Source organism: Somniosus microcephalus, chromosome 1, assembly GCF_052327205.1.
Source record: "Somniosus microcephalus isolate GS21.2 chromosome 1, FLI_Smic_1.0, whole genome shotgun sequence".
NCBI classification, from domain to species: Eukaryota; Metazoa; Chordata; class Chondrichthyes; order Squaliformes; family Somniosidae; genus Somniosus; species Somniosus microcephalus.
This window is the reverse complement of record NC_140987.1, coordinates 442,187,269-442,325,051: the sequence shown is the minus strand read 5'-3', so window position 1 is coordinate 442,325,051 and position 137,783 is coordinate 442,187,269. Positions and strand designations below refer to the sequence as shown.

At 46.2% G+C, this 137,783-nt stretch overlaps 1 protein-coding gene across 1 annotated transcript; it reads left to right on the top strand.

Annotated features, from left to right (window-relative positions):
* Positions 1–22,119: 22,119 nt before the first annotated feature.
* Positions 22,120–132,064, top strand: il1rapl2 (interleukin 1 receptor accessory protein-like 2). Its single transcript, XM_085994438.1, has 6 exons — positions 22,120–22,198; positions 31,836–31,965; positions 56,449–56,594; positions 66,365–66,508; positions 82,362–82,532; positions 129,179–132,064. Exons 1-6 carry the CDS (start codon positions 22,120–22,122, stop codon positions 129,874–129,876), a joined length of 1,368 nt encoding a protein of 455 aa, XP_085850564.1. The 3' UTR covers positions 129,877–132,064.
* Positions 132,065–137,783: the final 5,719 nt, after the last annotated feature.

Genomic DNA, 137,783 nt, shown 5'->3' with positions numbered 1-137,783 from the left:
ATAATGATACTAAATACTGTCGGCTTAACCTGCTGTCCAATCCCCACACGTACAATATGAAAAGGCCTGTTTGCAACAGGCAACACAAAAATAGTTGACAAAGTGATCAGCGATCAGCCGTTACCATTGCATCGGTGTCGATTTACTGGATCTGCTCCGGGCCCCTGACTGGCTCAGGGCACCGTACATCTTGCACATGTTGCCCGGTTCTAATACCGCCCTTGGGTCTGTGTCTAGCCAGCACCACCATCATCCTCTTGTACAAAATGCAATTGATGTTACTCGAAAACTCTTGGCACCTGGTCAAAAAGGAAAACTTAACAACATTTCTTTAACTGATGTGATTAGTGACGTGAACATAATTCTCCATGACTAATATAGGTCTTGGGGAAATTCCAGCAATGCATCCCAGTACTTTAATGGGGCTGTGTTAGGAAATAATGTCATGAGCTGCCATGCTTCCTGTCTATGAACCTTACATCTGCTGTTTAATGCGTCACACTGATCATTCTGATGGTGGCCGCTGAAGATGAGCATCAGATGCACATTACCCGAGGCACAGTGTGACGTAAGAAAACTACTAGGCACTTGGTCTGAGTATTAAACAAGGCTTTAATCAACTGTTTTTCAACATGGAGATCTAGTTGTGTCCTTCACTAGTTCCTGTTAAAGAATGGCCTGAGCAAGCTGGGCCCATGCCCGAGTATTTATACTCTCCCTGGACAGCGCCACCAGCAGGCCACCCAGTATTACTTCATAAGTCATTTCCACATGAATGACAAGATTCATGTCACAGTGTACCTGACGTTAAATCAAAATTGTCATTATAGATAGCAAAGGGTCCCTTTGAATAACATGTTTATTTCCTAGCAGTCTCAAGTGCAATGTGTTATGGTTAACTCCGGTTTCATCCCCAGTTTTAACTATTTGTTGACCAGATAATATTAGTTGGGCTCCTGTAGTTCCTGGTATCCATGTTTCAGATGGTCTGGTCACAGTAAACATGGAAGTCACAGAGCACTTATTAGTTTCTGGTTTGATCAATTGCTGTCGATTGGAAGGGGGATCTGCAGGTTTCAAAAATGCACTCTAAAATGATGCAACGACAATAACTTGCATTTGTATAGCATCGTGAAATGTCCCAGGGCGCCTCAAAGGAGTGTTATCAGACAAAAGCCACCTAAAGAGGTATCAGGACAGGTGACCAAAAGCTTGGCCAAAGAGGTAGGTTTTAAGGAGCGACGAATTAGGAGAGAGAGAGGTAGAGAGGCGGAGAGGTTTAGGATGGGAATTCCAGAGCTTAGGACATAGGCAGCTGAAGGCACGGCCGCCAGTGGTGGGGCGATGAAAATCGGGGATGTGCAAGGGGCCAGAATTGGAGGAGCGCAGAGATCTCGAAGGGTTGTAGGGCTGGAGGAGGTTACAGAGATAGGGAGGGGTGAGGCCGTGGAGGGATTTGAAAACAAGGATGAGATTTGTAAATGAAATACAATGTACTGCTTTCAGAAGGGAATCATGTGACTGAATAACTAGTAAAGAGGCTGAGAAATTGGACTTGGGGAGAAGGAGAACTGTGAACAGTTTCTGGAGCCCCCCAGATACAGTTTGCACAATGACATTTTAGCCTTTTGTCTAACTTCAGATCCAGCAGACATTTATCTGAGGATAGCAGGGGTGTCGCTGAGTGTACAGTGGAAGAAAGCATTAAAACGGTGCCCTAAGATATTCATAAATAATTGTAATTTCATGTTATTTAAAATGCTGCGATGCCAAATTGGTTTTGGCCAGCTAGGCACCATTGAGTTGATAATGAGCTTGAAAAAAAAAAGCAATGGACTGGTGTAGCCAGTCGAACAGTGAGTCGCTTTTAAAATCAGCAGACTTGACACACGACAGCCTTACTCTTTGCTCTTTATTGCTGCCACATGCCTGTGCTTTGGTCGATTCCAGATACGAGCACTGCAGCTGAGATTGCCATCTGCTGCTGTGCACATTGCGTAGCTAAGGCAAAGTTAACCAATGCATCTTCCTTCAATTTATTTCTGTTGATTGCTAAAATGGAATGAATGAACTTGCATTTACAGAGCGCCTTTCATGTCCTCAGGGCATCCCAAAAAGCACTTCGCAGCCAATGAAGTCCTTTTGAATTGTAGCCACAAGGGGGGAGAAAAAATATTTACATCTGGACAAAAATGACTGGAGTAGTTCTGTTTCATGGGATTTTTTTTTGGAGGCAAATTATTCTAATATTAATCAGAAATTTTAAAACTAATCTGAGCAGATCAATTTATTTCAGCTGTTTGATAATGTTTTTACAACAACAACTTGTCTTTTCCCACTGCAGTGAAACTTTCAGCACATGCTAGGAAATGAAGAATCATTGCAAGCCTAAGCCTAGAGACCAATGATCAGCATAAAGTACCAGCGTGTGTTAAATCCCATCGAAATCGAAGCCGTCTTGTTTGGTTCCCAGCGGGATGGCCCACCATAACTGTCTTGGGGCAACTGCTCAGTATTATCTCCACACACACCCCCGCCCACCCCACCACTTATAAAGTGTTCTAAGATTTTTTTTACATGAAAAGAGCGATGTTGTTATTCTGTCTAATTTGGGCCAGTTTAAGTTTGAATGCCACAACAGTAAACAGAGCCAAATAAATACATTTAAAACAATTTAATATTTCAATTTTATACATCAAAATGACTCTGAAAAGGAAGATTTGAGAGACATATTGTAGAGCAATTTCAACATCAACTTGCATTTATATAAGAACATAAGAAATAGGAGCAGGAGTCGGCCATTTGGCCCTTGGAGCCTGCTCCACCATTCAATAAGATCATGGCTGATCTTCTACTTTATCTCCACTTTCCTGCACTATCCCCATATCCCTTGATTCCCTTAATATTCAAAAATCTATCGATCTCTGTCTTGAATATACTCGACGACTGAGCCTCCACAACCCTCTGGGGTAGAGAATTCCAAAGATTCACCACCCTCTGAGTGAAGAAATTTCTCCTCATCTCAGTCCTTAAATGGCCGACCCCTTATTCTGAGACTGTGACCTCTGGTTCTAGATTCCCCAGCCAGGGGAAACATCCACCCTGCATCTACCCTGTCAAGGCCTGTAAGAATTTTGTATGTTTCAATATAGTGCCTTTAACGTAGTAAAACGTCCCAAGGTGTTTCACGGGAACATTATTAAACAAAATTTGACAATGAGCCACATAAGGAGACACTAGGACAGGAAGAGGTGGGTTTTATGGAGCGTCTTACAGAAGAAGAGAGAGGTAGAGAGGCGGTGAGGTTTCGGGAGGGAATTCCAGAGCTTAGGGCCTGGGCAGCTGAAGGCACGGCTGCCAGTGGTGGGGGCGAGTGAAATCGGAGATGCTCAAGACGCCTTTCATCAGGGTTGAAGGCCAGGTAATTAAATTTCATTAGTAGTGCCCGCAGGTAGTGAGAACCCAAACTAAAGCCCCAGTAGTAGGGTTTCAAGTGTTTTGACAATAACAAGTACTGTATATTGAATTTTTCACCAATTACATTTTGGTGGCTACAAGAGAATACAAAGTCCGTGTTTTGTTTTATTTGCTCCATTTTCTCCCCCGAATCTCATTGTATCCACACGATCCTCGATGGTCAGATCTGGGAAGGGGCCATGATCCAGGCTGAGACATCTCCATGTGAATGGATCCTGAATCCCCACTCCAGGGACTTGAGCATAAAATCTAGGCTGACACTCCAGTGCAGTGCTGAGGGAGCGCTGCACTGTCGGAGGCGCCGTCTTTGTTAAACCTAACAGACCCCGTCTGCCCTCTCAGGTGGACATAAAAGATCCCACGGCACTTTTTCAAAGAAGAGCACAGGGAGTTCTGGCCAATAATTATCTCTCAACCAACACCAAAACAAACCCCCAAATTATCTGGTCATTACCACATTGCTGTTTGTTAGATCTTGCTGTGCACAAATTGGCTGCTGCATTTCCTACTTCACTACAGTGACTTCACTTCAAAAGTACTTAATTGGCTGTAAAGTGCTTTGGGACGTCCTGAGGTTGTGAAAGGCGCTGTAGAAATGCGCAAGTCTTTCATTTTACCAGGTGCTTTGCGTGTGCGATGTGGGAAGAAGCGAGTGTACATATGTCACCCATTCTCTAGCATTCAGATTGTTTTAGCTATGACTTGATCAAGGCCATTTAATATTCAGTGCAAAAGATAATTACAGGCTAAAAAGAACAAAGTTGCCCTTAAATGTAATGTATATCATTAAACTGCTCATAACAAAGGAATTCAGTGCACTTTGAGATATTGGCTTTCACACAATAACAGATGTACAAAATGCTACTCCACCAGTCAACTTCAAAATCAACAGGGAAACAGTGCTTCTGGTAAAGATGTCCTTATTTTGTATAGTTCAGCTCATCAGGAACACACTGCACAGTTATCATGGGATATCTATTCTTGATTGGGGAGTGGGGGGGGGAGGAAGTATTTTTTGTGCAAGAGCAATAGGGAGGAAAAATAGATTGTTGCCAGTGACGAACAAAAGGAAGTTAAACTTAGCAGCGGTGAGTAGCAGCAGGAAAGCAATTGATTTCTGTAACTTCCATCACAGTCGCACCAATACAGCAGATGTGGGCAAGAGCTTGAGGATAGTGGAATGAGAGAAAAAGCAGGGACCCCCTGAGTTTTGTTTTCCATTGAAAACAATAGGGGGTGTATACCAGTTTGTAGTGCAGTGTATCAGGCAACTCAATCTACTACCTACTGTATATTTTAATAAATTCATTTTTTTCTCCTTGGAATTCAATTTGACATCGCTCCACGTTTAGCAAGAAACACAGAAAGCAATTGTGGAAACATCACTTCTGTCTTTTGGAGCGGCAGACTCACAGAATGTTGAGCCAGAGGAGATTGATCAGAATAGTACCAGGGATACCAGGGGCTTCAGTTATCTGGAGAGCCCAGAGAAGCTGGGATTGTTCTCCTTAAAGCAGAGAAGGTTAAGGGGAGATTTAATGGAAGTGTTCAAAATGATGAGGGGTTTTGATAGAGTAAATAGGGAGAAAATGTTTCCAATGGCCGGGGGGGTCAGTAGCCAGAGGACACAGATTGAAGGTACAGTAAACTCTTTCGTATCCGGCTCCTACGGGACCGGGATGGTGCCGGTTGATGAAAAATTCTGGATAACAGAGAGGTAGGCAATTTTTAACACAAAAAAAAATAAAAACCAGTAAGTAATTCAGCCACCGCGGGAAACTCGGACTCGGAAAAACGAGTGCTGGATGGATTCGGCAAGATTACCGGTTATCATTTTGCCGGTTATTAAAGAATTCCAGATGATTAAGTGCCATTTAAACAAGAGTTTACTGTAATTGGCAAAAAAAAAGCCTGGGGCAGATGAGGAGAAATCTGTTCACTCAGCGAGTTGTTATGATCTGGAATGCACCGTCTGAAAGGGCGGTGAAAGCAGATTCAATAATAACTTTCAAAAGGGAATTGGATAAATACTTGAAAAGGAATAATTTGCAAGGCTAAGGGGAAGAGCAGGGGAGTGGGACTAATTGGATCGCTCTTTCAAAGAGCCCGCACAGGCATGATGGGCTAAATGGCCTCCTTTTTTGCCGTATAATTCTGTAAGTGTTTTACTCTTTGTATGAAACCAGAAGGTGATGGACATGAACTGTTGGTCCATCTTCATCTGTAAAGAGAAAAGACAAGGAGGGGTAATTGTTACTTTGGCTGATAGAGTAAAATGGGCGCTATATCAGAGTAGCCGCCGATTTTACACCTCTCCCGATTCTCATTTCCATTGATTAAAAGGAAATAAAAATGAGGAGAGGTGTTCAACGGGTCGCCCAGCCAATATCATGAATTTCAAATAAAAACAGAAAATGCTGGAAATACTCAGCAGGTCAGGCAGCATCTGTGGAGAGAGAAATGGAGTTAACGTTTCAGGTCGATGACCCTTCATCTAAACTGGCGAGGTCTGCTTCCCGTAATGGCGGAGGTGCCGTCTTTCGGATGAGACATTAAACCGAGGTGGACGTAAAAATCCCACAGCACTATTTTGAAAAAGAGCAGGTGAGTTCTCCCAGGTATCCTGGCCAACATTTATCCCTCAACCAACACCTAAAACAGATGATCTGGTCATTTATCACATTGCTGGTTGTGGGGCCTTGCTCTGCATAGATTGGCTGCTGTGCTTCCTACAGTACACCAGTGACTATGGCCACGAATTTGCCGGCGTTCAGAGGGCGGGTTTGGAGGTGGGTCCACTGTCAAAATAGCAAAGATTGACAGCGGGTAGGAAACCCGCTGTCAACCCGTCTCCACACGAGCCTCCCAGGTGTCAGGTCTGTCAGCGCAGAACTGTCCCGACACCAAGCGGCAGGGCATACAATTCAGCTTGTTAAATGGCTTGTTAAGAGCCAATTTAATTCTATTCTGAAGCTTCCTTCCAATTTTACCTTCTCCCCCACGGGATACCCGTTGTTCGGGGAACACGCCAGCTCAACCTGGCGTGTTGTGAGTCAGCTCTGATCTTTGTGAAAAGCTGACCGCTGCAGAAGTGGTGTCAAGGATGCCATGTTGCAGATGGTGAGTTTCAGAGCACAGAAAATGTTGGTTACTGCATTTTTAATACCTATGGAGATTTCTTTAGCTCTCTCACCATTGACAGACCGCTTCTATCATCTCACCTGCAGCTGCCATCTATTGCAGCAACATCGGTCCCCTTGAAAAAATCAGAGCTTGGTCCTCCGAATCCTTCCACGATCAGCCCCAACACCAACATCACCAGGCACACCAACATCACCAACATCACCAACCTTCTCCGCCATCACCTGATGCTGCACAGGACACAGGCCATCAACCCCTGACAACATTGCTGCCCGGGAGGCCAGAGATGGCATCACCATGGCCAGATTTACTTCACTTGACGCTGTACACCCTGACTGCCACATGATGCGCCAGGTTGACACCATCCCACACCAGCACCGTGAAGCATCCCTTTAATGTCCAAGCCATTCCATGCACACTCATCACTGTAGTGGGGGCGGGGGGGGTGTGCGGTGGTTGAAGTTATGTCTGAACATTCACTGGAACTCAGTAAGACACTTCTCAAGGTACACTCAGAGCTGTCCAATAAGGGGCAGTTTTGAAAAAATAGATTTCTCTGTATGACAACATATTACCAGAAACTTCACATGGACATTGGCTAAACCTCTCAAGTGTCTACCCTTGTGTGTTCTTAGTTGGTATGCTTGCAGTAGGATGAGGGTGAGTGTGAGGGGTGGCTAGTGAGATGGGGAACTGATAAAATAGATAGAGAGGGATGGGCGGATGTACAAGGTAAGTTGGTATGAGTAAGGATGTGCAGGAGAAGGGTAGGGAAGGCAGAGTGATGGGGATGTGTTGAGTTGCACAGCAGGGTGAGCTTGAGTGTGGCTTTGCAGTAACATTTCATGATCCACTGAGATCATTGAAAGGTTGATGCCACTGCAGCCAGGAACCCCTGACAACATCCCAGCTTTTGCCCTCCTGTGCAATGTGCAACCAGGCTGTGTTGGTGTCCTGGGAAGGTCTCTTCTGCATTTGGTAGGGAAGAGAACCTCCCTGCCTGCTGTGACTCCCTCTATAAGCATATGGAGGGAGTCATTGGAGAGCCTGGGTGCAAGCGTCCACCTTTGTGCAGTGCTTGTCAGTGTTTGCAGCACCTCAATGCTGTCAAACACTGACAGAACAACTGTCAAACTCCATGGGGATGTGGTCCCTTTAAGGAAACCGGCTGATGACACATCATCAAATGATGTCATCTGACCCGCTTCCTGTTAATTGGCTGGGAAGCCTGCAGGGCGAGCTTAACAAGGCCAATCAAGGGAAAATCCCATTTACAGTGCAGCTGCAGCCAGGTTTGTGACTGGAACCCGGAAACCAGCTCTCCCGCCACCATCCCGCCTCTGCTGGGAAATTCCCGGCCTACGTGTCCAAAGTACTTTATTGGCTGCAAAGCACTTTGGGACATCCTGAGGCCATGAAAGAACATAAGAGCAAAAGAAATAGGAGCTGGAGTAGGGCATTTGGTCCGTCAAGCCTGCTCCGCCATATAAGGCGCTATATAAATGCATGTTCTATCTTTGTCTCTTGCCCAATTCCTTTGTATTCAAATCCCTTATCAAGTTACCTTTTTCAACAAAATTGAAAAAAAAAATCAGTAGCAAAATCATGGTGAATGAAGTGTGCAGCCCAGCTATATAGACTGGGCCAATTAATTCAACATGCTTTTGGTTACATAAGATGTCTTTGGTATCCATTACATAGTCACAGAATCACAGAAACCCCACAGTGCAGATAGAGGCCATTTCGGCCCATCGAGTCTGCACCGACACATATCCCACCCGATCCCCGTAACCCCACGTATTTAATCCCCCTAACACTAAGGGTCAATTTATCATAGCCAATCGACCTAACCCGCACATCTTTGGACTGTGGGAGGAAACCGGAGCACCCGGAGGAAACCCACGCAAACACGGGGAGAATGTGCAAACTCCACACAGACAGTCGCCCGAGGCCGGATTCGAACCCGGGTCCCTGGCGCTGTGAGGCAACAGTGCTAACCACTATGCCACCGTGCTGCCCTGTATTGGGGGGAGGCACATAGTGACAACCTATTAAAAAATGTACATGTTTAAAAGAATTATTGTATTGACATTTCAATGTAATGAAATTAAGGATGTTGTATTCAATTTCTTGAATGTTATATTGTGTGAAAGTGAGATTATTTTTCGACTATAAATTTGTTTTCATGAGTTATTTCATCCTTTTCAAATATAATTTTAAATTTATAGTCATCAAATGATAAAAAATAAAAACACTTCAATCCTATTCCTCCCCCCAATACATGGCTGTGCTTTCATTACAAGTGTCACAACGATAAAGCTAACTTACATGAGGTTTCACTATTATAAGCTGTTGTGAGAATCCAGGCACATATCAGAACTACTTCTTTGTCATAATCAATACTGTGATGTGGAGTGCAGATATCCTGGGACATATGTCAAAACCTAAGCATTCTGTAATGTGTCAGAATCTTAGAGATACCGGGGTAGAAATTATGATTGATACTGAAACTAAGAATTCCATTCAAATCATGGATTGACAGTTTTTATGTATTGGTATTAATGATTAACTAGAATTTGTTTTTAGATGTCGCTGTGTCAAAATTATTTGCCTTAATAATGATGGAGGCTCAGTAAAAACGATCATATTCATCAAAGAGTTCATCTACATTGTTCTGAGAGTCAGCTTTCATCTGTAACAACAATGACTCATATTTACATAGAGCCTTTAAAATAGCCAATCTCCCAAGGTGCTTCAAATAGGGAAAGAAAAGGGGGGACAGAAATGGACACCAGCCAATAGTTGGAGCAGAATTAGACACCTGACCGACAGTATGGCCGAAGAGATGCTGCAGAGGTTTTTGAGGTAAAGAGAGAAGCATCGAAATAGAGAACTTTAAGGAGATGGTACCGGAGTGTGGTGCCAAGGTAGCGAAGGCTGTGTCACCAATGGCGGAATGGAGGGATGGAAGACACAGTAGGTCAGAGGTCGGACTAGCAGAGGGGAGAGCTGGGACACAGGGCGAAAGGTAAGGGTGGGGTCAGGTCATGGTCGGATTTTTAAATGAGAACAAAGCCGTTGGAGTCAATGCTTTGGTAGACAAGGAGCCAAAGATGTTGGTCAACACAGGGCTAATAGCTGAGTGGGACTGAGTGTGAATAGGATGGGGTGGGGGGGGGCAGTGGAGCTGTAAACAAGTGAAGGGTAGAGTTTGGGAGATCAGCAAAGAGAGTGCTGGAGAAGTTGAGCCTGGAGGTGGCAAAGGCATGGATGAGGGTTTCAGAAGCAGTGTAGATGAGGTAAGAGTAGAGCAGACAACATTGCGCAGGTGAAAGAAGGCAGTCAGGTTCGAAGCTCGGCTCAGGGTCAAGCACGATGCACACCATTGGGTTCAGCCCGGAAAGGAGTGGAGTCAGGGGCTAGGGTGTAGAGTTACTAGTTGGAGCTAAACAAGATAACTGTGGTCATGGAGAAAGTTGGAGAAGGTTCTGGCTCATCCATGACAATATCAGACAAAGACGGAAGGACAGAGCTATGCAAGAACCTGTGGAACAACAATAACTTTTATATTTTTATAGCACCTTCAACGTAATAAAACATCCCAAAAGCTTGATCGAAGATGTAGTGTATGTACCTTTAAGAGGAACTATGTTTTTGAAGCCACTGTATACTGTAGTACCAGTAGTGACCACTCGGGTATATAAGCCTGTGTAGCGTCTTGTGTTGTTAGTTCACCTCCAGACTTTGTTCAGTAAACACTTGTTAAATCAACTCCTGCATTCCGTGTCTCCATTAACACACGGATCTAACAGTGGCGACGAGTTAGAAACGAACTTACCTGCAATTCGGCAGCACCTCAAGGGGATCGATTCCTCAGACGAAGGTCGAAGCCAGAAGCAACACAAAAAAAATAACTCGAAGAAACTCGAAAACGACGGCCAGGCTTGGTCTCCAGTCTGTGGTTTCCCCAGCTAAACGGGCTGGTGGCAGGTAGTGCACTGATCCTTCCTGGGCTGCGGCGGGCTAGAGCTCGATCGGGTGGCTCTGCAACGGGGCTGGGCAGCGAGTCGGGAAGCAGAAGCAAACAGAGAGAGAGGGTGGAGCACTCAGGGCGCGGCCGGTGCTGCGAAGCAGGTCGGCGTTCGGACCGAGCAGAGGGAGGGGAAAGTCCCAGAGGGTCCGCTCCACAACGGGAACGGTTCTCCAAGTAATGGAGAAACTATTGAAGCGCTATAAAAAAAAAAGTCGCAGAGGGTCCGCTCCACGACGGGAACGGTTCTTCAATTACGGAGAGAATATTGAAGCGATATATAAAAAAAAATAGAAGTACCACGAAAAGCTGCAGGTCGCAACGGGTACCGCGGAGAACAGCGTTGGCAGCAGCGGCAGCGGCGGGAAAGCGCGGGAGGCGCCATCTTAACTCGGCGGGGAAGAAAGAAAAGCGCGGGAAGCGCCATTTTAGATTTTCAAGATGCCGAAGACTGGCAATATTACTGCTTTCGATAGTGATATAGAAGATTGGACCACATATGTGGAAAGAGTGGAGGTATATTGCAAGGCGAATGAAGTAGCGGATGATAAAAAGGCATCGGTACTTCTAAATCTGATGGGCGCAAGGACATACGGGCTGTTACGAAACTTGATCACTCCAGCCAAACCGATGGACAAGAATTTTAATGAGATTGTTGATACTTTACAGGAGCACTTAAACCCAACACCGCTGCTGATAGCGGAACGATTCAAATTCTTCAGGAGGAATCAGCACAAGAATGAAAGTAACGCTGATTACCTCACCGAATTATGAAAGCTGTCAAAGCACTGCCAATTCGGGGCAGGACTGGCAGATTCTCTACGAGACAAATTCGTCTGCAGTCTCCTAAGCGAAGGAACACAGAAAAGACTACTTTCTGAGAAAGATTTGACACTGGACAAGGCTTTCAGTGTGGCTGTATCATATGAAGCAGCAGCAAGAGGAGCTGCAGAGATACAGCAAAAGCCACAGGACTTCGGCACCCATGAAATGACACGGGGTTTCGAGAGATGTTATCGCTGCGGCAGATCCACCCATGACTAGAATGACTGCTGGTTCAAGGACAAAGCATGCAGGCAATGCGGAAAGATGGGACACATTGCACGTGTATGCAGATCTGGAAAGAAATCCGCTGACAGTAAAAAGGTCAATAAGGAAAAGTACAGAAAGGTACAAATGATGACGGACAGTAGCTCCGAAGACCAGAAGAGCGATAGCGACTCCGGAAACAAGAGACTAAGCTGTCTCAAATTACATAATGTAATTGCCAAAGAAGATTACCAGACCATTTGGGTTACCCTCACGATAGCGGGGTCCCCATTCAAAATGGAGCTAGATACAGGATCAGCTCTGACCGTCATGAGTCGACGAGATTACGAGCGGCTATTTCCGCATATACCTTTGAAAGACACATCCATTGTCTTGAAGACATATACGGGGCAGAAAGTATACCCCAGAGGGAAAATAAGGGTGCCTGTTGTATACAATGGCAAGGAAATACAGAAGTTGTATTTATACATTCTGCAAGATGGTGGTCCACCGTTGTTGGGACGTGAATGGATCAGAAAGATATGTTTAGACCGGCATTCCATTCAGGCACTGACGGTGACCAGTAAGAAAAAAAACGATGATGACGTCATACCTGGACGATTAAAAGAAATCTTGGCTAACGCCAAAGAAGTGTTTCAACAGGAACTCGGAACCCTGAAAGGCGCCACCGCCTCAATAAAAGTGGAAGATGCGGCAATTCCCAAGTTTTTTAAGGCAAGGCCGGTGCCATACGCAATTCGTCCAGCCGTCGAGGCAGAGCTGGAGAATTTGGAAAAAGCAGGCGTGTTATCCAAGGTAGATTGGAGCGAGTGGGCAACACCCATCGTCCCGGTCATGAAGAAAACGTTGAATAATGATAAATCTGAAGAACAGAGAAAAGTTCGCATCTGTGGGGACTTCAAGGTGACTGTAAACCCGGTTCTTCACACGGTACAGAAGATATTTTTGCCTCACTATCCGGAGGGAAACGTTTCACCAAAATTGACTTAGCACAGGCATATCTACAGATGGAGGTTGAGGAGGCCTCTAAAAAGTATCTCACGATAAACACACACAAAGGCCTGTACCAGTACAATTGACTGGTTTTCGGAGTGGCATCAGCTCCGGCTATCTGGCAAAGAGCTATGGAGCAAGTCCTGCAAGGGATTCCGGGGACTCAATGCTACCTAGACGACATCCTTGTAACAGGAGAAAATGACAACGAGCACCTTGCCAACTTGGAGCAGGTGCTCACAAGGCTGAGAGAACGGGGCCTACGAGCAAATCGCCCCAAGTGCGAATTTTTCCAGAAACAAATATCATATTGTGGCCATGTCATTAACGAAGAAGGGTTGCATAAGTCACCTGAAAAAATTGAAGCGGTCGTAAAGGCCCCAGCGCCTGAAAATGTCTCACAATTAAGGTCGTTCCTGGGATTAGTAAATTACTATCATAAATTTTCACCAAACTTGTCGACGGTTCTGCACCCGCTTAACGCACTGCTATAAACGGGAGTAGTTTGGAAATGGAGCGAAGACTGCAAACGTGCCTTCCATAAATGCAAAGGCTTGATCACGTCCAGGGAAGTGTTGGCTCATTACAACCCATCACTGCCAATCAGACTGGCGTGCGATGCATCCCCTTATGGCGTGGGAGCCGTATTATCGCATAGATTCCCTGATGGCTCGGAGCGGCCGATAGCTTTTGCGTCACGCTCATTGAACTCAGCTGAGCGTAACTATGCCCAGATCGACAGGGAGGCACTCAGCCTGGTGTGGGGGGTGAAGAAATTCAACCATTACCTACACGGACAAAAATTTACCTTGTTGACTGACCATCAACCCCTCGTCTCCATATTCAACCCTAAAAAGGGCGTTCCCATCATGACAGCGCAAAGGCTACAGAGGTGGTCCCTTTTCCTAGGGGCACACCAATATGACATAGAGTACAAAGGAACAAAACAGCATGGGAATGCTGATGGGTTATCGCACCTACCGTTGCCAACGGTGGAAGAGGCGCCTACAGTGGACCCAGTGGAGATATTCCACTCGATCATAGTGGAATGTCTACTGGTGACAAATTCTACCATTGAAAAGGAAACGCGAAATGACCCGACTCTCTCACGAGTCTACGATGTAACGGTGAAGGGATGGCCAGCACATGGCGAACCACTGTTGCCAGCATTCTCGCAAAGAAGAGAACAGCTGTCAGTGTGCCGAGGAACCTTGATGTGTGGATCCAGAGTGGTGATTCCACCCAAACTCAAGGATAGAGTGCTAAAGGAGCTTCACGAGGGGCATCTGGGTGGAGTGAAAATGAAGAACTTCGCCAGAGCGTTTGTGTGGTGGCCAGGTATCGATGGAGACATCGAAGAAATGACCAAGAGCTGTCTAGGATGCCAGAAGGTCCAAAACGCCCCACCACAAGCCCCTCTACATCCATGGGAGTGGCCCTCATCTCCATGGCAAAGGGTACATATCAACTTTGCTGGTCCATTTATGGACTCAATGGCCTAGAAATTCAGTGCCCTTAGCGCCGATTTTGCGGCGCTAGAGGGCCTAGCGCTGCAATTGGCGCTGCCGCCTAAATTGCCTGGGGCCCTTCCGCCGCGGTAGACCGGTAGCGCTGCGCCGGCACCGATGACGTCATCGGTGTGCGCAGCGTCCCGGTTGCCGTGCCGACGGGCCCCAGCGCCGAAATTCAGTTGCGGCCGCCTCGCCCGTGGCAGCCGCAACTAAGACTCTGGCAACAGAGTCCAACATGTTTTTGCGCCGGCGCATTAAAGGCCCCGCGGCGGCCGGCCGCTTTCCCGCCGGCCGCCTGGCCGCAGCTCCCTCCCCGGACTTCCCCCCGCCCCCCCCCCGGAACAGAAGCAAGCCCGGCACTTGTCCGAGGTGCCGGGCTCATTTTTAAAAAGATTTTCGCGGGCCGCGGCCGGGTGCAGGCAGCTCCTCCTTAAGGGAAGGAGGAGGCCTGCACTTCCCGAACCTGCCGCACCGCAGCGGGCGCCGCAGCGCCGGAATAGCACCGAAATTCAGCGCGTTGCGCCAGTTTTCAGGCGCAAACAGCTCTCAGCAGCGCCGGCAGCCGTTTGGGCGCAGAACTATTGAATTTTGGGCCCGACCAGCGCGACTTAGCTCCGGCACTAACTTCCGGCGCTAAAGCCCTGGCTGCGCCAGAACTCAATTTCTAGGCCATTGTTCTTAATCACGGCGGATGCATACTCCAAGTGGCCGGAGGTAATAAAGATGTCCTCCACCACCACGGAAAAAAACCATCACAGTATTAAGGACCATATTCGCCAGGAATGGGCTGCCTGAACAGATCTGTTCTGATAATGGACCGCAATTTGTATCCGAAGAATTCAGGAAGTTCTTAAAAAACAATGGGGTTAAGCACTACACGTCCGCCCCATACCATCCCGCCACCAATGGATTGGCTGATAGGTTTGTCCAGACCTTCAAGAAGGCCATAAAGGCCATGGGTAATGAAGACATAAATCTACAACATAAGGTAGATAACTTCTTGTTTGCGTACAGGAATGCAACACATGTGGTTACAAACCAAACCCCCGCCATGATGTTTTTCAATGGAAGACTAAGATGCCGGCTGGATTTGGTCAAGCCCAACGTCAGAAGGGACGTAGAGAACTGGCAATTTCAAAGCATGAATGAAAGGCCAACTAGAACCTTCCAGATAGGCCAACCAGTTTTGGCCCGGGACTACCGTACCGAGAAATGGCAGCCTGGAACTATTTGCACACGACTAGGACCACTGATGTACACAGTGGACATTGGAGAAAGCATAATAAGGCGCCATGCTGACCAGATCATAGAGTCATCCGAAAAAGGACAACCTACACCACAACTCTATACGCCTAGTGATGAAGCAGAGATACCCATAGTATCTACCTCCGATCCGGTGATACTGGAACCACATGAACCCGACACTGGCATTGAAGCCGAATCGACCTTGCCAAAAGAACCTACTACACCACCGAGGCGTTATCCGGACCGAGTCAGGAAGCCTCCAGAGAGACTGAATTTGTAATTGATTAACTTCAGCAAATGTGTATATTATTGTTCTTGTAAAAATGTTATTTAATGATTACTTAAAATGTTATGTACTATTTATCTAAAAGGGGAGGAATTGTAGTGTATGTACCTTTAAGAGGAACTATGTTTTTGAAGCCCCTGTATACTGTAGTACCAGTAGTGACCACTCGGGTATATAAGCCTGTGTAACGTCTTGTGTTGTTAGTTCACCTCCAGACTTTGTTCAGTCAACACTTATTAAATCAACTCCTGCATTCCGTGTCTCCATTAACACATGGATCTAACAGAAGAGGTAGGTTTTAAGGAGCATCTTAAAAGGAGGAAAGAGAGGTGGAGAGATTTCGGGAGGGAGTTCCAGAGCTTAGGACCTCGGCAGCTGAAGGCACGGCCACCAATGGTGGAGTGTTTAAAATCAGGGATGTTCAAAAGGTGAGTGGGACTTATTGCGAGTTAGCACATGGGCGGCAGAGTTTTGGATGAACTCAAGTTTATGGAGGGTAGGACTAGGGAGGCCGGCCAGAAGTGCATTGGAATAGTTAAGTCTAGAGGTGATAAGGACATGAACGAGGGCTTCTGCAGCAGATTAGTTGAGGTAAGGGCAGAGATAGTGATATTACGAAGGTGGAAATGGGCAGTCTTCGTGATAGAATGGATATGAGGTAGGAAGCTCAATATGAAGAACATTAAACCAGTTACCTAATGAAAGAAAACAGACAGACACATACAAATTCTGAAAATGACTTTTCGTCAGGATATGGGGGAAGCTTCAAGATAGGGAACAAGTCTTGGAAAATTCATTCTCATCATTTTTCACGTTGACAAACTTCTTTGCTTGACATCTATGGGAAATGATAGATGGTTGGAGTTCTGAAGCTGGGCACCACAGGATATGTATGTTGCTGTCCTCTCTTCTGAACCATAAGCTAATATAAAAAGGCAGCTATAAAATAGCTTCTAAGGCACACTCAAGTTATGTTGCTTTTCTTGGATGTGGAGTGCAGTCATTTTCTGGAGTAAGAAAAATAAACAAGAGGTGTTTAAAACATTATTTTTAATTCACTCTCAGGGTGTGACACCGCTAGTAAGGCTGGCATTTACTGCCCATCTCCAGCACAAATGAGTGGCTTGCGTGGCCACTTCAGAAGGCAGTTAAGAGCCAATCACACTAGTGTGGGACTGGAGTCACCAGATAATGGTGACCGCTTTCCTTCCCTGAAGCATATTCGTAAACCAATTGGGATTTTACAACAATCCAACAGCTTCCTGGTCATTTTCACTGATAATGCCACGGTTGGATTTGAACTCATTGGGCAGGATTTTCCTTGGGCCGTGGAGGCGGGATTGGAGGCGTGTGGGGGGTTAAAATCTCGAAATCAGGGGGGCACGAACCCATCCCGCCCCCAACCCGCCTCCATGCCAGTTTCAAAGGAGACGGATACCCGACCCGCGCTGGGACCCGCCTCCTCGAGGCGGGAAGGGGATTAGTGCCAATTAACTGCCTGTTAACAGGTAGTTAACAGGCAGTTTTTAGCCTAATCCCTATTTTTATTGCTGAAGTTTGGAATTCCCGACGGCTCCAAACCACGCTAAGTTAGTGAGGCGGGCCGTCGAGATGAAGGACTTGGAGGGTTCGAGATGTCCTAGGTAGTGGAAAAGAGGGAAGTCATATGAAGTCAGAAATAGATGGTAGAAAGGTGAGAAGCAATAAGCAAAGGAGAGAAACACAAAGGGCCAAACTAATTCATAATGAGAGTGTGAAAAAAGCAAGCCTGAAGGCTTTGTATCTTAATGCTAGAAGCATTAGGAACAAGGTGGATGAATTAGTTGTGGAAATAGAGGTAAACAAGTATGATTTGATTGGGATTACAGAAACGTGGCTGCAGGGTGGGCAAGGCTGGGAACTTAACATCCAGGGATATACAATATTTAGGAAGGATCGGCAAAAAGGTAGGGGAGGTGGGGTAGCATTGCTGGTAAAGGAGGGGATTAATGCAATGGAAAGGAAGGATATTAACTCGGATGAAACGGAATCTGTATGGGTAGAAATGAGAAATAGCAAGGGGAGGAAAACGTTAGTGGGTGTGATATATAGGCCTCCAAATAGTAATATGGAGGTGAGGGAAGGCATAAAAAGGGAAATTAGAGAAGCGTGCGATAAGAGCACAGCTGTCATCATGGGTGACTTTAATTTACATATTGATTGGACTACCCAAATTAGTAAAAATTCTGAGGAGGAGGAATTCCTGGAATGTTTTCGGGACGGTTATCTGGACCAATATGTCGAGGAGCCGACTCGAGATCAGGCCATTTTAGACTGGGTATTGTGCAATGAGAAGGGACTTATCAGCAATCTTCTTGTATGAGGCCCCTTGGGTCAGAGCGATCATAATATGATCGAGCTCTCAGTCGAGATGGAGAGTGAGGAAATTGAATCAGAGACTAAGGTCCAGAACTTAAATAAAGGGAATTACGAGGGTATGAGACGGGAATTGGGTAAGATTGATTGGGTGGTGTTTCTGGGGGGATTGACAGTGGATAGACAATGGCAAGCATTCAAAGATAGAATGGAAGAATTCCAGAACATGTTTATACCGGTTTGGCATAAAAATAAACCTAAAAAGGTGACTCAACCGTGGATAACGAGGGAAATTAGGGACAGCATAAAATCAAAAAAAAGGGCATATCAACTGGCAAAAAAAAGCACCAGACCGGAAGATTGGGGGCAGTACAGGATACAGCAAAAGAGGACAAAGGGATTAATCAGGAAGGGGAAAATAGAATACGAAAGTAAACTTGCAGCAAACATAAAGACAGACTGCAAAAGCTTTTATCGGTATATCAGGAGGAAAAGACTGGTAAAATCCCAAGTCGGTCCCTTGCAGTCCGATTCGGGAGAATATATAATGGAGAATAAGGAAATGGCAGACCAATTAAACTCATACTTTGGTTCTGTATTCACAAAGGAGGACACAAATAACCTCCCAGGAATATCGGCAAACATAGGGACTAATGAGAGGGAGGAGCTGACAGAAATTAGTATCTCTAGGGATATGGTGTTGGGTAAGTTGAGGGGACTGAAGGCCGACAAATCCCCGGGGCCTGATAAACTACATCCTAGGGTACTTAAGGAGGTGGCCCTGGAGATAGCAGATGCTCTAAGGATCATCTTCCGGAACTCCATTGACTCGGGAACAGTACCCGTGGATTGGAGGGTAGCTAATGTTACCCCAATATTTAAAAAGGGGGGTAGAGAGAAAGCAGGGAATTATAGACCAGTAAGCCTTACATCGGTTGTGGGCAAAATGCTAGAGTCCATTATTAAGGATAAAATAGCGGAGCACTTGACAAATGGGGAAAGGATCGGACAGAGTCAACATGGATTTACAAAGGGTAAATCGTGTTTGACTAATCTGCTGGAATTTTTTGAGGAGGTAACTGGTAGAATAGATGGGGGAGAGCCAGTGGATGTGGTGTACCTTGACTTCCAGAAAGCCTTCGATAAGGTTCCACACAAAAGATTATCATGCAAAATTAAGGCTCATGGGATTGGGGGCAAAGTATTAACGTGGATAGAGAACTGGCTGGCAGATAGAAAACAGAGAGTTGGAATAAACGGCTCGTTTTCGGAGTGGCAGGCAGTGACCAGCGGGGTGCCGCAAGGATCTGTCCTGGGACCCCAGCTGTTCACAATATATATAAATGATCTGGATCAGGGAATTGGATGCAATATTTCCAAATTCGCTGACGACACTAAACTAGGAGGAGGGGTGGGCTCTGATGAGGATGTCAGGAGGCTACAGTGCGATTTGGACAGGTTGGGGGAATGGGCGGATACGTGGCAGATGCACTATAATGTGGATAAATGCGAGGTTATCCACTTTGGGGGTAAAAACAGGAGGGTAGATTATTATCTAAATGGCAATAGATTGGGAGATGGGGAAGTGCAGAGGGACCTGGGTGTTCTTGTGCACCAGTCACTGAAGGAGAGCATGCAGGTGCAACAGGCGATTAAGAAGGCAAATGGTATGTTGGCCTTCATATCAAGGGGGTTCGAGTATAGGAATAGGGATACCTTACTACAGCTGTACAAGGTGCTGGTGAGACCGCATCTGGAGTATTGTGTACAGTTTTGGTCGCCCCATCTGCGGAAGGATGTTCTTGCCATGGAAAGAGTGCAACGGCGATTCACCAGGCTGATACCTGGAATGGCGGGAATGACCTACGAAGAGAGATTAAATAGTTTGGGCTTGTACTCACTGGAGTTTAGAAGATTGAGAGGGGATCTCATCGAAACATATAAAATTATGGCAGGCCTGGACAGTCTGAATTCAGAGAGAATGTTTCCAATGGCCGGGGAGCACAGAACCAGGGGCCACAGTCTAAAAATAGCGGGCAAATCATTTAAAACAGAGATGAGGAAGAATTTCTTCACTCAAAGAGTGGTGAGCCTGTGGAATTCCCTGCCACAGAGGGCTGTGAAGGCTAATTCAATAAATATTTTCAAGAGAGAATTGGATATATTTCTGAAGGCTAAGGGGATTAAGGGTTACGGAGAAAAGGCGGGGACGGGGTACTGAACTGGTAAGATCAGCTATGATCTCAGACGAAGATCAGCCATGATCTCATTGAATGGTGGAGCAGGCTCGAAGGGCCGAATGGCCTACTCCTGTTCCTATCTCTATGTATCTATGTATGTCCGGTGTTCAGGTGAGTGATGGGTGCATGAGTGCAGAGGTAAGTGTGTTTGGTGTGTGTAAAGTGTTTAAAGAAGTTTTACTTACCTTTACTTACCTTTACAGCCTTCCTTCCTTCAGGTCTCGGGAGTCCCTCATCTCACCGGCACAGAAAGCAGAATGGCCGCCAGCTGTCAAAAGTTGCAGCATTCAGCTTTCTGTTCTGGAGAGATCTCTAGACCAGCCTGAGAGGAAGGAATTAACTTAGTGTACAGATTGTCAGTGTTTGACAGCTTCAAAGAGCTGTCAAACGTTGATATTTCATCTGTCAAAAGCTCTTGACAGATTAAATGTCAACCTGTGACGTCACCTGTTGCCGGGTGGCCCTTAATTGGCCTGCTGAATCTGCTGGGCAGGCTCAACAAGGTCAATCAAGTGAAAATCGCGTGGGTTGGCCACAACTCGATGGAGGCAGGACTACAAGGAAGTTGTAGTCCCGCCTCCTACACGCCTCCAGAATCAAAATCCAGCCCGCTATGTCTTCCTCACCTAAAAGATAAAGATAATTCCAGAAAAACTATCTAATTTCACACCCTGTTACTTATCCTTAACCATTGCTTGATCAGGTGTTTCTGTCAGCCCAACAGCACATGTACTGCATTCTACACAGCAGTTAACCCGCGCTACCAGCGCAATCCTCAATTTTGTTCCAAACTAGAGATTCATCTCCCTGTTTTATAAAGGATTTAATTGACATGGCACTAATTGGTTTCCCTGGGAGACTAGTTCACATATCTATTACTCTGTAGAAAAAAATGCCCTTTAATTTCAAGCCTTGCTCGAGGCTTGTTAATTTTATGCTCATATTCTCTGGTTTTGCGCTCCCAGTCCAAGTCAAATAACCTGCTTTGCATTTGTATGTACATTGTGGATTCCCCCTTTTAATGTGCAAATCAGCTTGTGCGCGTCAACTTTGCAAGTTTGTTTTTCAAATTTCTCATTCTACTGGTGTTCAGTGAGAGATGGCTGTTGTGAAGCCAGGAGGAATTTCTTTGCTGTTTGTGCATTTACTTCATGGCGGCAAGTTCAGCTCATTTCATCGGCTGGAAGAAAGGGTTAACAAGACTGCTGGCCCATTCTGCAGACGGAGAGCCAGCCTTCCTTAAATGGTCCTCTTTTTATTGAACCAAATTAACTGTAACTTAAAAAAACTTTAAATAAAACTTAACAAGTTAAATCAAAATTTGGTTCGCCGGGGTGATGATGCACTCCAGTCACCGCGGCTCCTTAAATAATTGCCTATGTAAAGTCCAACTGCATTTTTTTTGCTATATAACCTTCATTGAATCGTCAGTGTTCGAATATCCTAATACCATTGGATTGCGCTTGAGAGTTTGAAAGATTTATAAACTGTCTGCCCGAGTGATAAAATAATCAAGCCACAGTCGACAGAATGTGAAAGAAAATGTGACTTGATTCAGTTGAACGCTGGTGGCACGTGTTCAATTACTTGAATCCGCAGCAGAGGATGTTCGCGATTGGTGGTGGAAGAGTTTTGCTTCAGTCTTGCTTTTTCACTTGAATAGGGGGTGATAGCTGCCATGCCGACCAACATAAGAAGCTGGCATAACTCACGTATGCAGCTTGCAGAAGTTCAATTTGCATCCGACCGATGTAAGCTGAATCATCCTGCAATGAATGACCGCACATTCGCATGCAGCAAATTCTGGATGGACTATTTGCTGCCGCTCCAGCTCACAGCGGAAAACCTAAATGTGAAAGCCCCAGCCGAGGTATCGAGTGGTCCAGTTCTAACCTTTAGCAAGATGTCTATTAGTCTAATCTGAAATTGCAGGCAGAAGAATTTTCTTCTAGCTGAGACCGCAGGCTGGGACAGAAGCAGGAAGAGCCAAGTATTGTTGCCTGTTTTAAATCTATCTCCGGATCCTACAGCAAGTGCCGCTATCCCTTTAAAAAAAGAACTGAATTAAATACAGGGGGAAAATGCACGTATTTCCCCGCCGATAATGGGAGCCAATTTCACAGAGCCTGTCCGGCAGATTGAGGGTCGCGCTGTTAATTTGCGGGCACTGGGGAGCAAATCACATTTTGGGTTTAGTCCCAGGACGGAGGGGCAAGCAGCACTGCCGAGTCTCGTTGACGCAACCCAACAATGAATGGCGAAACAGTCTGGGGTGAGACATTTGATTGGAGCTGTGCCAGGCTAGAAATTGCATTAATTTTACTGCAGAGCAAAATTAAATCTGCTCCCTCGAGATAGGAAGTCTAGCTCTCAAACAGATTACTTCAACATCCGTACAGCTACAACTGAAGCCACTGTTCAGAAAGCGTTGGTGACCTGCTACATGTAAATAGTCCATATAGAATAAGTCATGCATTGATTATTGCTTTACCATAAACTCGTTTAATCTGTAAAATGTCACTCATGAATATATCACATATAATGACCCCAAATGTGTACAATCCATCCCATCGGCCTACCTCACTTGCTTCTACACAATGTCACTCATAGAAACATAGAAGATAGGAGCAGGAGTAGGCCATTCGGCCCCTCGAGCCTGCTCCGCCATTCGATGAGATCATGGCTGATCATCCAAACTCAGTACCCGGTCCCTGCCTTCTCCCCATATCCCTTGATACCTTTAGCTCTAAGAAATATATCTAACTCCTTCTTAAATATATTTAATGAATTGGCCTCAACCGCCTTCTCTGGTAGAGAATTCCACAGGTTCACCACTCTCTGGGTGAAGAAATTCCTCCTCATTTCTGTCCTAAATGGCTTACCCCTTATCCTTAGACCGTGACCCTTGGTTCTGGACTCCCCCGCCATCGGGAACATCCTTCCTGCATCTAGTCTGTCTAGTCCTGTTAGAATTTTATAAGTTTCAATGAGATCCCCTCTCATTCTTCTAAACTCCAGCGAGTATAAGCCCAATCGACCCAATCTCTCCTCATACGTTATTCCTGCCATCCCAGGTATCAGTCTGGTGAATCTTCGCTGCACTCCCTCCATGGCAAGAACATCCTTCCTCAGATAAGGCGACCAAAACTGCACACAGTACTCAAGGTGTGGTCTCACCAAGGCTCGGTACAACTGCAGCAAGACATCCTTGCTCCTGTACTCGAACCCTCTCGCTATGAAGGCCAACATACCAATTCAAATTACCTGATAGTTCAAATTTGTTAGCACTATTTCTCACTTTGCTATGTTATTTATTTTTCAATAATTAAAATGATTGGATAATTCTAATTTCTTTGACTTTGAATTATGAGGAACGCTTGAATTCTGGAGCTTGCATCTAAACTAATAGCATATAGCTCTTTTAAAAGTTGCCATTAGCTTTTTGAGTTCTTAATTTCTTTTGCATGTTGTAAAATTCACATTTGTTTTCTTTCCCGCAATCCCCAGTGAGACCGGAGTCTCCTGCAGTACACCATGTTCTGAGGTAAACTGGTAAATCCTTGAAACCCAAAACATTTCATTGTAACCTCTGTTTTCGAATGCAGAAAAACTACCGTGTTCATCAAAGGGTCAGTCCACATCCTTCTGACAGCAGGCTTTCATCTGCTTTTAGAGTATTCGCCTATATGCTTTTTAAGTAAATTATTTTAACAGTTATCAGTTTGCTTGACATGTCTGGGACCACCTCTCCACTGTGTTCAACTTTTATTTAGTGTCACAAGGTTTCGAAGTAGTACTTGCCTGGCCACGTCTTCTGCAGAAGGTGATTCTTGTTTCCAGATTGCTGTCTTTGACTCTTGGACTTAGTAGAAGAAATGATGATTATTGGTGATGAGAGAAAGAATGTTTGCGAATGAAACATCTTTTTTTTAATTTGCTCTCCGGATGTGGGAGATGGTGACGAGGCTGCCCCTGAGAAGGTGTTGGTGGGCCTCCACCTTGAGTGAGTCTGGGTGTATAAAGCTCTGCCTCAGGCGCTCGGTTTAGGGAAATCCTGCACAGAAATACAATTCAGACACCAAACTAAAATCACAGAGAGACTTCATTTGCCACATTGATATTACCAATATTATAACAGCCTGAAAGCAACATTGAGCCCAATATATGCACCTGCAGTTCTACAACATTCATGGCATCTCCTGAAACCTTGCTTCTTTCAATTTCCATTTTCAGTCACCCTGCCCTCATCTTTTTTCTCATTGAAACACCTCTTTCTGCTTCTTTCTCTCTCACTTTTGCAAATTTCGACTCCAACTTCTGATCTAGAAGAGTGCTAATGTTTGTTTTGATTTCTCTGCTCTTCACCTTGGGTGCCACGACTCATGTGATTTTGATCTTTGATAAAAAAAAATAACTTCTCAGTCTCATCCCACCAAATTCATCTGCTGCTTGCATCGCTTTCCTAATCTTGATAATTCTGTAGAACTTTGTGCGAACAAAATTGAATCTCTAAGCTCCAGCTTCCCCACTACTCTTGGTGACCTTAATGTATGCCATCAGCATTGGCTCCACGACTCTTCAACTGAATAAGCTGAAAGTAATGCTGAGTCATTTGCTACCCTGAATTGTCTCAATAAACAAGTAAATCACCCTAACCATATCACTGATTCAGTTCATTTTCTAGACCTTACCTCACTTCCAATCCTACCCATTATACAATATCTGCCTCCTCACCAATGCACTCTTCTGGCCATTGCCTCATCTCTGCCTCTTACAGAATATCTTTCACAAATCACACTAGGAAGGCCAATCCTGTCTTGTTTGGTACTATAGAAAGCTAATCTTTAGGGCTCATTTATCTCCTCCAACTTTAATCTCAATAATTATTACACAAAGCCTTCCTCATTGTTGCACGATGTTCAAGAAAGCCTTTCACGGCCTCAGGACATCCCAAAGTGCTTTACAGCCAATGAAAGAAAGAAAGAAAGACTTGCGTTTAGTACTTTTGAAGTGTAGTTACTGTTGTAATGTAGGAAACATGGCAGTCAATTTATGCACAGCAAGCTCCCAACAAATAGCAATGAAATGAATGACCAGGTAATCTGTTTTTAGGTGTTGGTTGAAGGATAAATGTTTGCCAGGACACCAGGAGAACTCCCCTGTTCTGCTTCGAAGCAGTGCTGTGGGATCTTTTACATGGATCTGACAGAACAGACGGGGCCTCGGTTTAGCGTCTCATCTGAAAAACGGCCCCTCCGACAGTGCAACACTCCCTCAGTACTGTATTGAAGTGCCAGCCCAGATTTATGTGCTCAAGTCTCTGGAGTGGATCTTGAACCCACAACCTTCTGACTCCAAGGCGAGAGTGCTACCAATGAGCAAAAGCCTACACCCTCATGATCACTAGCTAGTTTTATCCCTGTTCTGTTCTCTGCTGCCTAGATTCCATCAAGACCCTCTAGTCCTTTCTAGTATCATTCTCAAGATGTGTACTCCCAAAACTTACCCCTGCTCTATGCCATCTCGAGTACTCCTAGTGTAGCTTTTCAATGGAAATGTGCTTACGTTCAGCCTAACGCTGCAGTTTTTGCAGGCCCTGCAGAATGACTATGCAGCCACGTTAAAGTCAGTAAGGAGATGTCACCCATCAACTTAAGCCAAGCACTGTCAGCACACCACACTAAAGCTCAGCTCAGTACCCCTGCCCCCGATTCGACTGCACGGGCATGGATTATTTGCATTGAGCACCCATGCCCACGGTGATCCTAATGTAAATTATAAACTGCTCCAGCTCTAAACATTCTACATTAGCTGCTTTACAGCTGCAAACAGTGACTATAGCCAGTCACTGGGAAGAAGCAGGAGGGCCGAATGACCGAATCTTGTTCCTATCGTCTTCCACATTGATTTGTCAACATTCTTAGCAGAATTACACAAGGGAGGGGGGAAATTGGGTTGCTTTGCACCTCCCGTTAGCGCGAATGGGGCGTAAAGCCCCTAGCGCCCAGGCGTGGCGCCGCTAACGCCTCCCGCAAAGTTCAGCGGGAGGTTAGTGGCGGCGGTAGCTGGTAGCACCCCAAGGCGCTGCGCCTCCGACGATGACGGCATCGCCGTGCGCAGCGCCCCGGCTACAAACTTCACTCGCGTCCCCTGACCTACCAGCGGACGATATGTCCGACAGGGTCAGGGTGGTGTTTTATGCGGCTGCGGCGGCACAAATTAAAGGGCGGGTGCCGGGCGTCCATTTTATTTTGGGCCACCTGCCCTCCTCCCGCGGGGTGCCGGCCGCGATCCGCGAGCACTCAAGAGGAGCGCCGGGCCGTATTCCCGGCACCCCGCTCCCCAGTGGTCGTGCTGACGTGCGTGGCGCTGTTGCACGCACCGCCACGATATTGAATGGTAGCGCCCCAGGAAGGAGGGGGGAGCGCTTCCAGTAGCGCCCCGCCTCCTGCTTGGGATGGTACCGCTCAATTTACGGCGCAGGAGCGCTAACTTTTTCGGGGCACTAAAAGTAGTACGGGGCGCCACCGAATTTCCCCCCCCCAAGGTGTTTTGAATCTCTATCGTATCTTTTGCTCATTCTATAAGCGGTTAACTACTGCATCTTGGAAAAGAGTGTCACGATAAATCAAGCATGAACCCTAATGAGAGACTCAGCATACAGCGAGCAGCCGGTTTGAATTAGTTAATTTAGCTTTAATCAAAATTAGTGAGATTGAAGAAGATGTTCTGTATAGGTGAAGCCGAAACGACCTTTGGCTAAAAAAAAATTAAAAGCTTAATAAAGTGAATTAAATTGATCTGCTGTCAACCAATGTTTTCATTTTGTAATAATTAAAAAAACAAATACTTTAGCAGAGCGCATTGTTAATTAGATTGAAGTGCATACCAGTGTCATTTACACCCCACCACATCATCAGACAAGCCAAGATTACTCGGTCTACATTTTATCTTCTACACAAGGTAATCATTTCCCTAATGGCATATTTAACAGTCGCCATCATACAGGTGGGGAAGTTTGGGCATTATAGTGATTTAAGATCCCTTTTAAATCAGAGTGATGCACCTGGATCCCATTAGAAAAGGTGATTAGATTGCCCAGAACCATAACAGGAAAATTATATTGGAATAACACTAATTAATAATAGGAGAAAGTCATTTAAAAGTCTTGCATTTTGTGCCCAGCTGGCATCGCCGATTAAGATATATATTTCTTTGCCATCAAAAGGTTGGAACCCCGTCCAGGAATTAGCGATTGAGGTTCGCTCTGCTGATTATTTGCTGCATTCCTCGCTCCGCACAAATCCAATCCAAACACTGTCGCCGACTCGCCCGTTGTTTTAAGATGTTATCGGACTGCAAGTTTTTATCTTTTAAAAAGAGCTAAAATTACATCGAATTTACAGCACAGAAATAGGCCACTCGGCTCAACTGGTCCATGCCGGTGTTTATGCTCCACACGAGCCTCCTCCCACCGTACGTCATCTCAGCCTATCAGTATATCCCTCTATTCCTTTCTCCCTCATGTGTTTATCCAGCTTCCCCTTAAATGCATCTCTGCTATTCGCCTCACTCCATGTGGCAGCACATTTCGCATTCCAACCACTCTCTGGATAAAGAAGTTTGTCCTGAAATTATAGAATCATAGAATGATACAGCACAGTAGGAGGCCGTTTGGCCCATCATGCCTGTGCCGGCTCTTTGGTAGAGCTATCCAATTAATCCCCCTCCCCTGCTCTTTCTCTAGAACCTTGTAAATGTTTTCCCTTCATGTATTTATCCAATTCCCATTTGAAAGTTACTATTGAACCTGCTTCCACCGCCCTTTCAGGCAGTGCGTTCCAGATCATGACCACTCGCTGTGTAAAAAAATGTTTCCTCATGTCACCTCCGGTTCCTTTGCCAATCACTTTAAATCTGCGCCCCTGGTTACCGACCCTTCTTGGATTTATTAGTGGCTATCTTATATTAATGACCATTAGTTTTGGACTCCCCCACAAGTGGGAATAATAATTTAAAATGCAGCGTGCGATATTTTATATCCCGAAATATATATTTTTAAAATTGGATTATGGGATCTAGGCGTCACTGGCAAGGCCAGCATTTATTGCCCATCCCTAATTGCCCTTGAGAAGGTGGTGGTGACCCAGCTTCTTGAACCGCTGCAGTCCATGTGGTGAAGGTACTCCCACGGTGTTGTTAGGGAGGGAGTTCCAGGATTTTGACCCAGCGATGATGAAAGAATGACGATATACTTCTAAGTCAGGATGGTGTGTGGCTTGGAGGGGAACTTGGAGGTGGTGGTGTTCCCATGGGCCTGCTGCCCTTGTCCTTCCAGGTGGTGGAGGTCGCGGGTTTGAGAGGTGCTGCCGAAGAAGCCTTGGCGAGTTGTTACAGTGCATCTTGTAGATGGTACGCACTGCGGCCACGGTGCGCCGGTGGTGCAAGATGTCACGGCCTGCTGGTGCGGTGACGATCTGAGCCATAGAATGGAGGAATGCAGGACACTAGCTGAAATTCCTCATAGAATGAGCTTCTGATTACAGGTGAGCTGTTGAGCAAAGGGGAGGGGGTGGAAAATCGGAGGTCAAATCAACACCGGCCGCTCTTGTGTACCTTCTAGCTTCAAATTATGGGATGGCAGCAATAGACGCTTGGAAGCAATTTACCGTGCACCCTGGAAGATCGTGCTGGATGTATCACAGAATCACAGAAACCCCACAGTGCAGATAGAGGCCATTTCGGCCCATCGAGCCTGCACCGACACATATCCCACCCGATCCCCGTAACCCCTACACCAACACATATCCCACCCTATCCCTGTAACCCCACGTATTTAATCCCCCTAACACTAAGGGTCAATTTATCATAGCCAATCAACCTAACCCGCACATCTTTGGACTGTGGGAGGAAACCGGAGCACCCGGAGGAAACCCACGCAAACACGGGGAGAATGTGCAAACTCCACACAGACAGTCACCCGAGGCCGGATTCGAACCCGGGTCCCTGGCGCTGTGAGGCAACAGTGCTAACCACTATGCTTCAAAATGGTGTTGGATGGGGGAGGGAAGGAGAGGGGAGAAATCTCGATTGAAATGACAATTGATTGCAGTGGCGTTGGAGCGAGTACTGCTATAAATTCTACCTCTCACCTTCAATTAAATCATCCTTTTCTATTCCATTGTGGTGTCACTGCACATGCAAGACTGCGGGAGGGTCTCCGATGCTGGAGATTATATTGCCAGATGCTGCTGAATATGATTCTTCCCAATCATATCTTTTTTTTTAAATAGCATTATTGACGATTTTCAGATTAGAAATATTGTATACTCAAAAACAAAATGTAGGTTTGCTTATAATATATGCACATTTCCACATGATGCATCTCAGCAGTGTCAATATTTCACACTCCTTGAACTTACACTGTGTCACAGCTTTAACATCTTAATATGGAGCAGCTGATACAGATCGGAAAGCCATGTTTGAGTAATGTGCGCGTGCCGCTCCAGTATTGTGAGGGTTAATGTAGTCGTTTTGAGGGGTGATGTATACTAGTTATGGTCGTTACTTATAGTCACAAATGAGTAGATGATGGTATGAAAAGTTAAGGTAACAAGTTGGATGACACAATAAAGTAGGCCCAAAATTCCTGAGGCCCTGCAGAAGTGTGGCAAGGCAGGACTTCCGGCTGCCAGTCTGCTGTGGCCCTGACCGCATCCTAAACCCCAGGGTCAAGGGCGATTCCAGATGACGGTGGACACTTGCACCTCTTGCAGTGGGGGGGTGGGGAGGTGTCAGGAGGCTAGCCAGGTCAGCTGAAAATGCCCAATAAGCTATTCTGAGTTTTAGAAGTTGAAAGTTCCTGCCTTTTCCAACAGCATTCGTCTCTGCCTCTGGCACAAGTGGGGCCCACAGCTGCTTCAAATCGGGAGCCTGCGTGTCAAGCAGTTGTGGGCCCCGGCGCACGCCAGGACGTGGGCCCCAGCGTACGCCAGGACGTGGGCCCCAGCGTACGCCAGGATGTGGGCCTGGCATAGAAACATAGAAGATAGGAGCAGGAGTAGGCCATTCGGCCCCTCGAGCCTGCTCTGCCATTTAATGAGATCATGGCTGATCATCCAAATTCAGTACCCTGTCCCTGCTTACTCCCTATACCCCTTGATCCCTTTAGCCTTAAGAAATATATTTAACTCCTTCTTGAATATATTTAATGAATTGGCCTCCACTGCCTTCTGTGGTAGAGAATTCCACAGGTTCACCACTCTCTGGGTGAAGAAATTCCTCCTCATTTCAGTCCTAAATGGCTTACCCCTTATCCTTAGACTGTGACTCCTGGTTCTGGACTCCCCGGCCATCGGGAACATCCTTCCTGCATCTGGTCTGTCTAGTCCTGTTAGAATTATATAAGTTTCAATGAAATCCCCTCTCATTCTTCTAAACTCCAGCGAGTACAAGCCCAATCGACCCAATCTCTCCTCATACGTCATTCCTGCCATCCCAGGTATCAGTCTGGTGAATCTTCGCTGCACTCCCTCCATGGCAAGAACATCCTTCCTCAGATAAGGCGACCAAAACTGCACACAACACTCAAGATGTGGTCTCACCAAGGCCCTGTACAACTGCAGCAAGACATCCTTGTTCCTGTACTTGAACCCTCTCGCTACGAAGGCCAACATACCATTTGCCTTCTTAACCGCCTGCTGCACCTGCATGTTCGAATACCTGCACCATGCAGCCGCACTTGGCGTTGGAGGGGGGGGGCAGTGGCGGTGGAACCAATTCGATGTCTGGCAGATGATGGCATCACACCAGTCCTGCCTCTTCCAGTAACACCTGCATGGCGGAGGCGCACACAAGTACCCACCCACCCCCTTCCTCCAGTGTCATCTGGCCACTTACAAACACAATGTGGGAAGAGACCTTGTGTTCCTGCTGCATCCCCAGCCCACACCACCCCCTCCCCTAACCTTGCCCCTCTGCCTCCCGCCCATCGCCCAGCCCCAGAAACTGTTTGACCCCGGCCTTTGGATGAAATGGCAGAAAGTGCAGCGTCTTTCTGTCCACAGGGGGGGGGGGGACGTTCTTGTCACACGATGAGACCGTGAACCGGCAAAGCAAAGACCAAATCCCCGCTTGTGTTCAGCCAACTGCGAAAGTATGAAATGGGCGTCTCGACCACAAGGCTACAGAATCGGCCTGGAGTGCACCTTTTGAGAGAACACGTTGATATTTGATGGGCTATTTTGTGTGGGGTTGGGGGGTGCGGAAAGCAGCTTTTTCCAGATTATGCTTTGCAATAACCACAAGTTACCGACTCCATGCTTTGCGCCAAACAGTGGAAGGGATTCGAAGACAACGACACTGGAACTGATGAATCCAATTTCCTTTTAAAGATTTCCCCTTTGGTTGGTCTTGCCTGATATAGATTTAGATGCGCCCAGGGCTACACATTGAACGTGTGAGAAATATGCTGTCATCTGTAAATTCTCTTTGTCTTTTGTTGATAGGGCGTCCAGCCTCTCTGATCTGCAGGGCATTCTTTGGGTACAGTTCGGTAAACCCGATAATATACTGGATGAAGGGTGAAAAGTATATGGAGGAGCTGGAAGACAATGAGGTTAAGGAGAGTGATATCAGGTACAGCTCATTTTACATGGATTATTATTTAAAGGCACATAATCTGTGGCATTTTTAATACTTCAGCTAAGCTTTTAATCACATAACTCGACAATGAAATGGGATTTCTCTGCGTAATAATTTTACCGCATAAAGGTGTCCTGTAAATTGGCCCAAACCGACAAAATTGGAAAATAACAATCTGCAGTGTTTTTCATTCGGGCTTTGAATTGCACCTATTTGTTTAAATTGGACAGAGGACTTTACCGCGATAGCTCTGCCACGAAGTAAAGTTGTTGTTAATTGTAAATCTTACTACGCAAATATTCTAATCGATGCTGAATGTTTCTTTGCAAGGTGCAGGCGAACCTGTTTCTCGGCTTTACAGTGTATTTACCGTGTAATATTTGTTCAAATGTCTCCAATAATCCTACTTCATTTGACTGGCTTGAAATGCTTCAGTTACTAATTTTCATGTCGTCTCCTCGGGAATTGTGGTCAACGGTACCGGTTAAAGCGTTGGATGAAGCAGTGCACCGGATCATTGTGGTTGTGCCTCTGGGCAAAGGTGGATATGCCTTTTCTTTCTGATGACTCCTGGAGGGAGATATTGGTTAGCGCCAGACTACGGGCGCAGGACGGGCGGCGTGACTAACGCACACCTGAAAAGGTTGGCCCAAGAGTCCCTTGAAATTGGTCCTCTGGCCTCGCCACCATGAAACAGCGGGCGCCCTGATGCAGCCTGCTGGTTGGAGCCAGCGCAAATGCTGGCAGCAACCCTCAGGTAGATCCTGGGTTGGGATGAATAGGCGGGGCGTGGGCCGGCCACAGCCCACAGTATTGGTGTGGAGTCAGAAGGAAGCACTCCCGTACCTCCTGGTTCCACATTAAGGTAAGTTTTTTTTTAAACAAATGTAAGAAATCACACAACACCAGGTTATAGTCCAACAGCTTTATTTGAAATCACAAGCTTTCGGAGCGCTGCTCCTTGTCAGGTGAAGTGGAGAGATGCATAAAAACACGGCTTATATAGTCAGAGAATAATGTCAGATGTTTACAGGTAATCTTTCTAACTGCCGTTTATCACACCTCGGCAGAGAGATAATCACAGCAATCAAAGGTGTAAATGGTGTCCAAACAGGTCAATCAGGAAAACATTACATCAAAGAACAATGAGGTGGGGTCACAAGGGGTCAAATGTTGCAGATGCTGGGGTCTGTATGAAAAACAAATTTTTAAAAACAGATTACTTACCTTGTCTTCGGTATTCTCATGTCCCTTTAAGGACCTCTGGTTGGGCTGTAGCCTTTGCTTCTGTCATTGATGTTGAGCTGAAGAGAGTTTCAGCTCATCCTTGACATGAATTTTAAAATTCTCATCTTTGTTTTCAAAACCCTCCCTGGCCTCGTCACTCCTGATCGCAATAACCTCCTCCAGCCCTACAATCCTCCGAGATCTCTCCGCTCCTCCTATGCATCCCCGATTTTCATCACGCTACCATTGGTGGCCGTGCCTTCGGCTGCCGAGGCCCTAGGCTCTGAAATTCCCTCCCTAAATCTCTTCACCTCTCTCATAGAAGATAGGAGCAGGAGTAGGCCATTCGGCCCCTCGAGCCTGCTCCACCATTCAATGAAATCATCCTTTAAGACGCTCCTTAAAATCTACCTTTTTGCCTGTCCTAATATCTCGAGGAACAGCACCTCATCTTTCGATTAGGCACTCTACAGCCCTCTGGACTCAACATAGAGTTCAACAATTTCAGATCATAATCTCGGCCCCTCTCACATATATATATTTTCTTTTTTTTATCCACAATTTTTGTTTGGCCCCCTTTTTTTCTTTTTTTTTTCTTCTTCCCTCCCACATGGCAGCTGTCCTTCATTCTGCCAGTGCAATTCACACCCCATCTAGAGCCATCCTTTGTTCCTTAACCTGTCCCATTACCACCTCCTCTTGCCTTGAATATCTCTCAATGTCTCTTAATCTCTCCTGCTTTCTATCCTATCACTGACCTTCCCTTTTGTTCTTTCATCCCCTCCCCCTTTTCCCAGCCCCCAACTTGCTTTTCATTTCCTGCTTTTTTCCCAGTTCTGACGAAAGGTCATCGACCTGAAACGTTAACTCTGTTTCTCTCTCCATGGATGTTGCTTGGCCTGCCGAGTTTTTCCAGCGTTTCCTGTTGTTACTTCGGATTTCCAGCATCCATCCGCAGTATTTTGCTATTCTAATATCTCCTTATGTGGCTTGCTGTCAAATTTCTTTTGAGAACTCCCTCTTGGGAAGTTTTACTACATTAAAGGCTCAATATAAATGCAAGTTGTTGTTGTTGTTGATATTGTCGGACAGACAGTCTGGCAGTACTATAGAAGTCATGGAGTTGAGGGTGATGACAGAGAGATAAAGCTGGGTATTGTCATTGGTCCGTGGCAGCTGACCCCACACCTGCTGATGATGTTGTCGAGGGGTAGCTTGTAGATGACAAACAGGAGGGGGTGAAAGATGGAACCTTGGGGTATACTACAGCTGACTGAGTGGGGGGGAAAAACCCATTGGAGGAGAGTTACTGGCTACGTTGAGGTAGGATGGAGTCACAACAGGATGATGCAGTGGAGGTTAACCATGGATGAGAGCCAGTGCAGGAGTTTGGATTGTGTTGAAGGCCATAGAGAGGCCAAGAAAGCTGAGAGGAGATAATGCATCACAATCACATGGAATATCATTGGTGACTTTGGCAAAGGGTTGTCTTGGTGGTATAGGCAGCAAGAAAACTGGACGATGGAATAAATGGACGCAGAATTGGGTGAAAGATATTTGAAGAAACTCAATCCAGTCTGTACTGGACAAGAAGATACTAATCGCAGCTAAATACCAGTAATGTTGCAAGTTTGGGAAAAAAAAGAGAATAAGGATAAATAACGCTGGAAATGGAAATATTTAACAACAGAAGTTTGCATAGCTTTAGGCTAAGCTGTGGTTGTATTGAAATAACATGGCAGATGAAGAGTTGCGTTGTGACTGACCTCTGCTGTACCCAAGGTAGGAGGTTCGCTTGTCACTGGGTACAGAATGCGACAAACACTCCACATCCCCAGCACTTTATCCTTCAGCGTGACCTGTGCATATACATCAATGCAAAATAACTGGCTCAAACAGAAAGACAAAGTTTGCTATTACAAATCCTATTACTGTCATTTCAATATTGATTTTTACAGTGTCACTTGGCAGGCGAGCAGTTCTAGGCAGTAAGTATTGAAATCTCAAGCCAGAGGGGAGTGAGATTGAATCCCAGCTTTGGGATTGATACCCATGATGTTATGAGGCACATTCCACCTATTTCTGATGAGGCTTTTTAATGGACTGCAGTGCCAATCACAAGGTTTTCTTTTTTTCTCAGTTTTTGCTCTGATGAATTGAATTCTGCTTGTTAGTGGAGAAATTCAGCTCTGCAATAACGGCCGTGTATTTTTGCAAATTGTGAACCGCTGTGCTTACCTCGAGGTATTCATTCAGGTATAGCAAGGTGGCTCAGAGGACACATAGTCCGTAGCTGTTGAAAGTATCTCATTTTCTCCCCCCACCCGCCATCGGTTTCCAGAAATCACCACGTAAATCAAATGTTATTTTATCACAGGACGTACAGAGTAACCGTAGATAGGATTTGAAACTGAGGCTCTTGTCTGCCTGCTCAGGTTGAAGGAAGGCAAGGGAGCACTCCTGGGGGGAGAAATTGGGTGAGTAGCGCCACCTGTTAGCGCTTAAAGAGGCAGCCAGTGGCTGTAGCGCCACTGGCTGTGCCTCCTGCGATATTCAGCAGGGGCGCTAATGGTGGCGTTAGCCTTTTGCGCTGCGCCGCCACCGATGACGTCATCGGTGTGCGCAGCGCCCCGATCGCGATATTTGGTAGCGAACGCCGCTGTAGCGCCGTTCGCTACCCGCGCCCGGTTCACGGGGCCTTGCTGCACCGGCAGAGGCGCAAGTTAAGGTGGAGGTGCGGGGCGGCCGCTTTTTCGGCGGCTGCCTGCCAGCACTTCCGTCCCCGGCCTCCTGGTCCCCCCCCCCCCGCGGCATTGCCGGCTGTTTCCCGAGAGCCCGGCACTTCTCCTTGGTGCCGGGCTCATTTGCCGGCACTCGCGAGCGGGGATCGCGCTGGTGCAGGCCTCTCCCCCTTAACAGTGGGAGGAAGGCCTGCAGTACCGCAGCGTGCCGTGCCGCAGCGTGTGGCACTGCGGCACGTAGCGCTGCGAAATTCACTTTCAGCGCCCTAAGAGGGACGCGGAGCGCCTCGAGCCGCGCCCAGTCTCCCTCTAGGGGCACTTCAACTGAATTTGCGGCGATCGCTAATGTGGCGATCGCAGCGCAAATTCCAGCGCCCAGGCGAACTTTGCGCCGCTTGGGCGCCTCAGGCCAATTTCTAGGCCCTGGTGTCTTGGCCAATAATTCCTGAACCAACACCTCCAAAACAGATTAACTGGACATTTAACTTGTTGTTTATGGGACTGTCCTGTGCACAATTTGGCTGCCCTGCTTCTCTATGTAATAACGGTGTCTACACTTCAAAAGCAATTTGTTGGCTATGAAGCACTTTGGGAAATTGTGAGGAAATGAAAGGCCGATGGAAATGCAAGCTCGCTCTTCCTTCCTTTAAGTGGAGCTTAAATTGAGGGAAATTAAGAAAGAAAGAATTCCATTTATATAGCGCCTTTCATGAAAAGCACTTTACAGCCAATAAAGTACTTTTTGAAGTGTAGTCACTATTGTAATGTAGGAAACGCAGCAGCCAATTTGTGCACAGCAAGCTCCCACAAACAGCAATATGATAATGACCAGATAATCTGTTTTAATGATGTTGGTTGAGGGATAAATATTGGCCAGGACAGCGGGGAGAACGCCACTGCTCTTCTTTGAAATAGTGCCCTCATTTCTTTTACATTTGCCTGAGAGAGCAGACGGGGCCCTCAGTTTAATGTCTCATCCAAAAGGTGGCACCTCTGACAGTGCGGCACTCCCTCAGTACTGCACTGGAGCGCAAGCCGAGAATATGTGCTCAGGTGTCTGGAGCCCACAGCCTTCTGACACAGGGGCGAGAGTGCTAACACTCAGCCAAGGCTGCGGACGTTAATGTTGTGGTTCCACCAATCGACGACACAAAATTAGTAGATGCATCAAATATATATTCTTCAGACCAGTGTTGTATGACACAGCACCAAGGCATGAGTGAGGACCAGTCCTACACCGCCACAGCCTGCTTCCTATCAACCAGTTCAAGAAAAGCATTGCCAATGAACATGGGGAAATAGCCGATGGAAGAAGATGAGTCTGGGATCTACAAAGGATCGGGACTGCGCTGCCTGAAAGGTTGATGGAAACAGATACAATAATAACTTTCAAAAGGGAATCTGATAACTCCTTGAAGGGGAAAATAAATCACAGGGGTACCGGGAAAGAGCAGGGGAGTGGAATTAATTGGATAGCTCAACGAAAGAGTTGGTGCAGACACGATGGGCCGAATGGCCTCCTTCTGTGCTGTATCATTCTATGATAAAGGGGCAATATCCATTTGATGGGGAGCTTTCAGAGAAGTTAAAAAAAGAATAGCCTACTACTCTACCACAACTCTGCTATGCTGCCAGTATCTGCAGCAGACTGTAGGGTAGACTTTCCTGACCTTCTAGGCATGTGGGATCGCCTGACTGCAGCACATTCAGGAAAACCAGGCGGGGAGCAGCACACGCCTGTAAGGAGGCTGGCCTGATTTTCCATCCATTCATTTAAATAGACAGGCAATTGGACAAGCTCCCTGATGGGCATTTGCTCCTCCCAGCCCGATTGTCCTGTGTTTGCCCTGCTCGGGGCTGGTCCAATAGCCCAAGGCACAGGAAGAGAACAATCTATCGCCCATGTTTCAACGCAACTTATTTTTAGTTGAAAACAGACGGCAACAGACGTAGGCAGTGATTTGATCATCTCATTGCATTGTCAGTAATGCCGTTATTTACTCTCTTGTATGTGAAGTGTCTTGCTTTACCTCCATAATCCAGCCCTTCAAAAAAATAAATTATAGGGGCTTGGTAGTCCACTGGATTAATGCACCCTCCTCTCACATATGGGTTCTGAATTCAAATCTAGCCCAAACTAACTCCTGGGATGTAAATCTCCTCTCTAGGTACAGTGTGAGACCCATTTGAATGGAGTATCTGCAACCTCAATAGACATGATTCACCAGCACTGAGCCACCCATAATTTAGCGCAGTTGTCACTAAGTTGGTTGTCTTGCTCAGGAAGCTGCCAGGCGTAGGAAACGATAGCCTCACAAATGTAAACCCAGCAGTTGGCAGAGGAGAGCATCCGTTGCTCTCACTCTGACCCGCACTCAACCCAACCCGAGCGTGCTGGATGATGGCAATAGGTGAGATAATAAGAACATAAGAACATAAGAAATAGGAGCAGGAGTAGGCCAATCGGCCCCTCGAGCCTGCTCCACCATTCAATAAGATCATGGCTGATCTGATCCTAACCTCAAATCTTCTATCACTCTGCATCCACCCGAACCCATGTGATCTCCCGGGAGAGGCGAAAAACCAGATAAAGACCCAATGGCCAATTTGGGAGAAAAAAATCTGGGAAATTCCTCTCCGACCCATCTAGGCGATCGAAATTCTTCCAGGAGATCACTCTGTCCCTATATTTTCTACAGTACTTACCTTCTGTAAAGGCGATCTCCACCCCAGTCAGGAACAGGAATAAAACCATCTCCTGAAATCTAACAGAATTAGAACACAGTAGGAGCAGAACAAGGCTACACGGCCCCTGGGCCCGCTCCACTACCCACAGGGCCATGACCATTCCGAACCCAGACTCATGTCCAATTTCCTGCCCGCTCCCCGTAACCCTTTATTCCCTTTACTTCTAGGAAACTATCTATTTCTGTTTTAAATTTATTTAATGATGTAGCTTCCACAGCTTTCTGGGGCAGCAAATTCCACAAACCTACCACCCTCTGAGTGAAGAAGTTTCTCCTCATCTCAGTTTTGAATGAGCAGCCCCTTATTTTAAGATTATGCCCCCTAGTTCTAGTTTCACCCATCATTGGGAACATCCTCACCGCATCCACCCGATCAAGCCCCTTCACAATCTTATATGTTTCAATAAGATCGCCTCTCATTCTTCTGAACTCCAATGAGTAGAGTCCCAATCTACTCAACCTCTCCTCATATGACCACCCCCTCATCCCCGGGATTAACCGAGTGAACCTTCTTTGTACTGACTCGAGAGCAAGTATGTCTTTTCTTAAGTATGGACACCAAAACTGTATGCAGTATTCCAGGTGCGGCCTCACCAATACCTTGTACAACTGCAGCAATACCTCCCTGTTTTTATATTCCAACCCCCTAGCAATAAAAGCCAACATTCCATTGGCCTTCTTAATCACTTGCTGCACCTGCATACTAACTTTTTGAGTTTCGTGCACCAGGACCCCCAGATCCCTTTGTACTACAGTACTTTCCAGTTTCTTGCCATTAAGATAATAACTTGCTCTATGATTTTTCCTGCCAAAGTGCATAACCTCACACTTTCCAGTATTGTATTCCATCTGCCAAATCTCTGCCCACTTACTTAGCCTGTCTATGTCCCTTTGCAGGTTTTTTATGTCCTCCTCACTCACTACTTTCCCTCCCATCTTTGTATCATCTGCAAACTTTGATATGTTACACTCGGTCCCCTCCTCCAAATCGTTAAAATAGATTGTAAAGAGTTGGGGACCCAGCACTGACCCCTGCGGAACACCACTAGTTACTGGTTGCCAATCTGAGAACGAACCATTTATCCCAACTCTCTGCTTTCTGTTAGAGAGCCAATCCTCCACCCACGCCAGAATATTACCCCCAATCCCGTGATTTTTTATCTTGAGCAATAATCTTTTGTGTGGCACCTTGTCAAATGCCTTTTGGAAGTCTAAATACACTACGTCCACTGGTTCCCCTTTATCCACCCTGTATGTTACTTCCTCAAAAAACTCAAGCAAATTTGTTAAACATGACTTCCCCTTCATGAAACCATGCTGAGTTTGCCCTATTAAATTATGTTTATCCAAATGTCCCGTTACTGTCTCCTTAATAATGGACTCTAACATTTTACCAACCACAGATGTTAGGCTAACAGGTCTATAGTTTCCAGCCTTCTGCCTACTACCCTTTTTAAATAAGGGTGTTACATTAGCAGTTTTCCAATCTGCCGGGACCTTTGCTGAGTCCAGTGAGTTTTGGAAAATTATTACCAATGCATCCACAATCCCTACCGCTACTTCCCTCAAGACCCTGGGATGCAAGCCATCAGGTCCAGGGGATTTATCCGCCTTGAGTCCCATTATTTTACCAAGTACCACTTCCTTAGTGATTTTAATCGTATTTAGTTCCTCCCCCCCTAGAGCCCCCTGTTTGTCCAGTGTTGGGATATTCTTAGTGTCCTCTACTGTAAAGACTGATACAAAATAATTGTTCAGTGTTTTTGCCATCTCCATGTTTCCCACCATTAATTTCCCGGTCTCATCCTCTAAGGGACCAACATTTACTTTAGCCACCCTTTTTCTTTTTATATAACTATAGAAACTTTTACTGTCTGTTTTTATATTTTTTGCTAATTTACTTTCATAATCTATCTTCCCTTTCTTAATCAATCTTTTTGTTATTTTTTGCTGTCTTTTAAAGACTTCCCAATCTTCCATCCTCCCACTAGATTTGGCTACCTTATATGCCCTTGTTTTTAGTCGGATACTATCCTTAATTACTTTACTTAGCCACGGATGGCTATCTTTTCTTTTACACCCTTTTTTCCTCAGTGGAATATATTTTTTTTGGAAGTTGTAAAATAACTCCTTAAATGTACACCACTGGTCATGTACCGTCTTACGCTTTAATCTATTTTCCCAGTCCACTCTCATTAATTCCGCTCTCATACCTTCATAGTCTCCTTTATTCAAGCTCAGCACGCTTGTTTGAGATCCAACCTTCTCACCCTCTAATTGAATATGGAACTCAACCATGTTATGGTCACTCATTCCAAGGGGATCCTTTACTAGGACATTTTTAATTAATCCTGTCTCATTACACAGGACCAAATCTAAGGTTGCTTGCCCCCTGGTCGGTTCAGTTACATACGGCTCAAGAAACCCATCCCTAATACACTCAATGAACTCTTCCTCAAGGCTGCTCTGCCCAATTTGATTTGTCCAGTTAATATGATAATTAAAATCCCCCATAATTATAGCTGTTCCCTTATTACAAGCCTCAACTATTTCCTGATTAATACTCCGTCCAACAGAGTTGCAACTGTTCGGAGGCCTATAGACTACACCCACTAGTGTTTTTTTCCCCTTATTATTCCTTACCTCCACCCAAACTGTTTCACTATCCTGCTCCTTTGACCCAATATCATTTCTCTGTATTATAGTGATTCCTTCCTTTATTAACATAGCCACCCCACCTCCTCTCCCTTCCTGCCTGTCCTTCCTGATTGTTAAATAACCTGGTAATATTCAGCTCCCCGTTACTGACATCCCTTACGTTGCATAGATGGTTCAACGGTAAAGGATTTTTTTTTAGAATTTTCTCCCTTTACTGTGCCCAGAACTTTATTTATTTATCGAAGAGTCTTGCAACGGAAAACTCCACGTTTTAGTGGCAAGCACCCTTGATGTATTTAGTCACCTTTTTAAATCTATCTAGAAAGTGCAAGATTTGCTGGATGTTTCACCTGGACCCAGATGTCCCCAAATGTCCCTCGGCTAATATTGGCTGACAATGCTGGATATGCCGAAACTGCGACTCCGTCCCTTTTTGAGGTGTTTTTCTCTCATCGTGATCCGACTTCTTCCTAGATGATTGCAGATAAAAAACGGAATATATGGCAACTGGTCAAATATGCACCATCGATGATGTGTGCATCATTACTGAGTGCAAAGCACAAACCTATTCTAAGTATATAAGATGTCCTCCTTGTGTGGAATTACTCTGGCGTCTTGCAACTCCCTCATGCTGAGAAACCATAAAAAACAGACATCAAATGTAGATTGAAGTAGCAGATGTTGTTCTAGTTGTTCACTACAGTTGCAATATACAAATACGCGAACATTTATTTGACTGCATTGCACCATTTTCAAATCAAAATAGCATTCATTAAAGTTTCATCATGTATATAAAATAAACATGACCTGCTGAGTGATGGGAATAAACGGTACTGATATCTCATTCAGAAGAAAATCCGATGTACACTTGTGAGCTTCTACCTTGCTGGTGAGCTGTCAGTCATGTTTAATTGTGCGCTGTGCGTGCGGAGCTAATTATTGTACATCACCCATTGATTAACATGCAAATTGGTTTGTATTTTCAATTGCGCCCTTTGGAACACAGAGCAACGGTCTGACTTCAGACGAGCTGTCGTCAATCTGTTTACGCAGCAATCGTTCTTTGTGCTATTGGTGGCATCACTGCTGAAAGAGCGAGCCAGAACAGGGCAGATATCAAAGATGGTAACATGGGGGGGCTGGCGCAGGGATGGGGCACAGCAGGTGCACACCAGCTTTTACAGCAGTGATGGCTTGGAATGATTTCTCAAGTAGAGTGCTCCCGAAAATAGTTTTTATCCCCCCCCCCCTTTCCTCAAATATAAATACCACATTTGGCAAAGAAAAAATAGCCTCTGTTAGAAAACTCAAATGAAGATGGAATAGTATTCAGCTGTGCAATCTGCACTATGGGCGATGCAGATGACATCTCTCAGTACGAGCTGGGCTTGCTTTATCCCTGGTTTTTGTCCCTCCACCATGGGCGGCCATGTTTTCAGCCGCCTGGGTCCCAAGCTCTGGAATTCCTCCCCTGAACCTCTCTGTCTCTCTGCTTCTCTCATCCTCCTTTAAGACGCTCCTTAAAACCGACCGCTTTGACCAAGCTTTTCACCAACCTGTCCCAATTATCTCCTTATGGGGCTCGGTATCAAATTTTATCTGATAACGCTCCTGTGAAGCGCCTTGGGACGTTTTACTATGTTAAAGGCGCTGTATAAATGCAAGTTGTTGTTGTACAAACATCCACCTCCCCCCCCAACATCCACACACTTAGAAGACAACACAGCTCCTTTAACTCTTTGCTTTAAATACCTTTTCATCCAATTAACCCCATGGCAGAGTGAAAGAGAGTAAAGGGTTACATAATTATGAACTGATAATTTTTACTATCCTATTTAGGTTCTCAATTAAAATTAAAATTGTGCATGTTCTCATTTCACATTTTTGACCTCATTATCTTTTAGCACCACATTTCCCAATTCTCTTCAGTTTGCTCTATATTTTCCCCCTCTTACAAACCTCGGCAGGTCCGTGGCGGGCAATGTCATGACGGGTCTCGACCACATGGCTGTCTCCATCCCGGCCTCTGAAATGAATTTACCGTGATTGGGTTTGTTAAGTCCGTCCAGCGCGTTTGCCGGCCAGTTAGAAGGAAGCGGGTCTGGTGACATCATTTGATGACGCGTCATCAGCCCGTTTCCTTAAAGGGACCATGGCCAATTTTCTTTTGACATTTGTGCTGTCAGTGTTCTACAGCATTGAGGTGCTGCAAACACTGACAATCACTGCACAGAGGTACACGGCTGCACCCAGGCTCTCCCATGACTCCCTCCATATGCTTATGGAGGGATTCACAGCATGCAGGGAGGTTCTCTTCCCTTTCCATGGGTGGAAGTGACCTCCCCAGGACACCAACGCAGCCTGGTTGCACGTTGCAGAGGAGGGCACAAGCAGGGATGTGGTCAGGAGGACCAGGCTGCAGTGCCGCAAACGTTTGCCAAGCCACACTCAACCTCATCCTGCTGTGCCACTCATCACATCCCCATCACTCTGCCTTCCCTACCCTACTCCTGCACGCCCTTACACCAACCTACCTTGCACCACCACCCATCCCTCTCTATCTACATTATCACTTCCCCATCTTACTGGCCACCCCTCACACTTACCCTCATCCTAGTCCAATCATAGCAACAAACAAAACACAAGGGTAGGCACTTGTGTGTTTTAGCCAATGTTCATGTGACGTTTCTGGTAATGTGCTGTCAAACATTGAAATCATTATTCTCAACAATTTGCGTTCTTGGACAGCATTGTGTGCACCTTTGGAAGTGGCTTAGTGAGTTGCAGTGAATGGTGAGAAATAATGGTACACCCCACAATGGCGATGAGTGTGAAAAGAATGCCTTGGGCATTGTAGGGATGCTTTATGGTGTTGGTATGGGGTGGTGCCAAGCTGGCACATCATGGGGCAACCAGGGTGTACAGCATCAAGTGAAGTAAATCTGGCCATGGTGAGGCCTTCCCTGGCCCCCTGGGTAGCAATGTGATTGGGTGCTGATGCCTTGTGTCTTGTGCAGCTTCAGGTGATTGCGGAGAAGGTTGGTGTTGCTTTTGGTGATGTTGGTGTGACTGGTGCTGCTGGTATTGGGACTGATCATGGTGGGATTCTGAGGACCAAGGTGAGAGAGTTTCAAGGGCATTATTATGCTGATGGAATAGATGGCAGGTGAAGTAGAGATGACAGAAGCGATCTGTCAATGGTGGGAGAGGTAATGAGGTCAGACTGGATGGAGGCTTGTGTAAAGACTTGCAGCGTCCCGAATCTGTAGTGGAAATGCAGTTTAGAGAAGCTAGTGGTTAAGGGAACATGTCTCAATCAGCTGGGAGCTTTGACTTGACATTTGAAGTTGTCAACTCATCAGCTGATTCAATGGCCACTGACCGCCTGCCTTAGCTTCACAGACGAGGTCTTGGCACAGCGGGAAACCGGCGGATGACCTGTCAAATCCAAAAAGCTGGGGAAAAACCATTGATGAGTGGCTGTAAACAAGCCACTAATGATTTTAATTGCCTCCCCCATCGCTGCCTGTCGGGTCTGCTCAGCACTGGCAGACCCGACATTTGGTAAAGGCGTGTGGCGGTAGGTTCACAGCAGGGTCCCGACATGCTGGGGGGAAAAAAACACTTTCCCATCCATCGGGCCCGCTGACCCCCCACAAAATCCAGCCCATTGTTTCCATTAAAGGTGCAGAGCATACCATTTGCTGGCCGTCCTGCGCTGTTATAGTTTTGACCACCAGCAATCTGACAAAAAGGAAAATATATGTTTTAAGCCTTTAATTGTTTCTTTTGATTTTTGAAGCGGAGCGGCAGTCGGCAGGACTGCCGTATGGTGTGTGGGTGGCTGAGCAGACTGCAGCTGTGTGTATGCGTCCCACAGTAAAACAGCATTAAGCATTAAGTGGGAAAAGTCTGATTTGACCATTGGAACTCCAGTGCAATTTCTCCGTGTCCAGCTGTGCTCCGTGTGTCAGCGTTGTGAGAAACATCTGTTCTCGTTAACTCTTGCGTTTGGCCATTTCCTGTTGTGATGTGATCAAATGTACCAGAAGGGGGGGGGGATGAACACGGCAGACTCCTCCCAGCACCAACTTTTACACCCAATTAACTTTTAATAAGCCAGACACCATCTGACACTTTCGACAACCCCACATGTGTGACTTATTTCACCTTGACAGCTCCCTGTTGAGATCTTTCACCAGTGCGCCCGCTGCGTGGCATGCTAAATTATTCCTTCAATTTGTCAAGTCACGCAAAATAAACTTCCTGCATATCCTTCTGTCAAGTCACTGGGGTTCTGGAATTTTTAGATATACAATGACACTTCCGAATGATGCCCTTCTTTGTCAAACTTCTAATTTCTTTATTAATTCTATACTTTAGATTGTGTAGATTGGGCCTATACTCTCTGGAGTTTAGAAGAATGAGAGGTGATCTCATTGAAACATACAAGATTCTGAGGGGGATTGACAGGGTAGATGCTGAGAGGCTGTTTCCCCTGGCTGGAGTGTCTAGAACTAGGGGGCAGAGTCTCAGGATAAGGGGTCGGCCATTTAAGACTGAGATGAGGAGGAAATTCTTCACTCAGAGGGTTGTGAATCTTTGGAATTCTCTTCCCCATAGGGCTGTGAATGTTGAGTCTTTGAGTACATTAAAGGCTGAGATCGATAGATTTTTGGACTCTAGGGGAATCAAGGGATATGGAGATCGAGTGGGAAAGTGGAGTTGAGATCGATGATCAGCCATGATCTTATTGAATGGTGGAGAAGGCTCGAGGGGCCGAATGGCCGACTCCTGCTCCTAATTCTTATGTTCTTATGCCAAATAGTCCCTGGATATATGGCTTCTTCAGCAATGCCCAAATCTTTACCAGAGCTTTTGTTCAATATTCTGTTTTGTATGTTAGGTTTGTTGAGGCTCACGATTGTTCAGTGGCTAACTCTAGCTGAAAGTTAAAACTGAGAATTCTACCTCACATCTTCATGATGACTTGCGTCTGAGGTTGACCAGCAGATTGTACTTGACCTCCGCTGGCACATCAGAATGATACCAGGGCTTAGAGGGTTAAGTTATGAGGACAGGTGGCACAAACTTGGCTTGCATTCCCTTGAGTATAAAAGATTGAAGGGCGATCTGATTGAGGTGTTCAAAATGTTAAAAGGATTCGATATGGAGAAACTGTTTCCTCTGATGGGGGAAATCAAGAACGCGGTGACATAAGCTTAAAATTAGAGCTAGGCCATTCAAGAGGGAAATCGGGAAAGGGTAGCAGAAATCTGGAATTCTCTCCCTTAAAAGGCTGTGGGTGCTGGGACAAGTGGAGCTTTCAAGGCTGATGGATTTTTGATAGTTAAGGGTACCGAGGGGTATGGAGCAAAGGCGGGCAAATGGAGTTGAGGTGCAGGCCAGCCATGATTTAACTGAATGGTGGGGCAGGCTCGAGGGGCTGAATGGCCTCCTCCTGTCCCTGCGAGCATGTAGAAACATGCAGTCGTTGCTGGCGGCGTGACTGTCGGAGTGTTCGACTGCTTGAAGTTGTGGCCGATTCAGGGACCATTTCAAACACGAAGTCACAGCAATGTCAGTTTTAATTAACTACTGCGCAGTGTGTGTTAAAGGTTATCAGCTGTCTCTGGGGACGTTGGGCTCACCAGATATGTACACACAATTCAAGGATCACAGGCTCATTTCCATTGATAGTGAACTGAGGATTAATTTCAATCACAGCGCACCGCAAAGGAATGACTTTAATTCCAGGCCACCATCATTGCAAATTAGTACACCGCTCACGGCATAGAAATATATATACGATTTACTTAAGTGAATAGGAAGTATTGCGAACATTTATAACAAGTTTGGAATCCCCCCCTCAGAATAATTTTTTTCTCCTGTGATTCATCAGCACAGCAACGGAGTTCTCTTGGGAACACTTCACCTGTGAAGGGTATGAGAGCGTGCTGTATATTTGCTGCTTTCCCTGGCGCTCCCCGTCCAATATCAGCGAGGACTACCAGTCACCGGGACCGGTTGTAAAGTGTGGTTTTCAGCATTACGGAAACGGCGCAAGACCAAGAAACCAGCGACGGCTGGCCATTCCCTGTCCTGGAGCAGATTTGCACAGGTGGGCTGGGAATCCCTGTCAAGCCGCAATGGCGGCAGATTCTTGGTGCCAGTCTGGAGTGCCCTGACACCATTCCAAACCCCGGGGGTCATGGCTATTGGCGCTAAGGGGGTAGGTGCTGGTGAGTCAGCCAATCGTCAACCTCCTTTCACCTGTGGTTCACAGCAACACGTGTCGAGTAAGTATGGGACGCTTGACACAGAATCATAGAATCGTACAGCACAGAAGGAGGCCATTCGGCCCATCGAGTCTGCGCCGGCTCTTTCGAAGAGCAATCCAGTCAGTCCCACTCCCCCGCTCTTTCCCCATATCCCCGCACTTCTTTCACCTTCAACTATTTATCCAATTCCCTGTTGAAGGCTGCTATTGAATCTGTATCCACCCCCCTATCAGGCAGTGTATTCCAAATCCTAACCACTCGTTGTGTAAAAAAGTTTTCCCTCATGTCGCCTCTGGTTCTTTTGCCAATCGCCTTAAATCTGTGCCCTCTGGTGATCGACCCTTCAGCCATTGGAAACAGTTTCTCATTATTTACTCTTTCTAAACCCTTCATGATTTTAAACACTGCTATCAAATTTTCTCTTAGTCTTTTCTGCTCCAAGGAGAACAACCCCAGCTTCTCCAGTCTATCCACGTAACTGTATTCCATCATCCCTGGAACCATTGTCGTAAATCTCTTCTGCACCCTCTCCAAAGCCTTCAGGTCCTTCCTAAAGTGTGGTGCCCAGAATTGGACACAGTACTCCAGCTAGGGCCGAACTAGTGTTGTGTATAGACAGCTGAGCATACGGAACAGACTTTATTCATACAGCGTAGGCGATCAGTCTATACCGTACAAATTGTAGCTTTAGGTTTCTCTCTCTCTCCAGCTGTCTAACTAACCCTGGAAAAGCATTCTCGTACATCCTTGTTGCCTACTTCAAAGGTACATTTCACAGATAAGACTCCATGATTTGTCAGTTCTCAGACCCTCCAAAGGACAGCTTACGGACAGCTTATTTACCTAAATTGTGACAGACATCCAGTCCATGCTATGGTTAATTGATCCCTCTGCCTACATTTATCACACTGATTAGTAAAGTTATACTTTAATCACTCATGGTTGATGTCGCCCCAGTCAGTATCTCCTTGCACAGGCATTCCTTGTAGATGATGATCAGACATCTTAAGAGGAACAGAACTCATCCTCCCCCTCCACCCCGTCTCTCGCTCACAGGCACCCCACTGTTCTCCTGTTATCTATCGAAAGCCTGCTGCTCCGTGACCAGTTACAGTTATACAGTTCAGTTTTGATTATTAACTCTTAACTCTCCAACATGTCCAACATGTGCCTGCACCATTTATAGTGACACTGGGATTGCCTGGCTGTACTGTGTGGGTAATGGAGCAGCAGAACTGACTGAAATGACAAGATTTTCACAGCTTCAGTTTGTCGCTTGCCAATAGTAATTGATCATTCTTTCTGGTAACTGGCATTTCCCCTCCTCTACCAGGATCTGATCCTGGCACACAATGTACACTTGTATCATGCAGTGGCTCAGTCGGTATCACTCTCGCCTCTGAGTCTGAAGGTTGTGCGTTCAAGTCCCAAGTCAGCAATATCTAGGCTGACACTCCAGTGCAGTGTTGAGGGAGTGCTGCACTGTCAGAAGTACCGTCTTTTGGATGAGTCGTTAAACTGAGGCCCCGTCTGCCCTCTCAGGTGGACATAAAAGATCCCACGGCACTATTTCGAAGAAGATCAGGGTCGAGTTGTCCCGGCCAATATTTATCCCTCAACCAACACCTAAAAACAGATTATCTGGTCATCATCACATTGCTGTTTGTGGGACCTTGCTGTGTGCAAATTGGCTGCCGCATTTCCCTACATTACAACAGTGACTACACTTCAAAAAAAGTATTTAATTGGTTGTAAACTGCTTTGGGATGCCCTGAGGCCATGAAAGGCGCTATATAAATGTAAGTTCTTTCCTTCTGAGGTGGAACTGGCAGGCGTTCTGATGGAGATGGCATCCCACCAAGACCACCTCTTACTGTGAAGTCTGCATGGAGGGGGGGGTGGTGGCAATGGAAGACTTGCTCACCCTCACTTCCAGCAGAATTTGGGAGCAGGCAAAATAAAGAGTTGGAGACTGGATGGAACCAGGGCCCACTTCAAATGCCAACATTGCACCAGGAATTTCTGACCCTTTTTTTAATTCAGGCTTCTGAGAAGCCATTCATTGCAGCAGTAAGGTGGCATCATTCGCACCAAGTCCCGTTCGCCCATCACCCCCTGTGCTCATTGACTTACATTGGCTCCCCGTCCGGCAACACCTCCATATTCAAATTCTCATCCTTGTGTTCAAATCTCTCCATGGTCTCGCCCCTCCCTTATCTCTGTAACCTCCTCCAGGCCTACAACCCTCCGAGATCTCTGCACGCCTCCAATTCTGGCCTCTTGCGCACCCCCGATTTCCTTCGCTCCACCATTGGCGGCCGTGCCTTCAGATGCTGAGGCCCTAAGCTCTGGAATTCCCTCCCTAAACCTCTCTACCTCTCTTTACTACTTTAAGATGCTCGTTAAAACCTACCTCTTTGATCAAGCTTTCGGTCACCTGTCTTAATATCTCTTTATGTGGCTCGATATTTGATAACTCTCCTGTGAAGCGCCTTTGGATGTTTTGCTACATTAAAGGGGCTATATAAACATAAGTTGTTGTACTGATTAAAAGACCAACAGTGGCGTTTTTAGACTGTAAACAGAAACATTGCGAATCCTGAGTTTTCTACTTTCGGACTACATTTCAACGGTTGCTGATCAGTTCAGAGCTGACAGAGCTCAGGATTACCATCTTTGCGAACTTTCATTTGCCAGTGTAATATCGGAATAAAACCCTCCTGTTCGCCAAACTGTAAAAGAACATTTGGACCTTAAATGGACAAGAAAGTCACAGCAGGTGTTCGTTTCACAGTTTGGGGGGAATAATTAATCTGCTGTTCAAACTGTGATCATTTCAGGTCAATCACTGTTCTTTACTAGTGACATTTAATAATGATCAGCACCAAAGATTTTATAATAGCTCTATAGTAAGACTATGGCTGTTGAGTCACATGAGTGGAAAAGTTGATATTGTGGCGGAGACCACATAGGGACAAAAACACAATTCACAATGTATAGCCAATGTTGTTATATGTACCTAAACACAATTCACTATGTATAGCCAATGTTGTTATATGTACCTAAACACAATTCACTATGTATAGCCAATGTTGTTATATGTACCTAAACACAATTCACTATGTATAGCCAATGTTGTTATATGTACATACTTGGTTGGGTTATCGGGGCAGGGTCCCTTTAAGAGCGTCGGTAGCATGATGACGTCATGCAGCAGTAGCGTGATGACGTCATAGCCCTGCAACGAGGCTGAGCCCCTCAGTCCTCACGGAGAGTGAATAAAGTAACACGCGTTTTGCCTTTGCTGCAACAAAAGTCTCAGAGCCTGTTGATTTCTAGCGACCCCAACAATATCAGCATTCTGCAATCTTATGCAATATGGTGAACATCATTGCATTTAAAAGAAAAGAATGACTGACTTGCATTTATATAGCGTCTTTCATGACTTCAGAATGTCCCAAAGTGCTCTACAACCAATGAAGTACTTTCGGTCACCTGTCCTAATATCTCTTTATGTGGCTCGATATTTGATAACTCTCCTGTGAAGCGCCTTTGGATGTTTTACTACATTAAAGGGGCTATATAAACATAAGTTGTTTTACTGGTTAAAAGTTTTTAGACTGTAACAGAAACAGGACCTCAAATCCAGCACCAAGCTCATGGTCTACAGAGCAGTAGTGATACCTGCCCTGCTGTATGCCTCAGAGACATGGACCATGTACAGCAGGCACCTCAAAGCACTGGAGAGGTACCACCAACACTGCCTCCGCAAGATCCTGCAAATCCATTGGCAGGATAGGCACACCAACATCGGTGTTCTTGCTCACACCAACATCCCCAGCATCAAAGCTTTGACCACGCTCGATCAGCTCCGATGGATGGGTCACATCGTCCGCATGCCCGATACGAGACTCCCAAAACAAGCGCTCTACTCGGAGCTCCGACATGGCAAGAGAGCCCCAGGTGGGCAGAGGAAACGCTTCAAGGACACTCTCAAAGCCTCCTTGAAAAAGGCGCAACATCCCCACCGACACCTGGGAATCCCTGGCCCAAGACCGCACAAAGTGGAGGAGAAGCAGCCGGGAAGGCGCCGAATGCCTCGAGTCGCTTCGCTGGGAGCAAGCGGAAGCCAAGCGCAAACAGCAGAAGGAACGCACGTCAACCCAAGCACCCCACCCACCCACCCCTTCAACCACCATCTGCCCCACCTGTGACAGAGACTCTAGGTCCCGCATTGGTCTCATCAGTCACCTGAGAACTCATTTTTAGTGTGGAAGCAAGTCATCCTCGGTTCTGAGGGACTGCCTAAGAAGAGAAGAGAGAGACTTTTAAAGTGTGGTCACTGTTGTAATGTAGGAAACGCAGCAACCAATTTGTGCACAGCAAGGTCCCACAAACAACAACAAGATACTTTGACTTGAAATTCAGTGGGCTGTGCCACTCGTTAGCACCTTAAGAGGGCGCTAAGTGGGTCGGAAGCCACTGGCCACGCCTCCCGCTAAATTGAGCGGGACGCTAATGGCGGCGCTAGCCGTTAGCGCAGCGCCGCTACCGATGACGTCATCGGTGTGCGCAGCGCCCCGCTACCACCCCGATCACGATATTTAGTTGCGCCCCCTGCTTTAACGCCGGACGCTATTTGCGAACGGTTCAGGGGGCCTACCTGCGGCGGTAGAGGCGCTAATTAAAGGAGGTGCGGGGCGGCCATTTTTTTTGCTGGCCGCCTGCCAGCACCTCTCCGCGCTGCCGTCCCCGGCCTCCTTAGCCGCCCCCCCCCACCCCCTGGCAGAGTGCCGACTGCGTTCCAAGAGCCCGGCACTTCTCCTTGGTGCCGGGCTCTTTTGCCGGCACTCGCGATCCTCGATCGCACTGCACAAGGCCCCTCTCCTTTAAGAAGGGGAGGAAGGCCTGCAGTACCGCAGCGCGCCGTGCCGCAGCGTGTGGTGCTGCGGCACGTTGCGCAGCGATCTTCAGCTGCAGCGCCCCAAGAGGGATGCGGGGCGCCTCCAGTAGCGCCGCGCTTCCCTCTGGGGCGCGCAAAGTGAATTTCCGGTGGGCGGCCGCAACTACTTCCGGGGCACTACTTTTGGCGCCCTGGCGAAGCTAGCGCCCCAAACGGGGCTATAGTGAATTTCTAGGCCTTTGTTTTTTAGTGATGTTGGATGGGGGATAAATTTTGGCCAGAAAAATTCCCCTGCTCTATTTCAAATAGTGCCATGGGATCTTTTACAGCTACCTGAGAGGGCAGACGGGGCCTCAGTTTAACATCTCATCCAAAAGACAGCACCTCCGACAGTGCAGCACTCCCTCAGCACTGCACTGAATTGTCAGCCTGGATTAGGTGCTCAACTCTCTGGAAATATATATATCTTTTTAAAGTGCCATCAATCCTACTAAAATTGCTTAACCCAGTCTTTTTTTCCCTCCCCTTTTTTAAAGTGGAGTAGATTACAGTAAAAGACTGAAAATTCTAGTCTTCATTCGGAATAATATTTTATTCAGGTTCTGAAAGCCATTTTGTGTGGCCTACCTCAAATGACGCATGAGTCAAGGTCAAGATCTCAATGTTTGGAGAATCATGGAGCCAATCCAACATTCTGCCACTCTGTGATTCAGTGCGTTCCTCCATCAAGACACTACCCCAATTAATTATTGTGACAATTCCTTTTACTGTAAACTATGTTAAATTTTGAACCTATTTTCACACGATTGGAATTAATTAAGGGAAGGATAGCAAATTTGGTGTTAAATTTGGAATTGCTTACAAGGTCTTTATTGGAATTGATTGAGGGATAGAAGAAAATGTTGTACCGAGAGGAAGTAGGTGTTACACTGCATAGGAACAGGAGGCCATTCAGCCCCTCGAGCCTGTTCCACCATTCAATTAGATCAGGGCTGATCTGTATCTTAACTTAATCTACCTGCCTTTGCTCCGTAACCCTTAATACCCTTGGCCTAACAAAAACCGATCAATCCCAATGTTTAATTTTTCAATTGACCCCCAACCTCAACAGCATTTTGGGGGAGAGAGTTCCAGTGGACGTAGTGTATTTAGACTTCCAAAAGGCATTTGACAAGGTGCCACACAAAAGATTATTGCTTAAGATAAAAAATCACGGGATTGGGGGTAATATTCTGGCATGGATAGAGGATTGGCTATCTAACAGAAGGCAGAGAGTTGGGATAAATGGTTAATTCTCAGACTGGCAATCAGTAACTAGTGGTGTTCCGCAGGGGTCAGTGCTGGGTCCCCAACTCTTTACAATCTATATTAACGATTTGGAGGAGGGGACCGAGTGTAACATATCAAAGTTTGCAGATGATACTAAGATGGGAGGGAAAGTAGTGAGTGAGGAGGACATAAAAAACCTGCAAGGGGACATAGACAGGCTAAGTAAGTGGGCAGAGATTTGGCAGATGGAATACAATACTGGAAAGTGTGAGGTTATGCACTTTGGCAGGAAAAATCGTAGAGCAAGTTATTATCTTAATGGCAAGAAACTGGAAAGTACTGAAGTACAAAGGGATCTGGGGGTCCTGGTGCACGAAACTCCAAAGGTTAGTATGCAGGTGCAGCAAGTGATTAAAAAGGCCAATGAAATGTTGGCTTTCATTGCTAGGGGGATAGAATATAAAAATAGGGAGGTATTGCTTCAGTTGTACAAGGTATTGGTGAGACCGCACCTGGAATATTGCATACAGGTTTGGTGTCCATACTTAAGAAAAGACATACTTGCTCTCGAGTCAGTACAAAGAAGGTTCACTCGGTTAATCCCGGGGATGAGGGGATGGACATATGAGGAGAGGTTGAGTAGATTGGGACTCTACTCATTGGAGTTCAGAAGAATGAGAGGCGATCTTATTGAAACATATAAGATTGTGAAGGGGTTGGATCGGGTGGATGCGGGGAGGATGTTCCCGATGATGGGTGAAACTAGAACTAGGGGGCATAGTCTTAGAATAAGGGGCTGCTCTTTCAAAACTGAGATGAGGAGGAACTACTTCACTCAGAGGGTGGTAGGTCCATGGAATATGCTGCCCCAAAAAGCTGTAGAAGCTACATCATTACATAAATTTAAAACAGAAATAGACAGTTTCCTAGAAGTAAAGGGAATTAAGGGTTACGGGGAGTGGGCAGGAATTTGGACATGAGTCTAGGTTCGGATCGGTCATGGCCCTGTGGGTAGCGGAGCGGGCCCAGGGGCCGTGTAGCCTGATCCTGCTCCTATTTCATGTGTCTAATTCTGTTAGATTCAGGAGATGGTTCTGTGATAGTAGATTGGCGGTTAGGATCAGATCAGCCATGATCTTATTGAATGGCGGAGCAGGCTCGAGGGGCCGATTGGCCTACTCCTGCTCCTATTTCTTATGTTCTTATGTTCTTATTCCCGCTACCCTTTGTGTGAAGAAGTGCTTCCTGACATCACCCTTAAACGGCCTGGCTCTAATTTGAAGGTGATGCTCCCTTGTTCTGGGCTCCCCTCCTCCCAACCAGAGGAAATAGTTTCTCTCGATCTACCCGATCGAAGCCTTTAATCTGGTGCAGGAGGTTTACAGTGTGAAATAAATCTGAAAGAGAATGGCAAACCCATCTGTTTCTCACTCTACCATCCAGCAGTTCAGGTGCAGCTGCACCACATCTGATCTCCGCACCCACCAGCCCCCAAGTCAACCCTGAGCAGGTAGGCCACTGCGGAAAACAACCTAAATCAAATCAAATCAAATCAACTTTTATTGTCATTGTTAGTGCACAAGTGCAGTACAACGAAATGTAGGCTTGCGGCTCCCGAGAGTGTACATTTAGATTAAGACATTTAAACATTCAACATACATTTGGCTTGTAATACATTAACATAAACATAACCATAATAAAGTGCATTGGCAGATGTGCAGGCTTTAGAGTTTATTTGTGGAGTTCAGTAGGATGACAGCCCTGGGATAGAAGCTGTTCCTAAATCTGGTCGTACGGGTGCGAATGCATCTGTAGCGTCTCCCAGATGGCAGGAGGGCGAACAGACTGTGGCTGGGGTGGGTAGGGTCTTTGATGATGGACCGGGACCTCCGTAAACAGCGTTTCTGGTATATGTGCTCTATGGTCGGTAGCTGGGTGCCGGTAATGCGTTGGGCAGTTTTGACTACCCGCTGCAGGGCTTTCCGGTCATAGTAGCTACAGCCGCCATACCATACTGTGATACAGTTTGTCAGCGGCAGTTGGCTAATACACAACAAGGGAAGTAGTGAGATAGCAAAATACTGCGGATGCTGGAAATCCAATATAACAACAGAAGACGCTGGAAAACCTCAGCAGGCCAGGCAACATCCGTGGAGAGAGAAACAGAGTCAACGTTTCAGGTCGAAACCCTTCGTCAGAACTGAAAAAGCACAGGAAATGAAACAGATTAAAAGGCCAGTTTGGGGGCTGGGAAATGGGGACGAGAGAACAAAAGAGAAGTGAAGAGACATTAAGAGGTATTCAAAACCAGACGAGATGGTGATAGGACTAGTGGAGACAAAAGACGGCTCGAGATTAGGTGTGAAATGCACTGGCAGAATGAGAGACAGCTGCCATGTGGGAGAGAAAAAAGGGGGAAAGGGCCAAAACAAAGGTGTGGATAAAAAATATGTAAAAATGTAATAGGGGCCGAGGTTATGATCTGAAATTGTTGAACTCGATATTGAGTCCGGAAGGCTGTAAAGTGCCTAATCGGAAGATGAGGTAGGGAAGTAGTGAAGCAGAAGTCCACTTAAAGGTTTGCTTTTTTTTTTCACCCCAACAGTGTTTCAGCAGTCGGATGTGTTTGTTTTTTTTCTCCCCCCTCACAGAGTTCTAAACGAGCACCTCGGGGAGAAGGAAGTGGAATTATCGCTGTTATTTGATGGGGTGAAAGAGGCAGACCTGGGGAATTATACCTGCATCGTGGAAAATCGGATTGGACGCATGCAGACCAGCGTGCTTCTCCAGAGAAAAGGTGAATGTCAGCAATGTGTTGTGCTTTAATCTAGCAAATTGGTCCCTTGTGATCTGTGTTTCTGTGTGTTTGTTGACTGCATTTCAAACTGAAATAATAACCAGCAACCCATTAATACATAAATGAGCTTTCAATTCATTCCCTGGCTTGGCTAGACTATTCCAATGCTCTCCGGGCCGGCCTCCCATCGTCCAACCCCCCAGAAACTTGGGCTCGTCCAAAACCCGGCTGCCCGTATCCTAACTCGCACCAAGTCCCGTTCGCCCACCACCCGCTGTGCTCGTTGACCTACATCGGCTCCCGGTCCAGCGACACTTCAATTATAAAATTCTCATTCTCCTTTTCAAATCCCTCCATTGTCTCGCCCCTCCCTATCTCGGTAACCTCCTCCAGCTCCAGCCTTGGGGAGCGAGCAGGGAAGTGGAGTTGAGGCCACGATCAGATCAGCCATGATCTTATTGAATGGCGGAGCAAGGTTCGAGGGGGCCAAATGACCTACTCCTGCTCCTACGTCTTATGTTCTTGTATAAACCTCCGAGATCTCTGCACTCCTCCAAACCTGACCTCTTGTGTATCCCCGATTTTAATCGCTCCACCACTGGCGGCTGGGCTTTCAGCTTCCTAGGCCCTAAGCTCTGCAATTCCCTCCCTAAACCTTTCTGCCTCGCTACCTTTCTCTCTCCACCTTTAAGACGCTCCTTAAAACCAACCTCTTTGACCAAGCTTTTGGTCATCTGTCCGAATATCTCCTTCAGTGGTTCGGTGTCAAATGTTGTTTGATAATCGCTCCTGTGAAACGCCGTCAGACGTTTTACTACATTAAAGGCGCTGTATAAATGCAAGTTGTTGGTGTAGATTTGATGCCAGAGAGTACATCTGCGCTACAGCAGTCCATCCAAGTTGAGTGTGTTTGGAGTGCCCTCTGCTGTCTACTTCCATGCTTCACTCCTTAAAATGCCTCGGGTGAAAAAAAAATGTCCATTTTAATTATAGCGCAGTTGAAATAAGCAGCAATTTTGCACAATATTCCAGCACAATGATTTTGATGGATGCTTCAAAAATATTCTAATGTATGCGCTGTATATATATATATATATATATTTTAAATGGGGGATAAATGGAGTGCACACTCTGACTGTAATGCATGGTGACAGTTGCTTGTTTGTGTTTCCTCAACACAGACACTGTTTGACTGGAGCCATTTCTTTTTTTAAACACAAATAATATTTCCCGTGATTGGAGCTCAAATTCGCAGTCTTTTTTTTTCCGGTTTTATTATTCAAATTTTCCAAGTGGGGAATTTGAAAATATATTACTGATTATGCTAAGTACAACTCCGAAGCTAATCCTTCAGCGTTATCTGGGGAAAAAAATGATTCCTATCCCGTTTCATACGGTATCTTCCCCCCAAAGTAAGCCGAACTACAAAAATAAAGCGATTGTGATCAAAAGATGAGATTTTTTTTTAGTCTTCAGATTGAAGCGGTGGTTTTATTGCTTGGGAGGCGGGGGAGAAGGACGTTACAGCACCTAATCCTCCAGTGTGTCAAAAAGTGGGCCAAAACCATCATTTATTTTTCCACAGTTTGGTCTCTTTAATCGTGCTGTAATGCATGAAGGTAGCCACTAAGAACACAAACATGACAAATCGGCAAGCTTGTAACTCTAATGGGCTCGAGATTTATGAACAGTATGGATCATTAGGGGATGGATTTGTCAGGTGGATCCGGTAGCAGCGACTGTAGAGTCTCGTGTATCTTCCACTCGCCATGTGCGCCAAAGAAAGTGATGGCAGAAATTACGTTTGTGGGGTGGGGGCTCGGGAATATCTAGCCACTTTATGGAGTTCCAAAGAGATTTAGGGGTGCGTGTACACAGATCACTAAAATGTATTAGTCAGGTACACAAAATAATCAAAGAGGCGAATGGGATGTTAGCTTTTATAACTAGAGGGCTAGATTAAAAAGGGGAGGGCGTTTTGCTACAGCTATACAAAGCCCCGGTTAGACCACATCTGGAGCACTGTGTACAGTTCTGGGCTCCGCACCTTAGGAAGGATATATTGACCTAGGAAGGAGGGCAGCGCAGATTCACCAGAACACTACCAGTATTAGATTCTGAGGAGAGATTACATAAACTAGACTTGTATTCACTAGAATATAGAAGGTTAAGGGGTAATTTGATTGAGGTTTTTAGGATTTTGAAAGGAATTGACAAGGTCGATAGACTTTTTTCCGCTGGTGGGGGAGTCTAGGGCAAGGGGACATAACCTTAAAATCAGAGACAGGCCATTCAGGAGAGAAGTTAGGAAACACTTCTTCACACAAAGGGTGGAAGTATGGAACTCTCCCCACAAAATGCAGTAGATGCGAACTCAATTAATTTTAAATCTGAGATCGATAGATTTTTGGTAGACAAGGGTATAAAAGGATATGGAGCTGTGGATGGATTTAAGATACAGATCAGCCATGATCTCATTGAATGGATGAACAGGCTTGATGGACTGAATGGTCTATTCCTCTTCCTATGAATTGTATCGCACCTTAGCAAACCAGGAGGTGTTAATGTCATGAATGCAATAATAGCCCGTAGACAAGCCAAACTAGGGTCAGTCTCTGCAGGTTCCCAGCTGCCTCAGCTCCTTCTCTGTCGCACATATTCTGGGTCCTGGGGGCGCTTATCGCCAGGAGGTCGGGGGGGTGGGGAGAAGTGCCTCCCGAGAAATTTGGCGGGGCGTTGCTGAGGCGCTACCCAATAGCGCCACACCCTGGGCCGCTGCGCCACCAGCGATGAAGTCATCGCTGTGCGCCACGACCCCTTAGCGCCCGGCGGCAGAAATGCGGATTGCATGTTCGCATTATCGCAGAAAGAATGGCACAACTAATGTTAATGGACATAGGCAGATCCCCAATAAAAACAGACTAAAGTGCGCAATATTTATTGGTATGCAGTCGTCCTAGCTGCATATCAACTTTCTTTCTGATTGTGTTCACTCAAGATAAGACAATAGGCCAATGTAATGAAATGTTAGATGTGTAGTGGGATCAGTAGGGGAGGCTCCAGAGATTGGATGTGTAATGCGATCAGTAGGGGAGGCTCCAGAGATTGGATATGTAATGCGATCAGTAGGGGAGGCTCCAGAGATTGGATATGTAATGCGATCAGTAGGGGAGGCTCCAGAGATTGGATGTGTAGTGGGGTCAGTAGGGGAGGCTCCAGAGATTGGATGTGTAGTGGGATCAGTAGGGGAGGCTCCAGAGATTGGATGTGTAATGCGATCAGTAGGGGAGGCTCCAGAGATTGGATATGTAATGCGATCAGTAGGGGAGGCTCCAGAGATTGGATGTGTAGTGGGGTCAGTAGGGGAGGCTCCAGAGATTGGATGTGTAATGGGATCAGTAGGGGAGGCTCCAGAGATTGGATGTGTAGTGGGGTCAGTAGGGGAGGCTCCAAAGATTGGATGTGTAATGCGATCAGTAGGGGAGGCTCCAGAGATTGGATGTGTAATGCGATCAGTAGGGGAGGCTCCAGAGATTGGATGTGTAATACGATCAGTAGGGGAGGCTCCAGAGACTGGATGTGTAGTGGGGTCAGTAGGGGAGGCTCCAGAGATTGGATGTGTAATACGGTCAGTAGGAGAGGCTCCAGAGACTGGATGTGTAATGTAGACTATGGTTTGATACTGAGTTAAGCAGTCTTCACAGAAATCACAGAAACCCCACAGTGCAGATAGAGGCCATTTCGGCCCATCAATAATCAACACCAGGCTTCAGAAGCATAAAGGAAAAGATGTGAAAGCAGGAATTTGAGATGAATGATAAAGTGAGGGCGAGGTAGCGGAAATGTAAACATGCTGCCAAGATTTGTTGAAGAGCGTGGAATGTAAAAGACATAAACCAAGAAACAAATGGGCAGAAGAATGTCAGATGGGAGACAGTGTAAGCACAGAAGACGCTGTAGCAAGGGTGGGTGAGCAAGAAGCAGTGGACTGAGAGAGTTTGGTGAGCTAGAGAGTGAATTGGTGCAAAGTGACAAAAGATCCTATTAAACCCATTACTTCTTCAGACTGTATACAATCTACTATATCACAGACTCTTACCCACCTATTTAATCTTGAGACAAAATTGTAAAAAAATCATTCTGATCCTCAAAGGCTATAGAATGAAAGTTCAGAGTATTTCTCTAACTTGCATGTTCCATTATTAGTTGCAGTTGTACCTGGATTATTAGGAAGTCCCAAAGGTTGCTTCAGGAGAGTGCAGTTACTCTTTCATGAATCTTCTTCATGAGGGTGGTGAAAGCAGGTTCAATGGTAACATTGAAAAAGAGAATTGGATTATATACTTGAAAAGGAAAAATCTGCAGGGCTATGGGGAAAGAGCAGGGGAGTGATGCTAATTGGAGAGCTCTTTCAAAGAGCCGGCACAGGCACGATGGGCCGAATGGCCTCCTTCTGTGCTGTATGACTTTATGTTCTGCACCCTCTGGCATTTCCATCAGATTTGAGACGGCTGTTTCGCTCCAATATTTTCAACACAATCTTCGAAGACTGCTATTTATAATCCAGGGCAGAAAACGAGGTTCATCTTTAGAGTCCCACCCCATTTGGGAAAGGATGTTGGATCGGTAGGAAAAGACATGGAGAATCCCTGATGAACTACGACCCCTATTCCAGCTTCACAGCGACAGCTGTTACTCCTCTGCATGTAAATTTATGTAGTTTGTTGGGAACAAATTATGTAGTATTTTAATCTTTACTGATTTGTGTCTTCTTTTGTATAATGGGTGACTGAGGCGATTCCACCTGTTTTGTGTCATGGCCCATGTCCGATTGCACCCCCATCATTTCTTTACTTGAACCCAAAGAGAACTAGGATGAAAGGATGTGGTATTTGCAAATTAGCTCCAAGTCTATAGTATAATAAGTAAATTGATCTTCTCTGAAATTAAATCCCTTGAGGTTCTAGAAACATAGAAGATAGGAGCAGGAGTAGGCAATTCGGCCCCTCGAGCCTGCTTCGCCATTCAATGCGATCATGGCTGATCATCCAAATTCAGTACCCTGTCCCTGCTTTCTCCCCATATCCCTTTAGCCTTAAGAAATATATCCAACTCCTTCTTGAATATATTTAATGAATTGGCCTCTACTGCCCTCTGTGGTAGAGAATTCCACAGGTTCACCACTCTCTGGGTGAAGAAATTCCTCCTCATCTCAGTCCTAAATGGCTTACCCCTTATTCTTAGAATACTTATGCCGACATGATCTTAATGAATGCCTTTCAGCACCAAGGGAAACTACTGCTATCGCATCTGCTGGTTCCACGATGGCCATCATTCTTGTGAAGAATTGGTTGATGTTGTCCACTGCTCGAAATGACCCTGCCTGATTACACCTGCTACAAATTAAACAGACCCATTCTGATTCAGGAGCTAGGACGTTTGTAGAGATTTTAAAATAGCTCAAGATAGGTTGGCTGGTGTTACAAAGCACAGAAGCTTTCCAAGAGTTCGAAGGAACTAGGCTTGGGACGAGGAAATGTGATTCAAGAAGAGATTTACTTTCAAGAACCTTGTTAAATTAAAAACCTGAAGCAACAAGGTGAAATATCAGTTGCTTATATATATGCCAAGCAAATGATTTGTCATTGTTTTTCCTTATCATAGAATCAGAAAATGATGCAGCACAGATGGAGGCCATTCGGCCCATCATGCCTGTGCTGGCTCTTTGGGAAAGCTGTCCCATTAATCCCACTCCTCTGCTCTTTTCCCTGCTTTTTTTCCTTCAAGTATTTATCCGATTCTCTTTTGAAAGTTACTATTGAATCTGCTTCCACCACCCTTTCAGGCAGCGCGTTCCAGATCACAACAACTCGCTGCGTAAAACAAATGTTCCCTCTGGTTCTTTTGCCAATCGGCTGAACTCTGTGTCCTCTGGTTACTGAGCCTTCTGCCACTGGAAACAGTTTCTCCTTATTATCGCTATCAAAACCATTCATGGTTTTGAACACCTCTGTCAAATCTCTTAACCTTCCCTTCTCTAAGGAGAACAACCCTAGCTTCTCCAGTCTCTCCCTGGTACCATACCAGTAAATCTCTTCTGTAGTGTTGGTGAAGCACGATTGAACTGAACCCTGGTCAGCTTTAGTCAACTTTCTACTGGGATCAGAGAACCAGTCCTCAAGTGCACTCCTGAAAACATCTAGTTAATCCCTTGGAGCTAAAATTCCCTAGAATGCACGCAATAAGCATTAACTGAATAAATCGCGCCGTCTGTGATTTTATAACCAATTTGAAGTTTACTGTAGCTGCCAAAGGTTTAAAAATAATGGGGCAAAAGGCTCTGATGTAGACAAGAAGAACATTAAAGCCATGAAGAATCCTGAGTGTACAAGATACTCCCCAATGCCAGAGGATTAATCTTATGCTGGCATATGCTCAGCCAAGATTGAGATTAAATATTACAATGATGGAAAAAGCTTTTAAAAGCAAATATTGATAACACACAATTAAGAAACTGCATTGATATTTTACATAAAATTAATTTATTGACCTGTTAGTTAAAAATAATTCCAATACTAATTCATGTTTTACATACTCCTGTAGGTAATAATATTGTAATTGGATTTTCTATTCATGTTTCTTGGCTGTGACTGGTGTAATATTAGGATGATGTCTGATTTAATTTTGTAACCACATAGTCAAGAATTGAAGTCTTTTTTTTTAAATTCAGTCACGGGATGTGGGCATCGCTGGCAAGGCCAGCATTTATTGCCCATCCTTAGTTGCCCTTGAGAAGGCGGTGGTGAGCCGCTGCCTTGAACCGCTACAGCCCGTGTGGTGAGGGTGCTCCCACAGAGCTGTTAGGGAGGGAGTTCCAGGATTTTGAACCAGCGACGATGAAGGAATGGCGATATATTTCCGAATCAGGATGGTGTGTGACTTGGAGGGGAACTTGAAGGTGATGGTGTTCCCAGGCGCCTGCTGCCCTTGTCCTTCTAAAGTCTAAGGGCCTGTCTGACATGATGTGATTTGTCTGTTGTGAATTGGGTTGAGAGTCAAGCATCTTGTAGTGTGCTATCACCGGGTAAAGGAATTATCTTGCTTCGCAGCTCCTTTTGTTAACTGATTGCACGGCAGAATTTATTAGTTATGGAGAAGCTTAAGGCCTAGATGACCCTCCGTCCTACCTGATGGGTGCCATATTGAAGCATGGACCTATATAAGGGAACAACATATGTTATTCCTTACCTTCACCAAGATTTTTCTATTCATAATAAGTTGGAATATATTTAATAGAAATGGCCATATAGGGGTTACTGTCATGTTTTTACTCTCATTTGATAATTACACTTTCTAAATTATAAACTATTATGACCAGGGAGAGACTGGAGAAGCTGGGGTAGTTCTCCTTAGAGCAGAGAAGGTTAAGAGATTTGATAGAGGTGTTCAAAATCCGAAATTGCGGTCGGAGGTTTGCCGCCTGCGAAGACCTCCGAACTGCAAGAAAACTCCGCACTTACCTGGTGTCTCCGGAGCTTCGGGCTCTTGCGGTCCTGGGCCTGTGGGCGTAGGTCTGCGTAAAAGCCCACGGAGCCCAGGCAGTCCACAAGCGTCCCTGGGAATCACGTGGGGCCAGGCCGCCCAATGGCAAAGGAGAATTCCTAAAGTTTCACAACACTGAAATAAAAATAAATGATCACAGGTTCAAAATTAATTAAAATAACCCCTTAATAAAATTAAAATGTCATTTTTTGAAAAATGAATTTAAACATTTTTAAACGGGACAAAAATAACCCAAACAAATTTTAAAATATAAGGGAATGTTTAAATCGTTTTAAAAAAATAGTTTTAACTGTTATTTTAACCCTTATGCTGGTAAAAGAAGGCCTTACGCCTTTATGTTTCTGTGAAGGAGTTAGATATATTTCTTAAAGCTAACGGGATCAAGTGATATGGGGAGAATGCAGGGACGGGGTACTGAATTTGGATGATCAGTCACGATCTCATTAAATGGCGGAACAGGCCCGAGGGGCCGAATGGCCTACTCCTGCTCCTATCTTCTATGTTTCTATGTTTCTACCAGGCGTAAGGGTTTTGTGGGCATTCGCTGGGCAGTAGTTTCTGCACCAGTGAAAGTGAGTTTATAGCGGATGCAGTGGATCTGCCAAGGAGAGACTTGACAGATCGCAAGTTCCAGATTTTTGTGCATGCGCATCACACGCGGAAACCTGGACCTTGCGGGGCCGATCACAGCACTTACGATGGTGTATGCATGCGTACGCCATCATAGGCCCCGTAAATTCCAGGCCCGTGTATTTTAGAATCACAAACAGCTTGATTGACTTCTTAGCTTGATTGCTTTTGGTTAAAAGCATTCAAACTAAGACAAAGCAGCCCGTTTGATTGGCACCCCATCCATCACCTTAAACATTCACTCCCTCCACCACCGGCGCACCGTGGCTGCAGTGTGTACCATCTACAAGATGCACTGCAGCAACTCGCCAAGGCTTCTTCGGCAGCACCTCCCAAACCCGCGACCTCTTTCATCTAGAAGGACAAGGGCATCAGGCGCATGGGAACACCACCACCTCCAAGTTCCCCTCCAAGTCACACACCATCCTGACTTAGAAGTATATCGCCGATCCTTCATCGTCGCTGGGTCAAAATTCTGGAACTCCGTCCCGAACAGCACTGTGGGAGTACCTTCACCACACGGACTGCAGCAGTTCAAGAAGGCGGCTCACCACCACCAGGGAGGGACAATAAATGCTGGCCTTGCCAGCGACGCCCACATCCCATAAAAACGAATTTAAAAAAAACAAAGTGGGGCCAATTATTTATCTTATATATTGGTCACAAATCAACTTCAGACTTTGAAGCCATGGTGTGGAGATGCCGGAGTTGGACTAGGGTGGACAAATGTAAGAAGTCACACAACACCAGGTTATAGTCCAACAGCTTTATTTGAAATCACAAGCTTTCGGAGCGCTGTTCCTTCGTCAGGTGACGAAGGAGCCGCGCTCCGAAAGCTTGTGATTTCAAATAAAGCTGTTGGACTATAACCTGGTGTTGTGTGACTTCTTACATCAGACTTTGAAGACACATATTGTGCAGAATATATTATCTGTCTTTTAGGAGAGCTTGTGCATATATAGTTAAAAGTCTGAGGCGAATATGTTACCTTATTGACATTTTACATTTGCAAAATGTCATTCTGGCAAAGTTCATACTAATGGTATTATTTGACCTAAATTTGTTATACTCTCAGTGCAGTCAGCTGTTGAGAAGATAAATATTTGATAGCTGTAATATCCATTGGGAGCTGCATTACTTTTGAGGCATGAGTTCATAGAATCATAGAATGATGCAGCACAGAAGGAGGCCATTCGGCCCATCTTGCTGGTGCCCGCTCTTTGAAAGGGTCCCACTCCCCCCACCCTTTCCCCATAGCCCTGCAAATTTTTCCCCTCCAAGTATTTATCCAATTCCTTTTTGTGAGTTATTATTGAATCTGCTTCCTCCACCCTTTCAGGCAGTGCATTCCAGATCACAACTCGCTGCGTTAAAAAGATCATCCTCCTGGTTCTTTTGGCAATTACCTTAAATTTGTGTCCTCTGGTTACCCACCCTCCTGCCAGTGGAAACTGTTTTCTCTGCATTAGCAGACCAGGCTCGATATGAGGGACCAGTTTAAATGAGTCACTGAATTTTTCTTTGTGTTTTGCTGTGATGATCTACTTTGTGATTCTCTTGTCCTCCATTTGTTCCAGACCTGATGTACAGAGTCGAACTTGCAGGCGGCTTGGGAGCAATCCTTCTCCTGATCACCTTTCTCGTAACTATCTACAAATGCTACAATATCGAAATGATGCTGTTTTACCGGAGCCACTTTGGAAGCGATGAAACAGAAGATGGTGAGTAGACGCACGTTTTAACGATGTCGCGCTTCTGCTGCGATATGTGGCAATTCTTGTCCTCCTTGTCTGAGGAAGGATGTTCTTGCCATGGAGGGAGTGCAGCGAAGATTCACCAGACTGATACCTGGGATGGCAGGAATGACGTATGAGGAGAGATTGGGTCGATTAGCCTTATACTCGCTAGAGTTTAGAAGAATGAGAGGGGATCTCATTGAAACTTATAAAATTCTAATAGGACTAGACAGGCTAGATGCAGGAAGGATGTTTCCGATTGCGGGGAGTCCAGAACCAGGGGTCACAGTCTAAAGATAAGGGGTAAGCCATTTAGGACTGAGATGGGGAGGAATTTCTTCACCCAGAGAGTGGTGAACCTGTGGAATTCTCTACCACACAAGGCAGAGAATATATCAAGAAGGAGTTAGATATATTGCTTAAGGCTAAGGGGGATCAAGGGATGTGGGGAGAAAGCAGGGACAGGGTACTAAATTTGGATGATCAGTCATGATCTCATTAAGTGGTGGAGCAGCTCGAGGGGCCGAAGGGCCTACTCCTGCTCCTATCTTGTATCTTTCTATGGAACCAACGGACTTTTTCAGCAGTTTGGGTATTACGCATTACGGTCGTGATTTTATTCCTCTGCAAGCTCGGGCACGATCTTGCCAGCCCTGGGTATGGAGGAGGGACTGCCGGGAAAATGGCAGAATCTGGGGGCGGGTACCCATCCCGCCCCCCAACCCGCCTCTGTGCCATCGTGCCAGGAGGCGGGTAGCTGTCCCGCGCCGGGTCCCGTCTCCTTGGAGGCGGGAAGGGGATTAGTGCCACTTCAATCAAGGGAAAAGAGCGTGGGTTGGCCAGAAGTTGATGGAGGCGGGACTGAAACCCAACAAGTGGGAGCCCCACTTCCAAAAGCTCCCCATTGGCTAAACCCAGCCCCTCATGCAACCACTTTTCATCAGAAAATATAAGTGAGATAAAATTACCCAAAAGAGATGGTTTCTTGACAGGCTTATGTATACAATATAATACTTTAATCAAACAAAATGTCTAACAATACACTGTCATCATACTTTTCACAATACCAATCACAGTAATCCAATGATCTAGACAAGGGAACTAGATGTAATATCTCCAAGTTTGCAGACGACACAAAGCTGGGTGGGCGTGTGTGCTGTGAGGAGGATGCTGAGAAACTCCAGTATGATTTGGACAGGTTGGGTGATTGGGCAGATGCATGGCAGGTGCAGTATAATGTGGATAAATGTGAGGTTATCCACTTCGGTGGCAAAAACAGGAAGACAGATTATTATCTGAACGGCAATAGATTGGGAGAAGGGGAAGTGCAACGAGACCTGGGTGTCCTTGTGCACCAGTCGCTGAAGGTAAGCATGCAGGTGCAGCAGGCAATTAAGAAGGCAAATGGTATGATGGCCTTCATAGCGAGAGGATTCGAGTACAGGAGCACGAATGTCTTGCTGCAGTTGTACAGGGCCTTGGTGAGACCACACCTTGAGTATTGTGTGCAGTTTTGGTCGCCTTATCTGAGGAAGGATGTTCTTGCCATGGAGGGAGTGCAGCGAAGATTCACCAGACTGATACCTGGGATGGCAGGAATGACGTATGAGGAGAGATTGGGTCGATTAGGCTTATATTTGCTAGAGTTTAGAAGAATGAGAGGGGATCTCATTGAAACTTATAAAATTCTAACAGGACTAGACAGGCTAGATGCAGGAAGGATGTTCCTGATGGCGGGGGAGTCCAGAACCAGGGGTCACAGTCTAAAGATAAGGGGTAAACCATTTAGAATAGAGATGAGGAGGAATTTCTTCACCCAGAGAGTGGTGAACCTGTGGAATTCTCTATCACAGAAGGCAGAGAATATATCAAGAAGGAGTTAGATATATTTCTTAAGGCTAAAGGGATCAAGGGATATGGGGAGAAAGCAGGGACAGGGTACTGAGTTTGGATGATCATCCATGATCTCATTAAATGGCGGAGCAGGCTCGAGGGGCCGAAGGGCCTACTCCTGCTCCTATCTTGTATCTTTCTATGGAACCGACGGACTTTTTCAGCAGTTTGGGTATTACGCATTACGGTCGTGATTTTATTTTTCTGCGAGCTCGGGCGAGACCTTGCCAGTCCTTGGAGGAGGGACTGCCGGGAAAATGGCAGAATCTGGGGGCGGGTGCCCATCCCGTCTCCCAACCCACCTCCGTGCCATCTTACCAGGAGGCGGGTAGCTGTCCCGTGCCGGGTCCCGTCTCCTGGAGGCGGGAGGGGGATTAGTGCCACTTAACTGTTTGTTAGCAGGTAGTTAACAGGCAGATTAAGAGGATTATCCCCATTTTACCCACACAAGTGCGGGCTTCATGAAGGCTGCGAACCCCGCCAGGGTCACCGAGGCGAGCAGTGGGTCTGCGGGGGTCGGAGGGGTGCAAAAGTGCACTGTGGAGGTGAGTGATGGGTGCAAGTGTGGAGAAGTGAGTATGTGAGGTGAGTGGAAAGTGTTAGAAAAAGTTTACTTACCTTTGTTTCTTCCTGCAGGCTTCAATCGTTGGGGATCTGGAGACTTCGGCATCTCCACGGCAGAGATGACAGATGGCTGTTGCATTCTCCAATGCAGCAACCATCTAATTTCTGCTAAAGAAAGAGGTTTGATGAGGCCTTGAATTCAAGAACTCATCAAACTACAGAGAATGTCAGTGTTTGACAGCTTCACCGAGCTTCATTTTGACAGATGAAACGTCATATGCTGACGTTCTCTGTAACCGGCTTTCCCTTAATTGGCCTGCTAAGCCCGCTGGGCAGACTTAACAAGCTCAATCAAGGGAAAATAGCGTGGGTTGGCCAGAAGTTGATGGAGGCGGGACTGAAACCCGACAAGTGGGAGTCCCGCCTCCAAAAGCTCCCCATTGGCTAAACCCAGCCCCTCATGTAACCATTTTTCATCAGAAAATATAAGTGAGATAAAATTACCCAAAAGAGATGGTTTCTTGACAGGCTTATGTATATCATATAATACTTTAATCTAACAAAATGTCGAACCATACGCTGTCGTCATACTTTTCACAACACCAATCACAGTACAGCAGCTTTTGTGATGTATTATGCTTAGCTACAGCACCACTTGAGCAGCAAATCATTTATGCGGAGAAGATAAAGTTTAAAAAAAATCTGCGGCCCTATTCCACTTATTTTTTTGTTTTTGTTTTTTCCCAAGCTCTCAATTCCTCTGGGGCAGGGCACAGAAAGTGACCGTCAATTACTAAAGCCAGTGACACTGCCAAAAGGGAGAAAATTGTTGCTCATAAATGATGGGATAGAGATGTTGCGTGATTTGTCGCTGTGAGTTAAGGAGTGAACAATAACAGGAACAATCTGCTTTTATGTCTGATTATCATAAAATCCGAACTTTAAAAAGCCCCTGTGTATGAGTTACTACCTTATTGTTTTGGCTGCCATTTTTGGTGTTAAACACAATGTTATGCTAGATTATAGGAAAGTTCCTTATGAACTGTTGACATATACTTCATATTGTATGGTGGATGGCCTCTTATTATGCTCAAGTAATTTATTTACAGGCACCCAGAGAATCTAGAAACATAGAAACACAGAAAAATAGGAGCAGGAGTAGGCCATTCGGCCCTTCGAGCCTGCTCCGCCATTCAATATGATCATGGCTGATCCTCTATCTCAATACCATATTCCCGCTCTCTCCCTATACCCCTTGATGCCTTTTGTGTCTAGAAATCTATCTATCTCCTTCTTAAATATATTCAGTGACTTGGCCTCCACAGCCTTCTGTGGTAGAGAATTCCACAGGTTCACCACCCTCTGAGTGAAGAAATTTCTCCCCATCTCAGTCCTAAATGTCCTACCCCGTATCCTGAGACTGTGACCCCTCGTTCTCGACCCCCCAGCCAGGGGAAACATCCTCCCTGCATCCAGTCTGTCTAGCCCTGTCAGAAATGTATACGTTTCCACGAGATCCCCTCTCATTCTTCTAAACTCTAGTGCTGCTCTGTCTTTTAAAGCAGGGAATGGTCTTGTTCCTTTGCTATATTTCTTCCCCAGGATTTTAAGTCCAAGTGTCAGTAATATCTTCAGTAACTTTTGAATACGCTTAGATTATGCTCGCAGATTTTCCTCAGCATTGCTCCTGGTGAGTCAAAGTTACACACTGAAGTGTGAGAGCTGAATCAGAACAGGAAATGAGTGTGAGGCTTACAGAAAGTGCGTGTTGTTCACAAGACATTGAATAGCTGTGATAGTATATTTAATGTATGAACTACGCTTACTTTGGAAGTCATAAATGGTGTACAAGAGTTCTATTGCCAAGTTCTCAGTGCAAATTCCCCAAAACCAGCACAACCCAAATCTCTTGGGGCTAAACCTGATGTTTCTCTGTTTTTAAGTGGAGAAGGGTGTGCTTTATCAGGTTGAGTAAAACAACAGCAGTGTCAAAACACAGAAGCAGGTTAGCAGTCAGTACAGTAAGCCATATGTTTGGCCAGAATGTAAAATCAATAATACTGCAAAATCCCATGGAAAACAGTGATCATATTTGTAAGAAGTAGAGTAATCCAAAGTAGCAAAGGTGTACTGAGAGTAACTTCTCGGATCAGTGACGATTACTCTAGCCACCTGTTCAGGAATGCCCGAGAGCTAGGTATGAACATGTAATCTATTATACCATCAAAGATTAAGCAGCGCATTCCACAATGGGACTAAGAAGCCAATTAGAGCTACATGCAAGGCCTGTTTTAGCAGGTCTCACTCAGCATACAGCAGAGTTAGAAAGAAAGACCATGAATGATGGACCTCTGAAATAAAACCGGAAAATGTTGCAAATGTGTAGCGTGTGAAAGAGAAAGACAGGCTAACATTTCATCAGGGTTTTTGTTTTTGTCGTGTCTATTTGTACACAGCTGGACTGGGCTTAAACATCTAAAATCAGACAAATACTTGTGTCGTACGTAGTAGCATCTTCAACTCCCAGCAGACAACCTTCCAGAGCTGCACATCAGTGCATCTGGTAACAGTACACCTGCTTTTACCTGCTACGGAATGTGAAAAAGAGACCGAGCCAACATTCTGCTCCTGTTTATTATCAGGCTGTGCTGTGGATTGTCAGTCAAACTCTGCCAAGACAGCCAAAGAATGCCTTTTCCCCGCCAGAATCCCAACCATTTCCAGGCATTGTAGCTCTAATTGGCTTCCTAGTCCCATTGTGGAATGCACTGCTTAATCTTTGATGGTATAATAGATTACATGTTCATACCTAGCTCTCGGGCATTCCTGAACAGGTGACTAGAGTAATCGTCACTGATCCTAGAAGTTACTTTCCGTACATCTTTGCTACTTTGAAATACTCTACTTCTTACAAATATGATTGACGTAAGAAAACTACTAGGCACTTGGTCTAAGCGTTAAACAAAGCTTTAATCAACTGTTTTACAACATGGAGGTCTAGTTGTGTCCTTCACTAGTTCCTGTTAAGAATGTCCTGCGCAAGCTGGGCCCATGCCCGAGTATTTATACTCTCCCTGGACAGCGCCACCCGTAGGCTGCTCATAAGTCTTTCTTTCATGAATGACTGATTCATGTCAATGATCATTGTTTTCCGTGGGATTTTGCAGTATTATTGATTTTACATTCTGCAGCATGGCTAATCTATCCATGCACCCCATAAACAATGAACAAGACACATGATTGATGCCCTCAGTAGGTCATGGGTTCAAGCCCCACTACAGGACTTGATCACATAATCTAGTTTGCCATTTCAGTGCTGTACTGAAGGGGTGCTGCATAGTTGGAGGTGCCAATGTTTGGTTGAGGCATTAAGCAAACTATCAGTTCAGGTGGACATAAAAACACTCATGCCACTATTCGAAGAAGAGCAGGGGAGTTCTCCCCGCTGTCCTGGCCAATATTTATCCCTTAACCAACATCACCAAATTAGATTAACTGATCATTTATCTCACTGCTGTTTGTGGGACCTTGCTGTGCGCAAATTGGCTGCCATGTTTCCTACATTAAAACAGTGACTACAAGTCAAAAGTAATTAATTGGCTGCAAAGCACTTTGGGACTGCAAAGGACGTGGAAAGTGTTATATAAGTCCCATTCACCCATCACCTCTGTGCTTGTTGCCATACATGGGTTCAAATTTAAAACATTCATCTTTGTGTTCAAATCCCTACAAGGCCTCACCCCCTCCCTACCTCTGTAACCTCCTACAGTCCTCCGAGATCTGTGAGCTCCCCCAATTCTGGCCTATTGCGCATCCCTGATTTCCTATGCCCCGCCATTGGTGGCCGTGCCTCCAGCTGCCTAGGCCCTAAGCTCTGGAATTCCCTCCATAAACCTCTCCGCCTCTCTCTGCTCCTTTAAGATGCTCCTTAAAACCTACCTCATTGGCCAACTCTCTTAACATCTCCTTATTTAGCTCGGTGTCGAATTTTGTCTGATTACGCTCCTGTGAGGCGCCTTGGGACGTTTTACTACGTTAAAGGCGCTATATAAATGCAAGTCGTTGTAAATGCAAGTTAATTCTTATGCTCTGATTTTCTTTTTTATTAATGGGAGCTCCTACAGGGATACTTTACAGCTGTGGTTTAACAACAGTGAAGAAGAGGAGCAAATTATGGAGTATTGTGGCATAGTGGTTAGCACTGTTGCCTCACAGCGCCAGGGACCCGGGTTCGAATCCGGCCTCAGGCGACTGTCTGTGTGGAGTTTGCACATTCTCCCCGTGTTTGCGTGGGTTTCCTCCGGGTGCTCCGGTTTCCTCCCACAGTCCAAAAATGTGCGGGGTAGGTTGATTAGCTATGATAAATTGACCCTTAGTGTTAGGGGGATTAAATACGTGGGGTTACGGGGATAGGGTGGGATATGTGTTGGTGTAGGGGTTACGGGGATCGGGTGGGATATGTGTCGGTGCAGGCTCGATGGGAATGGCCTCTATCTGCACTGTGGGGTTTCTGTGATTCTGTGATTCTGTGAACTTATAAGTGCTAGTAACCAATAAATAAATGGATACATATAAAGATAGAAAGACTTGCATTTCTATAGCGCCTTTCATGACCACCAGATGTTTCAAAGCGCTTTACAGCCAATGAAGTACTTTTGAAGAGGAGTCGCTGTTGTAATGTGGGAAACGCAGCAGCCAATTTGCGCACAGCAAGCTCCCACAAACAGCAATGCGATAATGACCAGATAATCTGTTTTTGTTAACGTGGGTTGAGGGATAAATATTGGCCCAGGACGCCGGGGGAGAACTCCCCCTGCTCTTCTTCGAGATGGTGGCCGTGGGATCTTTTACGTCCACCTGAGAGAGCAGACGGGGCCTCGGTTTAACGTCTCATCCGAAAGACGGCACCTCCGACAGTGCGGCGCTCCCTCAGCACTGCACTGGGAGGGTCAGCCTAGCTTTATGTGCTCAAGACCCTGGAGTGGGACTTGAACCCACAACCTTCTTGACTCAGAATTACACTCAGCAACACAGAAATGCTTGGTTATTAAAATCATTATTCTATGTTAGTGAGAAATACTATTCAAACTAAGATCAAGACTGAGGAATAAGTTGTTGAATGATATTCGAAAATGCCACCCTTATTATATGCTCATAAACCTATAGACAGACATGAGAGTGGAGCTGGTTCTCTGACAGGGAATGCACTGCTGCTGTGAAATTTTCCATCGAGCGAAAGCCCAAATTACCTTCTCACATTCCATTTTATTTTCTGAAGTATTCTTTCCTCAACTACTATCCAGATTTGAATTCACAAACCATTTGGCTCTCATTAGTACTGGCACCATTGTTGAATTTTATTTCTTTCATCCCAGTCATTTCCTATTGGCATTACTCTGATGCAGTGCCTCAGAATAAAAAGTGTGTAAACAATATGCATATTCCCAGAAAGTTTTTCGCCTGTCCCCGGTGACTCTTGCCTTGTCGCTGTGAGAACAGATTCTTTTCAGTGCATCATATTGGGCTGTATGTCAGAACTACTCCAGACAGTAGTTTATTCATTTACTTAAGTTGATTTATTCTCATTGAGAGAACTGTCAAGAAATCTACGTTCCATGTAGAGGAGAAAAGGAACAGTGCTTTGAGTGTTCCCGATGAAGGGCGTTCTGTGCTTTGGTGATGGTGCCAAAAGGTCTGGATGATAGCACTGAAGTCAGAACATAGCCCAGCCGAAGGTGGTGCTTCTGATGGGTTTTATTTTATCGATTCAATCGAGTTTTATTTGAAACAGTGGCAAAATACTTTGCAGAAGAGACTGGAGGAGGAGGAGGAGGAGAAATATCAGGCCCGATAGCAAGACTACCCTTCAGGCAGAGAGTACCAACCACAGTGTCACCACGACAGGTGGTGCTGTATTTCCATTGTGGACGTTATTCACAATAAGGATATTTAAGGAGGAGATGAGTTTTTTCTGTTTGGTTTATGGTCACCCAACTGTCCAATTTTTCAGCAGCGTTCAAAAATGTTTGTTATCTCTTTTCATTAACATTAGAACTCAGACCTTGATTCCACATCTGCGCACCCCCCCCCCCCCCCCCGTTTTGTCCCCATTCAGCTTTATACATGGCCATAGGTGCCAACTCTATTTTGATGTCTGGAATTGTAAGTTACATTGAATGGAAACACATTAGCTGTGGCATAATAGGCATACTGTTTTATCTCGGGGGCTGTCTGCCTGGAATTTCTAGCAGTATTGGAACACTTTGAATATTACTCTGGTCAATGTCTGTTTGAGTAGATTAATCAGAACTGATCTTTAGAGTAGATGTTTGTCACTTGCTAACTATTAATTTGTTAGGGTATTACCAAAATAAATACAGATGAGGAGGCCCATTTAGTACATCTATCCAGATATAACCTGCATCACAGCATATATGTTAAATGCTTCCAAAGAAGTCCATTCCATGTGCTGATCACTCTAGTGTGAAGGAGAGGTCTTGGCGTCAGTCATAAATCTTCCTTTCACTCATTTGAACCCAACCATTATTTTCCCTTTCCCTTTCCTGCCATTTAAACCTGGAAGTTATAGCTTGGGATATTAGCGGAGTAACACTGCACACATTCATGTGATGGTCCTCCATCTGTCTTAACACATTTGGTTGAAATAAGTTGATGTCTCCGATAAATTAGTGAAAACTGGAATGTTACACAACTGCGTTCTGCTAATAATACCAACAGTAATTGTGACGTTTTTACTGCCTTTTTGTATCTCCGCTGTGAGGTACCATCTCAGTCACCTCCCAGTCACCTCCTTTCATGACTGTATAGCCCAAGGAGGAAACATTCAGCATCGCCCCGTTTGGGGCACCATTATCGGCCGTGCGCAAAGTTTAGCGCCTGGCGCTAATTATCGCCTCTGACGGCAAACTTGGCTTCTATCGCCCCTGGAGGTGATTGGAGCGCTAAATCAGGCGCTTCACACCTCTCTTAAGGCACAAAGGCCAAGGAGTGAGGCGCTACCTCAGAGCGCGGGCGAAGCAAGGAAGAGCAAATCAAAATAAACCTGCAAAGTGCTGCTCAGTACCCAAAACCCCTTCATACAGTGTTGAATCTCTTCAGAAGTCTCTCTCTCTCTCTCTCAGAATGCGTGGTGCAAAAATGTCACCGACAAAAAAAGGCAGGAAGCGGTCGCCTTTAAATCGCGCTCCCCCAGTCCCTTCCCGACTGCAAAACGCTCCCCTCAACCTGTCGTTGCTAGCGGCAGGCAGTAAGGCAGGGGGCGCCACTCGATATCCGGTCCGGGGCGCTACCGGGGCGTTGCGCACTCGACTGACGTCACGATCTGCTGGCGCAGGAGATCGTGGTGGTAGTGTTTAGCAGTGCCACAAAATGTGCCCGGGCGCTAGATGCATTGCGCCCCATTAGCGCCCTCTTAAGGTGCTAACGGGAGGTGCAAACAACTGAATTTCCCCCCCCCCCAGTGTCACCCCTCAGTCTTCCCTCACAACTCTGTTCTCTGTCACTAGGAATTGCTCTGGTGGGTCGCCTTTATGCTGCCGCAGGGTTTGAATCTCTTATTGTTATCTCAGTGAATAGAACAGGGCACTGTGTGAATAGAACTGGACACAGTATTCAAGGTGTATGACTCCCTCTGACTTGTAATCAACGAAGATTATCAAGATTAAAACACAACCCTTAACACCAATGACTCTTAAGTCAAGCTAACATACTTTTAATTTTGTTTTCAATTAAAACCATAGAGTATTACAGCACAGAAACAAAAACATAGGAACAGGAGGCCATTCGGCCCCTCGAGCCTGTTCTGCCATTCAATTAGATCATGGCTGATCGGTTCTGGTGGTTCAGGTGGCACTACTCAAGATCTCATGGTACTATTTGAAGAGCAGAGTGCTCTACTACTGTCTTGGCAGACATTGCTTCCTCAACCAACACCACTAAAAACAATTATGTGAATATAGGAGCAGGACTGGGCCATTCAGCCCCTCGCGCCTGTTCCGCCATTCGATTAGATTGTGGCTGATCTGTATCTTAACTCCATTTACCCGCTTTGGTTCCATGTCTACGAATCCCCTTTCCGAACAAAAACCTATCGATCCTGGCTTTGACATTTTTAATTGAACACCCAGCCTCAACAGCTTTTTAGGGGCGAGAGTTCCAGATTTCCACCACCCTTTGTGTGAAGAAGTGTTTCCTGACATCACCCCTGAATGGCCTGGCTCTAATTTGAAGGTTATGCCCCCCTTGTTCTGGTCTCCCCCCACCAGAGGAAATAGTTTCTCTCTGTCTACCCCATCAACTCCTTTAATCATCTTAAACACCTCAATTAGATCACCCCATATATACTCGAGGGAATACAAGCCTGGTCTGTGCAACATGTCCTCATACTTTAGCTCAGGTGACAGTTTTTCTAACCTCCCCTTTAATTATCAGCGTATTCTTCCATTATTTTCTCCCTCATCTAGCTTCCTCTTCAGTACATCTATACTATTCGCCTCAACTACTCCCTGTGGTAGCAAGTTCCACATTCTAGCCACTCTCTGGGTAACGAAGATTCTCCTGAATTCCTTATGGGATTCTTGTGTTTCAACTTAAGTTGAAAAAAGGTGGGACACCACAAGTGGTCACCCAAAAATATTCTACTTGTAAACCCATTTCCTGGCACACTTTCATAGCACAGAAGGAGGCCATTCGGCCCATCGTGCCTGTGCCGGCTCTTTGAAAGAGCTCTCCAATTAGTCCCACTCTAGAACTTTCTAACGAAATTCCAACGTATTAAGTTCCTAATCTTGGCACAGGTAAGTGAGTCATTGGCTGTGGCTCTTGTACAACAACCTGTGGTACTGTCTGGGGTAGGGGAAGGGGGCTGTTTACATACCCTCCTGATGGGGAATCGTGTGGCAGGGAGTCAAAAATGGAGAAAAAAATGAATTAAAAAAGAGGGCTGAGATTTGTACACAGCAAGCTAAAGTAACTTGGCTATACCAAGTAGAAATATATATGATGGGACAGGATTCGCAAACAAACTATCAGTGGGTTCTCAGCTCAAGTTAAAGAAAATCATTTTGGGGGCTGAAGGGCTAAGATCATCTTGTTGCTCCTGATGAGTTGGACTTTGATTCATTTTCTGATGGTGGAGTTAAGCTCTTTACCCTTGCGAATATTTAATACCCCATTGGCACAGGAAACATGACCAACTGCCCATTAGGGCGACATAGAAACATAGAAGATAGGAGCAGGAGTAGGCCATTCGGCCCCTCGAGCCTGTTCCGCAATTTAATGAGATCATGGCTGATCATCCAAATTCAGGACCCTGTCCCTGCTTTCTCCCCATATCCCTTGATCCCTTTAGCCTTAAGAAATATATCTAACTCCTTCTTGAATATATTTAATAATTTGGCCTCAACTGCCTTCTGTGGCAGAGAATTCCACAGGTTCACCACTCTCTGGGTGAAGAAATTCCTCCTCATCTCAGTCCTAAATGGCTTACCCCTTATCCTTAGACTGTGACCCCTGGTTCTGGACTCCCCGCCATCAGGAACATCCTTCCTGCATCTAGTCTGTCTAGTCCTGTTAGAATTTTATAAGTTTCAATGAGATCCCCTCTCATTCTTCTAAACTCTAGCGAATATAAGCCTGATCGACCCAATCTCTCTTCATACATCATTCCTGCCATCCCAGGTATCAGTCTGGTGAATCTTCGCTGCACTCCCTCCATGGCAAGAACATCCTTCCTCAGATAAGGCGACCAAAACTGCACACAATACTCAAGGTGTGGTCTCACCAAGGCCCTGTACAACTGCAGCAAGACATCCTTGCTCCTGTACTCGAATCCTCTCGCTATGAAGGCCAACATACCATTTGCCTTCTTAACAGCCTGCTGCACCTGCATGCTTACCTTTAGCGACTGGTGCACAAGGACACCCAGGTCTCGTTGCACTTCCCCTTTTTCCAACCTATTGCCGTTCAGAAAATAATCTGTCTTCCTGTTTTTGCCACCGAGGTGGATAACCTCGCATTTATCCACATTATACTGCATCTGCCATGCATGTGCCCAATCACCCAACCTGTCCAAATCATACTGGAGTTTCTCTGCATCCTCCTCACAGCACACACGCCCACCCAGCTTTGTGTCATCTGCAAACTTGGAGATATTGGGGGAGAAATTGGGTGAGTAGCGCCACCTGTTAGCGCCTAAAGAGGCAGTCAGTGGCTGTAGCGCCACTGGCTGCATCTCCTGCGATATTCAGTAGGGGCGCTAATGGTGGCATTAGGCTTTTGTGCTGCGCCACCACCGATGATGTCATCGGTGTGCGCAGCGCCCCATTCATGCCCCATTCGTGATATTTGGTAGCGAACGCCGCAGTTGCGCTGCTCGCTACCCGCGCCCGGTTCACGGGGCCTTACTGTGCCAGCAGCGGCGCAAGTTAAGGTGGAGGTGCGGGGCGGCCGCTTTTTCGGTGGCCGCCTGCCAGCACCTCCATCCCCGGCCTCCTAACCCCCCCCCCCTGCGGCATTGCCGGCTGTTTCCCGAGAGCCCGGCACTTCTCCTTGGTGCCGGGCTCATTTGCTGGCACTCGCGAGTGGGGATCGCGCTGTTGCAGGCACCTCCCCCTTAACAGTGGGAGGAAGGCCTGCAGTTCCGCAGCGTGCCGTGCCGCAGCGTGTGGCGCTGCGGCACGTTGCGCTGCGATAATCAGTTTCAGCGCCCTAAGAGGGATGTGGAGCGCCTTGAGCCTCGCCCCGTGTCCCTCGAGCGGCACTGAAACTGAATTTCTGGCGATCGGAATTACACCGATCGTTGCGCTAAATCCTGCGCTCAGGCGACTTTTGCGCCACTTTGGCGCCCCAACCCAATTTCTAGGCCATTGCTTCTAGTTCCCTCATCTAGATCATTAATATATATTGTGAATAGCTGGGGTCCTAGCACCGATCCCTGCGGTACCCCACTAGACACTGCCTGTCTATTCCAACTCTTTGCTTCCTGTCTGCCAACCAGTTCTCTATCCACGTCAGTTCCTTACCCCCAATCCCATGTGCTTTAACTTTGCACGGCAATCTCTTATGCGGGACCTTATCGAAAGCCTTCTGAAAGTCCAAATACACCACATCAACTGGTTCTCCCTTATCTATTCTACCAGTTACATCCTCAAAAAATTCCAGTAAATTAGTCAAGCATGATTTACCTTTTGTAAATCCATGTTGACTTTGTCCGATCCTGTCACTGTTTTCCAAGTGCTCTGCTATTACATCTTTTATAATGGACTCTAGCATTTTCCTCACTACCAATGTCAGGCTTACCCCATTTCCCCATTTTCTCTCAACCACCTTTTTTGAATAGTGGGGTTACATTAGCTACCCTCCAATCCATGGGAACTATTCCAGAGTCTATAGAAATTTGGAAGATGACCAGCAATGCATCTACTATTTCTAGGGCCACTTCCTTAAGTACCCTAGGATGTAGATTATCAGGCCCTGGGGATTTATCAGCCTTCAATGCCGTCAATTTCCTTAACACCATTTCCCTACAAATACTGATTTCATTCAATTCCTCCCTCGCATTAGACACCCAGCTTCTACTGCCTATTGAATTAATTTAATTAACACACATTTAACTCCCAAAGTATTGGGCACGGAGAATAATACTGACTGTTTCATTCATTCATTCTTGTGCTCTACACTTTCTGTTTTGCTCTCTGTCTTTCAATTTCTCTTCAACTCTTCCTCTTTCTCTCTCTTTCTCTTGGCTTACATTTTTATCACTGTGGTGTCTCTCTCTATTTGCCCTCTAATACTTTTTCTCACTCTGTGTAAGTCTCTGTGCCTCCTCTCTCTTCCGTGTGGATTTCGCGAATGTGTAAAATTTCCATCTTTTACCTTATTTCAAAACCCCATTGTATGCACGAAGATGGTAGCCAGCCTGCACTGGGTGGCAAGTGTGTACTAGGATTGGGTGAAGAGAGGCTGTCCATGAGATGCCAGAACATCTGTTGATTCAGGCTGGGAGACTGTGTAGTTGGCCGAGGATGAGGAGCACCTGGAATTGGTTCATGTGAGGCAGTTTGCAGCCAAGGTCAAGAACTGGGAGAGTTCGCAGGATTCTGGGTTCCAGGGTTTGGGAGTACTGTAAGAAGAATGATGCCAGGGACTACTTGGCAAGATGGTGGTGTGCAACTCTGTGGTACCATCTGTGAATACTCAGAGAGTAGGCTGGGAACATTGGGCCCACTGGGCCGCACGGTGGCATAGTGGTTAGCACTGTTGCCTCACAGCGCCAGGGACCCGGGTTCGAATCCGGCCTTGGGCGACTGTCTGTGTGGAGTTTGCACATTCTCCCCGTGTTTGCGTGGGTTTACTCCGGGTGCTCCGGTTTCCTCCCACAGTCCAAAGATGTGCGGGTTAGGTTGATTGGCTATGATAAATTGACCCTTAGTGTTAGGGGGATTAAATACGTGGGGTTACGGGGATAGGGTGGGATATGTGTTGGTGGAGGGGTTACGAGGATCGGGTGGGATATGTGTCGGTGCAGGCTCGATGGGCCGAAATGGCCTCTATCTGCACTGTGGGGTTTCTGTGATTTCTGTGATTGCGGAGTCTGGGAGTAATGGGATGGGGTTTGAGATCTGTGAACACTCGATCGTGTTGGGAATACTTGTATGGAGTTGATCGTCTGTGACTTGAGTGGACAACACAGCAGGGAAATGGGACTAGGCTAAATAGCAGAGAAATGTGACTGCAGTACATGGAGGAATGGGACCAGACTGCAGAGTAGGCCACATCACAGAGGAATGCGACTCGAGTCGATCGCTTCTCTGTGGAGCTGGCACCAGCACGGACACAATGGATTGAATGGTCCCCTTAAATCTCTGTGATTCTGTAATACACTGAAGCATACGGTTGTCTCCAAAGCTGAGCCTCAAATAATTAAATCTCCCAATCAGATGGTGGTGTACTTGTCACAGTCCGATCCTACGTGACTGAAGGTCAGACCCAGTGTGTGATTGATTTCAGCGCAGTTTCATTAACTCGCTGTGTGGAAGCCACGGGGTTTTAAAAAAAAATTATTTAGCTGAAAATGCACAAATTCAAGCAATCTAAGAGAAACTCATTCTTAACCAAGTCTGAATAAAGCAGAGCACTGTATTGACCTGGCCCAGTCCGCTGACCCAATCTGGATAAGCTTGAAATCTGCCATGGGCTCTTGCTCATCTACAATAACGATACCATTCTATTCAACAGCAGTCATGTGTTTCAATCTATTCCGGCAATGCCTTCCAGATTTAATTTTGGAAGAGTGCATAGGTAGTTTATGAGCTTATTTTCACTTGGCCGCCATTTTAACAGTTTCTTTTAACCTCTCTAGATAATAAAGAATATGACGCATACCTGTCATATACCAAAATCAACCCTGACTCACTCACCCAGGAAAACGGGGAAGAAGAGCAGTTTGCTTTGGAAATGCTGCCAGACGTACTGGAGAAGCACTATGGGTACAAACTATTTATTCCCGACCGGGATCTAATGCCGAGTGGAAGTAAGTAAACATTATTCATTGACGATTCTCTCACGTTCGTGTCACAGCACACGACGCTCTGCAGTTCGTTTCCCACAGCTGGAATATAATGGTACAATCCTTCTACCCCTTCCCCCCCGCCCATCTACTAAATGGAATATCCCAGTGAGGTATATATGGAAAAACACACGGGGAAATTTTTCAGTGTTGGGGGGGGCGGTGGCGGGGGGGCAGTCAGCGGGCGCGTTCGGTGGCGGGTTGGGTGTGAATTTATTTTTTGGACAGCGGGTCGGGACTCCGCTGTCCACCCGCTGCCACGCAACTTTCCCAGATGTCGGGTCTGTCAGGGTTGAACAGACCCGACACGCAGTGGCAGGGGAGGCAATTCAGGTCATTATAACCTTGTTAACAGCCCATTAAAAAGTATTTTGAGCTCAACTTTACATTTTATGAGGTCGCCCACAGGGTCCACGCTGCTTGGGGATCACGTCAGGTAAGGAGGTCGGGAGTTGTATGATCATGGGATCATCTCATTACTTGACAGCTGCAAATGTGCTATAAAAGCTCCCATCTCACAGCTGTTCACTTTCCAAGCTCAGAAGCTGTTGCTTACTGCATTTGGAAGACAAATTGAGCTTTATGCAGGTTGCAAGTGTTTGGAGCAAACTCTCTATCCAGTGTCACCTCATTGGAACAATCTCTCTCACCATTGACTGGTCGCTTCTGCCATCTCAAGTTTACCTGCCATCTATTCCATCAGCTCACCTTGGTCCTCAGAATCCCAGCATGATCAGCCCCAACACCAGCAGCACCAGGCACACCAGCAGCACCAACCTCCTCCGCAATCAACTGATGCTGCACAGGACAGAGGGCATCAGCACCCGCCCACACTGCTGCCCTCACCATGGCCAGATTTACTTTACTTGACGCTGTACACCCTGGCTGCCACATAATGTGCCAGGTTGGCTCCACCCCACACCAACACCATAAGGCATCCCCACAATGCCCAAGCCATTCCTTTCACACGCTTGACAATTGCGGGGGGTACCGTTATGTCTCAACATTCACAGCAACTCACAAAGCCACTTCAAAAGGTGCACACAGATCTGTCCAATGTTTGACACCACATTAACAGAAACTTTACATGAACATTGGCTAAAACACCCAAGTGGCTGCCCTTGTGTGTTGTTATTTGGTATGATTGGACTAGGATGAGGGTGAGTGTGAGGGGTGGCTAGTGAGATGAGGAAGTGATAATGTAGATAGAGTGGGATGGGTGGAGGTGCAAAGTAAGTTGGTGTGAGTAAGGATGTGCAGGAGTAGGGTAGGGAAGGCAGAGTGATGGAGATGTGATGAGTGGCACAGCAGGATGAGTTTGAGTGTGGCTTTGAAGTAATGTTTTGTGATCTACTGGGATCATTTAAAGGTTTGTGCCACTGCATCCTGGTCCTCCTGATGACATCCCTGCTTGTGTCCTCCTGTGCAATGTGCAACCAGGCTGCGTGGTGTCCTGGGGAGGTCTCTTCTGCCCATTGGAAGGGAAGAGAACGTCCCTGCGTGCTGTGACTCTCTCCATAAACATATGGAGTGAGTCATGGGAGAGACTGGGTGCTTGTCAGTGTTTGCAGCACCTCAATGCTGCAGAACACTGACAGCACAACTGTCAAAATCAATTTGCGCATGGTCCCTTTAAGGAAACCGGCTGATGACACGTCATCAAATGACGTCATCAGACCCCCTTCCTTCAATTGGCTAGCAAACGCATTGGGTGGGCTTACCAAGCCCAATCAGGGGAAAATCATTCTGCAGAGCGGGCTGGAGCCAGCAGCAGGGCTGTGACCCGCCCACCATGGACCCGCCGAGGTAGGGGAAACCGCGGCCAAAGTCTTGAAAGGATCAAGAAAGAAGAGGATGTTGTCACTTGCTATTCCCGTTAACAGTATTAATTAATTTTAATAAATGGTAATTTAACTCCCCAAGTGGGACGAGGGCTGTCGGAAGCACTTTTGTTACTTCTACAGATTAAAGTACAGCATTCCAGGAAAATGGATGGAAATTTGCCTCATGCCAAGTGTCTAGGCCTTTAGGGCCTCTCATGGTGGATTTATTCACGCGAAGCAAAGCATCTCTGGCACGTAGAAGCCTGCATTTCCTCTGAGTCGCCCCTTTTCATGAGGTTTAAGAAACCAATAGGTGCGAAGCTGTGATTATCACAGTTCACAGGTGGAAAATCAGCTTCCTGATCCCTATTAGAAATGAACTGCTCGCCAATCCAGAGCTGTCATGCAAGGCGTTCAGGAAAAAAAAAATGCTTCACCTACATTAAGGTGTCGGGCATTGTGCAAGAGACACTCGGTGGGAGGGCAGCAATATTTGGCTCGGGTTTGCATCCCTCCACCCCCAATCCACAGGCCTGGAAAGATATCGCCAGCAGGGCCAATGCCTTGTCCCATCTCTCGTAGAACCTGTCGGGAAGTGTTTCCATTATCACAGAATCACAGAATCACAGAAACCCCACAGTGCAGATAGAGGCCATTTCGGCCCATCGAGCCTGCACCGACACATATCCCACCCGATCCCCGTAACCCCTACACCAACACATATCCCACCCTATCCCCGTAACCCCACGTATTTAATCCCCCTAACACTAAGGGTCAATTTATCATAGCCAATCAACCTAACCCGCACATCTTTGGACTGTGGGAGGAAACCGGAGCACCCGGAGGAAACCCACGCAAACACGGGGAGAATGTGCAAACTCCACACAGACAGTCGCCCGAGGCCGGATTCAAACCCGGGTCCCTGGCCTTGTCTTCGGCCAGCGGGGTGCAAGATTAGGGGGGGGGGAAATACTTGAGTGCACACATCGGTGTGTATGGTGCACACATTAAACAAAGAATGTGTTTATTTCAATCACCGCACTTACTTTTGTGCCCCTGTGAGAGTAAATCTGATTAGACTTCGGGCAACAGCAAGTTTAAGTAATGCGAATGTTAAAAATTAAGAAAGGATGGGACAGTGTGGGTAGAAGTAGAGTCCAGTAGCTGAGGGGTCTAGAATGAGGGGCCATAGATAGAAGATTGAGTGTAAGAGATTTAGAACATCAACTTCTTCACACAGAGAGTTGTGAGGCTGTGGGCTAGCGGTTGAGGCAGGAACTGTGTCCACATTCAAGATTAGGTTGCATAGGTAGAGGAAGGGATATGGGAACAGGGCGGGTAAATGTGATTAGTCTATTTGCCCTTGTGGAGAAGAAACACCCGCCTGGACTAGTTGGGCCCAGTGGCCTGTTTCTAGGTTGTAACTTCTATGTATTTCTATGAATGGTTGTGGGTGTGACATAAAGAGGAAATGATTGGTCAGTATGTGTGGCTGGCGTTCAACCAGATATAAAATCATAGAAATTTACAGCACAGAAGGAGGCCATTCGGCCCATCTTGTCCGTGCCGGCTGTAAAAGAACTATCCAGTCTAATCCCACTTTCCAACTCTTGGTCCGTAGCCCTGTAGGTTACGGCACTCCAAGTGCATATCCAAGTACTTTTTAAATGTGATGAGGGTTTCTTCCTCTACCACCCTTTCAGGCAGAGAGTTCCAGACCCTCACCACCCTCTGGGTGAAAAGATTTCTCCTCAACTCCCCACTAACCCTCCTACCAATTACTTTAAATCTATGCCCCCTGGTTATTGACCTCTCTGCTAAAGGAAATAGGTCCTTCCTATCCACTCTATCGAGGCCCCTCATCATTTTATACACCTCAATCAAGTCTCCCCTCAGCCTCCTCTTTTCCAAAGAAAACAACCCCAGCCTATCCAATCGTTCCTCATAGCTAAAATTCTCCAGTCCTGGCAACATCCTCGTAAATCTCCTCTGTAACCTCTCTAGTGCAATCACATCCTTCCTGTAATGTGGTGACCAGAACTGTACACAGTACTCTAGCTGCGGCCTAACTAGTGTTTTATACAGTTCTAGCATAACCTCCCTGCTCTTATATTCTACGCCTCAGCTAATAAAGGAAAGTATCCCATATGCCTTCTTAACCACTTTATCTACCTGTCCTGCTACCTTCAGCGATCTATGGACATGCACTCCAAGGTCTACACTTCTCAGTGTCCTACCATTTATTGTGTATTCCCTTGCCTTGTTAGCCCTCCCCAAATGCATTACCTCACACTTCTCCGGATTGAATTCCTTTTGCTACTTTTCTGCCCACCTGACCAGTCCATTGATATCTTCCTGCAGTCTACAGCTTTCTTTCTCACTATCAGACAATTTTTGTATCATCTGCAAACTTCTTAATCATGTCTCTTATATTGAAGTCTAAATCATTGATATACACCACAAAAAGCAAGGGACCTAGTACTGAGCCCTGCGGGACCCCGCTGGAAACAGCCTTCCAGTCACAAAAACACCCATCAACCATTACCCTTTGTTTCCTGCCACTGAGCCAATTTTGGATCCAATTTGCCACTTTCCCTTGGATCCCATGGGCTTTTACTTTTTTGACCAACCTGCCATATGGGACCTTGTCAAAGGCCTTGATAAAATCCATGTAGACTACATCTCATGAGTTGAGTCTTCACCCCCTGCTGACACAGGAGAATACCATCTCATGAGTTTGGTCTTCACTCTCTGCTGGCACAGGAGAATACCATCTCATGAGGTGAGTCTCCGCTCTATCGAACATGGTAGCATGATTTGTGAGCACCGAGGCTGGGGCTGCCAGCAGTGACATCTGTGGAATTACTTGATGCTGCTGTACTGGGTATTTTACAACTGACTCTGGTTCTTATCTGTAGTAAAACTATTATGAGGTTAATTTTTTATGCTAGGAATGACTTTAGCAAATCACCGTCTTCTTTAGTTTGCTCAGTTATTTATAGACAAGGCCTTGGGTCTAACAGCATCACCGTATCTAACATTACAGTAAATTCAAACTGCGTAATTGATCATTAACACTCGCAGCTATGTAGTTACTCACTGCTGTACATTTATAGCTGCACTTATTCACAGTCGGGTCATTGGCTAAACTTTCTGAGTGGCACGGTAAGATTTTGTCAGCAGCAGGCAACTTTTTTTACCTGCTTCAATACAGGATTTTCAATTCAGTGAATAAACATCTTGTATTTGGCAGCTCCCTAACGTTTCTGGACATTTGAAGAAATGCTACACATCCTGTTGAAAAGTTTACGTCTGCTGCTCCTTTGTAGAAATGAAGTGGCATAAGCAAGGCATTGGCTGTTTATGGCTCCACATAGAGTCATAACAGCACAGAAGGAGGCCATTCGGCCCATCGAGTCCGTGCCGGCTCTCTGTAGAGCAATCCAGTCAGTCCCATTCCCCCGCTCTATCCCTGTAGCCCTGCAAGTTTATTTCCCTCAAGTGCCTATCCAGTCTCCCCTTGAAAACATTGAGTGTCTCCGCTTCCACCACTTCCGTCAGCAGCGAGTTCCAGGTCCTGACCACTTGCTGCGTAATAAAGTTTTTCCTCACGTCCCCCCTGTATCACTTGCCCTAAACCTTAAATCTGTGTCCCCTAGTCCCTGTACCATCAGCTAGTGGGAACAGCCTTTCCCCGTCTAGCCTATCCAAACCCATCATAGTCTTGTACACCGCTATCAAATCACCCCTCAACCTCCTTTGCTCTAATGAAAACAAATCCAGCTTCTCCAACCTGTCCTTGTAGCTAAGCTCCCCCATCCCCGGAACCATTCTGGTAAATCTCCTCTGCACCCTCTCAAGGGCCTTCACATCCTTCCTAAAGTGTGGTGACCAGAACTGGATGCAATATTTCAGTTGTGGTTTATTCCCATATTTAGTGCAGTTGTAAAATCATAGAATAATACAGCACAGAAGGAGGCCATTTGGCCCATCGAGTCTGCGCCGGTTCTTTCGAAGAGCAATCCAGTTAGTCCCACTCCCCCGCTCTTTCCCCAGATCCCTGCAATTTTTTTAGCCTTCAAATATTAATCCAATTCCCTTTTGAAGGCTGCTGTTGAATCTGGATCCACCACCGTATCAGGCAGCGCGTTCCAAATCCTAACCACTCCTTGCGTAAACAAAAGATCTTTAATGATTGCTTGTTACTGAAACAGGTACAAAGGATGAAAGAAAGAAAGAACTTTATGTACGATAGCAAAATACTGCGGATGCTGGAAATCCGAAATAACAGAAAACACTGGAAAAACTCAGCAGGCCAGGCCAGCATCCATGGAGAGAGAAACGGAGTTAACGTTTCAGGTCGATGACCCTTCATCCTGACGAAAGGTTCTCGACATTGAAACGTTAACTCTGTTTCTCTCTCCACGGATGCTGCCCTGGCCTGCTGGGTTTTTCCAGCATTTTCTGTTGTTATTAAAAATGTTATGTAGTTCCTTATCACCTCCAGACATCCTGAAGCATTTAACAAGCAATGAATGACTTTTGAAATACGGTCACTGTTGTTTTGCGGGCAAATACAGCAGCCAATTTGCACATAGCAAGCTCCCACAACAGCAAGTGAATGAAGACCATAAAATATGTAACATACCTCAGAGTGGCTGAAGTTTGGGTACATTACTTTGCACTCATTTAGTTAATGCAGTTGGTGACTTTAGATGCATGCATGCAATCAATCAGTCCATTTTTGCTTAATATCCTGTGGATTGCTAAGAGTTTTAATGAAGCCTCTCCCTCGCCAATGTTGCTCAAAGCCAGTTATAGTTTTCACTTAGCACGCACATTAAAGCAGGTAAATGTTCCATCAGTGTTCCATCTGTTCTGGAGGTGCTGTGACATAACTGAAGGCATTGAATCCCTGCTGGGATACATATTCCTGGCTCCTGGTCACTCCCACCCCACGCTTTACTTTGCTCGAGAAGCCATTACTTATCTATGAGCATTGACAGTGAGGGTCGGCAGGCTATTCCAGCATGAGCAGCCTCTTCACCAACTTTCCCTCATCTTGACCTCCACATGGTGCACGCCCAGCAGAGGTTGCTGGACAACGGTCAGGGGTGGGAACTCTGGTCAGTACTTGCTGAGTCGCAGGGGGAACCAGTTTACGAGATAAAGTGTAGCAAAAAACCCCAAATGCTTCGTATCATGTGCATAGACCCTTTGGGCTGGATTTTGATACTAGAGGCGTGTAGGAGGCGGGACTACAACTTTTGGGGTTGTAGTTCCGCCTCCATCGAGTTGTGGCCAACCCACACGATTTTCACTTGATTGACCTTGTTGAGCCCGCCCAGCAGGCTCAGCAGGCCAATTAAGGGCCACCCGGCAACAGGTGACGTCACAGATTGACATTTCATCTGTCAAGAGCTTTTGACAGATGAAATATCAGCGTTTGACAGCTCTTTGAAGCTGTCAAACACTGACAATCTGTACTCCAAGTTAATTCCTTCCTCTCAGACTGATTTAGAGATCTCTCCAGAACAGAAAGCTGAATGCTGCAACTTTTGAGAGCTCGTGTCCATTCTGCTTCCTGTGCCGGTGAGATGAGGGACTCCCGAGACCTGAAGGAAGGAAGGCTGTAAAGGTAAGTAAAGGTAATTAAAACTTATTTAAACACTTTACACACACCAAACACACTTATCTCTGCACTCATGCACCCATCACTCACCTGAACACCGGACATCTCGAACCCTCCAAGTCCTTCAGCCCGACGGTCCGCCTCGCTAACTTGGCGTGGTTTGGAGCCGTCGGGAATCCCACACTTCAGAAATAAAAATAGGGATTAGGCTAAAAACTGCCTGTTAACTACCTGTTAACAGGCAGTTAATTGGCACTAATCCCCTTCCCGCCTCGGGGAGGCGGCTCCGAGCACAGGTCAGGTATCCGCCTCCTTTGAAACTGGCATGGAGGCAGGTTGGAGCCGGGATGGGTTCGTGCCCCCCGATTTCGTGATTTTAACCCCCACACACCTCCAAACCCGCCTCCACGGCCCAATGAAAATCCAGCCCTTTATGTTGACAAAATTTCCCAACTTTTGAGTATTTAATGTAATGTTGCATTAATCTGACTTCAAAGGCTCGTTCAAAGGAAATGGCGAGATTTGTAATCAATCAGAATCAAAGGAGCTGCTGACATGAACTGAGCTGTTTAGTCTGAAGATCCCATCGTGTATTATTCTCTCGGAGAAAACTTATTTTCATTTTATTAAACGTACGTTGCTTCTCCCTCGACGTTTACAAATGTTGCAACAGTCATTTAATTAGCTGCCTTAATGCACTCCAAACTTCTTGTTAATAGTCTGGTTTTCGGTAATTGTGTGTAATATAGTAGTGCTTCAATTTAGGCAGCTGTTAATAATTGCGAGCTGTTGCTATGGTTGTGTAAAACAATAAGCAATCGTTTCCAGAAGTGATGTAACATGAAATGTTATTTAGTCCCGCTTTGTCTATAGTTCCAGCCAAATTATTTTCCACGTGCTTTTATTAACGTGCCCTCTGTGCACATTTTTATATATTCACTAAATTTATAAAGTAATTAAATCGAATAATGAGCACCTCTTATCAGCCTCTGAATACATTTATAATAATCTGTTCAATCCTACTCCCACTTCTGGGTGAAGCTGGGCAGGAGATTGAATGACAGGAGTCTCAAGTTGATGAATAGAAATTCACACATGCATAAAAAAAAACAAGAGCAGTTGACGGCTTGAACAAATACCAAATATTAACATAGACTATCCGTGTAAAGAAAGACTTGCATTTATATAGCGCCTTTCATGACCACCGGATGTCCAAAAGAACTTTACAGCCAATGAAGTACTTTTTTGAAGTGTAGGCACTGTTGTAATGTGGGAAACGCAGCAGACAATTTGCACACAGCAAGCTCCCACAAACAGCAATGTGATAATGACCAGATAATCTGTTTTAGTGATGTTGATTGAGGGATAAATATTGGTCAGGACACCGGGGATAACTCCCCTGCTCTTCTTCGAAGTAGTGCCGTGGGATCTTTTACGTCCATCTGAGATGGCAGACGTGGCCTCAGTTTAACGTCTCATCTGAAAGATGGCACCTCCGACAGTGCAGCACTCCCTCAGCACTGCACTGGAGTGTCAGCCTAGATTTGTGCTCAAGTCTCTGGAGTGGGACTTGAACCCACAACCATTACTGACTCAGGTGAGGGTGCTACCCACTGAGCCACTGGCTGACACTAAAAAGAAAATAATTTCTAAGTTATCCCTCCCAACGCCATTCTTCGATCTGAGGGAGGGCAGGTGACCTGCTCCCAGACCTCTACAATACTGCTATCTAATCTGTGAGGTTGTGCCTGAAAGTTAGCGTAAGTTGGCTTGCCCCTGATGTTTCCTGCCTCCTTCTGGTGGAGGAGCTCTCTCTCTCTTTACTGCATACCTCCTCCAAGAAAGCTGAATGCGATCAAACTCTTTACTGTATGATAGATTGTGAGTGGGAACCCACGTCTTATCACTCCCTAAGATAAAGGGCCTGTACTGAGCTGTCCTCTTGGGTTTTTTTGACATCCCAATCTATTTTTTGCAGCAAAGATACTTCCACAGGTTAACGTCCTTTCTATGGACATGTGAAACCACAAGATAAAGATAGCAGCCTTTCCAAAAGAAGCGCAAAAAACAAGTGAAGGACACTCGAAAGTCGTGCATTAATAGCGATTCCAATGTCATTGCTGGTGCAGACATCTTAAAGCCTTAACTCAGTCAGCACTTGTGTTGACTTTAACATCGTGAATAAGTTGCTCTTTGCTGAGTTGCAGGATTTCACAGCAGAGCATTCAAAAGAACTAGAAGCTTTTTTTTGACATTTATACATAAAGAATGAATGGCATCTCGACACTGGAACACAGCATCCTAGCTGGGTGCGGACGTTTAAAATGGCCTGAATCCTGTTTCATCAGAATTATTAATGGCCCAGAAATTCAGGTCGGGGGCTTCCCGCGGGTGTAAGCCCCCGACCTGCACTTACCTTGTGCGCCAGCAGTTGAGCTGTAGGGCCCCGTGGAATTCCGATCCGGGGCCTGGCCCAGCTGCCGGCGCATAGTGCTTGCGTATCCCAGGGGCGCAGTTAGTTCGATGCGTCCCCTGGGATCACGTGGGCCATGGGCAGCCAATCGGAGCAGGGAATGTACAAGGTATTGGTGAGACCGCACCTGGAATACTGCATACAGTTTTGGTGTCCATACTTAAGAAAAGACATACTTGCTGTCGAGTCAGTACAAAGAAGGTTCACTCGGTTAATCCCGGGGATGAGTGGATGGACATATGAGGAGAGGTTGAGTAGATTGGGACTCTACTCATTGGAGTTCAGAAGAATGAGAGGCGATCTTATTGAAACATATAAGATTGTGAAGGGGTTGGATCCGGTGGATGCGGGGAGGATGTTCCCGATGATGGGTGAAACTAGAACTAGGGGGCATAGTCTTAGAATAAGGGGCTGCTCTTTCAAAACTGAGATGAGGAGGAACTACTTCACTCAGAGGGTGGTAGGTCCATGGAATATGCTGCCCCAAAAAGCTGTAGAAGCTACATCATTACATAAATTTAAAACAGAAATAGACAGTTTCCTAGAAGTAAAGGGAATAAAGGGTTACGGGGAGCGGGCAGGAATTTGGACATGAGTCTAGGTTCGGATCGGTCATGACCCTGTGGGTAGCGGAGCGGGCCCAGGGGCCGTGTAGACTGATCCTGCTCCTATTTCGTGTGTCTAATTCTGTTAGATTCAGGAGATGGTTCAGTGATAGTAGATTGGCGGTTAGGATCAGATCAGCCATGATCTTATTGAATGGCGGAGCAGGCTCGAGGGGCCGATTGGCCTACTCCTGCTCCTATTTCTTATGTTCTTAGGGAATGCTCCATTCATAAGTCTTGACAGGAAGTGCTGTCAAGACTTATAAATACTACGGCTCCAAAATACCACTAAACATTCAAATAAAATTTTTTTTAAATCACATTTTTTAAATAAACTATAAATTACATTAAATAACTATTTTAAACAATAATTTAAATTTTTGAAAAAAATAATTTTATATTCTAACGGGGCTAAAAATAAACTTACCTTGCTTTAAAGTATTTAAAAAAAATAAACCTGTGGAAAAAATGTTTTAATTTTAATTAATTGACCACTTACCTTGTAAAAAGCAGGCCTTACGCCTGCTTTTTACATTTCTAAATTCTAAAGACTTACCCTCCCGGAGAAACCTGTAAAAAAAAAACCTAAGTTCGATGCGCACGCGCTGCCTCCCCCGCGCACGTGTTCGAACTCTGAATCCCTGCTTTCAAAGGAACGGAAGTGCCGGTTTCCCGCACATGCGCAGTGCATGCAGGAAACTGGCACTTCCATCGGGCCTACGGGTGAATACCCCGTGCGTACTCACCCGTGGAGACCCGAATTTCTGGGCCATTAATAACAGCAATCTGAAACCTTGACTGCTTAATTTTTTTTCTTTTAACTTTTTTTTTGAAATAATTAATAACTGCCTGATCTACCTTTCAGCTAATGTTTTTTTTATGGGCATTGCTACAGGGCTGTATGATTCATTATTGTGGAAATTATGAAAGTCTTCTTGTAGCTAGTTCATGCTTGTGTTTAACTTTTACAGATTAAGGTTGACAGATGGTTCTGCCTCAAGAAGCTAAACTAATGTGCTTCCTTTACTAATGGTTTTGCCACTGCCCATACATCTGTCTGTCTATCTTTCTACCATGCAATAGAGACATGAAGTAAAGAAAGAAAGACTTGCATTTATATAGCGCCTATCACGACCACCGGATGTCTCAAAGCGCTTTACAGCCAATGAAGTACTATTTGAAGTGTCATCACAGTTGTAATGTGGGAAACACGGCAGCCAATTTGCGCACAGCAGCTCCCACAAACAGCAATGTGATAATGACCAGATAATCTGTTTTTGTTATGTTGGTTGAGGGATAAATATTGGCCAGGACACCAGGGAGAACTCCCCCGCTCTTCTTTGAAATAGTGCCATGGGATCTTTTACGTCCACCTGAGATGACACCTCTGACAGTGCAGCACGCCCTCAGCATTGCACTGAGTGCCAGCCTAGGTTTTTGTGCTCAATTCTCTGGAACATAAGAACATAAGAACATAAGAAATAGGAGCAGGAGTAGGCCAATCGGCCCCTCGAGCCTGCTCCGCCATTCAATAAGATCATGGCTGATCTGATCCTATCCGCCAATCTACTATCACAGAACCATCTCCTGAATCTAACAGAATTAGACACACGAAATAGGAGCAGGATCAGGCTACACGGCCCCTGGGCCCACTCCGCTACCCACAGGGCCATGACCGATCCGAACCTAGACTCATGTCCAAATTCCTGCCCGCTCCCCGTAACCCTTAATTCCCTTTACTTCTAGGAAACTGTCTATTTCTGTTTTAAATTTATGTAATTTAAACTTGAACCCACAACCTGCTGACTCCAAGGCCAGTGTGCTACCCACTGAGCCATAGCTGACACTACATGTTAAAATAATTTGATCTAGTCTCTGGTGACAATGAATGCTACGATGGACCTCAGTGTCAGACAGTGCAGCACTCGCTCAGTACTGTCATTCTGTACGTTCCCAATTTTCAAGTTTGCTTAATTATTTTAGGAGCCATTTATGCCTTGTAAATGCATAATTATTGCGCGTCTGCCACCGCTCAGTGGGTGGCGCTCTCGCCTCCGAGTCAGAAGATTGTGGGTTCCAAACCCGCTCCAGGAGACTTGAGTGCATAATCCAGTGCAGTACTGAGGGAGTGCTGCACTGTCAAATGAGATGTTAATCCGAGGCCCCCTCTGCCCACTCAGGTGGACGATAAAGATCTCACGGCACTATGAGGCACAGCGGAGTTCTCCCCAGTGTCCTGGGCCAATATTTATCCCTCAACCAACATCACTAAAAAATGGATTATCTGATCATTACCTCATTGCTTGCTTGTGGGACCTTGTTGTGCACAAATTGGCTCCCACATATCCCTACATTACAACAACGACTACACTTCAAAAGGACTTAATTGGCTGTAAAGTTCTTTGTGATATGATGAGGTCATGAAAGGTGTTATATAAATGTAAGTTCTTATAGTTTGCAATGAAATCCCCCCTCCTGCTCCACAGTACTTCTCGCCTTGTGTACCATTTAGCATCCATTAGCGTTGCCTGAGGGACATAGCCTACCAGTGCAGTGCAACCTGGAGTGGTAAGGCATAGGTTTTTGCCTGCGATTAATCACACAGCGAGTTCCCATCCTCGGGTGGTTCGTCAGGATGAGGCAAAGCGTTTCCCAACAGGGAACAAAAAGCTCCTGTAACATTTCCCAGCTGATGCTTTTCAGAGCTTCATAGACAGAAGACTGGGAGCAGAACATCGGCCTTCCCTCTTGACTGAGGAATTGTGTGAGGGCAGGGTGGGCGGGGGGGGGGGAACAAATATGTGAGCAGAATATAAAGACATTGTTTTAAGGAAATAATTAGCAAGTATGACGGGCATATTTATTGCCAGCTATTGTTATTCTATTTACCCCTGTTGAATCCAGGTACATGATTATTTCTTTTTAGCGTAAAAATAAATTATCTTCATTTTTTTTAAAAACATGGAAGAGTCACACGAAAGAAAAGAAAGACTTGCATTTCTATAGCGCCTTTCATGACCTCAGGACGTCCCAAAGCACTTTACAGTCAGTGAAGCACTTTTTGAAGTGTAGTCACTGTTGTGATGTAGGAAAAGTAGTTTTTTTAAAAATGCCTAAATCTTCAAATTTACCTCAGGAGTAATAAACTCAGAAATTTGCAGGCCCCAGTGGAGCCTCCGAGCTGTGGCCTTCTCAGGCCCATCCATAATTCAGAAATAGGAACAACTCTACGAAATATACGCAATCTGAGAAATTAATGTCTGCACAACATTGGGTGGGGTGGGGGTTGGGTGAAGCCGGTGTTGGGTGGCAGCACGAAACTGGCCCTCGCGAACCGCCAGCCCATTTTAAACCCCGCACGATTTTCTTTTCAATTCACTGCAATGCAAACGAAAAATTGAGCGGGGTCTAAAATGGGCGGCCAACTCGCCATCGCCCGCTTAGCGCTACCGCCCGGGATGAATATCACCCACTTGAAGCCTTCAGACACAAGAAGCGTCCAAACCCCATCAAAGAAATAAAACCCAGTGCACTGTAGCCAACACTAAGGTAAAGTACAAAATCAAAGGACAGGTACAACCCCGGTAATCCGGCACCCTCGGGACCAGGCCGGTGCCGGACCATTGAAAATTCCGAACTACTGAAGGGTTCCTTGTACTGAAACCAAAATTCGAGGGGGAAGTGCAACGAGGACTTTCTGGAGGCCGAGCTGGTTGCAGTACTGGAAGTGCTTCCAAGTGGAATAGACACTTCGCCATGCAGTCACAGAGCACAATTAAACCCAATGGCCTAGAAATTGTCTATAGCCCCGTTTGGGGCGCCAGCCTCGCCAGGGCGCTAAAAGTAGCGCCCCGGAAGCATTCGCGGCCGCCCGCCGGAAAGGGGAGGGGCCTTGTTCAGCGTGATCTGGGGCCCAGCTGGGCCCCCCGAGGATCGCAAGTGCCGGCAAAAGAGCCCGGCACCGAGGAGAAGTGCCAGGCTCTTGGAACGCAGCCGGCACTCCGCCGGTTTCAATTCGTGCCGGACCACTGAAGGTGCCGGACCGTCGGGTGCCACATCACGGAAGACCTCTCCTGGTCACTCAACACCTCCTCTCTGGTGAAGAAGGCCCAGCAGCGCCTATATTTCCTAAGGAGGCTGAAGGGATGTAATCTGTCACCCCTGATCCTCTCTAACTTTTACCGCTGCACTATAGAGAGCATCCTGACAAACTGTATCACAGTATGGTATGGCAGCTGTAGCTACTATGACCGGAAAGCCCTGCAGCGGGTAGTCAAAACTGCCCAACGCATTACCGGCACCCAGCTACCGACCATAGAGAACATATACCAGAAACGCTGTCTACGGAGGTCACGGTCCATCATCAAAGACCCTACCCACCCCAGCCACAGTCTGTTCGCCCTCCTGCCATCTGGGAGACGCTACAGATGCATTCGCACCCGTACGACCAGATTTAGGAACAGCTTCTTTCCCAGGGCTGTCATCCTACTGAACTCCACAAATAAACTCTAAAGCCTGCACATCTGCCAATGCACTTTATTATGGTTATATTTATGTTAATATACTACAAGCCAAATGTATGTTGAATGTTTAAATGTCTTAATCTAAATGTACACTCTCGGGAGCCGCAAGCCTACATTTCGTTGTACTGCACTTGTGCACTAACAATGACAATAAAAAGTTGATTTGATTTGATTTGATTGATTTGATTACCGGTGTTGTACCTGTACTGCGGATGCTGGAAATCTGAATTAGAAACAGAAAATGCTGGAAATCCTCGGCAGGTCCTTGGTGGGTGCTCTGTTTCTCTCTCCACAGATGCTGCCTGACCTGCTGAGTATTTCCAGCATTTTCTGTTTCTACTAAGATAAAGTACTTTGCTGTACGTTACTATAGGGACATAGGAACAGGAGGAGGCCATTCAGCCCCTCGAGCCTGTTCCGCCACTCAATGAGATCATGGCTGATCTGTACCTTAACTCCATCTACCCGCCTTGATTCAATATTCCTTAACACCCTTCCCTATCAATCTCAGTTTTGACATTTTCAATTGTCCCCCAGCCTCAACAGCTTTTTTGGGGGAGAGTTTTCCAGATTTCCACTGCCCTTTGTGTGAAGAAGTGCTTCTTGACATCACTCCTGAACGGCCCAGCTCTAATTTTAAGCTTATGCTCCCTTGTTCTGGACTCCCCACCCTCACCCCACCCCAGAGGAAATAGTTTCTCTCTATCCACCATATCAACTCCTTTGATCATCTTAACATCTCATTGGGAATCTGCTCTTCATCCCCTCCAGGCTAAGATATCCTTCCTGAGATGCGATGCCCGGAGCTGAACGCAGTGCTCCAGATGGGGTCTAACCAGAGCTCTGTACAGATACAACATAACTTCCACCCCTTTGTATTCCAGCCCTCTTTAAATAAAGCCCAACATTCCAATGGCCTTTTCCATTATTTTTTGTATCTGCCCACTAGCTTTTAGTGAGTTCTGTACTAAATCTCTCTGCTCCTCCACAGCTCCTAGCTTCTCGCTGTTTAGAAAATTCTCTGATCTATCTTTCTTAAGTGCAAAGTGGATGACCTCACACTTTCCGACATTGAACTTCATCTGGCACTGTTTTGCCCACTCACTTAATCTATCCATGTTGTTTTTGCACCTTTCTGCCCCCCCCCCCGCCCATCTACACTATTTACTGTCCCACCTAACTTAGTGTTGTCAGCAAACTTAGATGTACGGCTCTCTATTCCTTCATCCAAGTCATTTATAAATACAGTGAAAAGCTGTGGCCCCAGTACAGATCCCTGGGGGACACCACTAGTCACATCCTGCCAATTTGAGTACATAGTGCTTTGCGAGGTCTTGAGGTTGTGAAAGGCGCGATAAAATGCAAGTCTTTCTTTTTTCTTTGTAGTCAGGGTAACAGGATTTAACAAGAACTGAAGTGATATGAAGATTTATTTAACAAGGTGATAAGCAGTACATTAGCTTCTGTATATCGCAAGCAGATTTTCTCGAGGGTTATGGCTAGCATGGTGTACAAATATATATATATATACACACACACAACGTTAGTGCTTGCAGTTTGTTCCTAATTACCCCAATTAGCATGTCGTTCCTCGCAGTGTAAAAATAACAGTTCCCAAATTCCACAAACATACACAAGTTAAGCTAATTAGAATAGTGACTTCCCCATGTAACTTAAAACATTTATTTAGAATGTAGCTGGGAAGAAGATAGCAGGGAGATGATACCAAAATGCTGGCCCAACCCGCTCTGGGGCAAGATATGTTTCAGGATTGACCTGGATAGTGCCAAACTGATGGCTCGGCCTATAAGCAGATACGTTTCCTTGTTATACATAGAGCTGTTCACCAGGGAAGTATATCAGAAGATAAATTAATGCAAACCTATCTTTAAATATTTCATTATGACAGTCATTTTCCTCACACTTTTGCATGTGCTCATTTTGTCCATTGACGCACTCCTTGAATATGTTGTTGCATACAGCATAATAATTAGAGTTTAGATGTATCTTGGGAGGGACTTCCTGCAGTTCATGGGAAAGTACATTTGTGTATGTAAATTAATTACTTCTCATAAATAAACTCCTAATATTGCAATATTCTCTAAATTTCATAAATTAATTTGGAATTACAGGATAAAGGCTATTTTCTAATTAACAAAATTAAATTTACTTGGTATAACTCATTAATTAGAATCATAGAATGGTTACAACACAGAAGGAAGCCATTCGGCCCATCGAGCCCGTGCCGGCTCTCTGCAAGAGCATTTCAGCTAGTCCCACTCCCCCGCCCTTTCCCCGTAGCCCTGCAATTTTTTTTCCTTCAGGTATTTATCCAACTCCCTTTTGAAAGCCACGATTGAGTCTGCCTCCACCACCCTTTCAGGCAGTGCATTCCAGATCCTAACCACTCGCTGCATAAACAAGTTTTTCCTCATGTCGCCTTTGGTTCTTCTGCCAATCACCTTAAATCTGTGTCCTCTGGTTCTCGACCCTTCTGCCAATGGGAACAGTTTCCCTCTATCTACTCTGTCTAGACCCCTCATGATTTTGAACACCTCTATCAAATCTCCTCTCAACCTTCTCTGCTCTAAGGAGAACAACCCCAGCTTCTCCAGTCTATCCACATAACTGAAGTCCCTCATCCCTGGAACCATTCTCGTAAATCTTTTCTGTTTGTTCATATGTTGTAAAAAAAACTAAAATTGGTATTTCTGTTTAAAATTATTGGTAAGGATTGTGTTTATTAATGAAAGGGCCACAAAGCCTGCTATAATGCTTCCCCCAGTAAAAGCAGAGAAACCCACTGGGGATTCCCCCACAGCACTCTCTTACAAACATCCCAACACTACAGCAGAGATACCCAGAGATTGGGGCTCCTCAGCCAGAGTTCAGAGTATGCTGAATAAAAAAGCAAGACTGGCATTTATATTGTGCCTTTCACGACCACTGGGCGTACCAAAGCAAAGGAAGTACTTTTTAAAGTGTAGTCACTGTTGTAATGTAGGAAATGCTTAGCAAGTCCCACAAACAGCACTGTGATACTGACCAGATAATCAGTTTTAGTGATGTTGATTGAGGGATAAATATTGGCCAGGGCACCAGGGAGGACTCCCCTGCTCTTATTTGAAATAGTGCCACGGGATCTTTTGCATACACCTGAGAGAGCAGACGGGGCCTCGGTTTAACGTCTCCTCCGAAAGACAGCACCTCCGACAGTGCAGCATTCCCTCAGCACTGCACTGGAGTGTCAGCCTAGATTTCTGTGCTCAAGTCGCTGGAGTGGGACTTGAACCCACAACCTTCTGACTCAGAAGCAAGGGTGCTTTTTAAAAAAAAAAATTTATTATACTTTATTGAACATTAAGAACATTTACAACATCGTGATCATTACATTGTACGATACAAATCAATTCCACCGCTCTGCACAACCATTCCGCCACCACCTTTTAACATCAAAACCTGAAGTTTAATTTGTCACCTGCAACATATATTAATCGATTGTACTTTAAAAATTGGTTGTAAAATACTGTCCTTAAATTCCTTTCTGAATAAAACATCCACAGAGCCTTATAATGATCTTTTAGCTTATATTTAAAATACACTTTTAGATTGATTCTCCTCCCCTTAAAAAACAGAGCATTCCTTCTTTGCACAATCACGAATTTAGCCAAACTGAACATTAAATTAATTGCCGCTCCGCTAGACTCTGGCAGACTCTCCTGCAATCCCCATCTCAAAATTGAGTCCCACGGAATTCCCATTCTCGCTCTTCGGTCCCCACCCAGCAAAAAAGCTTCACACAACTGTCGAACATAGTACTTAAAGTCATTTAACTGCGGACATAACACCAGTAAATGGGACAGAGTCTCATCCTGTGTCCCACACATTGGGCAAGTTGCCGCCTCCACTCGTCCAATCTTGCACAAGACCGTCATGGTAAAAATCCGGTTATGAGCCAATTTGAAATCCAGTTCAATCCATTCTGGGCATTTAAAATTTGCCCACACTCCCTTCCAAATCCTGTTGAAGTCCAGCTGTGGGTATATACTCTGCCAAAACTCCTGACCAGCAGGTGTCTTGAATCTCCATTCTCTGAATACCTCATAGAAATCTCGAGTATTACAGTTGTCAAATTGGACCAACTCTCCCCCTTTCTCCATTACAAAGCTTGGAAAAGCAGGACGCATTTTACTTCCTTTGGAGATTTCCGCATTTATTTCTTCCATCCAATCCTGTGGCATTGCCCTCACAATCTTCTCATACATGATTCCTATTGCTTTTCCTTCTACCTCCTGATCCACCTCCCACACCATGTCCCTCACTATCGCTTCCGGCAACCAACCTGGAATCACCTCGTATAATACATCTTTCACAGATATAATCCCAGCTTTTATAAAAGCTTGATTAAATAAAACCTCTCCTTCGATGTTGACCCACCTATTCAAAAATAAGGGCTGTTCTAAAAATTCTTCAGCCCCCTTGGGCATAAACTGCACACTTTTTAAAAATTGAGCCCAAGGCCTAGAAATTCAGTTGGCTGCGCCAGCCGTTAGCGCCTTAGGAGGAGTAGATCTCGAGCGCTAGGCGCTTAGCGCCCGGGCGCAGCGCGATCTGCGCCTCGCCCCAACTTCAGTAGACATTTAGCGCTGGTGCAAAGTCTTTGCGCGCGCCCTGCTGCGCGCGCAGATTATGACGTCATTTCCTCGTGCAACGCCCTTTGTGCGCCCCAAACCGGAACTTCAGTCGCGCCGGCCCATTGTGCGCCGGGTGGCCCTAACGACTGTGGAGTGGAATGGTGCACAGCCGAAGCGGGCCGCGGGGAGCGCAAATTAAAGGGCACTTACCCTGCACTATAAAGGGCAGCCATTTTGCAGCAATCACTCTTGTGCAACGGATTTTTTGAAAAAAACCAAGGAAGGGAGCTTACTGCTTTGGGCCAACACTAGGACAGGTATTTTTGGCTTCAGGCCAGAGCTTTGCAATTCGCCTTCACTGATATCTCATTGTTTGCCAGCATATTATGGGGGCTGCATGGGATGCCAATGCTGAGTTTCAGGATTATGTCGGAAGGGCTCGCAGACGCTGTGTGAGAGGGGCAGCCCTGGCTAGACGCAGAGGGGGCAACAGGCGTCGGCAACGTGGGCCTTACCCACTCAGGCAATACCGCCAGCAGGTCTCGTATCTCAACATGACTGGCGCGCAATGTGTTAGGAGGCTGCGATTCAGAAGGGAGGTGGTTGCAGAGATCTGCCATCTGCTTCACAGAGATCTGCGTCCACAGCTGAGTTGCAGGACGTCTCTGTCGGTGGAAGTGAAGGTGACGGTGGCTCTGAACTTCTATGCCACCGGCTCCTTCCAATCAGCTGCTGGGGACATTGCTAACATATCCCAGTTCGCCGTGCATTGCTGCATCCACCAGGTCACCAATGCCCTTTTCAGAAGGAGACGCCAATTCATCCCCTTCCCCATGACCCTGGAGAGGCAGCAGCAGCGTGCAGTGGGATTTGCAAGAATCGCGGACTTCCCCATGGTGCAGGGCGCCATTGACTGCACGCATGTGGCTTTGCGGGCACCTCTGGACCATCCCGAGGATTACCGCAACCGGAAGGGCTACCATTCCCTCAACGTACAGCTGGTGTGTGACCACAGGCAGCGCATCCTAGCTGTCAATGCCCGCTTTCCAGGCAGCAGCCACGATGCCTTTATCCTGCGACAGACTACTGTGGCTGACATCTTCCAGGCACAGCCTCACCCAAGAGGATGGCTTATCGGGGACAAAGGCTATCCTTTGTGTACCTGGCTCATGACCCCGCTCCGCGCGCCCAGGACCCCTGCTGAAGAGGCATACAACGAGAGCCATCAAGTGACTAGGAACATCATAGAACAAACAATTGGCGTCCTCAAGCAACGGTTCCGCTGCCTGGATCGTTCCGGCGGATCTCTGCAGTATTCGCCGGAGCGAGTCTCCCAGTTCGTGGTCGTTTGCTGCATGCTGCACAACCTGGCTATCCGCAGGACTCAGGCACTGCCACCTCACGCTGGAGCACCACCTCAGGAGGAGGAGCAGGAGGAGCATGAGGAGGAGGAGGAGGAGTACCAGGCCAGGAGGGAGGCACAAGGTCCAAGGGCCGCCCGTCGGCGGCTTATTGAACGTCACTTCTAGGCCCCCTGTCAGGGAATGGCTTGTGTCAATGAAAGAACATGAATGCAGCCGCTCCGCAAGCCCTCAGCCGCTTAAGGCAACAAACACTTCAAAGATCAAACATGGACAATATGAATAAATAAAATGCTTTATTGAACAAACTCAGGGCCCTTCCCACATGAAACCCAAAAACAGACAACACCCCCCAAAAAACAGTCACACACATGATTCACTCCCACAACCTGGGGAGGAATAACAAAACATTTAAACAAAAATGGCCTTCATCCTCGGCCTTAACAAAACAACCATCCCCAGAAACAAAACAACCATCCCAATATAAAAAAAACATTTGCCCAGACCCTCTACTTTGTGGCCCGTGAGGGCGATTCCTTGTCCAGCCTTTGGCGGCCCCTGGCCGCCCTGCTGCTCCTCCTCAAACCGTGCCCAGTGGCTGCTGCAAGGCTGGGGGAAGGCTCCTGAGGGGCACATGTCGTCACGGCAGATGCCCTTGGGGGTCGGCCTAGACGAGGTCTGGGCCTCGAGGGGCCGGCTGGTGAATGCTGCAGCTGTGGCTGGCCAGCATCAGTCGGACCAGCATCTCGTGGCAGCTCCACTGGGGGAGTGACAGTGGCGGCTGGAGGAATGGGGGCAAGCTGGCGTATGGCAGCCGGCCGCTGGTCAAGTGACACACTGGCACTTGCCCGGGCCCGCACTGCAGCATGTGCTGCAATGTGCCGAACGACAGACCGCTGTGCTGCTACAGCGCGGCGGGTGTCCTGGCGATGCCTGGCTGACGCAGCGAGTGTGGCAGCAGTGAGTGCCCGTGCTGCCCTGGTCTGTGACCGCATCAGACCAGCCAGTGACTGCATGGCACCACTGATCACCTGCCCACTCGCTGCGTGCGCTGCCCCGAATTCCACCCAACTCGCTGCCTGTGCTGCCCCGAATTCGGCACGACTCGCGGCCTGTGCTGCCCCGAATTCGGCACGACTCGCGGCCTGTGCTGCCCCGAATTGCTCCAAACTCCTGGCCTGTGAGGCCCCGAACTCGGCCACACTATGAGCCAGGGACTCGATGGCCTCAGGCATCCGTGCCGCAACCCCCATGAGCTCGGTGTGCCGGCGCTCCGAGTCCACGGACATTTGATCGAGGAGGCGCAGCTCCTCGGAGTTGACCGTCGCCAGACTGGAGGCCGGACTCTCCCTCTGGGGAGAAGGCCGCCGAGCTGGCCGACCCTTCCCGCGTTGCTGGATGCCACTGGGCCCAGCAACTACACCCCTCTGGGAAGAAGGCCGCTGAGCAACCGCACACCCCCTGCGTTGCTGCACGCCACTGGTCCCAGGAGCGACACTCCCCTCCGACACTTCCCCCAGGCTCTCCTCCAGGGAAGACGTGTCCCCTACATTGGCATCCCCTGGCGTGGGTGAGGGTTCCCCTGATGGGCCGCCTTCCTCTTCCTCCTCTTCCTCCTCCTCCTCTTCCGAGGGGCTGTCACTGGCAGCTTCAGGGACCTCCTCCTCACCATCTGAAAGCAGGAAGGGACAAGAGTAGCTTTAGATTGAGGAGAGGGCGTCAGCGAGGGAGGCATGAGTGGTGGCATTCAGCGCATTGGTCGGACAGTGGCAAAGGATGTAGATCTGATGCGCAAGTGGGACGAGAGAGGTCCAAAAGGTGATGTCCTTACCATTGTTGCCCAGAACAGGGTCGGCATCTCCACTGGCAACGGGCCCAATCACCCGGGCTCCCATGAGGCGACCCACGCGCTCTTCCAGGTCAGTGAGCTGCTGGATCTGGGGACCGCCTCCCCCGGTCTCAGTCCGGCTCTTCTGATTGTGGGCCAGCTTGGCCTGCAAGAGAAAGGACGGCCTCTAAGTACAGTGTGTAGCCCTGATCTGGTGTGCACTGCCTCCCGTGGTCGAATAGCTTGGCCAGTGTGGAGCCCTGATCTGGTGTGCACTGCCTCCCATGGTCGAATAGCTTGGCCAGTGTGGAAAGTGCAGAATGTGCAATTGATGTTCATGCCAGTCCCATAGCTGCTGGATGAGGGCTGGCCATTAGGGCTTTCAGGTCCCTTTGCCCATAATGTGAGGTGCACATGCAAGGATGAGGAGGACACTGGAAAGGGTACTCACCCTGACAATCCTGGTGAGGTCATTGAACTTTTTTCTGCATTGGACAGAGTCCCTGGGGACCTCGCTGTTGGCTGTCACCCTGAGGCGACCTCCCTCCAGGCTTTCCTGTAGACGCTGGTCGCAGGCTTCTTCCCACTGTCCGGGAACAGGACTTTGCATCTCCTCTCCAAAGCCCCAACCAGCAGCTTCAAATCATGGCCAGAGAAGCGCTGCGCTCGTTCACGGGCCTTCTGCATCTTTCCCGGCGCTCTTTCTGTTCAGCAGCAGTGTTTAGGCCTAGCTGGAGGGCTGCAGTGTCCAGGGCGTGGCAGCAGACGAACTCGACCCTTCCCCCTTTAAGAGCTGGCCGGCGCCAGGGTGTCTACTGTCAATCAAGAAATGACCGCACCTACGCTGCGCCCGGCCTCGGCGGTTTCGCTCAGCACCGCTGGCTTTGCGCCTAAAGATAGTTGTGGAACGCCAGTTTTAGCGCTCGAGCAAACTCTTAGGGCGAAGCTACTGAATATCGGCGAAGTGGCCTCGACTTTGCGCCGGGCGCAAACTTTAGTGGCCGCCCAACTTTTCCGCCCCAAAGTGGCTATACTGAATTTCTAGGCCCAAGTCTCTACAACCCCCTTATAAAACCTAGGGAGAAGTTTAATCGATTTCAAAAACATATTATTGTATTCCATATACAATATCCCCTGCCCTCCTATCCCACTTCGTTTTAAAAAATGCTCAAAACAACTCTTCCAAAAACTTGTATTTGACTTCTGAAGAAATCTCTTCACCCATTTGATTTTAAAGGATTTTTTCTTCAAATCAGTATCTGGGAAATTGAGTCCTCCCTGATTTCTCTGTCCAATGATGGTATTGTAAGTCACCAAGGCTGGTTTCCCTTCCCATGAAAACCTCACACAAGCCTCTCGGATGGACTTTTCCGCCCACTCAGGAGTATCCTCCACCGTTAATAAGTACCATAGCTTAGATAGCAGGAGAGCAGACACCACTGTCGCTCTTCCTTGCACTTTCAACCACCTTCTTTCCCATCTTCCCAAAATCTTTTTAATTTTCATAACCTTCGGTTCCCAATTTAATCGATCCACTTCTTCCCTGTCTTTCTTGCACCCCATATGCACCCCCAGAACTTCCAAAACCTCCACCACCTTAAAGGGACATTCCCCCAACCATTCCCCCCTACCCCTCCCTGCAACCAGGCATTGGGACTTACTATAATTCACTCTGGCACCTGAAGCTCTACAATATTCCTCCACTACCTCCATAGCTTTCCTCACTGACTCCCCATCTCTCAATGTTAAGGTTGTGTCATCTGCATATTGGTGTATCACCGACACCAGCCCAGAACTGGGTACCACAATCCCAACTACACCTTGTTTCTTTCGCATCATGTAACCTAATGGTTCTGCTACCAATGTGTACAGCAGTGGGGACAGGAGACAACCCTGTCTCACTGATCTCTGTATCGGAAAATACTTGGATAAAAAACCATTACATTTAACACAGCTAAATATGTTTGAATAAAAAATCCTGATCCACTGAATGAAATTTTCCTCGAAACCAAATGCTTCCAAAACCTTCAATAAAAACTCATGAGAGACCCTATCAAAGGCTTTCTCTTGATCTATCTTTAATACATAAGCCTCCCTCCCACTCTCTTCCAAGAGCTCTATCGCATCTCGGATTGAGACCACAGAGTCTGCGATGTCCCGGCCTATGACTCCATAGGACTGAGAGGGCCAAACTATCTCCGGTAACACCTCCTTCAAACAATTTGCCATAACCCTCGCCAAGATCTTATAATCCACATTTAATAGTGTGATGGGCCTCCAATTCTTCAGATCCCGTCTATCCCCTTTATTTTTATATAAGCTAAGCTTATGATACCTCTCCTCAAAGATGGGGCCAGGCTTCCCTCAATATTAATTTCCTTAAAAACTCCTAAGAGCAATGGACTTAAAATCTCAAAAAATTCCTTATAAAATTCTGCACTTAGCCCATCGGACCCTGGGCTTTTCCCCCCCTTCATTCCACTTATTGCTATTTTTATTTCCGCTAATCCCACTTCTTTATCACACATGCTTCTCTCATCCTCCTTTAAACCCTTTTCAATAAAAGCAGTAACCTTCTCCATCTCCAAATTGGAAATGTCTTCTTTTGTATATAGCTCTTGATAAAAGCTGCTAGCCGCCTCCAAAATCTCCTCACTTTCATGAATGATCTTCTCCCCAACCTTCAACTCTTCAATCAACGATAATCTCTGTCGCAGCTTCTCTTGCTCCAGAAAATATCTAGTGCATCTTTTGCCCTCCAATGCATCTCTAGCCTTTGCACGGAGAATGGCCCCCTTGCATTTTTCAGCTTGCAATAATTCCCACTCTTCCTTTAGCACCCGGAACTTAGTCTCAGCTCCCTTATCCCCTCCGTCAACTGCTTTACAGATATCCGTAAACCTTTTGTTTATATTCTCTTCTCGATGCCGGTTAGCTGCTGCCCTCTTTTTCCCATAACGTACCGAAAAAACTTTTACCTCATATTTGAAATTGCCCCACCAAACTCTTCTTTCTTTCAAGAACAAAAGTTCCTTCCGAGCATTCTTTATTATATTTATAATAATCCCTTCTTTATAAACACTTTCTTTCAGGTATTGATTGTTTAAAATCCACACCCCTGAACCGATCTTAACTCTGCTGTTCCTAATTCTAAGAACCAAAGCCGAGTGATCACTAAAAAATACTTTTTTATAATAAATCTCCATCACCTCCGAACTTAACCCTTCCCGCATTAACACAAAATCTATTCGGCTCTGTTTTAAAACATCACCCACCCAACCTGCTCTGGAGAACTCCCTTTTTATGGGGTTCCGGTCCCTCCATAAGTCTCTTAAATTTAAATTTGCCATCATTTTTACAATCATCCCTCTGGAGTTATCATCTTTAAAGGTCATCTGGGCTGAAATGTCCATCCAAGATAAAAATACATAAAAATCCCCCACTATACAAGGATTTTCCACCTCTGCCACTTCAGTGAATAACCCCCGAAAAAACTCGCGTCGCTTGCAATGGTCGTTCGGTGCATAGATATTAAAGAGATCACAATTAAATCCCTCCAATTTTACCCTTAGCCGTAAAAATCTCCCCTCAGTGTCCTTGTCCACCAAGGCAACGTTCTCTTCTATGGACGGACTCACTGAGATAAAGAATAGATTTGCCTTCCAAAGCTAGGCTTTATTAACTTTAAAATCTGCAGCACATCTTTCCACATCCAGTCCCAACCAAAGCTGGAAAAGAACTGAATTTAAGGTGGCCACCACACATCATGTGACATCAACTACCAATGAGATTACAACATATATCCCAAGGCAGTTAACAAACAACCAATCACAATACTTTTACTAAACAAGGAATAATCACCACATTCACCCCTCCTTTTAAAATATACTCCAACCTAAATAACCTTTACAATTTATAATTAATTATTTACAACTAAAACTATGCACAACAAGAGTAAAACTGTTTACATAACACAATACTAAGTGAACAACAACAAATAATAACATTGCACATAAGTATTAAGTATCTCTCAACTAAAACAATATAATATAATATTTCAACAATTTTAAAACATTACTATCAATTTAAAAGTCCATTTTCAATCGGTCGACCGGATATCTTGTTCATGTCAACCTTCTTAACCTTGGTGAAATTCCTTGCCCTCCCACACCAGAAGGCACAGAAGTATCTTCAGCAGGAAGGCTATCCATATCCCGATTTTCAACGGTTTCCGGATTAGAAATCCCATCAGAAGGTAAACTGGGACGGTCATAAACATCCATCAAGGGCTGACTAATAGAAGTATAATTATCTGCAATCGGATTGGAGACATTCGTAGTATCTGTAACAGCATCCACCTTATCTAAATCATAACTATTGTTAATATCCTCAGAAGAGGGCTGGCCACCACAAGGAGCCAAGTCTTTAATTGAAACGATACTTTCTTTCCCATCTTGGAATCGAATATGAGCATATTGGGAATTTGCCTCCAACAGCTCCAGCTCCTCCACTAAAGGATCATATTTTGACAATCTAACATGGCGTCGAAGCAGCACAGGTCCCTGCATAGTAAGCCATGAAGATACCGAATATCCCGTAGTAGATCTCCGCGGATAGTTTAAGAGCCTTTCATGGGGGGCCACATTAGTAGCCGTTGAAAGCAATGATCGAATGGAATGCAGGGCATCAGGCAGTACCATTTCCCACTGTGTATTCTTAAGGTTCCGGGATGTCAAAGCCAACATAACTGCCTTCCAGATCACCCCATTGTATCGTTCGCACTGTCCATTACCCTGGGGATTATATGGGGTAGTTCTACTAGTAGAAATTCCCCAACTCTGAAGGTATTCCTTCAACTGGGAAGACATAAAAGAACTTCCCTGATCCGAATGGATATACGCAGGCATCCCAAAGATGACAAAAAGTTGAGTCAGACATTTGATAACTGTAGCAGCTGATACATCTGCACAAGGAAAAGCAAAAGGGAACCTTGAAAACTCATCCACAACAGTAAAAATATATCGGTTTTGAGTAGTTGAAGGAAGAGGCCCCTTAAAATCGACGCTCAAACGTTCAAAAGGAGAAGTAGCCTTTATAAGATGAGCTCGTTGAGGCTTAAAGAAATTCGGTTTACACCGAGCGCAGATAGAACATGATGAAGTCATCCGCTTGACGTCTTCAACTGAAAGGGCAAATTCTTACTGCGTACGAAGTGTATCATCCTTGTAACCCCAGGATGACATAAGGCATTGTGAAGATTAATAAGCATATCTCCGTGAATCACAGAACAATAAGCCCTTGACAGTGCATCAGCAGCAACATTATCCTTCCCCGGACGATAAACTATGTCAAAATGGTAACATGCCAACTCAATCCTCCATCTCATTATTTTATCATTTTTGATCTTTCCAAAATGTTTAACATCAAACATAAAGGACACAGATTTTTGATCAGTTACCAACGTGAAATGTCGCCCCGATAAATAATGTCTCCATTTACGCAATGCTTCTACTATTGCGTATGCCTCTTTCTCTATTGAAGAATGTCTTTTTTCACTATTGTTCAAAGTACGTGAGAAAAAGGCCACAGGTCTTCCATTTTGGTTCAGAGTAGCCCCAATTGCAAAATCAGAAGCATCCGTCTCGATCACAAAAGGAACCTGCTCATCAATAGAATGCACAACTGCTCCTAAAATATCCTTTTTAAAATTCTCAAAACATGTCATGGCCTCCCATGATAAAGGATATGTCGTAACCCGAATAAGAGGCCGGATCTTCCGTGAAAAATTTGCAATCCAATTAGAATAATAAGAAAACAGTCCAACAACTCGTTGCAAAGCCTTAGAATTAGTAGGACAGGGTAAATCAATCAATGGTCGCAGACGTTCTGGATCTGGTTTAATCTTGTTTCCCGAGATAATATACCCCAATAGATTTACCTCAGTAGTCGAAAAGATACATTTCTCTTTGTTAAAAGTTAAACCAACTTTTTCCGCAGCTTGAAGGAATCTTTTAAAATTAGAATCATGCTCCACCCTTGATTTGCCACACACTGTGATGTCATCTAAGTATGAAAAGGTATCAGAGAGGGAGTTATCACTTATAAAAGCATCCATTGCCCGTTGAAAACAAGCAACACCATTAGTAACACCAAATGGTATTCGGCAAAACTGATACAGCTTTCCACCAGCCTCAAAGGCCGTATATGGTTGATCCTTCTTAACAATAGGAATCTGATGATAAGCACTCTTTAAATCAATAGTGCTAAAAACCTTATACTGAGATACTTTGTTGATAAGCTCATCAATCTTAGGCAAAGGGTACGCATCTAATTGAGTATACCTATTAATAGTTTGGGAATAGTCTATCACCATTCGTTTCTTGTGTCTCTCGTTAGTCGTGACAACTACCTGTGCTCGCCAAGACGAACAACTAGGTTCAATGATTCCTTCCAATAAGAGACGTTGAACTTCAGAATTAATAAATTCTCTATCCTGACTACTATATCTTCTTGACTTGGTAGCAATTGGCTTACAATCCGACATCAAATTGGAAAAAAGTGATAATGGAGAAATAGATAAAGAGGTTAATCCACAAATAGATAAAGGTGGCTTAGTCCCTCCAAATGAAAGACTAAGAGACTCGTGTAACTGAAGCACATCATGTCCAATCAAAATATCCGCACAGAGATTAGGCAAAACAGATAGGCGTATATCAGTATACGTATTACCTAGAAGAATCATTTTTACAAAGCAACAACCAGCTATTTGTGAAGTAAGGGTCGTCTGAGCCATACACACCTGATACGTAACAGGCGAAATTTTCAAATGCTTCTCCTTCGCAAACTGAAGACTTATAAAACTCTCAGTACTGCCCGTATCTATAAGGGCCTTCACTTCCAACCCATTAACTTGAGCCGTAACTATAGCTTTGTTTAGGCCATGAGCAAATGCAGCAGAAATTGATGCAATAAACGCCCTATCTAAAGGCTGAATAGTCACAGAGGAGGTAGTGGAGGAGGGCCCTCCCACACCAGGAGAGGAGGAGGTAATTGACCCTGATGATTTGCAAACGCGTGCATAATGACCTCTCTTGCCGCATTTACTATACACAGCCTCCCGAGCAGGACACTTCAGACGAGGGTGCCGGATATTCCCACAAAAATAACACTTCTGAATCCTAGAGGCAACAGCCGCCGAAGTAGAAACTGTTTCAGAATCTAGTAAACCACTCCCATTAAGTCCACATAATTCCTTTTCATCTGAAACTGCCAAAACCATAGTCGCAGGCCGATTAAAAAGAGCATAAGAATCCAAACTTCTCTGAGCCACATCCAATGTAGAAGCTTGCTCAAAAGCACTTTTAAGATCCAAAGTCTTATTTTCTAACAACCGCTGATGAATTGATCTAGACAGTAATCCATTAATAAAAGCATCCCGTACCGATTCTTCCTTATATTCTTCAGCCGTCACGGCCTTATAATTACAGTTAACACTAAGGCACCGAAGTGCTTGTAAATAAGTATCCAAAGATTCTCCCACCTGCTGCCTACGGGCAGATAGAAGGTGACGTGCAAATACCTCATTCTTTGGTTTAACAAAAATCTTTTCCAATGTAGAAATAGCCACTTCATAAGTTTTACAGTCCAAAATATATTTATATACATCCGGCGCAATGTAGTTGATCAGCATATTCAGCTTATTTAGAGACTCTTGATCCAACACGCCCAAAAAGTTTTTAAATGTACAATACCAATGTTTCCATTTATCATCCGCTCCAGCAGAATTGGGGTCAGCCTTGAATCGTTCTGGTTGAAGATATCGCTCCATTCTAACATAAAGTTAATAAATTGAGATAAAGAATAGATTTGCCTTCCAAAGCTAGGCTTTATTAACTTTAAAATCTGCAGCACATCTTTCCACATCCAGTCCCAACTAAAGCTGGAAAAGAACTGAATTTAAGGTGGCCACCACACATCATGTGACATCAACTACCAATGAGATTACAACATATATCCCAAGGCAGTTAACAAACAACCAATCACAATACTTTTACTAAACAAGGAATAATCACCACACTCACCAAAACAGCCACCCCTCTACGGTTATTGTTTGCACAACTTGCAAACACCTCTCCCTTCCAAACCTTCTGAACTCTTTCTAGAATATCCTCATCCCAAAAGGTTTCTTGCAGACACAAACAGTCCGTGCCTTTAAAACCCTGCAACAACTGCTGCAATTTCTTCTCACCCCTCAGTCCGTTCACATTAATCGAGACCAATGTAATCATGGCTCCAAAGAAGGGAAGTATGCCCAATAATCTCCCCATCATTTAATCTCTGGCTCGTCCCTCTTCTCATGCTCCTTCTCAACTTTTCGGGCAGCTGTTGCTTTTTCCTGCAGCCTCCGACTCTTTTTCACCTCCTGTTTGACCCCTCCCTGCTGTTTCAGCCTCTTCCTTGCCTTAAGTTTGGACCCAGGAGCTGCCCTTTCTCCCTCCTTCTGCCCCTCACTAACTTTTCCCTTTCCACATGATGCCACCCCATCCCCGACTTCCATGTCTCTGTCCCCCTCTAATTCCTCACACTCAAGCTCTTCTGCAACCCCCTGTGCCTGCTGCCCGTCAGATACATAATCCTGCTCCCCGTCAGGTACTTCATCTCCCATAGAGAGTCTTCCTGCTATCGCAGTTTCTCCCACTGTGCCACCCCCTTCGACCACGTCTCTACTTCTGACCCTTGCACCTTGTTCCCTCACTCCATGGGACAATGGCGCACCTAAATTGTTCCCTTCTGACGTCTCTATCTCACCGATCCCATCCTGCTGTCCCTTTAAGGCTCCTGCCTCTTGCACCCTCTCCCCGCCCTGCCCCCTCCCGCTCACCAAAATATCCGACTCCCCGCCTCTCCCCGGATCACTCACTTCCACCACACACCCGCTCCTGCCTCCTCTCCCCCAGCAGACACCAGACTCCCCAGGGGGAGCTGAACTGCACTAAGGCTAGAGTCTGCACTCGACCCTCGCTGCCCGCTGCTGTCTTTGTTCCCCTCCACAGCCCTTGCCGTGTTTTCTGTCATCTCCATCTCCGCTCCGCCATCCTCTGCCTCTTCCTGTGCTCCTTTTTCCTTCATTTTACCGGCTGTGTCCTCCGACTGCACCGCACATCCGGCCGTTCCACACTCCTCTCCTGCTCCTTCTCCCATCTCCTCATCACTCATTTCGCTCCCTTCTGCCACACACTCACAGTGGGTGGGGCCTTTACGACACACCCCACAGCTCTCTGCCTTGCAGCTCCGCGCGATATGTCCCGACTCACCGCAATTGTAACAATACAAATCAGGACAGTTTCTTACGAGATGGTCATGTCCCAGACAATAGTAACACACCTTTACTTGGTTATCATGCAGCACACGAATGTACTGCACTCCTTCCAGTGTCTCGAACTTCATACTGTACGGCAAAGACCTCACCCCCTCTGGGAACCGCACCTTTACATACCGGGTTCTGTCTGCTACCCGTGTTCCCGGATAGTACCTCCTCTTTATTTCAGAACAGATTTTAATGTCCCACGACTCCAACTTTTTGCTCAGCACTTCGTCCTCGATATACACAGGCAAGTTCAAAAATGAAACCACCACCTCCTCTGAATATAGCAGAGTCAACTCCAAGAATTTCTCCCCAACTTTCAGACTGAGCAGCAGTTTTTCCACCTCCTCACGGCCACTGACCGTCACCTCAAATCCCACATTTGGTTTTGGTCGGCAGGCAAAACAGCTTCCCTCACCACAGTCCTCATGAACCGCTTGGATTATATCCCAGGCTCGAATCTTCTTATCTTCACATTGCACCACCACCGTATTTTCTTTACCAAACCTCCTGAGGTCCCGGCCCAAATCTTTGGGCCTTTTTTTTCCCCTTCCCACCACAGTTTCTTCCCTAATAAAATTTCTCTCGGGAATATTGTCCTCTGAGGGGCCCGGCACTCCGGACCCCTCAGCAGCCATCTGGCTGTTTTTTGTGGGCCAAAACAGCCCTAAAACCTGAAAACAAAACCCCAAAACCCTCCACCAACTTTTTACAAAACTCCCTCCAACACCCAGCTGCAATTAGGCAACCAGTCACACCTGGCTCACTCCTAGCCCCTCCCACCTAGAGAGTGCTACCCACTGAGCCACAGCTGACCCGATGCATGGATAAACATTCAGAAATGTGAGCAAAATATCTTTCAAAACAGTAAAGTAGTATTTTGCACAAACGATTGAGCTTCTGGTTTTGCTGCCCTGTGTCCTGTGAGATCTGCAGAGGTCAAGTCAACAGCATAATGCTGGCCAGACCAGAACAATCCTGGAATGTGCCTTGCTCCAGGGAAGGGCAGACTATGAGTTTGGTTGTCCCCAAATTGTTATTTCCTCCACAGTGATAGTTGAAGGATGTGGCAATAAACAGGATGAAGCTCCTTTTTTTTAAAACTTGTTTCAGGATTTTTTGTAATCCACGTATGATGAAAATAAATAATTTTATTAAGGTTTTAAAATATAATGTGCAGGAGCAGTCAGCAGTTTCCAACCTCAGCCGCCAGCTCAATTCTACAATCTGACTAATATATTCTGCCGCAAACCGTTTGCTGTGGGCACATTGTCAGATATTGATTGTTAAGGGCTTGTCTTTAGTTTACCCACGCAAACGGCATGAAGCATTAACATTTAAAGAGGTGAAGGAGAATCCATGGCTGCATTTGGCTGAGGGTCACCACTGACCAGAAGCTTAACTTGACCGGCCATATCGACACCAAGGCTGGGTACTCCGCGACCAGTGGCTCAACCCCTGATCTCTCGAAGCCTTTCTGCCATCTCCGAGGCTCGGGTCAGGAGTGTGATGTAACCTTGACCACTCACCTGGATTGGTACAGTGGCAACAAAAATAATCTAAAGAAGCTCGACGCAATCCAAGACAAAGCAGCCTGCTTGACCATTGCCCGACAGCGCCAGCGCACTGTGGCTGCAGTGTGTACGAACTACAGGATGCACAGCAGCAACTTGCCGAGCTTAGTTCAGCATTCCCATGATCGCCAGTGCCGAAAAGGCCAAGAGCAGGAACATCGTGGGAACACCATCACCCCTATGTTCCCCTCCAAGTCACACAGCATTCTGACTTGGAGATGTAGTATCGTTCCTTCATCGCCGCTGGGTCAATATACAGGAATTCCCCGCCAAACACCATTGTGAGAGCGCCATTAGTTTGAGGACTGCAACGGTCCTTGGAGAAGGGCACCTGGGGATGGCCAATAAATCCCTCGCCGCCCACATCCCTAGAAGACGTTTAAAGAAAAAAATTACATTTCAACAGCAGTGTGGAAGTGAAACAGTTTCACATTGCACCGACACTAAGAAAGTGTAACGTGCACGTGGGACCGAGCTCGGTTTGACTCCAGGATGAAGGGGAATGAGTCTCACTCTTCCAGATTATCTCGCGCCACCTCGCTCCGGAGTCAGATCAGGCCTCATCCTGGATTTACAATAAAACTGTAGTACGGGCCCAAAGCAAAACCTCTTCACAGCTGAGGCTCAGTGGGTAGCACCCTCACCTCCGAGTCAGAAGGTTGTGGGTTCGAGTCCCACTGCAGGGACTTGAGCACAAAAATCTAGGCTGACACTCCCAGTGCAGTGCTGAGGGAGGTGCTGCACTGTCGGAGGTGCCGTTTTTCAGATGAGACGTGAAACCGAGACCCCTGTCTGCTCTCTCAACTGGAAGTAAAAGATCCCATGGCACTATTTCAAAGAAGAGCAGGTGAGTTATCCCCGGTGTCCTGGCCAATATTTATCCCACAATCAACATAACAAAAACAGTTCATTTGGTCATTATCACATTGTTGTTTATGGGAGCTTGCTGTGCGCAAATTGGCTGCCGCGTTTCCTACATTACAACAGTGACTGCACTTCAAAACGTACTTCAATGGCTGTAAAGCGCTTTGAGACATCCGGTGGTCATGAAAGGCGCTATATAAGTACAAGTCTTTCTTTCAAAGCTGTAGCGCAAGTACAACATCCACCTTCTATATCAGTGCAACTTGTGAATAAATGTCATAATCCTGTAGGCACTAATGGCAGTGGAGTGTAAAAACCCAGAATTTACCCGAAATGTAATTAGCATTAAGAAAGATTTACAGAATATTGCTGCTTCTACATCAGTCTAATTACACTGAGGATCGTTTACATTTTCTGTGCTTGTTCTCCACTTACCCCTATTGTTGGCTGTACTATAATGATGACCATTTTATTTAGTCCTTTCCAATCAATTCTGAGCCTAATCTGAAACATTGTTTAAGCAGAATTAATGCAGCTTGTCATTTTATTCCGAATTTGCAATTCTTACCACAAAGGAAACCCCCCAAAAGCAGATAGAGAGAGAAGCATGTGGCACAGCAACTGTGTTTCCATGACAACGAAGCATTCAGTTCCCTTACTTTGCAGTTGCTGTGAGTGTTGCTTTACCGGCACAGGTACGACGGGCCGAATGGCCTCCTTCTGTACTGTATCATTCTACGATTCTATCTCAAACTAAACGGCCGATTTTTACATCACCCCCGCCCCCCAAGTGCCCGCTGAGAACAGGGTGCTCGTTGGTGGGGGGGGTCTCCTGCCCTTCCATCTTGGCGCCGCACTCTCTCCCGCTGTAATTTTAACTCCGGGGTTCCGGGAATCGTGTGATTAAGGGTTAAATCATGAGGATAGGTTGCATTGACTAGGCTTGTATTCCCTCGCGTACAGAAGGTTAAGGGGTGATCTAATTGAGGTGTTTAAGATGATTACAGGATTTGATAGGATAGATAGAGAGAAACTATTTCCTCTGGTGGGGTGAGTCCAGAACAAGGGGGGCATAACCTTAAAATTAGAGCCAGGGGTGATGTCAGGAAGCATTTCTTCACACAAAGGGTGGTGGAAATCTGGAACACTCTCATCAAAACAGTTGTTGCGGCTGGGGTCAATTAAAAATGTCAAAACTGAGATTGATAGATTTTTGTTAGGCCAAGGGTATTAAGGGTTACGGAACTAAGGCCATGATCTAATTGAATGGCGGAACAGGCTCGAGGGGCTGAATGGCCCACATTTGCTCCTGTGATCCCTCATCGCAGGGAGGTAAGGGGAATCGTGAATATTGAAAATTCAGGGTCGGATGATGTCATCGGCCCCCGACTCGATTTTAGTGCACAACCGCGCAGCCTACTCCTGCTGCTGGCCTCACCAGGGCAGCCTGAGGCCACACAGGTGCGGGCCCAGAAGACAGCCGATATGGTAAGTTATTTTGAAATCTTTTTTAAATGTCCTTATGGGCCAGGAGGAGCAGGATTGGTTCTCCGGGCCCCACAAGAGAAACCTTGAGCCTCCCCTGCCCCTTTCCCCCCCCACCCCAATCTTGATCCCTGTCTGACTCCCCGCCCCGCACACGTACATGACTGCGGGGAACGTTTCCTCGGATCCCAGGCGGGAACCTGCAGCCGCGCGATTGCCCCCTGCCGCCCGCCTCTCACCCCAAGCTAAAATCGGGCCTTACATTTTATTTCAAACTAGTGGGGCATTAATGGCTGGCATGGCACCAGGAGCCAAAGAGCTAAGATACAGAACAGCCGTGATCTAATTGAATGGCGGCACAGGCTCGAGGGGCTGAACGGCCTCCTCCTGTTCCGATGTTCCAGTGTACTAGCCTGCTGCCCCCTCCAGTCCCCTTGAATTAAACTGAGTGTGCACAGTGTCAGCCTCAGCCTCATCTCCGACAGGAACTGTAACAGAGACTTGTGATGTTTCTGTGTGATCAGATTTACTTTGAATAATGCAATGTGCAGTTCAAGTGCTGACTAAGTGCTTGAGATTTAGGTGTGCATTCTCCAATTGGGACCGTAACAAGTAAACTTCCAGCCATCAGCAATGCATTCGAATTGGAAAATTTAGCTGCCTAAAATGTGCCTTCAAACTGATCCTGTTATTCGAACGATATTGTACTGATGTTTTTGGTGCTCTGCCTCCAATTTCTTTGATGGCAGGATAGACACAGACGAGGAAGGTCACTCAGTCCATCTAGGCTCATTTGTGGTGTAACTGGGATGATAATCGGCCCCAAGTTAGCCAGTGTTCAAAGTCTGCAGCTTGACTTCTTTCTTAAAATGGTATAAAAGTATTTGCTTGCGGACTTTAATCAAGACCAAAAATACCATGTTGTTCCGCAGTAGCCTTTTCAAAAACTCTTCTTTACAAAAGGTTTCCTGTTCCAAGCGATCGAAAATCCAAGTAACTCCAATTAAATGGGTTATATAAAGAAAACAGTGGAGAAGGAATTGCCTCTCAACTTCTGGATTGTATAGCCATTCCTTGCTGGTGGAGGACCTCACATGGTAACTTAAGTACTGAACAACACTGCCACCCATATTCTTCTTAGGCAATCCCTCGGAGCCGAGGATGACTTGCTTCCACATTAAAAATGAGTTCTCAGGTGACTGATGAGTCCAATGCGGGACCGAAAGTCTCTGTCACAGGTGGGGCAGACGGCGGTTGAAGGTGCGGGTGGCGGGGGGTGCTTGGGTTGACGTGTGCTCCTTCCGCTGTTTGCGCTTGGTTTCCGCTTGCTCCCAGCGAAGAGACTCGAGGTGTTCGGCACCTTCCCAGATGCTTCTCCGCCACTTTGTGCGGTCTTGGGCCAGGGATTCCCAGGTGTCGGTGGGGATGTTACACTTTTTCAAGGAGGCTTTGAGGGTGTCCTTGAAGCGTTTCCTCTGCCCACCTGGGGCTCTCTTGCCGTGCCGGAGCTCCGAGTAGAGCGCTTGTTTTGGGAGTCTCGTATCGGGCATGCGGACATTGTGGCCCGTCCATCAGAGCTGATCGAGCGTGGTCAAAGCTTCGATGCTGCGGATGTTGGCCTGAGCGAGAACATGGACGTTGGTGTGCCTATCCTGCCAATGGATTTGCAGGTTCTTGCGGAGGCAGCGTTGGTGGTACCTCTCCAGTGCTTTGAGGTGCCTGCTGTACATGGTCCATGTCTCTGAGGCATACAGCAGGTCACCCATATTATCACATCATTTACTTACCAGTGCAGAGTTTTCAGGAGGGGTGAAGAGCACTCTCAGGCATTGCTGAGATTATGTGCATGCACAGAAATAAAATCAATAACTGCAACCAGAATTTTGCGTTAGTTTGACTCAGTGGGTGGTAGTATTGACCCAGAATTTGCAGCCAGCAGCGAAGCGAAGGCGTTCACTGCCGGCCCTGAAGTACACTTTGCCCAGGGATCTCGCGATCTCCGGTGTCGAGAACTTTCGGTTTTCCGACCTTGAATTCAATTCAACGGAACTAAATGGGGATCCCCTGTTCGAACATCAACAGGCTGACTAAGCGGCCAATCAAAAGGCAGAATTCTCACAGAGAGTGAACAAGGCAGTGAATAAGCCCTTAAAATTCTAACATTTTTAAAAGCAGTTAGAGAGAGCAAAAGAAAGATTGGGGCTCACACATGGGGAAAAGGCAAACCTGAAATAACAGTGAACAAATTTTTAAAAATTGAAAAGTTCCTTTAAAAATTTAAATTTTTATTAAAATGGACAAATTTCACATTTGTGCGACATTAAAATGAGTTTTCCAGGCCCTTAACCTTTGTTTAGCAGTCAATACACTGTTAAAACACCAGTTATACCAAATCCCTTTGGGTCTAACCTTTAGTGGGGAATTTAACAGCGTAATTACTGTGGAAGAACCAAAGTTTCCATCAGTTTCAATGATATACGAGATTTCACAGATTGCCGGCTCGGGGTGGGGGGTTCGGGGGGCTGTCATTGAAAGACCGCAACTTCGATGTTTCCCCATGCTCCTGAGCTGAGACTGATACCTGGGATGACAGGAATGACGTATGAGGAGAGATTGGATCGATTGGGCTTATATTTGCTGGAGTTTAGAAGAATGAGAGGGGATCTCATTGAAACTTATAACATTCTAACAGGACTAGACAGACTAGATGCAGGAAGGATGTTCCCGATGGTCGGGGAGTCCAAAACCAGGGGTCACAGTCTAAGGATAAGGGGTAAGCCATTTAGGGCAGAGATGAAGAGGAATTTCTTCACCCAGTGAACCTGTGGAATTCTCTACCACAGAAGGCAGTAGAGGCCAATTCATTAAATATATTCAAGAAGGAGTTGGATATATTTCTTAAGGCTAAAGGGATCAAGGGATATGGGGAGAAAGCAGGGACAGGGTACTGAGTTTGGATGATCAGCCATGATCGCATTAAATGGCGGAGCAGGCTCGAGGGGCCGAATGGCCTACTCCTGCTCCTATCTTTTATGTTTCTATGTTTCTAAGTTGCGGTCAGTTTCAAAAGCAGAATGACAGCAAAAGCTACCAGTTCACCGCCATCTCGACCGCAAATTCCGGGCCATTGTCTCTAAGTCAGAAGGTTGTAAGTTCAAGCTCCACTCCAGGACTTAACCGTATCAGCTAAGTCGACACTTCAGTGTAGCACTGAGGAAGCACTGTACTGTTCTTCAGACAAAGTATTGAAACCAAAGCCCCCTCTGCCTGCTTCTGTGGTCTGGGTAGACATTAAAGATCTTGTGCTACTATTCAAATATGAGTTCTTTCATTGTCCTGTCCAGCATTCCTTCATCAACAGACAACACCAAAAATAGATGAATTGCTCAATTTAAGGTAATTGCCAAAAGGGGAGATGAGGAGACATTTTTTTACGCAGTGAGTTGTTATGATCTGGAATGCACTGCCTGAAAGGGCGTTGGAAGCAGATTCAATAGCAACTTTCAAAAGTGAATTCGATGTATATCCTTGAAAAGGAAAAATTTGCAGGGCTATTGTTGAATCCGTGATTCTTAAAGTATGATGTTTTCCAGTAACTACACGGAGGCTGTAACTTAACAATCAACAGGTGTTTACTGGAGGAGGGTAGTCTAAAGACTGACAGTACAGAGGCATGCTCAAGGCTTATATACAGGTGTGGTCACTGCCGGTACTACAGTATACAGGAGCTGTAAAAGTAGTTCTCTCTTAAAGGTACATACACTACAATTCCTCCCCTTTTAGATTAGCAGTACCCATAATATTCAAATAACAATTAACGCTTTAACATGCACATTAAACTGAAATAGTCCATTTATAGATTCAGTCTTTGGGGCGGCCTCCTGATCCTTTCTGGATAGCGCCTTCCCTGAGGTTCTTGTTCTTGGTGCGGAGGCGATTCTGACCCCTTTTCGTCGGTTATTTCATCCGTTTCCACTGCTACTGTTTCTGAGGTAGATGCTACCAGTATGTTGGGTTCATCCCCAGGTACGCGAGACATGGGGTTGACTCGTTCCTGTGACGCTAAGATCTGGTCGACGTGGCGTCTCACAATGTTCTCCCCGACATCCACTGTGTACATTAATGGCCCCTGCCGCGTGCATATCGTTCCGGGTTGCCATTTCTCTGTTCGGTAGTCACGGGCCAAGACTGGTTGTCCTACATTGAAGCTCCTTATCGGCTTCTCATTGATGTGCTGGAATTGTTTATCCTCAACATTTCTTCGCACATTTGGTCTGAGCAAATCCAGACGAGATCTCAACCTTCGGTTAAAGAACATCATGGCCGGGGTCTGGTTGGTAACTGCATGTGTCGCATTTCTGTAGGCTAACAGGAAATTGTCCACCTTATGCTGTAGTGGAATTTCATCATTGCACATGGCCTTTATCGCCTTTTTAAAGGTTTGTACGAACCTCTCAGCCAATCCATTTGTGTCTGGATGATACGGGGCGGATGTGTAATGCCTTACCCCATTCCTTCTCATAAATTTCCGAAACTCTTCGGACACAAACTGTGGTCCATTATCAGAGCAAATCTGCTCTGGCAAGCCGTTCCTGGCAAATATGGTCCGTAGGACTGCAATTGTTTTCTCTGTAGTGGTTGAGGACATTTTTATCACCTCAGGCCATTTCGAGTGCGCATCCACTGCTATTAAGAACATTGAGTCCATGAATGGACCAGCAAAATCAATATGCACCCGTTGCCATGGAGAGGAGGGCCACTCCCATGGGTGTAGAGGGGCATGTGCTGGTGCATTTTGGACCTTCTGGCATCCTGAGCAGCTCTTTGTCAGGTCCTCGATTTGTTGATCGATCCCCGGCCACCACACATAAGCCCTAGCAAGGCTTTTCATTTTCACCCCTCCCAGATGACCTTCGTGAAGCTCATTGAGCACTCTCTCCCTTAACTTGGGTGGAATTACCACTCGGGATCCACACATCACTGTCCCCTGGCATACTGACAGCTGTTCTCTTCTGGATGAGAATGCTGGCAACAGTGAGTCGCCATGTGTTGGCCATCCCCTCACCGTCAAATCATATACCCGAGACAGTGTCGGATCATTGCGGGTCTCCTTCTCTATATCCGCGTTAGTTACTGGCAATCGTTCAACTATTGATGAATAAAATATCTCGATAGGGTCCACTGATGGTGCTTCCTCCACAGTAGGCAGTGGCAGGTGTGATAGTCCATCAGCGTTTCCATGCTGTTTCGTGCCTTTATATTGTATTTCATATTGGTTCGCCCCTAGAAAAAGGGACCATCTTTGTAACCGTTGTGCAGTCATCACCGGAACGCCCTTCTTTGGATTAAAGATGGGGACAAGTGGTTGGTGGTCAGTCAGCAAGGTGAACTTCTGCCCATGCAGATAGTGGTTGAATTTTTTTACTCCCCATACTAGGCTGAGGGCCTCCCTGTCGATCTGGGCGTAGTTGCGCTCGGCTGAGGTTAGTGACTGAGACGCAAAGGCTACTGGCCTCTCCAACCCATCTGGGAATTTGTGCGACAGCACCGCTCCAATACCATAGGGTGATGCATCACATGCCAAACGAATTGGTAGTACTGGGTTGAAATGGGCCAACACCTCTTTTGATGTGATCAATTCTTTGCACTTCTGGAAAGCTCGTTTACATTCGTCATTCCACTTCCATGGTACCCCCGTTTGCAGTAGGGTGTTCAGTGGGTGTAATACTGTAGACAAATTTGGTAAGAACTTATGGTAGTAGTTCACCAGCCCGAGGAACGACCTCAGTTGTGACACATTTTCCGGTGCTGGAGCCTTGACTACTGCCTCAATCTTTTCAGGGGACTTATGTAACCCCTCTTCATCAATAACATGGCCACAATACGAGATCTGCTTCTGGAAAAACTCGCACTTGTGGCGATTAGCTCGTAGCCCATATTCCTTTACTCTAGTGAGCACCTTCTCCAGGTTGGCGAGGTGATCACTGTCATTTTCGCCCGTGACCAGGATGTCATCCAAATAACACTGGGTCCCTGGAATCCCTTGCAGGACTTGATCCATCGCCCTTTGCCAAATAGCCAGAGCCGATGCTACCCCGAACACCAGCCGGTTGTATTGGTAGAGACCTTTATGAGTGTTGATCGTGAGGTATTGTTTTGAGGCTTCTTCTACCTCCATTTGCAAGTACGCCTGGGCCAGATCAATTTTGGTGAAGCGTTTACCTCCAGATAGCGAGGCGAAAATATCCTCAATCCGTGGAAGCGGATATTGTACCGTGTGCAGGACTGGGTTCACTGTCACCTTAAAATCCCCACAGATGCGGACCTTCTTTGGTTCCCCAGGCGTATTACTCAACGACCTCTTCATTACAGAAACGATGGGTGTAGCCCACTCGCTCCAGTCTACTTTGGACAGTACTCCTGAATGTTCCAACCCTTCCAGCTCTGCTTCGATGGCTGGTCAGATCGCATAAGGCACTGGTCTGGCCTTAAGAAACTTTGGGCTTGCATTTTCCTCTATTTTAATCGTTGCTGTTATGCCTTTTAGTGTTCCGAGTCCCTCCTGGAACACTTCTTGTGCGTCAGTTAGCATTTTTGACAGCCGGCCAGGTGTGACGTCGTCATCCTTTTTGTCCTCAACCTTCAGTGCCTGTATGGAATGCCAATCTAATTGTATCTTCCGGATCCATTCACGTCCTAGTAGTGGTGGTCCTCCATCTGGCAATACATATAGGTCCATTTTAGGTATTTCCTGGCCTTTGTATGTGATGCGCCATCAATTACTCAAAAGACTGAAGTTGAGCGAGTAACAATCAGGCTTTTATTAACTAAAGAATGAAGGTCTTGTCTCGAGTGGTCGACCCGTCCAGAATACTAAGGGACTGGGAGGTAGTCACTTATATACCTGGAATAGTGGGAGGAGTCAGCCGAGGCATGTCCAGACCTGTACCTAGTGGAATACACATACAGACACAGACAGGTATGACAGTGGTTTACCACAGTATGTCACTTTCACCCTTATTTTTCCTTTGGGGTAGACTTTTTGCCCCGTGTACGTCTTCAAGACAATCTCTGTAGCTTTCAAGGGTATATGTGAAAATAGCCGCTTGTAGTCCCTTTGGTTTATGACTGTTAGGGCTGATCCTGTGTCCAATTCCATTTTCACTTGGAATCCGTCTATCTTGAGTGTGACCCAGGTAGTCTGGTGATCCTCCATTTTGGTTACCTTATGTAGTTTCAGACAACCCAGCTCCTTGCTTCCGGAGTCTGTATCACTTTTCTGTTCGTCTGAACTACTGTCCATCACCTTATGTACCTTTTTGTACTTCTCCTGTGGAGATTTCTTGCTGTTGGTTTTCTTCCCTGACCTGCAGACTCTTGCTATGTGTCCTGCTTTTCTACACTGTCTGCACACTTGGTCCTTGAACCAACAATCCTTCTGGTCATGTGTTGTTCTGCCGCAGCGATAACACTTCCCTGCTCCATATGACATTTCATTGGTGCCATATTCTTGCGGTCTCCGTTGTATCTCTGCAGCGCCCCTTGCGGCTGCTTCATGTGATACTGCCATGCTGAAAGCCTTGTCCAGCGTAAGATCCTTTTCTGATAGAAGCCGTTTCTGAGTTCCTTCACTTTGAAGCCCACACACAAACTTGTCCCTTAACGTATCTGCTAGTCCCACTCCAAACTGGCAGTGTTTCGATAGCTTGCGCAGTTCCGTTAAGTACTCAGCATTACTTTCGTCTTTATGCTGGTTCCTTTTGTGGAACTTAAATCTTTCTGCTATCAGCAGCGGTGTGGGGTTTAAGTGGTCCTGTAGGATTTCCACTATGTTTTCGAAATTCTTATCCGCTGGCTTCCCTGGGGTTACTAGGTTTCGCAGTAAGCCATAAGTTTTTGCACCCATGGAATTTAACAAAACCAGTGCTTTCTTAGCATCTGGCACTTCATTCGCCCTGCAGTACACCTCAATGCGTTCCACATATGTCGCCCAATCTTCGACTTCATTGTCGAACGCAGTGATACTGCCACTCTTCGGCATCCCTGGGTGTGATTTAACTGTCTAAAATGGCGTCTCCCGCGCTCTCCCTTCTTCTCCGCTGGCACAAAATGGCGTCTCCCGCGCTTTCCTTTCTTCCCGCGTTCGCCCTTCTTTTCTGCTGCGGCTTCTAAAATGGCGTCTCCCGCGCTCTACCTTCTTCTCCGCGGCTCAATGGTGTCTCCCGCGCTCTCCCTTCTTCTCCCCGCGGACGCTGTTCAGCCCTTGAGCCCTGGCTGTGCTCTGCGCGTTCTCCTGTGCGCCTTCCCCGTTGCCATCGCTCGGTCCTGAACCCGGCTGCTGCGTTACCCTCTCTTTCTCTGTTTTGTTTTTCCTCGACGCCGCTCAGTTTTTCAACCCCCGGCTGTGCCCTGTGCGCTCACCCTCTCTCTTACCCCGTCGACGCTGCTCGGCTTTTTCTCTGCCGTCAGTCGGCTCCAGCCACCGCTGTCCGGGAAGGGTCTGCACTGTACCTGTTGCCAGTCTGTTGCTGGATCGTCGTGGCTGGGGAACCAAGCCCAGCTCTCAACAGCCTCCCCTGCGATGTTCACTCTCTGCCGGATGACTGGGCGGTTGCTCGTGGTCGACGCCTGTGCTTCTGGCCTCAACTTTCTTCCACCGCCCTCCCAGAGCGAATCGTTGAAGGAAATGCAGAGTTGCAGGTAGATTCGAATCGACCTCGTCGCCACTGTTGAATCCGTGATTCTTAAAGTATGATGTTTTCCAATAACTACACGGAGGCTGTAACTTAACAATCAACAGGTGTTTACTGGAGGAGGGTAGTCTAAAGATTGACAGTACAGAGGCATGCTCAAGGCTTCTTTACAGGTGTGGTCACTGCCGGTACTACAGTATACAGGAGCTGTAAAAGTAGTTCTCTCTTAAAGGTACATACACTACAGCTATGGGGAAAGACTAGGGACTAATTGGTTAGCTCTTTCATAAGCCGGCACAAGCACGATGGGCCAAATTTTTTTTTATTCGTTCCTCGGATGTGGGCATCCCTGGCAAGGCCAGCATTTATTGCCTACCCCTAATTGCCCTTGCAAAGGTGATGGTGAGCCACCTTCTTGAACCGCTGCAGTCCGTGCGGTGAAGGTACTCCCACAGTGCTGTTAGGGAGGGAGTTCCAGGATTTTGACCCAGCGACGATGAAGGATCGGAGATATACTTCTAAGTCAGGATGGTGTGTGACTTGGAGGGGAACTTGGAGGTGGTGGTGTTCCCATGCTCCTGCTGCCCTTGTCCTTCTAGGTGGAAGAGGTCCCGGGTTTGGGAGGTGCTGCCAAAGAAGCCTTGGCGAGTTGCTGCAGGGCATCTTGTAGATGGTACACACTGCAGCCATGGTGCGCCGGTGGTGGAGGGAGTGAATGTTTAAGGTGGTGGATGGGGTGCCAATCAAACGGGCTGCTTGGTCCTGGATGGTGTCGAGCTTCTTGAGTGTTGTTGGAGCTGCACTCATCCAGGCAAGTGGAGAGTATTCCATCACACTCCTTACTTGTGCCTTGCAGATGGTGGAAAGGCTTTGGGGAGTCAGGAAGTGAGACACTCGCCGCAGAATACCCAGCCTCTGACCTGCTCTTGTTGCCACAGTATTTATGTGGCTGGTCCAGTTAAGTTTCTGGTCAATGGTGACCCCCAGGATGTTGATGGTGGGGGATTTGGCAATGGCCGAATGACCTCCTTCTGTGCTGTATGATTCTATGATTCGATCTTATTCCTGTTTGTGGGATCTTGTTATGCACTAATTGGCTGATGTTTTTGCCTATGTAACAGCAGTCACTGCAGATAATTCAATGTCTATGAAGCACCTTGGGATGTTGCCCAGAGCTGATAAGGCATTGTGTAAAAGCAAGTAATAATAATAATCATAATCAACTTTATTGTCATTGTTAGTGCACAAGTGCAGTACAACGAAATGTAGGCTTGCGGCTCCCGAGAGTGTACATTTAGATTAAAACATTTAAACATTCAACATTCATTTGGCTTGTAATACATTAACATAAACATAATAAAGTGCATTGGCAGATGTGCAGGCTTTAGAGTTTATTTGTGGAGTTCAGTAGGATGACAGCCCTGGGAAAGGAGCTGTTCCTAAATCTGGTCGTTCGGGTGCGAATGCATCTGTAGCATCTCCCAGATGGCAGGGGGGCGAACAGACTGTGGCTGGGGTGGGTAGGGTCTTTGACGATGGTCAGTGACCTCTGTAAACAGCGTTTCTGGTAGATGTTCTCTATGGTCGGTAGCCGGGTCTCTCCCTTTGTAATTAATGCCACTGTATACAGCACTGCTGCACTGCTCCTTTTTGCATTGCCTGCTTGAGAGCTCAAGAACAAGTCAAAATGATGTGCAGGATTTTTTTTTTAATTCTCAAATTACCTGTTCGTTCTCTTTCTTAATCCGCAGCTTACATTGAGGATTTGGCCAGATGTGTCGATCAAAGTCGGAGATTGATTATCGTGCTGACGCCAGACTACGTCATAAGGCGCGGCTGGAGCATTTTTCAGCTGGAAAACAGACTGCATAACATGCTGGTGACCGGCGAAATCAAAGTTATTCTGATCGAGTGCCCCGATGTGCAAGAGATAATGAACTACCATGAAATTGAAGCCTTAAAAGACACAATCAAATTTCTCTCTGTCATCAAGTGGTGTGGGCCTAAATGCAACAAACTGAACTCCAAGTTTTGGAAGAAGGTCCAGTATGAGATGCCCATCAAGAAAAGGGAGCCGGTTGCTCGAGGCCAGGTCCTAGATTCTGGCGAGCAGGGTATTTTTGGAGAACTGCAGGCTGTCTCAACTGTTTCGATGGCAGCTAACTCTGCCACGCTGGCGACTTCCCAGGGGGAGCTGCCGCCAAACTTTCACAAAGCGGATCATATGCAATTGAGGCATTACTGTCGAACTTACGAGTATGACATTCCGCCCGCTTCAATGCCCATTACCTCGATAAGCAATCAACACACATACTGCAATATTCCAATGACGCTCATCAACGGACAGACCCCACAGATCATCATCACCAGAGACCCGTCCCTCCCCATGAACAATGAACGCCTGCCAATGACTTCGCGGGAGATCGGCATCACCAGCGATATCTGGTAGGGTTGGGTTAGAAGAGCCCATTCGCTCCTCCCCGCCCACCACCCCCTCTCTCTGCGTTTCCATTCAAGCTGCGTAAAGGCTCACACAAAAAAAAAACACTAAACTCACAAGCCACAGACAGTTCTGCAGCATTGCAATATCCTAGAACGCCATCTTTTAGACGCTGTATGTGTGAGCTTGTAAATTTTAGTTCAAACTTCAAGGGGACTGTCAGCCTGTGTTATAGAATGGCTTTAACCCTTTCCTGCCCAAAGTTGCCAAATCTGAATCAATTGAGGATGACATTTGCTGTTTTGAGTGGGTTACTGTGTCTTTACGGTTAGAAGGAAGCTTAGTGGAAATCTGGTACTCTCTTCCCCCCAAAAAGCTGTTGAGGCTGGGGGGTCAATTGAAAATTTCAAAATTAAGATTGATAGATTTTTGTAAGGCAAGGGTATTAAGGGTTAGGAAGGAACCAAGGCGGGGAGATGGAGTTAAGATACAGATCAGCCATGATCAAATCGAATAGCGGAACAGGCTCGAGGGGCTGAATGGCCAACTCCTCTTCCTATGTCCCTAGCCTTTAAGGCAGTGTCTACTTGACATACATTGTTAGAAGTGAGGACACGAGGAATTTATATTTTCGCTTCCGTTTTGGTACTCTGCCAAATGTACGCTTCTCAGATGTGATAAAATGCTGGTTTCCAACGGGATAGAACGGTATCACTCATGAAGCTTGTGGGAACCTTGATCAGCCAATGAAACTCCGACTACATTTTTTTTTAAAAACCCACCCACGGACGAATCACAAACTGAAATCTCATGAGAAGAACGATGAGCAGTGGTTAAATATAGTACACAGGATGCGGCTGTGTTTGGTGCTGTCAACCTCTTTTATTGTGGGGCTCCAAACGTTTGCACAACTACCAGATGATTTGCATCGCTCTTTCATGTTCCATTTCCCCCTGGGATCGCCTCCCTTTACTTCTGACAGCCCAGCAGGCTCCGCACTTGGCGATTAATACAAATTGCTTTGTGACCACAACGATTGCCGCAGTTTGGTTTATTTATTTATTTTTTATTTTTTTGCTTTTGCTATTGCCAGTTAACAGTAGCATGGTGCTGGTATTTTTTATCTGATACAATTTACCATATAAAAAAATACTGACGCCCCTTGGAAATAAAAATGAGGACAGTCAGATGCGAGAAGTGTGTTTCTCCACAGGAAATTTAACAATTGACAATTCACGCTCATGGCATTTAATGTTACTGTTATGGGCACACCAACGGGGATTGGTGCGCCTGCTTTCAAATGCACTCACATTTACAAGAAGTCCATCCATATATATGTGTGCACAGGATCAATCATTAAAACAAATTAAGCACATTGAATAAACAGAATAACTCCCCTGTGATCGACAAATGCAGGGTTTATTTCAGGTCTGTGATAGATCTACGTAATTCGCTTCGTGAGTTACGGGCCAGTCACCCTGGTGAGTTACGGGGTCTCTCACATCAAGGAAATATCGAGCAGAACCACCAATGTGAGCTGACTTAGCCTCTATTCAATGCCAGGTGACTGCATTTTAATCAGTCTCTCCCTCTTGTTTGAGAAGAAAGTCTTTTCAAATGATGTACGGTTCAACCTTCTAATGGAACCTGACAGCTGGGCTGGCACAACTGGTTGATGAAGTGTTGGGGCCGCCGGTAACCTGTCAGTGAGAGGTCCCCTTGTGCTGGGCTCCATCGTCATCACAGATGCACTGCTTCAGAAACACTCAGGTTGTGAAGAATAAGATGCAACTGCTGTCTCCTTCGCGAAGCAACATCTAGTTCCGTTTAAAGCTCGTGTGTACACATGATTGCTGAACAACATGCTTGCTTTGTGACTGTAGCTTATGAACATAATAAGAGCAAACAAACCAGACAATTATTGTCCTTTTTTACTCAATGGATCAAACCTAAGGTAAGTGAATCTTGAACATAAGTTTTAAGAAAATGACTACTTTCAGTTCCTACTTTTGTTTAAATTGATATCAATTGATAAATACCTTCCCTTGACATCAACAGTGATAGAAATGAACATAGAACTTGCATTTATATAGCGCCTTTCACAACCGCAGGACGTCCCAAAGCGCTTTACTGCCAATTAAGTACTTTTGAGGTGCGGTCGCTGTTGTAATGTGGGAAACGCGGCAGCCAATTTACGCACAGCAAGGTCCCACAAACAGCAATGTGATAATGACCAGATACTCTGATTTAGTCATGCTGGTTAAGGGATAAATATTGGCCGGGGACAGTGGGGAAAACTTCCCTGCTCTTCTATGAAATAGTGTCGTAGGATTTTTTTTTTTACATCCACCCGAGTGGGCAGACAGGTCCTTGATTTAACATCTCATGCAGTAAGTGGCGCCTCCGACAGTGCAGCACTCCCTCAGCACTTCACTGGAGGATGTGAGCCAATTGTAAAGTGCCTTTGTGCACCGTACCATAGACCAAGAGACCCAAATAAAAATTTGGTCTTAACTGACATTTTTTTTATTAGTTCCTGGGATGTGGGCATCGCCGGCAAGGCCAGCATTTATTGCCCATCCCTAATTGCCCTTGAGAAGGTGGTGGTGAGCCGCCTTCTTGAACCGCTGCAGTTCGTGTGGTGAAGGTACTCCCACGGTGCTGTTAGGGAGGGAGTTCCAGGATTTTGACCCAGCAACGATGAAGGAACGGCGATATATTTTCAAGTCAGGATGGTGTGTGACTTGGAGGGGAACTTGGAGGTGGTGGTGTTCCCATGCACCTGCTGCCCTTGTCCTTCTAGGTGGAAGAGGTCGCAGGTTTGGGAGGTGCTGCCGAAGATGCCTTGGCGAGTTGCTGAAGTGCATCTTGTAGATGGTACACACTGCAGCCACGGTGCGCCGGTGGTGGAGGGAGTGAATGTTTAACGTGGTGGATGGGGTGCCAATCAAGCGGGCTGCTTTGTCCTGGATGGTGTCGAGCTTCTTGAGTGTTGTTGGAGCTGCACTCATCCAGGCAAGTGGAGAGTATTCCATCACACTCCTTACTTGTGCCTTGTAGATGGTGGAAAGGCTTTGGGGAATCAGATGGTGAGACACTCGCCGCAGAATACCCAGCTTCTGACCTCTTGTTGCCACAGTATTTATGAGCCTACACGAGATGCACTTATGCTGAACTAATACAGAACATCTGTCACGGCAACTGCTTGGGGCCTGTATATGTAGGCTGCATGAGGGAGAGAAAGCCAATCAGGGACTCAAGAACATAAGAACATAAGAAATAGGAGCAGGAATAGGCCAATCGGCCCCTCGAGCCTGCTCCACCATTCAATAAGATCATAGCTGATCTGATCCTAACATCAAATCTTCTATCACTCTGCATCCACCCGAACCCATGTGATCTCCCGGGAGAGGCGAAAAACCAGATAAAAGACCCAATGGCCAATTTGGGAGAAAAAAATCTGAGAAATTCCTCTCCGACCCATCTAGGCGATCGAAATTCTTCCAGGAGATCACTCTGTCCCTATATTTTCTACAGTACTTACCTTCTGTAAAGGCGATCTCCACCCCAGCCAGGAACAGGAATAAAACCATCTCCTGAAATCTAACACAGAATTAGAACACAGCAGGAGCAGAACCAGGCTACACGGCCCCTGGGCCCACTCCACTACCCACAGGGCCATGACCATTCCGAACCTAGACTCATGTCCAATTTCCTGCCCGCTCCCCGTAACCCTTAATTAATTCCCTTTACTTCTAGGAAACGATCTATTTCTGTTTTAAATGTATTTAATGATGTAGCTTCCACAGCTTTCTGGGGCAGCAAATTCCACAAACCTACCACCCTCTGAGTGAAGAAGTTTCTCCTCATCTCAGTTTTGAAAGAGCAGCCCCTTATTTTAAGATTATGGCCCCTAGTTCTAGTTTCACCCTTCATTGGGAACATCCTCCCCGCATCCACCCAATCAAGCCCCTTCACAATCTTATATGTTTCAATAAGATCGCCTCTCATTCTTCTGAACTCCAATGAGTGGAGTCCCAATCTACTCAACCTCTCCTCATATGACCACACCCTCATCCCCGGGACTCATTGGTGAATTGCAGTTTGGCACCCCCTATTGGCTGTCTAGAGTGCTGCAAGAGGCCAGGAGGACACCTCCAGATGCCAAGCGTGTGTTCAACTGGATAACATTGTGACAGCATTAGGAATTTTTAACTGACAAACCTCTAATTAGAATCTTTTTTTAAATTCTATACAAATGGCTGTGCCATGGTCAAGACAGATCACCTTATTTATCTCACTGGCTTTTAATAATTTTTTTCTATTATAAAAATGAATCCTGTATCCATCTCCACAGAGTTTTACCTTAATGAAGGTTTCCCTTTGTCGTGTCTCAGTCATGTTCTCTTTTTCTTTTGAACAATTGTCCAAAAACTCTAAATTTGCCACGTCATCGTGTTTACTCCTGTGATCAGACCTTTAATGATGTATTTTTTTTAATTGAAAATTGGTCTCCGTAAACTCCCTGATTTCTGGCTCTTATTTCATATTTTTCACAGAAAAAGTCAATCTGTGATTAATATTTGGTAAGTCAGGGTTAAGCAAACAAAACTGCGTTCAGTACAAGCATCACAAAAAGTGGATTTCTGTCGCTTTAGATTTGTGTTGGGTGGGTGGTGGGGGGGGGGCATAATAATGAGTGCACATCAACAACAGGAAAGGTCCCAGGCTCGCACTCCCTCCCCAGGCAATAGACCCTTTAATTCCATGTATCAAGCAGTCTGGGCGTATTCAATAAACGTAGAAGGCATTCCCTAGTTCTCCATGAATACAGTCTCCTCCAATACCTGGCACCAGTGTCTGTTTCACACTTGGGGTGCCTTTCAGATGCTGTGGAGCCTCAGGAGCTACTTGCGGTACAATTACCAGTAAATTTGCCCATCAAACTCATCAGTGGACGTGACCCCGGAGTAGTTCTTGTAGAATTTGGCGTGGAGATGCAAGCATACACAAAGAGTGGGGAGACATGTTGCGCGCCAATCTGGAATTTGGAGCAAGGGGACGGTATTTATCAGTGCCAAAAGATGGCCTGGGGATGATTCTCCCTCGTAGATCTGCCTATAGTTTGTTGTAATGTGCACTCCAATTCTTGTTAGTACATCAACAAATGATTAACATCGAGGGGGGCAGATTTCCTCTTGCGTGCTACATTCAACAAAGTCATAAAACCGTTGATAAACAGCATTAACTATGCAAAGCGCAGAGAGGAAATCTTTCTTCCAAAACCTTTGTTTACAATGTGGACACTTCAGGCTATCCATCAATTTCTCTCTCAATTCTTTTGGCGCTAGAGGATATGTCTGCCATATGGACTTGATGGAGCAATCAAATAAATAAATAGTTCCTCCCCTTCTCTTCTGAAGATACCGAGCCTTGCTGAGATAGACTCCAATGCTTCGAAGCCCCGGCGGCCCCCTCAGGTGAAGGTAAACGATCCCACGGCACTATTTCGAAGAAGAGCAAGCTCGAGTTCTCCCCGGGGTCCTGGCCAATATTTAGCCCTCAACGAACATCACTGATCATCTGGCCATCATCACATTGCTGTTTGTGGGAGCTTGCTGTGCGTAAATTGGCTGCTGCGTTTTCTACGAGGTCATGAAAGGCGCAATAAAAATGCTAGTCTTATCTTACCTGTTTTCCCAAATGGCCATTCCTTATATGTGAGCTTAAACTGTTCATAATGGACATTAGAAGGCATTTCGTCCAATGTTCTCACACGCACACATGCGACAGGAATCGGCAGATAGTCAAGAGTGGGAAACTTTGACGATTTTCTCCCTTCCCCAGCCCAGGGGGTATGAAGCCAGCTGTAGACTCCAAAAACCTACCCTGGTTAAAATCGATTAACACAACACAGAGTAGGAATTGACCCCGCGAGCTTCTGATCCTGCATAGTTTGAGCTACAGTGTGTTTACCCATCAGAACATAAGAAATAGGAGCAGGAATAGGCCACTTGGCCCCTCGAGCCTGCTCCAAACCATTGTGGAAGATCAAATAAGCCGGTTTCAATTAAATAAAGTTCACTCACTTCCTCCAGCCAAATCACATAGGGCAGTGATATTCAGCTCACAATAAATATTGTGGTCCTTAAAACATTACAACATCTTAGTTACCCCAAGGGCAGAAACACAGATTCTGGCACAGGATAAGACATGCAAAACATTTTCTGGACCACATAGGCAGTAAACTGGTGGAGCGGATTGCCCGAATGTTATAGGACACTTCCGCAATTGCCATCGAAATCAGTAGAAGTGATAATCAGGGGGGTGGGGGTCTACAAAGGGTGGGCGATCTGCTCCACCAGGGTAACAGTGTCAGCTGTGGCTCAGTGGGTAGCACTCTCACCTCTGAGGTCAGAAGGTTGTGGGTTCATAGTCCCACTCCAGAGACTTGAGCACAAAGGTCTAGGCTGATGCTGCAGTGCAGTACTGAGGGAGTGCTGCACTGTCGGAGGTGCTGTCTTTCGGATGAGACGTTAAACCGAAGCCTCGTCTGCTCTCGCAGGTGGATGTAAAAGATCCCACTATTTCAACGAAGATCAGGGGAATAATCCCCGATGTCCTGACCAATATTTATCCCTCAATCAACATTACTATAAAGAACAGATTAGCTGGTCATTATCACATTGCTGTTTGTGGGAGTTTGCTGTGTGCAAATTGGCTGCTGCATTTCCTACATTACAGCAGTGACTACACTCCAAAAGTTAAAAATTGGTTGTAAAGCACTTTGGGACGTCCGGTGGTCCTGAAAAGCACTCTAAATGCAAGTCTGTCTTTTTTTACTGCGCCAAGTGTTGACGGCAAATATTATATCCTTGGTTCCGATTAGTGTCTTTTTCCATCAGTCAACGTCCTCAGAATGTGCGCACCTGTCCCTTTTGTTCCACACATTATGCACATGTAAGAGGAGCCCAGGGGAAATCCCAGGAGATTTGGGGGAGGGTAGGGGTCAGATCTATTTATGCAAAGATTAACAGGTAGATTGTATGTAGCAGAATGACTCCCTTTCTGCGCCCAAGGTTAGTGACACTATTATCCTTACATCCCAAGGACAGACAGCACAACTTCCTGTTGAAGTATGGATTTTTAAAATAAGTTGGTGATGTTCATATATTATAAAAGAATTCTACAGTTACCAATAAGTAACCTGCTCGTGCATCTTAAAGCTTACAGCATCAATTTCATTGCTAAATGTAGGATGTCCATGACAAATTAAAAATAGCATGCAATGGTAAAATAACATTATCCCAAACCAACAGAGAGTAAGCTTTTCAAATACAGTTTTGTGCCGCACTGAGCTACATCTGGCCAAGTTAATGGTGATCAACAAACGAAGCTGTTGTGTCCTTGCAGAGAGTGCAGAGGAAGGTTACTAGAATGGCACCAGGGGTGAGGGACTTTAGTCATGTGGAGAGATGGGAGAAGCAGGGATTGTTCTCCTTAGAGCAGAGAAGGTTAAGGGAAGATTTGATAGAGGTGTTGAAAATTATGAAAGGTTTTGATGGAGTAGATGGGGAGAAACTGTTTGCACTGATGGGAGAGTCGGTAACCAGAGGACACCGATTTAAGATAATTGGCAAAAGAACCAGAGGGGAGATGAGGAGAATTTTTTTTACACAGCATGTTATTGTGACCTGGGATGCGCTGCCTGAAAGGGTATTGGAAGCAGATTTAACAGTAACTTTCAGAAGGGAATTGGATAAATACTTGAAAGGGAAAAATTTCCAGGCCTATGGGGAAAGAACAGGCGAGTGGGACTAATTGAATAGTGCTTTCAGAGAGCCGGCACAGGCACGATGGGCCAAAGGGCCTCCTTCTGTGCTGTACTAGTCTATAATTGGGTTGGCTCTTTTGTT

What these genes read in the sequence shown, in the direction of transcription:
- il1rapl2 (XM_085994438.1), top strand. Translation starts at nt 22,120, where the DNA reads ATGCAGCAAATTCTGGATGGACTATTTGCTGCCGCTCCAGCTCACAGC. An exon ending in ATGTGAAAGCCCCAGCCGAG is followed by an intron (nt 22,199 to 31,835) that starts GTATCGAGTGGT and finishes TTTTGTTGATAG; the next exon opens with GGCGTCCAGCCTCTCTGATC. An exon ending in CGTGCTTCTCCAGAGAAAAG is followed by an intron (nt 56,595 to 66,364) that starts GTGAATGTCAGC and finishes CATTTGTTCCAG; the next exon opens with ACCTGATGTACAGAGTCGAA.